This window comes from Ctenopharyngodon idella, chromosome 20 (genome assembly GCF_019924925.1).
Source record: "Ctenopharyngodon idella isolate HZGC_01 chromosome 20, HZGC01, whole genome shotgun sequence".
NCBI classification, from domain to species: Eukaryota; Metazoa; Chordata; class Actinopteri; order Cypriniformes; family Xenocyprididae; genus Ctenopharyngodon; species Ctenopharyngodon idella.
Window position 1 is genome coordinate 16,899,720 of NC_067239.1, and position 144,179 is coordinate 17,043,898.

General features: G+C 37.3%; 1 protein-coding gene across 7 annotated transcripts; it reads right to left on the reverse strand.

The window, feature by feature from the left end:
* Positions 1–3,788: 3,788 nt before the first annotated feature.
* epha7 (eph receptor A7) lies at positions 3,789–87,506 on the reverse strand. Of its 7 annotated transcripts, none has more exons than XM_051876102.1 (17): positions 87,316–87,506; positions 85,850–85,914; positions 83,786–84,455; positions 65,390–65,545; positions 56,230–56,565; positions 23,413–23,537; positions 20,811–20,985; positions 18,939–19,047; positions 18,145–18,200; positions 13,295–13,408; positions 12,657–12,842; positions 11,087–11,148; positions 10,676–10,885; positions 10,288–10,437; positions 8,009–8,202; positions 7,105–7,260; positions 3,789–6,835 (listed from the first exon to the last, which is right to left on the reverse strand). In XM_051876102.1, exons 1-17 carry the CDS (start codon positions 87,407–87,409, stop codon positions 6,721–6,723), a joined length of 2,973 nt encoding a protein of 990 aa, XP_051732062.1. In that variant the 5' UTR covers positions 87,410–87,506; the 3' UTR covers positions 3,789–6,720. The 7 variants fall into 7 exon arrangements, with proteins under 7 accessions (XP_051732062.1, XP_051732060.1, XP_051732057.1 ...); XM_051876100.1 differs by having other exon boundaries at positions 13,295–13,420; XM_051876097.1 differs by having other exon boundaries at positions 13,295–13,420; positions 18,903–19,047.
* Between the last annotated feature and the right edge of the window lie 56,673 nt (positions 87,507–144,179).

A 144,179-nucleotide genomic window follows, 5' to 3' on the forward strand; every position in this document is an offset into this window, starting at 1 on the left:
TTTATGTCTCTCAACATGGGGACAGGAGAGCGGTCGGTCAATAAATGTGAAAAAGTAACTTACGCTACTTATTTGAAAAAGTAACTTTGATATTTTGTTGTAAATTGAAAAAGTAATGCGTTACCTTACTAGTTACTTGAAAAAGTAATCTGATTACATAACTCAAGTTACTTGTAATGCGTTACCCCCAACACTGTTCACCATCATATAAAGCGATCAAGTCTCTTCAGAAAATTTGGACTAAACCGCTCAATTCATATGGATTAGTTTTACAATCTCATCATGAACTTTTTGAAGCGTCAAAGTGTCAGTTGCATTGCTCTCTATGGATGGACAGAAAGCGTTTAGATTTCATCAGAAAGATATTAATTGTGTTCCGAAGATGAGTGAAAGTCTTGCGGGTCTGGAACAACATGAGGGTGAGTAATTAATAATAGAATTTTCATTTTTGGTGAACTACCCTTTTAATCAGCTGCCTTTAGTACAGTTTATTGTAACTTTCAATGTCTTAGTGTTGTGTTGTAGAGCGAGCTGGATTGAATCTCTTGGGAAACTTTGAGCAGGTTTCACGCTGAGCTGTTTTCATTAGTGAAAGCTGACACCTGAATGCGTTCAGGTCATGTAGCGCTTGTACACCTGACAGAATGAACGCTTTACGACAGCTCCCTCGTTCATTAATGTCAAATACACACATGTCTGCGCTCCAGCACAGTAAGCAGTGTCTAATGTTTCTCCTCTCTTTCTCACCTTTATATAGATGCCAGACCACTAAAATATTGCATATAGACAGGAAGCCACATGACAATGTGTGGAAGACACAGACTTTGGTGTTTGATGTTAGTGAGGGAATATGGCACGGATGAGTGTTCAGTCCCTGGTAAAGTGCATCAATTAGGCACATGGCAAATTTTTCCATCATTTTGATGAAAAAGAATACAAGGACTAAAACAGCAGTCTTAATCTGAGCTCTAAAAGGTATTGAGGAAAAACATATTTCCAATTATTCATTTATTTAGATGTCAATCAAATTTATAGTTTTATTATTGTATATTAAAAATAATAATTAAAATTTGTCTTATTTTAAATATTTTTAAAATAAATAAATAAATTATATACTACCATTCGAACATTTTGAGTCTCTTATGTTCCCCAGAGCTACATTTATTTTTTCACAAATACAGTAAAAACCTTAATATTGTAAAATTTTATTACAGTTTTTTACTACAATTGCTTTCTATTTCTAATTTATTTCTGCATGCGATGGCAAAGCTGAACTTTCAGCGTCATTACTCCAGTCTTCAGTGTCACATGATCCTTCAGAAATCATTCTGATATGCTGATTTGCTGCTCAAGAAACTTTTCGTATTATTATCAGTGTTGAAAACCATTGTGCTACTTAATATTTTTGATACGTTTTTTTCTAGGATTCTTTGATGAATAGAAAGTTTAAAATTACAGCATTTTCTTGAAATAGAAATCTTTTGTAACGTTGTCTTTACTGACAATTTTCATCAATTTAATGTGTCTTTGCTGAATAAAAGTATTCATTTTAAAAAAAGAAAGAAAAAAAGAAAAAAACAAACAAACTTTTTTTCATTGTTATTTCAAACTCTGGCTGACTTTACAGAACTGCATTAATTTCCAGAAAAAAATAAACGTGCAAACATAGTCTATTAGAGTACAAGACAATGAAACTTAAGACAGACTGTAGTGCACTTTGGAGAACGTGAAATTAGACAGAACACACAAACAATGTCCGGCTTGAAACAACAGCTGGGCAACATCTTGATTTGGCTCTCACTCAACCTGCTATGAAAAATATTCTATCGAGTTTGTCTCTTGCGGCAAATGTAGTTTTTCATTATGTGCAGATTTATATAGAGAGTTCCTGGAATAACCTAATAAACAGAGTGATGTCTACATTATCTAAAGAGTGGGTCATAATCATTCAGAGAGAGAAAAGGATGAATCAAGTATTTACCAGGCTATTTTATCTTGTGGAATTATACTGTACAACTATCGAGGGTTTTATTTAATGTAAATTGCAGGATAATGATATGATTATTGAAGCTTAAGCTTATCGTGCAACTATTTTTCCATTTTTTCCCTTCTGCTACGTGTTACTTGTGAAAACGCTTGTCGTTTGCAGAATCTTGATCCTTTTAATTTTGTTCTTTGGAAGTAGAATCTCAAATAAACACTAAACTGGAAATGTCATGAAATCAGTTGCACTATTGTGTTTACATCAAAAGAGCAAAAGAGCCTGGCAATTCTTGATGGAAGCAAGATTAGCAGGGATTAGGAATGTGCTGTCATCAGAGAAACAGCTCCGCTCGTCCTCCCTCTGCTGAAAGCCTATGAACTTCTGCCAGGGTCTTTTAGTAACCGTATATACAGCTTTTGAGACACGATGAGGTTAAGATCCCCCCCGAGTTAATAAAATAAATATCAGAGTATATGCAGAGATATAATCTTTATAAATCCATTAGGGCCTCTTTGTTTAACTCCCAAAGGGGCTATAGCTTAATTTTCCCATGTCGGAGGCTTTGGGTAATGTCTTTTTAATGACACTATCCAGGATCCTGTCATGAGCAGGGTCATCAAACAAATCTCCCACCCTCTCTTCCTCTCGCTCTCTGTCTTGTCAATACAAAATGTTAATATTCAAGTCAAAGAGCTTTAGCAGGGGACCAAACAACTCACAAGGGTCATATTAGCTCATGTTCTCCCCGTGTGTATGTTAAATCGCACAAGTAGCCGATTGGAAGACAAAAGATACAGTATCACCAGGGCTGTGCAAAATTCAGAATTGAAGTGTGAATTTGAACACACTTGACATGCAGGAAAAAAATCCTTAGCGATAGATGCTATTTACACTAAGTGACAATAGCAGCATTTTCTTAGCAATATGCTATTTACACTAGGTGAAACTTTTAATCGCTACTGCGGCGCCACTGAAGATGTTAAATTCTGTGCATCTTTTTTAAAACTTGAGTAGCCCAACCAGACATTGGTGGGCGGAGCCAGTGTAAATAGCGTTTGCTAACAAGGGACACTATTTGCAATTAGTGTAAAAAGACACTCTAGAAAAAGATAGTAGGTTAAATCGTGCGCACTCTTTACTAAGTTGTTCCCTCGAGTTATAAATCGTGCACACGATTTAATAATTCGTTCCCTCCATTTGCTAAATCATGCGCACTTTTTACTAAGTCGTTACCTCGATTTATAAATCGTGCGGATTATTTACTAATTTGTTCCCTGTAATTTGTTGCAATGTGCAATATGGAGGAATAAGTCCCGCCTTCTAAATATAAGAGCCAATCGGCAATTGGTAAAGTCTTCACATCACTGCAGCTGCTATTAAAAGCTCCAGTTCTTATAGAAACAATCAGTGTCCTGAGATGCTTGAAACTACACATGTAAGAAACAACATTTATGGGCCATTTTGTGCTGATTTGATAAATGTCCGTATGTTAATTAAATGTGTTAATAATAATGTGGAAATATGTTAAATAAATGTGAGTTTGGCAAAGCAGTTTTAAGAGATTTCAGTATTTCCCCATTCATTCAAGTAGATAGGAGCTGGTCTCGCATGCCTGAAATTGCTGCCCGGAAGCATTGCAAATATGGCCGCTGAGTGAACTTTGCTTCAATTCAAATTGAATTCCTGATTTTGAATGGCAAAGACATTCTCAATTCAATTCAGAATGGCATATAACCCCATAAATCATAGAGCCCAGCCTCATAATTGAGAACAGAAAAACAGAAATTGAAGGCACAGACACCACTATAGAGATTGCATTATATTTCCAAAAATATATGTACAGTCTATTACAAAGATTACAAAGCAAAAAAAGAAAAAAATGGTCTATGTAACAAGAAATTGTCTAGGTAAATGACCATACAGTTTTTCAGCTGGGGAAAATACTTTTTTTTTTTTGACCAATGAATACTCTCCATACTCTTGTCACAGAAAAATAAATAATAAATCGACAATTCATTTGTACTGTACATTTTTTCCAACCTAAAAGAAAAAAAAAATCTTCTAAAATGGAAACCTATTAGCTCTCTTTGGTCCTAAATGAGAAATTATTTACAACTGAAAGAGTGAGGGTGACAAAAATCAGCTGCATGTGAGATAGAAAAATATAGTGCATTTTCAATGAGCTCACTACAGAATACTTAAGTGAAAAATAAAGAAAAGAAACAACAATTATAAATAAAATATACAAGTTTTACAGCTGGAACATATACAAATTGTCCTCTGGTTTGTGATTACTCTGACACAATCAACAGTGCTGAACTCTTTGGAATATTCCACTTCACTTGTCTAGGTGGGCTCTTGACCGTCTTTCTAGAAGTCTTTAATACCCTGCTGCACCGTGAACTCAATCAATCCACAGCACAAACTGTCTTGACTGAAAACTCCGCAACTATCAAACCAGAAAAGTTAGAAACGGCACAAAGCAGAAAAGGAGAAAAATTGACAGATTTGTCATTGACCCGTACGGTGGCCTCAATGTGGGATTGATTGAATCCAGGCGTTAATCTCAAATTGGCTCAAATTGCTGTCTCTACAGGGGCCCCGGATCCGAACGGAGAGGGTAAGGGACTGCGAGGGGCCCCCGGGAGGCCGGAGTGTGAGATCAGAGTGCGCGGGGAGGCTGATCTGAGTGACTGCAGCTACTGCCGAAGCTCAGGAGGTTTGTGCTGACCGAGAGCCTTTCCGCTCGCATTCAATTCAAAGGCCTGGCGTGGGCTCAATGCTGAGGTTAGCGAGATGGAAGGATAGCGGATCGGAGATGGGCCTCAAACCAGGGCACGATATGATCCGCGAGAGACACACACACAAACCATCTGGTTTCACAATGGAGACGGCACTGTCGATGGCTTTTTTTTTGAAGCGGCAAACGTTCGGCTAAATCCTCCAGTGATGCTGTGCTCCAAAGGCTCCGCCTTGACTTTCTTTCTAATCAAGAAAAATGGCACGGCTGTTGCGGTTAAAATGGCATTGACTCCCCAAAATAATGAAAAACATGTTTTGTATGTTTGAAATGTGTCACATTAAGGTTTTATAGTAAATAAAAAGAAAACATACTTCAGTTCAAAGCTGAATAAAATGGTAGAATTTTATGGCAGCCCAACAAATCAAGCCTAAAAATGTCTACAGTACTCAAAGTATTTAACACTAAAACGCGTAACATTTTATTGTCAACGAAACATTCAGTTGAGAGTGGAAGGCTGTTATGGCACTAAAACTTTAGCGTAAGCCTCATCTTTGAGCTCAGCACAAGAAAAGAGTGGAAGAAACACACTGAAACACCGCAGTTCAGGTAAAGAGATCCTCCTATATAAACTCAACAGCTCTCTTTGATCAAATTTCACAGTACTGCTGCTGATTTCCAAGCAGTATGTGAGTAAAAGTCTATACAGCACCTCAAATTATTGCTCATATTTGTCAGTCTCTCCCCATCTCAGCTGTGATCTCACAAAGAATCTAAGAACCTAAAAATAAGAGCAATAGTTGACTTGTTTTAAGGCAGTATTACTCCTTCACACTATAACATCGCATGATTTTAAAGTCAGTCACCCACAAGGAAACTGATACTAAATGAAAATGAAATTGTTGCTGAAACAGATTGTTTCTAAATTAAAATAGCCTAACTTTTTTTTTCTCCATTTTTGTGTTTCTTTATGGAAACATGTATTTATGGTAAATAATATCAATATTAAAAAGGACACATTCAACAACAGCACTGATAAATCCATTCATGTGGTAAATATAAACTTATAAAGAATATTGCCACCGTAATAGTTGTTCTTACATTAAAAAAACTCCATCTGAAGTGGTTAGCAATTCTCTTTGTACTAATTCACATCTGAATTGTCACGTAGGATCATAAAATATACCTAACTGTCTGCTCGGGCTGTTCTAAAACACAACCAGCCATCCTCAGGAGCTTCACGTAACCAAGCGGTGGGATATTTCTGCTTGATATAAAAGGGCAGGTCGGCCCGACTCTCTGCCAATGCTTCAGTCTGTAGAGAGCTTCATGTAATAGTGCTGGCTGGAGAAGACAAACCTCCTCGTGTCTACTTTCAGCCTCTGGTTCTGTCTCTTTTCCTCCAGATGAGACTTTTTACCCTGTTGTCAGTTCCATAACACAATCCAAGAAAACAAGCTAACACAAATCAATCGAGTAGAAGAGTAACGTACCACATTGTCTTAATGTGGATATTACAAACCAAAAAAAAAAATCTCTCCAAATGAACTGGATTTGCTTATTTTTATATTCACCCTTGATTTAAAAAAAGAAACCAGTGAAATCTATAGCAACTATGAGCAAATCAACCTTTAGTGACGATAAAGACAGTCCATACAAAGCATAAAAATCCTCTCGAATGCTCCGACTCAATGACATGAGTTCTTTAGAGCATCCAGAAGTCATTGTCCGTGTAGGGTTCTCTCTCTCGCATATTTGCTTTTTCATCGTCTCTCCGTCTCTTGGTTTCCAGCATCTGTGCCAAAATCCTTCGCCAGTAACAAAGGAATGATTCTGTTCTGCCAGTTCTGGAAGTTTAATCTCACCGGAAGGGTGCGGAACGTTTTTTTTCTTTGTTAGTGTTTTATTTTTTTCAAATTTTTTGCCGTGTCACACACTTTGCGGTGTTTCCTGGAGAGTTCTGATTCATCCGACCGTGAAAGTCTTCGGACGTCCATCACACTTGAACACCCGTCCCATGAAGATGCAGCATCTGGGCTCTCATAGTCTGTATACTGCTCATGATCTTCTTCTGATGGCCCACCAAGGAGATTCCCAAACTCATTACATCCCTAAAGCAGAAACACAACGTTCATAAATCACAGCAATGGAGCATGAAGCGCCCGAGAGGTATTTCATTACCAAGGCAAAAGGAAACTGAGAAAAGGCCGTATTAACTATAACATGATGAGTCTGAGTCAAAGAGATCTGATTAAAATTCAGTGCAATGTCAGGATCGTATTGTGAATGAGAGCTGAGGGCTGAAATTACTCCTAGAAAGATCATGCATGTCTATAGAGCGTGACAGTGTGTAGGAAAGATCATAGCAAAGCGATCTTACTCGATAGTCATTCTAGCGACAGATTCGAGCGAGCTGTAGCCGGCAGCTGTGAAGTTGTCCACGTATCTCTCCATCTTGATGGCTTCCAACCACTCGCTGACCAATCGGAAAGAGGTGAAATCTGGAGTGTTCTGGTCAAGCAGTGGGCTTATGGGTCTGAGGAAAAGGAAGAGATAAATGTGTGTTATGAAGGCACAGTAACATAATTTCTTAATACTGGGGGGGATACTGGATATTTAAGTGTACATGATCTTTCCCCCTATTTGTACATTTAGATTACCATTGCTGTAATCTAACATCTGTAACATGAAAGTGATTATCTCATCAATATCAGCTTGAATTTTTTTTTTGCAAAGGTATAGGTATTGAGAATAATGAAATCTCAATGATATTCATGCAACTGTTGCTTTGCCTTACTTTGTAACAGGAATGATAAAGAATGATTATGTGGGTTTCTTCCCTAAGTTTTAAAGGTCATATCTTCAATGTGAGACACAAGATCCTGTCTGATTGTAAACACACTTCCTCTGACTAATACTACACTGGGGGCTGGAGTTCCCAAAAGGCTTTAAAGTTTCAAACACTCATTATGACAATTGATTTAAAGTCCTTGTTATTGAACATAAAAGCATGGAGGCTGTTTCGCTTTATTGATTCCCTGGGATTTATCTTTCATCAGTAAGCCCTAGCGGATAAATCAAATGCTGGACATATGGAATTGTTCGCAAATTTACTTGCGAACCTATAAAAGGGCTGAAAGACATTGCAGTGAGGTGCAGGAGTATAAAACATAACAAGCAACTTCTATGCATCGTAAAAACAAAGCTGGTCTGTGAATGGCATTACTTTCTTTGAGCAGAGATGGATAAAGGTGGGCAGTAAAAAACTGAATGGGCGTCCTCACCGTATACACGTTCCCATTGGCGTTTTTAAGGTGTTGGGGTTGCGGATCATTTTGTCCAAAATGCCGACAATCTGGTCGAATTTGGGTCGGTCTGCTCGGTCTTTCTGCCAGCAGTCCAACATGAGCTGATGGAGGCCAGGAGGGCAGTCCATGGGGGCGGGAAGACGATATCCTTCCTCTATAGCCTTTATGACCTACAAGAGCAGAATGAGAGATGGAAAATTAGAAAAGGTGCAAAAGGAAACCAAGCGGTTGAGAGACCGAGATCAAAATCTCAAAATCAAAAAGCTTAGCCATTAGCATCAAGAACGAAAAGTACACAAAGCCCTGCCTGCACCTCCAGCTCTCTCTTTATATCCCTCTCTCCATTTGCTCATCCTTTAATCAGGACTCTGTAAACAGCGGCTTTGCTGGATAAATCTGTTGTGGTTTACCTCCAGCATTACAAACTACAACAGAGGAAAAGTAGGCTAACCAGATGTCATTATTCTTGCACTGGTTATTGTAGGGTGTCTGAGCGCAAGGAAAGGGCACCACTAGAACTGGATGTGAATGAAGCAAGCGCACTAAAAGCCATTTGTTCAATAGCTGCTTGTGACAGCCATACTATCATGTGTCTATGTAATTAACTAGCAAACAACTAGCTAACTATATAGCCTATATATAGCAAGTTAAGTGAGTATTGCTTTATGCTCCTCTTCTATTCATAAAGCCCGACATGTGCACAGAACACATTTGAAAAACATTTGAAAAATCATGTGCAATATTAGTGTGTGCCTGTGTGTGTATGTATTCGTCAGTAAAAAAATGTGGAAATAGGATTATCGTACAGAACATGGACTAACAACTAGCACCTACTATAAATTGATAGAATTATTTGAATCTGAGTCGACTAAACTAAACATAGATTTGGCTTGTCCAGATCTATGTTTTTCCCCCTCATCTACTCCCAAGGAACAGTAGAAGCAGACTGTTTATTTTCCCCAAATCCTCATCTGCTATTCTTGTCGTGTCTCTCCAAACAAGGCTTGAGCTATGGAAAGAAAAGTGTCAAAACAGAAAGAGTTGAAGAAATGTAAATATTTCCTTCTTTTTTAGCAGCCCTCAAGGAGTTGTTTGCTTCCCCCTCAAAAGGGTATAAAAACATCTGAAGTTGAGGCCTGACAAGTATCAAGACTCCACCGAGGTGAATGTTCGAACGCAATAAATAACATTAAAGACTGATACTAGCTAGTCGCTACCATGGAGCGCTAACGTTCGCTAGTGAGCAGAGAATTGTAAGTCATCATTAGTGTCACTGATAAGGGTTGTTTACCTCCTCTCAAGCTTGTGTAATTTTGACAAAGAATCTGCCTAACAGAGCAGTGTACACAAGACAAGTGCCTACATACAGCGGTGGATTAACAACACTTTCCCTCATACATATCATTAGCTGTGACCATATCTGAATTTCCATCCGGTTCAACTTGAAAACCCTGCATGCATGTGATCAGAATGATGAACGGCACTTTGCTGTCCCAATTTCTTTGAGACAAAAGCTCAGCTCGCAGATCGTTCAGAAGGTTTTGCATGGCTAAGCAGATATCTTTGAATTGATTGAACTCTGCTAATGATGAATTTGGCTCGCATTATCATTTCTCATTATAAAGGTTGAAAGTGTAGCAGAATACAAAAAGGAATTCTACAAGCAAAACACATTCCTTTCCGCAGATCCATTAAACCTTTTTATCCTCAAAATGTATCATTAAAACAAGGTCACTCCTGACACCTGTGTTGATATCCAGCTAGAAAATTCAAAGTGTCAGGCGTGCTTAACTGACCCGATACTTGAATACCTACAGATTATGTTCACGTTGTAACTTAGGACTTTTAATGCAAGCCGTGATTTTACAAGAATATAAAGTAAGCTGAACTAACATGTAACTTCTTTTTTCTGCTATAAGTACCTTGATGAAGTAGAAAGGACATTGAAAAACGTAGTCTTCTGACAGCATTGAAGGTTATCAAATATGTATAATGGCGGCAAATATGAATTATTGTAGAAGGAATTTAAATCAAGATTATCACAGAACCTACATATGTTTTCAGTGACTGGTGAATTGATATGATGATCACTGGCTGATTGACTGATGATCTGGTAAACTTATATAGGCGTGATTTGAATAAATAAAACTAAAAATTTGACTGAATGCTAAACTTTATTACTGTATTGTATTATATTATATTCCCATTTGCAGACCCATTTGGTTTAATGTATTTGTACAAAAACAGTAACTTACATCTTGATTCGACATGTCCCAGTAAGGTCGTTCCCCGTAGGACATGACCTCCCACATGACAATCCCGTAGCTCCACACATCACTAGCTGATGTGAATTTACGATATTGGATGGCTTCCATTGCTGTCCACCGAACTGGGATCTTGCCACCCTGTTTAGTAAAGTGTAGATTTCAGTTAAAAAAAAATCACATTCAGTACACTCTGCATCAACCAGAGAAGAGTTAGAAAACACTGCATTGATGTTCTGTAAGATTCTACCATCACAATGCACCACAGACAGTATCTATATTTGTACTCCTATCTGATGACACGGATTGATTTGTTTATTCTGAGAGCGCCGTGGGCTTCCAAAGCAGGTACAATGAGACAGAGCCTTAATTGACTCACCGTCGTTGTGTAGACAGCTTCGGGATCGTCGTCAATCACTCTGGACAGGCCGAAGTCGGACACTTTACATACAAGATTGCTGTTGACAAGAATGTTTCGCGCCGCCAGATCGCGATGGACGTAGCCCATGTCTGAGAGGTATCTCATCCCGGCTGCGATGCCGCGCAGCATTCCCACCAACTGAATCACAGTGAACTGCCCATCATGTTTCTGTGCAAGCACAAACAGAGAAATGTTGTCTATCCATCACCACTGCACAATAGACACACACTCCATCCGCCACGTGGGGGGGCTGACAGTAACACGGCATGAGAATGAGCAATGAAATGGTAAATCGCAGTGGGTGTAATGAACAGAACAGAAAAGATATTGTATTCACTGACCAGATTGTCTAGGGTGGTTTATACGTACCCTGAGGAATGCATCTAATGAGCCATTTTCCATGTATTCAATTACTATCATGACTGGTTTTCCTGAAAGAGCAAAGAACAGACTCCATTAAAGTGAAGTGCGGCCAACACACACTGTACGAAAGCAGTAATGAGAAACAATTCGCAGACAATTCTACAACACTGGATTCACTTTAGTCTCTCGACAGGGCTTTTCATAAACACTTTTGGAGTGTACACCCTCCAAAAATAATAATAAACGACCCTGAGCCACAAATAATATTATCCAAAATTACAAGATCAAATCATAACAATATGACTTCACAACTGAGTTTATGGTAAGTCATAACTCTTCTGAATTTAGAAGATTAATAGTGCACTTTAAAAGTTCAATTTCAGTCGGACTAAAACAATAATTTGTCTTGTTTAAATGTCATGTAAATGCTTTAGTCTAACTGAAATTGCACCAGTCCTGTTTTTGCAAAGTCGGACTGACAGACCTAGATAATGGGATTGTCGCTTGGCTTCATCGGACTACAACTGGCCTTGTCGTTTTGTCTGATGTGTATTTAAGATTTAAAAATATATTAAATTTAAAATATATCGAATAACAAACACTACAGTTCAAATTATTACCAAGCACTTTGCATTCACTTTAGTATATTAGTCAACACACCAAAATAAGTGTACTTCTTTAAAATACATTTCAAATCATTATGATTTAATAATCTTGTCATGCTTTAAAGTAAAACTTTTAATTTGACATTACTACAAAGTGCACTTTTTAAAAGTGTAATTAAGGATATTTAGAAACAGTGTTGAAAGTGTACTCTCTTTAAGTACACTTAAGTGGCCTTTTATTTTATTAATATTATATTATCGGCAAGTACAGTTTTTAAAAATATACTTTTAAAATTTGAAGCACACTACAAGTGCACATTCAATACAATTAAGCGCAATTCTTTTTTACAAGGTAAGGACGTCTTGCTAGCTTAAAGGGTTAGTTCCCCCCAAAATCCAAACCTTCGTTCATCTTCAGAACACAAATTAAGATATTTTTGATGAAATCCGTGAGCTTTCTGGCCTCTGATAGACTGCAACGTTATTACCACATTCAAGGTCCAGAAAGGTAGTAAAGACATCATTAAAATAGTCCATGTTATGAAGCGACAAGAATACTTTTTGTGCGCAAAAACAAAACAAAAATAATGACTTTATTCAACAATTTCGTCTCTTCCCTGTCACTCTCCTACACTATTTATGTTGTAGACACAGTGCAGAGCTTCCAGGTTCTACATCAGAACGCCAGCTCAGTATTGGCCGACGCTGTTCATGTGAGCAGCATGACGCATGCGTGTGATGCTGACGGAGGAGCCGGCCAATAATGAGTCTGCGTTCTGACGTAGAAAGCTCATGGATTGCATCAAAAATATCTTAATTTGTATTCCGAAGATGAACAAAAGTCTTACAGGTGTGGAACAACATGAGGGTGAGTACTTATTGACAGAAATTTCATTTTTAGGTGAACTAACCCTTTAAGCTAGTTAAAAAGCCATAGCCAGGAAAGCATATACACTTCATGAACTGCTCACCTCTTGTGACGACACCCTCCAGATGGACCACATTTGGGTGATCAAACTGGCCCATTATGCTGGCTTCGCACAGGAAGTCCCGCCTTTGTTTTTCAGTGTAGCCTACTTTCAGCGTTTTTATGGCCACCGACACATCCCTCTTTCCCGGCAACTTCAGTCGTCCACTGCACACCTCTCCAAACTCTCCTGTGAAACACACAACCACCCACAAGCTGAGTTCAAGAGATCCGGGCCAAGTTTAACACCGTTACCTGTTCCTATGGTGCTTAATACATATCAGTCATGCAGGCAGCCAGATTCAGCATTATATGATGCTATGCAACGTTACACAGGGGAGTGCAACCACGAGAGCAGATAATTGGATATGCTATATAGAGGACACGCTAACACGCTTATATGGTTTGTAACTAAAAGGGATGCGGCAGCAATTCATCAATGGCGATGCATTTATGTGCATCCTGGCCTTAAGAGAAGACATATTAATTATAAACCAATCCTACAGCAGCGCTATCAATAACAGGAGGCCAGAGAGATGCTCTGGCTGCTATCGAGAGTGTAAATATTTGGTTGTCATTGTGATAAATGAGAGAGGTGTGTGACTAAAGCGAGGCAGCAGAGAAGACAAGGGAAGAGCTCACCTGCGCCGATAACCCTCTCAATCTTAATGCAAGAGGCATCCAGCTCCTTGGCGAACTGATGGACAGCCCTGTTCGGGTCCTCGTAGGTTTCAGGGTCAATGTATGTTTTGGTGCCTGGAAATTTAACTGTAGAAGGGTAAGAGGATTACTGTTACGATTAAATATGCATGCCTCACACACACAGATCCCTTGATGGACGGATGCGATTACTGGAGGGTAGAGACACGGGGCTGTGGGCTAAACAGCACACTGTGATGGAAGATAGCATGTCAAAAGGTCTCTTTCATCAAATAATAAAACCTATGCTTTTATTTTTTCCCACATATTTCATGAAAACGCTATTACATTTTCTTGTTAACCTCCTCACAATGGAGCCGAAAGGGTATTAGCCATACAGCATGGCAGCAGCATACAAAGCTGTCACTCATTGGATAATGGGTTTCATAAGACCGAGCTATTGTTTGAATGCTGAGAAAGAACATTTCACTGCATCGCGAAACAAATATGAGACCATTATTATTCATAATAAAAATGATTTAAATATATAAAAGACAATATCTAAAAACAGCAACATCCAATAATAATAATACACCCCAGGTGAATAGAGTAAAAAATATTAATTAATAGATATCACCATACTTCCCCAGTTGACTGATTACATTAAAAATTGCAAAAAATGTTTGCATTACAATTATGTTTAAATATGCAAATGAGGCATTGCCTAATTAAATATGCACTAATTTGCATACATTTCTAAAGAAAAAATCTATACATTGGATGAAGTCAGGTTCAGATTTTTTTTTGATATATTAGAGTCAAAGGTTTTTACAGAGGGGATTTTGGATATCTCTTTTTATCACTCCATAAATCAGAAAATACTGTCAACAGTCAGAAAAAAAAAAAAAAAAAATCACCTTTTTTTTTAAGAATAAAATGTTGTATAAAATCAGGCAAATTATATATCAACAAACTCCTTTGTAAAAACCTTCAGAATATGGATAGGAATATAAAACTAAAATTTGGTGTATGTAAGTTCTGCTGAAGTGGAGATTTCCGACTCAGAGCAAGAGAAAATACTCATTTTGGGAAAACGACCTTTAAAGATATGTATTGTAATTGAAATCTACAGATGCAAATAGATAAAGTGCTATAAAAGATACACTTAAAAGTGTCTTTTGGATATTTTCTTTCCACCAGTCTGAAAAAAACACTTTATGAAAAGCCAAAAAGCTCAAAATCTCAAAATTGACAAGTGCAAGAAAAAACTGATTTTGCCTGTAGTGACTCTGCTTAAATATATAAAAGATAATATCTAAAAAACAACATCCAATAATAATGATAATAAAACAATATTAATATTAATTATTATATATATATATATATATATATATATATACATATATATATATATACACACACACACACACACACACACACACGCACGCACATACATACCATGGATGGAATTAATTATTCATTTTAACAAATAAAATGTTAATTAATCATATTAATAAAGTTCAAATTATATTAATAAATTATAAAGCCCAATTGGCAATATTTGGTTTTTTCCATATGCAACAATTTAAGCCCAATTAATGTGTTCGCCCAGTCTTACTATCTAATCAAATCCTATAATTACATTGCTACCTGTCAACTTCAACATTAAGCTCCATTTAATGAGATGCAAAAACTAATAGGCTACATCATGCTGGGATGAAAACGACTAAAATGGACTGTTGCTAACGAGTAATTAAATTACTAATTTGCAACAAAAGCAACGCCGAGGAACAGGGAGAGAGCTTTTTCCTGATATCCCCCAGTTCCTTCATGGCCGTGTCGGCCTACGCAATGACATAAGCAAACGGGTGGCATTGTGCTCCAGTCATATGCACAGCAGCAGATATTTCCCTTCTTCTCGCCTGCTATAATTGCTTCGTCCATCTAGGCTGTCAGTAAATCTGATAGAACGTGTTTATCACTGCTGCCCGCACAACACGAGCAACAAATTGGGCATACGAGTAGGATGCGCGCCTTATCTGCCTTTTGTCAAAGCAGCTAGCATCTTGTGGTTTTGCGTAGCTGAGCAGGTTCTCTTTATAAGCAGATGCTGTCTGTAGTGTCTGGTGCTGTTTTTGGCAGGGTTGCATAGCGGCGAGAATACGGCAAGCTTTAAGCCTTAGCGTGTGGGCAAGAACGCTAGTGAGATTGAGCTGCCCCTGAACAAGCAAGCTGTGCCACCTTGAACCTTTGTTTCCAAATCAGCAGTTTGCCTACAGCACTGATCATTAGCAGAGCAAGTCTAGGGAGGCTGTTGCCAGCGCTATCTCCAGGGGCTTCATTAGGGACTGCTGAGAGAAAACATCTCACTGGCCGAGAGGCCTGGGCGTAGGGGTTCAGAATCCAGAAGTCAAACACCTAGAGGAACATCTTAACGCTGAGAGGTCGGAAAGCTCTCTTTAGATGAAGATCTGGAGATGAGGGCATGTTTCTGTAGGGTTATGGCCGAGCTTTACACCATAGGCAATGCTAGACATGTAATCTGTGATTATGTAACCATTCAGAGCATTGACTGTAGCTCTATACAGTTAATGGCAGACATAGGCAGAATTGGCACACTTTTTTCTATTCTGTGGAATAGATCTAAGCAATATATCTGACTATATCTAGATGTTAAACTGTTTAAACATCTCCAAAGTACATGATATTCTCTCCCCTTCTGACAATGAAAAACTTGTTCATGCATTTTTTACATCTAGACTTGACTATTGCAAAAGCGTTTTTGCTGGGTTACCAAAGAGCTCTTAAACATTTACAAAGAGTTCAGAATGCAGCCCTTCCTTTCCAGTATCATTCAGAATTGAATTCAAGATCCTCTCATTAGTTTTTAAATGTCTTCATGGTACTGCCCCAATATACTTGTCTAATATGTAGGATAAAAATACTCCAGCAAGATCGCTCCGAACATCCAATGGTAACTTGTTTGTTGTACCAAAACACTTCTAAAAATCGGTGAATCAGCCTTTAGTCATTTCATTCCCAAGCTAAGGAACTCTCTTCCTGACAACCTACAAGCAATCGATTCACTATGCCCTTTTTAAAAAGTATCTCAAAAAACATTGGGCCTTTCCTTGATTTTCCTGCAATACGCTTGCAATACTATTATTGTTGTCGTATTTCATTTTATTATCTTATTTCTATTATGTGTGTACATGTGTTTTTCTTTTCTGTGAATGCACACATGCATAAAGCACTTTGTAAACACTATTTTTTTAATATGTTTTTATTTTAAATGTTTAATTGCTATGTAAATAAAGCTTTACTTACATTTAGTTGTTTAGATCATCACCTAGCATTAATTTAAAGAGATGGCCACAGATTAGTAATACAAAGTAGTACTACAAAGTAGCATAGATCAGGGTTATTATCATTAAAGTAGTAATTCATCACCGGATAGATGGGCTTTCAATAAAACCTTTTCAATAAAAAGTCATTAATCAGTAAATGACTAGAGAAAACAGAGAAAAACTGCTGTGGCGTTTCTGATTGCCAAAAACTTCAACACACAATGCACTTTTGATTTTGGCACCGATCTAACTGTCCATGGGGGCACATAGAAAAATGTGAAAGTTTGAGCTGTAGTTTTAATAAAAGCACTAGAGCTGTCAAAACTTTTGACAGCTATTAAGGCGTTTTCTGACAAATAAATGGGCATATATGGTGAGGTAACATAGAGAAAGAGTACCGATTGTACATATATTACCGACAGTGTAACAATACAAAGCTCATTGAAAACTGATGAACTTATCCTTTAAAGGGATAGTTCACCCAAAAATGAAAATTACTCACTCACCTTCAAGTTGTTCCAAAACTGTACAAGTTTCTTTCTTCTGTTGAACCCAAAATAAGATATTTTGAAGAATGTTGGTAACCAGCCAGTTGATGGCACCCATTGACTTCCATAGTAGGAAAAAAAAATACTATGAAAGTCAATGGGTGCCATCAACTGTCTGGTTACCAGCATTCTTTAAAATAACTTATTTTGTGTTCAACAGAAGAATAAAACTCATACCAGTTTGGAACAACATGAGGGTGAGTAAATGATCGCAAAATTTTCACTATCCCTTTAACCAAAACTAAAACTAATAAAAGTTAAATAAAATATAAATATTACATTAAAAAACTAAAAATTAAAAATGCTGCCTTGGCAACTAACTGAAATAAGTTTAAGTTGAAGCACTAAAAATACTAACTGGAAATGAAATAAAAAGTAAAACAAAAAATTACTCTAAAAATTAATAATTAAAACTGCAACTGAAAAAAAATAAAATAAAAAAAATAAACCTAAATGAAAAAACAAACATTACAAAAGCACATAACAAAATTACAAAAATAAATTAATAAATATATAAATAAAATAAAAATATAAAATAGTATATAACATTTGGCAACCATAATGTGAAAATAATTATCGACCAGAATTCTAATTTCTTTTATTGCTAGCTGAAATCATTAAACTAAAATGCTCTCCGTATATGAGTATTCAAAGGAAAGGTTCTAGATATTTCATGAAAATTGGAGTCTATAAGAGGGTACAGCTGTAATGGTTGACCAGAACATGATCAATGATGTACAGTCTCAGTCCAGCTCCTCTCCTTCCTATAAAGTTTAGTTCCCGTCCTGCTTTAACACACCTGCCTGTAATTTTCAAGCTTGAACCCGAAAACCTTGATTAGCTGGTTCAGGTGTTTGATTAGAGTTGGAACTGAACTCTGCAGGATGGTTCTCCAGGAGCGCGGCTGAGCACCACTGATGAGCATGTGTATAATGAGCTGATGAAAGCTGGCACTCACATTGAAAGTAGAGCTCCTCGTCCCCTTCCTGATCGGCCTTACTGTAGCCACAGTGTCTATACAGGGAACAAAAAGAGACTAATTAATGGCCTGCAGTGGCCAGACATATAATTTCAAACATAACAGGGCTATGGAATGTTAATTGAAATGTTTTTCTTGACACGGAATAGAAATGCCATGAATTCTTGTTCCGTGCTATGAGCTTTGAGATAAATTAATCAATTTAGGTTTTTCTTTGTCTTTCAGAATAGCTTTAACTAAAAGAATAAACATCAAGAACAAGTAAATTATCAGCAATTTCTGGAAATAATTATATTTTCAATTGATAACTGAGAATAACTCCATAATGAATTGAACAGACATGGAATACCAAAGCATTCAGTTTCAATGGACATGCAGGAAAGCGATACATGTTTGTGAAGGGTTTGTGGGAATCAGCTTACACCAGTAATATATGACAAACATCATGAGTGAAGTTTTCAGATGGAAAAACACTGCCGTTCTTGGTTAAACCATGACAAACAGGTACAAAAGGTGAGATTGAGAAGGAAGGATTCGCAGTTATGAATCCCATCCTGGGTGTATGATATAACAGCATGAGCTTGTGAGGGGGAAAATGCATCAGAGGTCACATTCCCAGTGTACGACATGATGGTGGGTGGGTGTGATCACACGCAAGTGGGCGAGGGTGTGAACTCCACAGCTATGGTGGCCTTTGAGGGACAGAAAGGCAAACTGAGAGAGCGTACGCGACTCACAGTAGCGGAGAGTCAATGGGGGCCGCGAGAGCGTACCTTCTCCCTATGATGAAACCGAACACCATGAAGACCAGGATAATGGTACCGGCTACCGCCACCACCGCAATGATGATGACTGGATTCTGCTCACTCGATATGACTGTAGCTGCAATTAAAACACAAATAAATAATAGAAAATGTTAACTTCAGTGTTATATGCTTGCTTTATAAAATATAGGGATTCAAAATCTATTGGTACCCAGGGCTTGACATTAACACCCGCCAAATGCGAGTGGATTTCAGCAGTGGCGTGTAACGCAGTCACTCCTACTAGCCACTTTGGCATGTTAAATTTTATATATAATATATACATTTTTTAATTGTAGTCTTTTAAAAAGGCATCTGTTTAAATAATAAACTAAGCACAATGTAGTGTTGTCAAAAATACATATATATCGATACTGAAATATCTAAAACGCTTCCAATACTCATTTTCCGCAGAACAGATACACGATACCAGTTGCGCTTTCTCGCTCTCTCATCTCTCTGACAGCGATTTGACACACAAACCCGCCTCTCCTCACTCACTTGTTTCATTTGCTTCGGATGAATACTGTTGGTGTTACAGGGTTTGAATTTCAGCGTGGGATTGTGCATATTGCGCATAATTTTACTCATTCCCGCAGATTTTGTGCTCACACCCAAAGTGCGCGCACATAAAGCTGTCTCTCAGTACTAAATTGAATTCTTTTTTGCTGTTTATTGCGCTTAAACAGTCACATACACACAAAATAATGTCAAAATGCCGGTCTTGGTAAGTATTCACGTAAACAAAGTCATTTATGTTTTAAGCGAATGTAAACAGTTGAGAAAGAAAACGCATGTGTAACAGTGTAATGGATCCGTGCGTCAGGTCTTAAAGTGACAGCAGCCTAATATGCCTGCTTCCAAATTATGAGATAATATTTTAAAAATATCTGTATGGCAGTTTTTTCCCATGGAATTGATGTAAAAATTGTGGCCAGTGAAAATGCTGAGTGGCTAGTAACTTTGGCTAGTAACAGTGGCTGGTGAGCAAAAAAAGTTAATGTCAAGCCCTGTTGGTACCATATTGAAGATTTTTTTAAATTTATTTTATTGTATTAATTGTTCATGCTCATTTATCCTATTTTTTCATTTAGATTACCTTTTCTGTCACCTAACAATCACTTAAAGTTAATATATAAAAATCACTACAATTTAATAACACTGTAAAATGTAATCTTTAGCAAATCTACAAAATAACAACATTGTTTTGTTGTAATGCCTACATTTACTTGTAACATTTAAAACAACCGGTTTTATTTCAAATTTCAAATTTATTTATACAAATATTTTAATATCAGTCATTTACGCTAACGTGAAAACATTTATCGGCTTATCGAACTATTTGGCAAAAGGAGAAAGCAGGATAGCTTAAAGCAAAGCTCCATTGAAAAAGCATGGGGACGGTTGTAACCCCCTTTTTGTCCTCTCTTTGCTGCAGGGAGGGGCTGGCTCTATTTTAGGGTCTCGCTGAGTGCACGGTTCTACTGTTTCTGAAAGTGGGCTTAATAGTCCCAGATGGTAATACAGTGGCCTGCATTTGAAACAATGACACATTCAGGTTGGATTGTTTCTCGTTAGGTTTGTTTCTCCGAATCGAAAATACTGCGCTCATTGACAAAGTGCAGAGGGAACCGAAACTGAACATCTTATCGAAAATACACAATGTCTTATTTATAGTCTGGGTCAGAGATTTTATCTGGAAGAAGCTGGACCTTGCCTTCAGGTGTAATCGGATAGATCTTAATGCAAAACCTTGCTAAACTAGAGCTATACTAGCAGGCCCGTTAGTGAAAACAGATTAAAATAGCTTAAGATAGCTGTTTCACATACTCTTTTGCTCACCAGATCCAGTGGATTCTTCTTTGGTGGTGACCTCTAGTCTGGGACCGAAGGTGCCGTATCCTGCAGCGGTGAATGCTCGAATCTGAAAGACGTATGCTGTGCTTGGCTTCAGATTATTGACTGTGGCTGAAGTGGACTTTGACTTCACGGTGGAGTAAATGCGATCCTTCTGGTCCTTCAGGTTCAAAAGAAGAAAACAAAATAACAATCTTGTCACAGGGTATCAAAAGCACAAAATTGTACAAATTCTTTATAGAGAGAGGGGTGGTTGCGCTGAAGTGTTTGGCAGCGAATACTGGAGCATTTGGCCCTTTTCACACGCAAAGAGTTCAAGCAGAGGCAATATCACAGTATTTCATCCGTAACCTAGGTAACCAGAAGCAAGCTGTTTGCGAGGAGCTGGTGCTTCATTTACAATTGGAATGTCAAAGAGAGCTTGAGGAAACACAAACACATGCACACCCACACAGAGTGTACAGCTATATCCCAATTTGCATGCTATCCGTCCAACGTAGTAGGTGAGATTAAAATTAGATTGTCAGTGTGTTAACAATGGCATGCAGAAAATGTCTGAAGATGTTCTATTTTTAGTAAATTTTCATTTGTATCACCTTTTTTGTGGTTAATATTGCCCACTTGCACAACAAAAAAGAAAGCAGTTTGTACTGTTTCTACTAACAGTAATTAACTAAAAGTTTCCCTAAAAGTGTCCTGAAGAAGGCTGTGTTGCCGAAATGTGTAGATCTACTTTTAACTTGTAGCCCAGTTCATTAAAGGCTTTTTACCTTATCACGTGAGTATTTCGTCTACACAGTAATTTTCAAATGTTTGAAATTAATTATAAAGTAAATGAATTACATAATATCTATCTAATAGCATGTCCATTTCAACTTCATAATAAAACAGGTAAGGTAATTGCCAGATAACGTTAAAAATTAAAAATAAATTTTGAGGTAAATAAAGTTGCAATTGTGCCAATTATGGAGAAATTAATTTTCAAATTAATTAATTGCGAGATAAAGCCACAATTTCAAGATAAAGTCACAAAAGTCACAATAGTGATTGCAAATTATGAGAAGTTGCGATTACAAGTCCATTACATGAAGTACAGTCACAATTGTGAGATATAAAGAAAAAAGGTGCTAGTTTTCAAACATTTGGGGTCAGAAAGTTGTTTTTTTTAAAGAAAGAAATAAATTAATATTTTTATTCAGCGAGGACACATTAAATTGATCAAAAGTGACAGTAAAGACATTTATAATGTTACTTTCTATTAAAATAATCCTGAAAAAAATATCACACTTTCCACAAAACTTTCAACATTGATAATAATAAGAAGTGTTTCTTGAGCACCAAATCAGCATATTAGAATGATATCTGAAGGACCATGTGACACTGAAGACTGGAGTAGTGATGCTGAAAATTCAGCTTTGCCATTACAGGAATGAATGACGTTTTAAAATGTATTAAAATAGAAAGCAGTTATTTTAAATTGTAATAATATTTCACAATAGTATCTTTTTACTGGATTTTTGATCAAATAAATGCAGCATTGGTGAGCATAAGAGACTCAAAAAAACATCAATATAATAGAAAAATATATGTTTACGTTAAAGTGGAAATGGATTTCCATACATGCAATTGATTCAAACCTGCATCACCTGTTTGAACACCATAGCTGCAACATATGAAAAGCATGTGCACTAGTGCTGCACCATAGTATTTTTTCGCTGATCTGTAAACTATCTCTCCTAGTCTTCAGCAGACAAAATAAATAAATAAAATAAAAGACTCTTAAATGGAATGCCACAGGCTGTTAGGAGTGAAGTCAAGTTTGCTTCTAATTTTCAAACAGGACGGACTATAGCCAGGGAGCGCAGCTCAGGAGGGTGGTTCTGCTTTCACATTGCCTAAGAGACCGGAACCCTACAGGCTGAGCACCGAGCGAACACGCGGGACCTTTCTGCTCATGCTTGACTAGCTGACATATGAGTTGGATGGTAGACACTACGAAGCTGTGCTTTATAATGGATGGGGGTGGGATTGAGCAGGAGAGTGAGCTGAGGTGAAAGAAATTAAGTGTGGTATGTGTTTGTGTTCATGTTTTTTGGAACTACGAAACTGATTAATGTTTTAGTGGCAGCGTGAGCATGCCTGCAAGGGGTTGTGGGTTGTTTTTCATTGAACAGATGCTCAGGTACAATACCAGAAATTATGAGGTATGTGTGCTGCTCTTGTGGGTGCATTTCTGAAGTGGTCTTAGACTTGCACGAGTGTGGCTGTGGTAAACTGATACGGTCTTGTGTATGTTTGTGTGGGATTGGTGAAGGACCTCAGTCCAATTAAAATCTTATGAGTGTCTCATTCATTATAGCAATTAGAGGGGAAGGATCCACTCAGACCGGAGCATTTGACTGCGAGCTATGTGCTCACAGAATGCAAATCATGAAAAAGATAAAAAAAAAATGCAGGACAGGACAGGTTGCATGGGAATTGGGAAGCTGACGGAAAGGTAGACACATTGTCTCTCTCTGTTATTTTCTGAAACACACACATATATTCATTAATAGCTTATGCTCTGGAGCAGGTGGTGTGTACTCACTTTCTCATAGTACTTGATCTCATATTCGGTGATGACGCCATTGGGCTGCTCTGGTTCCTGCCAGGAGAGCTGAACACTGTGCTGCTGAACTCGCTCCTTTATCACCTCACTCACCTGAGATGGGGCTAAAAAAATAAAAAAAAGAAGAAAATAGTTTTGAGTTTTAGTTAATCAGTACACGTTACAATGGTACAATAAAAAATATAAACGCATAATACAAAATAGAGCTGCACGATTAATCGTAAAAAGATCGCAATCTCGATTTAAACACCCACGCGATCTTATTTATTATTGACAACAATTCACCTGTGTCTATTAAACCTTTGACAAAATCATACCGGAACATTCAAATCTGTGTTCATGCTGCCGCCGAGCCAGGGAGAGCAGTTTTTTTCTGTGTTACAAATATTCAAATTCTCACAGAAGTAATAAACTTTAAAAGTTTATAGTTTGGACATAAACACTGATGTCTACGATAGCAATCAAAATAGAGTAAATCTCCTTTTGAAACTAACTTGGCGCTTCAAATAACGGTCGTATCATTACATTCTTACGCCACCAGGCGACAAGTGACTGTTAAAAATGTGTTTGTCATTGAATTATTTATTCAAAAGATTTGTTCAAAAACACTGATTCGTCCAGTACATATTAGTGAGTCATTGAATCATTCATTCAAAACTATTTAAAAAATAATTCATTCAAATTAATTAAACATTTTTAAATAGACTTCAGTATTTAGTATTTAGTATTTAGTTGCCTGTTCAGAATCATTGGAGAATCTTGATCTTTATTTTAAACAAAAAAAAATCATGATTCTCATTTTATCCAGAATCATGAAGCTCCAATGCAAAATTAACAAAACACAGTAGCTTAATCTTATCTGTAAAACTAAAAGTTGCTTTATTGACATATCATACAGTTATTTTTTTTTAACTGATATTTGTTTATGTCTGTAAAGCTTTACAATTAATTGCACAATTTGTTTTTCAATGTAAGGTACAACAATTTTAAGATATAAAATGTAGACAGAAAAGATAGATAGATAGATAGATAGATAGATAGTATTTTATTTCCTGCGTAGACATGTCTAAACATTTTTTAACAAAAACATATAAAAAATAGGGAAATATATTCCTTATAATATTAGATGTGTTTGCATGAAAGAGCATACTGAGTACGTGTGCTTGCTTGAAAGAATATACTGAGCCAACAACAGCACCTTAATATATTCATATACGCATAAAAAAACCTATTCCCTTGCTTTAATGCAAATTCAGTACCTGGTTGGCACAAATACACACAGACAGAATCTTGTGTCACCACTGCTGCTCTGATGAATATTCACTTGGTGGCTGCTAAATGTTTACACCTCATAATGGAAATTTCAATTACTGAGCAAACAGCAGAAGACAGCCTTATCCCAGTCAGAGTAAAACTGCAACGTCTGGCTTATGAATGTCAATTAAGTCAAATTAATTCTGCCGACACATGCGGAAGTGCTTTTTAGAGAAATGCACCCTATCCCAGCCACTGACTTTCCCAGGGTCTCATTTATTCCCTCCCTTTAGCACCACTTCCAGATCCGCGTTTGCCTCCAATACTCTTTCTTCGCCAGAGTACCATAATTGTCTTTAAATTACAAAGTTATTGCACACTTTGTACGTCGACTCGGTATACTATTTCCAAATGCTGTGTGAATTTAAAACGAGAAGCTTGTGAATAACCCAAATTAAATTCCTTGTTTTTAATAACCTCAGAAATAAGATCCATTCAAATCTCAGAAGGTAACCTTCGGATAAGGACGTTCTGGAAGAAGTGCATGGAAATGTAGCGCTCATGCATACACCATTAATGAGTGTCCACTCTCAACGGACGTCTGTTAAAGTAAGAAAAGACAGAATTACCTCAAGTAGATGGGAAGGAAAAAGAGAATTAGGCTTCGAGAGGAATTTAACTGATCTGTGTGTGCAGTGAGACAGAGTGAGAGAAGTGGTGACATCTCCGTATCGGTGTTCGGTGATCCGTCGAGGGCAAGGATCCAGGGTCACGACCTCATTTGACCCAGGATTTTTTAGTGTGCTGACCTCGTGGTAATGAGCGATTCAGGATTAAAACCTCATTACAGGCTATCTGGTACCACGGATGGCAGGGCAGATCTAAAACTGAACAGTCAAATTGTGTTTTGACATATGTAGTGTAATCCAACTAAAACAATCTAATTTCCCATCCAGATCTGAAGGTCGGCCAGACCAACTCACACAGACAGACACGCACACCACACTGTGCCAGCCTACATGGTTGTTCGTAACACCAGCCAAATTCCTTGTTCTCCTTAAGAGGCTATTCAGTCTAAACCACTAGCTTTCATTTAACACCACAGCAATCGTACTGATGAATTTAGGGATGTTACATACTCAAAATGTTTTAAACTCCCTCAGTTGGAAACTGTGCTGATGAAGAGGCTGTGAGAAAAACTGATTCCCTACTTTCAGCTTAGTCAAAGCAGTCCGAGCATTTCAGAATCGGTGTTTGTTTTTTCGCCTCTGTCCACATTCATTGTATGCAGAGAGTGTCAATTACCCATGAGGAGTAGGGCGATGCAGGCAGGACACGGCAATTTAAAGAGCACACTTGTACAGCACAGAAGCAGTTGTACTGGAGTAATTGGATCTTTTGCCCCTTTCAACTGACTGCTCCTTCTGTAGTGTTTCGTATGAGGTGCTCGACAGTCTTTCAGAGTAATAGCCTCGGTCCTTTTAACCTGATCTGGGAAATAAAAGTTGTGACTGTTTCTCTGGAGTTACTTCTCCCACATGAAGTGTTTTCTTGTTTTTCTTTTTTATCTATTTCCATATCCAGCACACCCTCTGACTTCTGAATCTAGTTACACTATACAAACACACGTACACTGCTCTCGAGATCTCTGAGGCACATTTTCACTGACAAGTCAATCTGTTAGTCACTTGTATTTACTTGTAAAAACACTAAACTTTGGCCCCAAGGCAACAGATGTTTGCTAGTTATGACAAGCCACTTGTTATCAATAAAGCCAAATAATATCAAGTAACTGTAACTTCAAATGTGTTAGTCCAAATGTAGAAGTGTAAACAGATGTCTAGACCAGAAAGAAATTCTTAAAAACCAAGTGAAAGCAAAACTGGAGTTTTGAGGCTTTTAGTCCAAGTCTGTTAGATTTGAGACCATCTGTTTGCTGTATAGTGATACACTGATATTAAAATGCTGGCCAATAATAATTATATTAATGCTATGTCTAACAACTGATAATTTTGTCTTAAAATAAAATATAAAATTCATACAAAAACATTAATCATTAAAGGGGACCTTAATGCCCCTTTTACAAGATGTTCATTGGTGTCCCCAGAATGTGTCTGTGAAGTTTATTAAAAAAAAAAAAGATCATTTATTATAGCTTGTCAAATTTGCCCCTATTTGGGTGTGAGCAGCCCAACATGGCCTCACCCCCTTTGTTGCGTGTTCTCAGGGGCAGGGTTTATGTAAATTTTAGAGTTAGTGATGTCACTAACCTAGGAAGTTGCTCGTTGTAGTCCCTACCAGCCATTTGTTGTAGTCCTTAAACTAATTCTTTAAAAGAAAATAACCCCTTTGCAATGAACTTTAAGCGTTCAATGTGCAAACACCTATTTGATATACCCACAGATATATTATTTGCTCCAAATTTTTCACTAAATCCTTCTAATGAAAGCTAAAACACAACTATCTAACTCCTGTTCAAACCTTTTTTTTTATTTGTCATCATTTAAGGCAGAGCCCAAACTTTCATCATAAACAGCAGCCTCCCGTTCCAGCAATGCAGGACAGGCCGCCATCCCCTCTCCGCTGAGAACTAGCCGGGTAATTGAGAATCGAGCGTGGTGACAGCCCTCATATCGACTTGAATCTGCGAGCTGGAAGAGAGACCCTGAGTTCAGTGTTAATATGGAGGAAATGTGTCCCTCACTCCCTCTCAGTGGCACCTTCCCTGTGGTATGTTTAACCACTGCCCTATAACAACCATTAATGACATGCTTACCTCAGAGCGAGTCAACCCACTCCCACTTTTATCACACGTAAGGGGCCTAGCGCAGCAGAAAATCATATAATTGTTCCGTCTGTCCTAAAGAGGCAGTGCGAGGGGGGGGACGTTTTGTGTGCAGTGGCTGGGTGACATAAAAGCAGATATTAGTGACCTTCTCAAGCCTCCTAATGCATAAGTTAATTCAAGCAGAAGCAAGCGTCTATCATGTTCTGCATTAGAATACATTAGGGATACATTATGCATGGATGTTTTTATATACTCTCAGCTTCTTTCTCTCCCTCTGTTGGCTGGCTGTGGCGTTTCTAGAGTATCTGAAAGCGCAGAAGCACTAGAATGCCATTACACAACAGAAATCATTTTTTCTCTCTGCTTTGCTTGTGCAGTATTAACTTTGAAGTATTTTAATTATCCAGCCACTTAAGTCAAGGCTGACACTCTCACGTCCATGACTTCTTTTCATCCACCTCAAAAGTATTGAATAACTTTGAGCACTTACCAAGAGATGGTAAATGAAACGGCTCCACAAACACATTCTTAAGTGCTGCATTGCAGTTCCTATTCTTTAACAAAAGCCAGGAGACAGAAGAATAGAGATTTTGCTTTAACCAAGGGTGTAGGAATGATCTGAGAAGCACGTTATAAACCTTATCAGCCTGGGTCATGAATATTAATGAGGCGGTGTTAATGTTCGCCCAGTAGTTAACTGGTTGCTGAAAAGCATGTGGGTTTGTTGGCCATAAGCTGTCGTTTTATGTGGCCAGCTACCTTTTTTTTCTGTAAAAGCACCTAAATAAAATTATTAATGCACAAAAAAAAAAAAAAATTAAAAATTCGTCCCTGACACTATTCATGTGTTACAATAGTCAATACAGCTTTAAGTGTGGGGCAGTTTGACGCATTACTAAAGAAATCCTGCAGACATGGCAGGTAGGGGGTTAGGCGGGTATGTGGGACGTCCTCTCTACAGATTTCTGTAGTTTTCTAGATATTTTTATATTTATGGTCATCCCTCGGCTGGAGCACAGGGATTTAATAGAGCTGGGCCTTCCACAGACGGCTTTTCCAGAGCCCTATGAAAACATTGAGATCGGCGACAGAGCTCTCATCGGACAGACACTAACGAGGGCTGACGTAATCAACATTACTTAGCTTGACATTTTGACTCTAAGCAGGAAAAGAAAAAAGGCCAAAAAAAAAAAAAAAAAAAAAAAACCTCAAGGAGAGGCTGAACTGGTGTGTGAGAGTGTGTAAATGAATATGTGAACGGAGACAGAAAGTGTGGGTGTTAGATCTGCCTCATTATTGCCCCTGGCTACCACAAAAAGTGTGTGTGTGTGTGTGTGAAGGAGCATGTCCTCTTGTTCCTCCTGTCTAACGCTGCTTCACAAGCCCAGGGAGATGGCGTGCGTGTGTATGTGTGTGTGCGTGTACTTATCTAGACTAACCTGCATAATGAGACATGAGATTGTGTGTATGTGTGAGTAATGGTGCTTCATGACCCAAAAATGGTGGACAGCAAAGGAAAAAAACAATGCTCAATGTAAATAATAAAATGCTACTAATAAATGTATATTTATAATTTATTAATTAAAAATAGGCTCAACTTTTTAAAATGTTTCCTATTCAGAATATTGTTGGGCTTATGCAGTTTATCAAATCACAATTCATTTATTTAGCACATTTTAAAGTCACAAAAGCTGATCGAAAGTGTCTCAATTTTAAATAAATAAATACATAAATACTTTGAGCAAAACCTCATATCTAAAGGAGATAATTAAAATAATTTGTTTTAAATAATATTAAATATTATATTTAATCATATTAATATTAATCTTATTAATTATATTATATTATAATAAATGATAACAAATAATTTATTATAATATTTAATTTTTAAGGACATTTTTGTTTACTTTTGCAAAGTCCAATGTAAAATAAAACCAGTTGAGAAAAGCTAATGTACAGCATCATTCACTTGTGTGTGAAAGACTGAGTGGGAAAAAGAAAAAGAGGACAAAACCCAGAGAAATAAAGAGACATAAGCCAGAAAGGGAAAGAAAGCAAGGAGAGGAGAATTCACTCCGTCAGTAGAGGCTCAGTGATTCAGAAAATAAAGTAGGTAGAAGATGATGGCCCCCCGTTTTGATGAATGTTGAGGGAACCGGCAGAATTGCCGTGACAAGGTTTTCTCTTTTGCTGTCTTGTGCTGTCTCTCCCTCTCTCGCTCGCTGTCTGTCCCTCGACCCCCAGCCCCGGCGTCCTCCCGTTGCACACTACCAAACAGAAATGTGCTTTCCCAACCACCGTTACCAAGAGCTTTGTCACTTTCAGTTAGAGCAGGGCCAGGGGGACGCTCCGATTTGGCGCTGCACACAGGAACCGCTCAAGCTGCTAAGTAACGCTTTCATTTCTCTCAGGGATCAAAGCTCGAGCTTTTCGGCAAACCGTGAGATGCTTTAGAAGTGAAAAGGCCACTGAAACTCACACTTGCAGCTGGATCTGAATGTATAAAGTACAGTTTCGGGTCTAGTCACGTCTAGGTTGCTTGGTGTTTTCTTTAAATGTTGTAAATGTATCTAAGCGAAACGAAACATCACAACTTGTAATATTTTGCCCTAATATTTGAATAATATTCAAATATTAGGGTTTTCCTCTTCACTTTCAGTCTTTCTCATATAGTAATGTCAAGAATTTCTTAGGAGAGTCCCTGATGACATCCTGTGCTTTAGAGGGGTGCTTTTAGGATAGCTGTCTCTCAGAAGTCTGAACTCTCCTGTTGGGCTGTAGAGAGAAGTGGAATCCAATTCAAAAGCAGATCCAGGCAGCAAAGGCTGTTCATTCTGGAGTCTGTCATTGGCAGAGCTGATTGATAAAGATGACTATTTGAAAACACAGATTAGAAAAAGCTCTCAAACATAATGTTTATCCAGAACAAAACAAATGTTATGTAACAAAAAACAAAATTGGAAGGTTGTTTCTGTAAAAAGAAAGAAATAAAGAAAGAGGAAGGAAGTAAGAATGGAAGGAAGGAAGGAAGTAAATCACAATTATTTCATTTTTTGTTACATAACATTTGTTTGTTTGTTTGTTTGAAGGAAGGAAGGAAGGAAGGAAGGAAGGAAGGAAGGAAGGAAGGAAGGAAGGAAGGAAGGAAGGAAGTCATAATCACAATTTTGTTTTTGTTACATAAAATTTGAAGGAAGGAAGTCAATTATTTTGTTTTTGTTACATAACATTTGTTTGAAGGAAGGAAGGAAGGAAAGAAGTCATAGTCACAATTTTGTTTTCGTTACATAACATTTGTTTGTTTGAAGGAAGGACAGAAGGAAGGAAGGAAGGAAGGAAGGAATAATCATAATTTTGTTTTTTGTTACATAAAATTTAAAGGAAGGAAGGAAGGAAGTCATAATCACAATTATTTTGTTTTTGTTACATAACGATGGATGGATGGATGGATGGATGGATGGGTGGGTGGATGGAAGGAAGGAAGGAAGGAAGGAAGGAAGGAAGGTTAAAATAGGAAAGACAAAATTATGAGAAAATAGACAATGAAACAGCAAAGCAAAGCAAAAAAACAAACAAAAAAAAAAAACAAACAAAAGGTTTATCAGAGCCCCTAATATCTCTGAAGGAGGTTTGATCTGAAATCAAGTTTCCTTCAATATTGTGACTGCCCCTTGATCACATATCACCAGCCATGGTTTCTAACTCTAACTCCAACAGCCCAGCTGTCCTATGTGGAAAGCATGTCATGAGTTTGGAATGGCATTTAGTCATGTAGCAGCAGATGCCTGATACTTAAAGCGGAGCTGGTGAAGATCGTCCACACACTTCCTCTCACAAATTAGAGTCCAGCGGTGGCACCCTATTATCAGCAATCACTGCTCCCACTGCACCATCTGACCCCCAGACACAGAGTCATCTGACCCGCATTAGAAACATTCATTTACAGACGTATAATCATACAGTAATCATAGTCTCCCTGATCCAAGATTGCCACTGTCCACACACTGTGAGGTCCAAATGTCAAAGAACACTAATGAAAATGCTTCTATCATGTATTATATAATATGAGCATAGCAATTTGAATATCTAAATATCCTAGTATTTAGTTTGTCCTTTTGTTTTAATTACTGCAGCACATGAGTTTGTGTCAAATCCGATGATCATATTCTCCAGCATGATCTGAGATGATCCAAAGAGCATCTTGTGTCTCAGTGGAAACAAACAAACAAACAAAAAATCTGACAGTCCTTACAAAAAGTCACATAATCAATGTCCCAAATTATTTCTTTGATTAGTCACTTAGAAATAGTGCAGAATCGGAAATAATTCTTATTCATTTTAAATCATAATGTTTTTTTTTTTAAATTTTCTAAATTTAAATTAGATCTTGAATGTGAGATTTTCAGAGTGTTCTCAGACCTTTGGGCCTCACTGTATTATTAAATTGGATTCGTACAGCATAGTTTAAAGTTTTCCCATCTAGTTTCTCATTTTTGGTCTTTGTAATGTGTTGCTGTTATTTCATATTTCCATAACACCTAGACATCTGGTCAATAAGACTTAATAAGAAAGCAAAAAAGATTTGAAAGGTAACACACATAAACACAATGAGAAATCCTTATCAACACAGAGATGTTACAAAACAAGCAATGGCGGAATTATGTTCTCATTTCCTACACTGAGTAATTGTTAAGGGAGAGAGTGAGAGACATCCGTGTGCATCTCTGAGTCTCCGCTGTGGGTGAAGAGAGAAGAAATAAAAATCGTGTGATTATGACTCGACTCCCATGTGCTAGAAAAGACAGCACTCTGGATTTTATCAGGCTACCCAGCATCCCCTCCACTCAAGCGTGATGGCCTCAGCCATAAGCACCTCATCATCTCCGCAATACACACATCAGCACTCCACGTTCAATTCCCAACTCCACCACAGCTTCCGTAGGAGAAACCCTCAGACCGCTCCTGACATTACACGCCCCATCTGCTGCCACGGGCCGCCCATGTGACTTACCAGCAAATCACCAAATCAAAATCAAACAGTTGAGGTTGCATAGACGCACATTTGCTCTAGATTTGATCTTGATTTCTGTGGAAATGATAACTTTGAAAATATGCAATTGAGTTTGGTAGATTTTTTTTTTATTTATGTGTGTGTGTGTGTGTATATATATATATATATATATATATATATATATTTTGCCTTCACTGGAAGTTCACTCATGCTGAGACTGGCCTCTGGTTTAAGCGTGTACAAACACACACGCACACAAACAAACATGCTTCACTCTAATTACAGACTTTTCAGGAACACAGACTGCAGTGGTGGGGTGAAAGGTTGTTATGTAATCATAAAAATATGCCACAGACCCTTCTCTCACTGGGCGTTTCATACAGTGATCCTGACCGCACAGACCATCGAAGCAAATACCCGACCCCGAAAGCGACGCAATCCAAATGAAGGATGAACGTCCTGGGACAGAGGCCAATTTCGGCCCACTCTTCCAGTTTATCTGCTGCCAGCCTGACCTTTGGCTATACAAGAAGCTACACGACTACAAGACATTCTCAGAGTGTTAACACGCGCCATGCTTTTTATCGTTTGTCTTAATAAAACAGAGGCTGCATGACGATTCGCATTTGAAGGGCTCACTAAACAGACAGAAGGACCTCAACCTTCTCATCTCAGCAAAATGTCAAAGTAATGCCTCAGGCCTGCGCAACACATTCACACAGGCACGCCGCGCTGATTGCATATCTGAGCTGCGGCAGAACGGAAAAGCTAAGATTATTCACCAAACAAGCTGTGCTTTAAACTGATGGGTTTTTCAGGGTCAGAGGCACATAGCAAAAGCTATTATTTTAGATTTTGCATGCATTCAAGGCCACTTATCTTAGTTTTACCATCAGTTCAGTTCCTCTGACTATCTCTTAAAGGAACAGTTCACCCATAAATGAAAATCCTATCATTTACTCACCCTCGTGTCATTTCGAACCTGTATGAAATTCTTTCATTTTTTGGTGGAACACATATGGTGGCTTTGGATGAGAAACAGACCACTTTTATGAGACTTTTATGGTCCTTTATGACGCTTGAAAGCTCTAGTCTACATTCATTGATATCGAATGGAAAAGAGTGACCAGGCCTTTTTTATTTTGTTTTTATTTGTACAAATTTCTCCTTTTGTTTCCAGAAGAAAGAAAGTGCCATACTGTTTGAAATAACACAAGTAAATGATTTTTAGGTGAACTCTTCCTTTTTCTTTATTGAATAAATCTCTCATTTTTTACCTGATTGGTGAATTTTAAAATCTCAAATTACAATTGCTTCGAAAAATGATGCTATCGAAAATAGTCATTTATTACCCCAAAGCCTCTGTCATCAGCAATAAGATTGTATTAATCAGACCTCACATGCTCTTTAATCACGGGTTTGGATGCTGTCCACATGGGTGGAACCAAATCCAGCCATGCTCCGTTTTTTTTTTTTTTTTTTGTATTTTTACCGGTTACATGCATGGCTCTGATTAAAGCTTGTGTGAGCGCCAAGGGTTAGTCATTCACCAAGAGCTGGCTAAACTGAAAATCAGAGTCATTGATCTTTCTTTAAAGAACATGCAGAAAGACTTGAGTCACATGAGAAAAGCTCAAAATCACACACACCCCTAAGAATATATATATATATATTATTGCGATACTCCAAGACATATTGTAAAAGGATAACAAAAAATGGACTGTTGATTAAAATGCTAAATTTGGTATTACAATGGGAGTGGAAACAGGCTTGGACTTGCTGTTAACCCAATGTACAGGACAATAATGACACCAGAATAAAAATATTCATGATGCTAATGCTGAAACACAAATTTATTTTAGATGAATATGCTTGCAGTCTGTCACTGACTAGATATATTTAAAGAAATGTAGGACACTTTTTACTGGTAGCATAAGACATTTGGCATTATCAGGACCCACAAATATTCCCCCTTTCCATTATTATACATTATATTCAACATAATATATAGTAGTTTAATGACACTGAAACTCTGTAAACTTGAATTTTTTTCTCAGTAATTTTCATTTTGGGTGAACGATAACACTTAAGTATAGGGAACATGTATTCATTATTAACTACGACTTTTCCCTCAATAAACTCCTAATTTACTGCTTATTAATAGTTAGCAAGTTTGTTGTTAAGTTTAGGTATTGGGTAGGATTAAGAATGTAGAATAAGGTCATGCAGAATAAGGCCTTAATATGTGCTTAATAATTACTAATAAACAGCCAATATTCTAGTAATATGCATGCTAATAAGCAACTAGTTAAAAGACCCTAAAATAAAGTGTTACCGGGTGAACTATGCACAACATATTTTTCAGTATCCATGATACGATATTGTTGCATATTTGTATTGCGATATATTGTGACACAACATATTGTTACACCCTTATATATATATATATATATACACACACACCTCTAATATATATTATATATTTCCCCCCCCCAAAGTTGCATTTAAAATCTACTTGGCTCAAAAATCTCTCCCTTACTTCTTCTGATCTTCCCATTCTGATGGATGCTCATTCTTTTTTGCATGCCTGCTTTCTAAGACGGTGAGTGATGAGGAGAAAGAGAAGAAAGGCAGAGAGAGAGAGAGAGATAGGCTTGTATGTGATGTTTTATTTGGCCTGAACGCTGCAATCAAAGGCAGGGAGAGGGACACATCTGCAAAAGCCTGGACATGCTCCGCTCCAGCCAAATTGGCATCAAAGCGAGTGAGAGAGGTAGAGAAAATGAGAGAGAGACAGATGAGAGATTGAAGGGTAAGAGAGAACTGCTCTTGTTCAACAAACACTCCAATTCCGCTTGTAGCCAGAGAAAATATGAAATGAAAAACAGAGGAGGCTGCCTGGGCCTAAAAACCAAACAAAGAAAATACTTTTTCCCTTTACAAAGATCCCAAATTTATTTTCCAACCTACAGTGTCGACCCACAATTGCCCCTCTCTCTCTTTTTAATGACCTCTTGTTATCCTGCTAGTGATGGAGAGAACATTTGCTCAGGTTGTTGTCACCGTTACTCCACGCAGATATGCGGTGACGCTCGCTCAGGTTTTGTGTTTAACATATCTGCACACTGACATGCCATATAGGCACTCATTCAGCCAAACGCACCTGGCAACAAACAGATACATACCATACAATGTGTACGCACATGTGCGTGTTTCCGCTTAGTGTGTGTGTGTGTGTGTGTGTGTGTGTGTGTGTGTGCTCAGCTGGGTTCGAACAAATCTGCAATAGCCATAAATAAACCTTGTTAATATTTGTTCTGGTTATTTGAAGCAACAGTCCTTTAAACCCTTTAAACAGGGTTACAGCTTCAACAACATCCACCCACTGGGTTTTTTTGTCACAGAAACAAATTAAACATATTAACATTTAAGTTACAGAAACATATTGAAAGAATTTGATATATTATTTAAAACTAAGATAATAATAAAAACAATACTAATAATCATTATTATTATATTATTATGAAACAGTTTGACTAAATCACACATATCATTGGGTTGTCAGAGTCCCAAACATTAAGAAATTAAAGTCTCAACTGAAAATGAGGGTTCAATTCTGGAATCACTTTGCATAATTCACAAAATTGTACTACTCCTAATGTATATTAAACACCAAACATGGCATGCTGAGAGAGACATTAGATAACAAATACATCAAATTCCACAGGGAAAGCCATAAAAAGCATTCCATCTAGTATGTGTTCTTATTTTGCGTTCTTCAGTTGTGTGAGAGAGATCAAACAGAGAGAACTGTTCTGATTGGCTGTTTTGTGATTGACAGTGTCGTGTCACGCCCCACTTTCATGTTCGGTGTAAACAGACAAATTGCTTGTGACTACAATCCTTGTTATTATAGTCGGACAAAACGAATGACTCACCGTTACAATTGTCTTGTTTTGAGATGCGTCTGGTTTTGTTCATCTGCACTGTGGTGAACAGACTTTGATGGAGGTCATCTTAACTAACACTAAACTAATTCCAGACACGCTCACACACCAGCGCCAGCTGTTCGTCTGCCACTGCGGCGAACGTTGTGCAAGACATCTGAGTCATGCGGATGCAGATCGTGTTTGTTTGCATGTATCTGTCATCGCAGGTGAGGAGCACTATCATTTTTATGTCTCATCTGGACTTGACGTCTTCTTTACAGACACACAGAACCCAGCGTGAAGGAATCCCTTCTATGACACGCAGCTGCGTATGAAAAGCCGCCACATCTTTCTTTTTTAGCATGTTTAGACAAAGCCCTTGCTGGTACTTACAGATGTATTGCTTCACGAAATTTATTCCAAGTGGTCTTGCTTCTGTTGGCTTGCAATATTACTGTGCGGTGACATCCATCGGATTACAAATAATGAGGCCCAGAAAGACCCACTGCTCTGTTCTGTTAGCGAACAGAAACTTGTGTTGATTGTGATTAATGTCGAGTTGAAATGGAACCGGAAACAAACAGATTTGTTAATGAGACTTTCGTATTAGAAAAAAATGACTGCGAGTTTTCAGTGGTTGGTCAGTAGATCTGTTTTGATCACACCTGTAATGATGATTTGTTATCAATTACCAGGATGTTTACATTAGTCTCAATGAAATGATTCATGGCCCAATTAACTCTGGCTCTGGGAAACAGACGTTTGAGGGAACCGTACTATGCAACGGGGGCTGAAAGTTCAAGCTGATTTCAGTGCTTTTATTCTTCTCTTTGGTTTTGTTCTCTCTGGCCTGAGAATAGGGTGATCAGAGTGAGAAAGAGCTGATTATTCTCTCTGTCTGAAGAGAAGAGGATTCTAGTATCCATCTGGCTCGCTTTAGTGTGAGAACCTGAGCGCTGCTGACGGATCCTCTACAAGCTACAACAAAGCTCTCTCTTACTCAGCCGTGGTTTACCAAAGCTCTCCTCTTACACCCTTTCCCACTAAATGAGTCAAATCGAAAACACACGAGAGGCAAATGTTTTCGTTTTTAACTCACAGGCAACCTTGAAAATACAAAAGTCTAAGATCACTAGAGCAAATTATAATTTTTTTTAAATAAATAATATAAGAAATATTTTCATGTTATATGTATAACATTAAAATCATTTATTATTTATAGGGTAAACATACCTATTAAGCTCACCAAAATCTACATTGAGACATGTTTAGTGCACAGGATATTGGTTTCAGTACAGTACATTATTGTGTGAGTATATCTCACACAATAATATTTAATTTTATTTTAAATGACAAAAGCATTTCAATTAAGATCATCATTAAATGCAAAAAGTCTGGCTGTGCTTAATGGGTACATTTTTGTACCCTTTAAGCACACCCCTGTTGCCATTAAGCTCACAACATGTTTTATTAAAATTTCTTGTTATTTTAAACAACTTTTTTAAAGAATTGAAAAAAAATTTTATTTGAAGGTACAGAGTCAATCACAAAAATAAAACAAAACACTAAAATCCAGCAACAACGCATTTAATTTGATCAGTTATATATTCATAGTGAAGTGTCATTCAAACACATTGCAACTTCTAGACTAGTCCTTGTTCATCTAAGTAACACATTCAAAAATCAAATAATAGTAGTGTAAGCTTTGACCACTTTCACGGTTCAAACAAATAGGGCTGGGCAACAAACTCAAGCTTTTCTTATATCAAAATCCTCCGACATTTCTCTTTAAAAATTCTTGTTTTAGACTTCTAATTCGTGACCGGTGTTTTGCTTTGCTCTATCGTCTGCGCTTAAATATGGATATTTTTCTTACACAAATGCATCGCTTCGCTTCAGAAGGCCTTTATTAACCCTCCGGAGCCGCGTGGTTATCTTTTATTATCGATGGTTGCACTCTTTTGGGCTTCAAAATCTCATCTTCTATTTACTCTCATTATAAAGCTTGGAAGAGCCAGGACATTATTTAATAGAACTCTGATTGTATTCGTCTAAAAAGAAGAAAGTCATATACACCTAGGATGGCTTGAGGGTGAGTAAATCATGGGGTAATTTTTATTTTTGGGTGAACTAACCCTTTAAGGCTATGAGAATAAGTTATTAATCATTTTATGAAGATTAACTTAAAATGAAAACCATCAGTTAATATTTAAAGCTTGATAATGAAGTATTTACATAGACGTTCAATGTGGATGAGCTTAAAGGGAGTACACTGAGCTTAATTGGAGCAGCAACAATTTTTAATTAATAAATAATACATGAAATTTAAAGGATAAGATTTTGCTAAAAAATAATCTAGGTAATGTATTAAGTTTATACATATTTTAATATGAACAGCTATTATTGACAATATCTATGAAATTATACTTTTTCTTACTGATGTCACACTGAAGTTGTGTGATTTTCATAGTAGTGCACCCTTTAAGCTCACCTAACAATAAAATGAAGTCTTTAAAAATTGCAGCAGTGTAAAACCACAGACCATCAATAAACTGTAAATTTATAATATTATGGATTTAACAGTACAAGCCAGTAATGCCTGTAAAGTAATATATTAGTGTAGCAAACAATCTTCTGTAGCATCTGCACTATGTTGCTAAAACTATCTTTTGGATCTAACTGTAATTATTTTCCACATGCAGGTTCCAGGTTATAATATGCAAAAGTCTAAACATTAATCTCTTAATTTTGCAGTAAGTACTTATTACTATTACTATTACAGCTTTCAAAATTGCCGCCAGACAGTGTGAACACTGATTTTCTTGAAATTACAGGAGGTATGTAGTAACAAACACATCAATTGGTTAAGACATCAAGTAGGATAATACATTATTTTTTCTTTTTATAATACATTATTTTTTCTTTTCTTTTTTATACCAAAGATGGTAGTGTGCTTAATGGGTACTTGAGCTTAATAGGTACGTTTATTCTAATGTTAAATACAATATTATAATAATATACATGTTAGTGCAGAAAAGCTTATTTATTTTCATTCACTTTTAATAATAACTATTCAACAAACAAACAAACAGGCAACCTTGAATGTAAAAATGTAAATAAACATGATTGATTAACTGAGCCTAAAAGTCTAAGACCATTAGTAAAAATTATATTACTTTTTTATTTGATTCTACTCTTATTTAATATAGTATACATAAGCAATAAGGTACGAGAGGCTGTGCTGTATCGTGAATAAGTCAAGGCTGAAGGGCGTTGTTAGGCACGATGTGTACCTTATTGCTTTTATAAAACTGTTACCACACAATACAAATATTAAAGCCAAAAATATGTATCAATGCAACTTTCATGAAGTAAACTTTCACTAAAAGCCTTCCTTCCGCCGGAAAAAATAGTCCCTGACCGTGAACAGCAACATAAGTTACATTATTACACCATTAGATGGCAGCAAAGACTGTCTTTATGAGTGTGTCAGTCAGTAGCGAAGACTTTTACATTGAAAAGACTGAATTGTTGTGAACACGGAACAAACGCAACTGACAAATGCTTTGACTAGCGCTGTCAGTCATGGGAAAACCCCTTAACTGTTAAAAGGACAAAATAATACATCGGACATTTAAACAGATTTTTTATTACGAACACTGGACTGACCTGAAGGAAAATGCTAAATCTGAATGCAGGTAATAAACTCGCTCACTCGATCTTTTTCGAACAATACTCTTCTACATAATACGCTAAGCTTCAATGAACAATATTAATTCAGAACAGACAGTTTACATTGCTAAGAGTGGTTGCTAAGAGTGTTGTGTAGTGATACACAGAACCGTTGGGTGAAGCAGTCATAGCCGTGTTTTATTGTGAATAAAACACAGCTATTGACCAATCAGAATCAAGGACAGGAACTAACCGCTTTATAAATATATATATACAGACACATACAATATTTGTTATATAATTGTGATCTTATTCAATTAATGACAAAAATATCATACTTTTTAATATATTTAATATATTTCTTATTTAATTTATATCATATGAATTCTTTGTTCTAAAGTTCTCCAATTGTTCTGTTTTAAAATACATTTTGAATGCCATCTTTTCAATATATTCTCAGACTTTTTCGACCCCATTATATAAACCTAGATCTTTTATCCCTCTGTCTTTTATGTCTCTTTATTCTCGGCTTTCTAGGCCAAAACGTTACGCTAGGAAACTCAAACATGGTTTTTAGATGACAGACAGCAAAGCATATTCCCCTGTCTCTTCCCTGTGTCCCTTCATATCTCCATATCTCACTCTGTACATTGCAGATTCAGCCGACTTAATCGCTCCAATTGAAAGTGCCTGTGAGCAGTCCAAGCTCCCAACGCACAGTGCAGAGATAAAAGAGAGGGCCAGTTGACTCTCATCCCCCAGGATAGCTGGCCCCTAATCCTATTTTCTGTACTTTTATGAAATGAGAATAACAATATTCTGATGGATAAAGCAGTGGCGACATTCATCTCATTGCTGGAAGGGGTCTCTTTTAAGCCGGCTCGCCCGGGTGGCTTGAATTCTGACCTGTGCGTGAAAGAAAGCTATTCCTGAGGTAAACACGTTTGCTATCACTGCTATAAATTAGTATACAACTAAGTGTATGTTATTGTTTCTGGTTACACAACATTTTTGACAATGTTTGCAAATGAAAGCCTTATCTTTATATCCATCTTCAACTTGCAAAACTGTATTTTCCCCATGCTGCTCTTTTTAGCACGGCGTCTGCAAACAGTCGCCGTACCAGTTTTCCGTAAAGCAGTGGCACGCATTTGACGTTTTTAATAGGTCTAGGACGTGAAAGCCTTTAGTGTCAAATTTCACTAGCGTCATTATTCCATAATAACTCAGCGCCATATTAACATAGTCAGAGTTAGTGAAGACAATAAAAGTGAGCTTTTAAAGCCCGTCACCCCTAATAGACTAGATACTGACTTCACGTTTCGAGTACATTTGTTTTTCATTATTTTTAGTAGTTTTTTATGAGAAACACAGCAATAAGCTTCTATTAAACAGATTTCACAAGACATGCAATGCCGTACAATCAACTGCAATATAAACTAAAAAAAAAACAACAAATTAGACCTACATTTTAGGATTTATGCATTTGTAATGCATATACAATTTCCATCCATTTGGATTACACAGTTTTAACTAACTAATAAACTTAATGTGATGCATATTTGTTAATCATACATACATTAAAATAGGTAAGAAACAGGTTCATATTCCGTAATAGTGCTAATAAACTGAATGTCTCCAATACACACTAATCAGGTTTATATATTTATTATCAATAAATCCCATTTCTTTCAGTCTCATACATTTTAACTAATTAAATATTATTTGTTTACAGCTAGCCAAATTTTAACCATATTTATACTTTGTAAATTTAAGTAAATTTAAATGTTTTACAAATAAACAGATTCTAAGCAATTTCATTAATAATTGCATTTAAATACAATCAAATACATGTAAATAGTTAATATAAACTCTGCCTTTTTTTGAGTGTACTGTCAAAAAAAAAAAAAAAACTAGAAAACCGTTAAAAAGTTAGAAGTATCGCATCAGGAAATGACTGGCAGTCTGAAGCACAAAGTGCAGCTCAGGTCGGCTTAGAGCTACTTCACTTGAAGAACTCCACAAATAGTCCTATAAATATGGTGGTCTCTAGATAACATACCTTTTGTCATTAAGTAATTATTGAGGGTACTTGCTGAAATTGCTCCATTAAATGGATAATGTTTTCTAATTTAGGATCAAAGCCAGACTCTTTTGCCGGCCGACGGAGGACGTTATTGCGGGTTCCTTAAAATGACAAAACCGTAGAAGAGTCAAATAAAAAGCCGCTCGGCGTGTAACATAAAACATTACCCTACTCGCTCTCTTTGTTTCCCTCTGTACATCTATAAGTTGGAGAGGACAGCAAGTGGAAAGTATTGAGATGTGAGGGGGGAATAGAGAGGTCTTGTGGATCCTTTGAAGTCTGATTAAAGTTTGGAGAATAGCCAATTTCAAAACCTCCAGCTTAGATTAAAAATTCACCGTTTTCCCCCTGGAAAAGATGGACAATACATAAAAATGCAGAAGCGCAGAACAACACGCACATAACAAAGATGTCTCCGCATTTCCGGTCAACTGAACTCTCTATCCATATGGAACTAATCAGGATCCGATGCAGTGAATCACTCTTAATGGCGCTGTCTCTAAAAGTGGTCTGCCTAACACAAGCATCATTAATCAAAGTACACATCTTTAAAAAAGAAGCTGCTCTTGTCTAGTCTTTGTTTATTGGCTTGAATTACTGTAATCCCTCACTATTAAACCAGACCAATAGCCTTTCAAATCTATAATCCCTCCCTGTGCCAGACTGCCCTTACGAAAAAAAATTTATTCAAGTGTGCTATTAGTATACTTCTTTTAAACTCAAATTAAGAAAGTATACTTTGTCTACTTTTTATGTACTTCTCAGAAATATACTTAAAATTGCACTTAAGTATACTTGACTTATACTGACAGAAAAGTCTAAGTATATTTGGCCTATACTTGTACTCAGTCTTTTAATCGAGATACTTAAAAGTACAAATAAGTATTCTAAGTATACTTGGCCTGTAGTTGTGTTTAATCTTTTGATTGAGTAGCCTATTAAATACTTTTTCACATAGTTTTACATACTGTCTTATAAACGTACATTTTTTGAAAATATTGATTTAAAGAAAACAGATATGTTCCTAATTTTGAGTATCAGAATTTTTGTGTAGGTTAGTCCACTGGTAGTGTACAGGAACTTACTTCAGATCTACTTTACTCTGTACTTGGACCCAAGTCCCAAGCAGTATTGAAACAGTACACTTACAAATATACTTCTAGTACACTGATATTAGTATACTTACTACATAAAGTATATAAAATATACTTTAAGTTTACTTAATAAAATGAACTTAAAGTATACTTATTTTTTGTAAGGGTGGGCCAATCAGGAAAATAAGGACCACCATCACTGTTGCTCCTGTGGCTTTTAAACATACACAGGATCCTCGTAACAATGAACACAGCCTAGACAAAGGACCAAGAGAAAAATAGACCTGAAGCCATCAGGCCACTCTACTGGATAACAACTTAACAGGTGTTACTTCTCCGGGGACTGAATAGCTTTACTGTAATTGGTGATTTTACATGAGCCTGGTCATAAGTGGGGGACCAGGACCACTGTTTGCTGAATAAATTGTGACCAAGCCAGCTCCCAACTTTTCAGAGTACAATAATGGTTAGAACAAGGCTTTGGCCTTTCTTTGTGCTCTTGACTTGTTTTCTTAAGGGAATTAAATCCACTTTGTCAGCAGTTAATTGGAGGATGCTGCTTTTCTATTATGCAAATGGAAAAAGTTTTCACTTCATTTAAACAGAGCCACCTCTTCTGTTATTTAGGGGTAAAAGTGTAAGAAAAGCCCTTCAATGCCCCTGCTCTGTTCTCACACCTGCCCAAAGAGGCATTGTGATTCAGACTGCGTGGTCATAATGTACAGTCAGGTTCATGAAAACATGGAATCAGAGTAATGAGAGGCTGATAAGTTGTATGGAAGCTGTTTCTCTCCATTTGTTTGTTGCCATACTGTTGTTTTTCCATGGAACGGAGGATGTTTATGACATTTTGGGAGCCTGAGAGACACTTGTCAGATTGTAGTCCTGCTTTTGGAGCGACATTTAAAAATAAATATTTTAAAATAATTATTGTTACAATATTTTATGCAAAACTTTAAATAAATGGCATAATTGATAATCTATAATACATTTAAATAAAAATTAAATCTAATATTTTTTTTCATTAACTAGTTAATATATCTTGTTCATGTCTGTCACCGAGGGTTGTGGTAAGGGGCTTAACCTGTTTACAGTCTGTGATCTTTCTGAAAGAGAGAAACACACCTGTCTAGACCACACTGAATCCCCCGTTCTTTCTTTTCCACAAATGGAGAGGAAAGGTCAGCAAAAACAGACAAAGCAACACAAAGGCGGTGTTTTGTGTTTTGTTTTGTTTTGTTTTAACAGCACGTGAAAGTGGGCACCCGCTCTTCTCTAAAGCAGGGGGGAAAAATGCTCTACATTTTCGCAATTTCTCTTTTTTCCTCTGTACTGTCAGGGAAGAAAAATCACATTCCTCTCCGCAAAGAAAAGTATAAAAGGAAAGAAATCTATAAATAAACCAGAAGAAAACGTAGGAAAGCAACAAAAGAGCAAACAACTGAGCCTTCCCTTGAGTCTGAAATTGTTCCTTTGCACAAATCTGCACAGGTATTTTCCACATGGTTGTTAGCACAACATGGTTATGTCAAATGCCCTTGTTTGGTACCATTTACAAATTCAAGCACGAGGCTAAATATTTAACTATATGAAAAGCAGGGCTCAACAATAAGAGATTTTATATCTGTCGTAGTTCAGATTTGTACTTGCCCTGACAATATTTCAATATGGTCTCACTCTCACAGCAAAAAAAAAAAACATAATTTATTTATCTATCTATTTTTTAATTATCGGTTTTAAATCTATCTATATCAAATAAGCATTAATTAAATTAATAAATGTATATTTATTTGATTGTTTGTTTGTTTAATTTGCTTGTTTTTGGTAAAGATTCAAGGATTTTAATCAAAAGTTTTTAAATCTTTCATATGTCAAAACATTAATCTATTTATTTATTTATTTAATAGCATTTTGCTTGTTTTGGTAAGGAATTTATATATATATATATATATATATATATATATATATATATATATACAGTCAAACCAAAATTTATTCAGACACCTTGAACATTTCATTCATTAATACAGTATATTCACAATAGTTTAAACAAATGGTAATAAAATATGACAAGATCTCAGAGTTAAACTGAGTCAGAAAAAATAATCTTAATTATGTCAGATACCACTTAAGCAAAACATGGTCAGGTCAAAGTGTCTGAATAATTATTGGATTCAAATTTTTATCAGTTTCACTGGTAGTCCAGAATTTTTGGGTATAGTATGTCACAGTTACTTTATTTTGCTATCCTCACTTACATAAATGAACTACAGTATCAAAAATATCAATGTCTGAAAATGAAAATGTCTATCATATGTCTGATTTTGGTTTGACTGTATATATATATATATATATATAAAATGTATAAATGTTTTTAATTTTTTGAGGGGTGCGTGACAATTACATCATCGGGCCTGAAACACTCTGGCTCCGGGCTATCAGGCCTTCCTTTCTGCTGAGCCATGATAACTAATCCAAAAGGATGCAAATGGACACGAAAAAGATAAAGTAAAGCCTTCTGGCCCATATCATAAGTGACAGAGATTGTCTTAATTGTGGCGAAACAAAGCTTGTCCTAAACAAAAAGCGGCAAGCCGTTCCTGTCCACTGCAATGACAGAACACCTGCTGTTGGATAATACAGAAATAAGTTTTTCAAAGCTTATGGTCACTATCTGCCATCCCAGCATCCTCTCTGCCTCCTGTTACCCTTTTTTACGGTGTCCAGTCCAGCTGTGTTCCCATCTGTCTGCCGAATAGATCCCTCTCACTCAGTCTGTGGATGCTGTAATCTTTTTATTGTTGTTTTATACTATAAACATTAAAAGCCAGGAGCGCAGATGGCCCTCATATCGTCCTGAAGCTTTGATGAAAAGGCACCAGAGCAATATGGCCGAGAGACAGAGTGTGCGTGTCTGTGTGTGTTAGCGTCACATATAGCTTACAGAAACCAGCAGGTGTGAGAGATGAATAAAATCAAGTTACGCTTAGGAAACAGCTAAAAGTTGTCAAAAAGTTGACGATTCTGTGCAGGTGCCAATTTTTTTTTTTTTTTTACTATTTTATTCTAGAGAACGTTTATTCTCTTGCACTTATTCCCAAGCCAAAAGTAGCTAGACTAAAACTCATTAGAATTTCTTTGGCTAATGGAGAGAATAGGAGGAGGTGCGAACAGGAAGGGATGAAGACATAATTAGTTTCCTTCTCCACAGGAGACGGTGCGTTGATGAGACAATGAACAACAGAATAATGAGGAAAAAGAGAACTTTTCCATCATCTTCTGGCCTTTAATCATGTAAAAAAAAGACCAGTCCCTAAAAAAGAGATGTTATGATGTGTCATAACATTATGATGAGTCTGCTTTAAATCAATAAGAAAATGTCAAATGCACAAACAGATGTTTTAATTTTAATTTATTTCTACAAAACTGTATTGAATTTGAATATTAGCCATAACATAAAAATGATTATCAGCTTTTCGGTACCAGACTGATTTTTTATATTGGTGCATCTCTACAATGAGTAAAGAAACTTATATAAAATAGTGATTTGAGCCTAATTTAATTTATTATGCGAGAAGAAAGAAGCGCAGAGTGATACGAGAAACTAGCAGTCAATGTTTCCAGGAACAATGGTCAAAAATACAGTTTCTTCCGAATGCTCTAGAATCAAGATTTCCAGACAACATAATAATATAAGGATCTTTTTCATACTTTACCACTAAAACGTGTGTGTATGTCTGATTTCTTTTACTGTGAGTGTTTGACAAGCTTGACAAGGCTGCTATGAAGAAGTACAATATCAGATATGCCAGTCCCCTGTTCAGTTTGGCACATAGATTTGTGCTTGTCACACAGGCAACAGACAGGGTAAAAGGATTTGGCGCTTTTTCACATCCAAACACACACACAAACTTTAACTGCACATGCACGCGATTTCTCTCTCACACGTTTTAAGTGTGAGCTGTTAAGGCGATGAGTTTGCTCTTGAGTGTGGTAGGTTGCGGCAGCTGGTCTCGGGCACCGCTGACACGTATCTCAATTCAGTCACACACTATCACAGTACCTCCCCTCTGTTTCAACCCTTCTGCAGCAGGAAATGAAACACTCTAACCCCAGAACAGCATGCAGGAACACATGTTGCATGTAAACAGTAGGACAGAGTGCCACAGGTGCATTTGTTTGTATGCGTGACTGTGTGCACGTGTAACCATTTTCAGAAATGTTTGGCTAAATAATGTGTCAGGTTGGAGCTGTGTTTGCATTTTAACAAAGCATTTAATAATGGAAGTTGGAGTATATCAATTATAAAATATATAAATTATTTTATATTTGATGTATATATATATATATATATTTTTTTTTTTTTCCCCCAACTGGTGACTCCATTATAAAACAATTGGTAAGTACTCACGCTCTTACATACTGTGTTTAAAAGCATAATAAATAACAAAGTACACTCAAAAATGTTGGGTTACAAACAACCCAGTTTGAGTGGAAAATTGACATTAGGTTGTTTTAACCCAGCGGTTGGGTTAAATGTTTACCCAATGTGCTGGGCAGTTTTATTTAACCCAGCTATTGTTACTATATGGCTAGCTTAAAATGAACCCAAAATAGGTTGGAAATTAAAAATCAGACACATAATTACTAGAGGCAACAATAATAATCAAAAAGTGATCATTTATTAATAAACAATTTAATAAATGATTATTGTTTAATTATTATTCATTTAACTTATTAATACATGTTAATTTCCAACATACTTTGGATTCATTTTAAGCAAGCAATACAGTTGGTTGAGTTAAATGGTTGAGTTAAATAAAAGCAGGTTGAGTAAACATTTAACCCAACCGCTGGGTTAAATGTTCGATGGGTTAAAACAACCCAATTGCTGGGTTTGTCCATTTTCAAATCTAACTTGGGTTGTTTTTAACCCAACATTTTTTAGAGTGTACATAACTAAAAAACAAGTAAAAAATGGAGCCACAAGTTGGAAGAATATATATCTAACAAGATACACATTAGCTATTTTATTACATCTCCACACAAGTAGGAAAAAGCATACATGTATGTGGTGCTTTGGACCCTATACAGAAGTGCCTGATGCAATTGACTGAGTTTAAAATATCCTCATAACCTCTATTTCAAACTTATTGTGAGCTGAAACAGTTTCCTCAAAGCCTCTATGAATTATCCAGTCAGAATGTTCAATTAACGGCTGTCAGTTAGAACTGCCCGTTAATAAGCACCCGCCGTGATGGCCACCAGCATTATGTGACGCTTCCATTTTTGTTCCAATTTATATTTCTCTGCTGACGGCACATCTGAGGATGTTCAGGTGAAAAGCCTCGGAGAGTTCAGAAGGTGGTGACAATTACAAGAAGACTAAAGCCTCCAACTTTTATGCATGGTGGGCATCTGGAATTTGAAAAATACTGATGGTAATTTGGAAAGCGTCTACTCGTTTGCTCTGCAAGAGATGATGCATTTGATGGCAAAAGCAGGGAGAGGAGGTGAGGTGAAGGGGGGAGAACTTTGTCTGAAAACTTTGTTGCTGCCTCACAGGAATCTAAATAATTGAGCGAGTTGGTATCCGCTCTTCTGACAGAGAGAAAGGATGAGTTTTAGAGCAAGACGGTGGTAGAGAGGGAGTTTGAATAAGAGACACAGAAGAATGAAATGAACCCGAATATGTACAAGTAAAGCTTTTCATGCCTGCCTCACTACCTGTTGAGTTTGACATCATTATTACAAGAGTTACAATAAATCTGCAATAGATCTGACAGTAATATACCATATTACATTATTTTCCTAATGAACTTTGGTGGGAAGAACTAATCCTTAAATATGTAATGTGCCATGAAAACACACATTCTCTGTGCATACAAAATAAGTAGGAGTGCCAATTATTTTAATTGGTACAGCCAAATATATATTTACATCTATTTAACTATTTCTTTTGACCACAAATGTAATTTGGGGCATTTTCTCAGAAAATAATAAAATTTGTGATTTAATATATATATATTCATTTAATTAAAAAAAAAAAAAATACAATTATTTATTTAAATTTAATTAAAATATACGGCTTTAAAGCCCTATACTAAAGATAATGCCACAGTAGAAGTACTTCAGAAGGTTCATCTGGCAAACCAGTCAACTGTGCTTGATTCCACTTGCTGGACACTGAAAGTCCTGCTCTCTCTCAATCCAACAGGTCCCTTCAAGGTGGTTGGCAAACTTCCTCTCCATCCCCTCGCTCATGCTGAGAGACAAGTGTAGATCTCTCTTTCTTGTTCTCTGTGTCTGTCTCTCTCGCTTCCGTGACACAGCGGCCAGTTCAGAAGGACACACTGGAGCAGTGGCTGCTGGGAGTCTGCAGTCAGTCAAGCAGAGAAGATTCTGGGGGATTTGGGGGGCTTCGTTTGCCAGCAATAAAAGGCTTGCAACAGGATCCTCACTGAGATTAATGACCTAGATAGGCCACCGCAATGCCATTTAAATGGGAAAGTAATTAAAGTGCACCTTCCATGAAAATTATTCATTGCTGACGGATTGGGTGACGGACGAATCGCGAGGCATTCCGCACAATGCCACAGGTTAAGTGCCCAGAGTAAGGCCACTGAGGCCACTGTGAGCCAGACCACCAGCGATTTAACCACAGCTGTTGAATTGTAGCGACTGGTCCAGCTCTTATCAAATTACCACAGATGGAATTACCAAAAGAGGGAAGACAGAAAGAGAGAGAGTGGCAAGGGAGAGAGAGAGAGAGAGAGAAAGGCCTCTCAGGTAACATAAAACGGCATACAAATGCTACAAAAGAGGCTTGAGGGATCCGCTTAACTAGAAAATTACACCACCTAGCACTGGCCGACTGGGAATCCCGGGAATCAATCAATCCATTCTGTTTAACGTCCCTGCCACAGATTAGGATTTTGCAGAGATCAATCAATGGCCTTATTGTTCCCCAAAGTGTGATTCTTCTCAAGGGTATTGAACGGGATCCATTTTGCAGTGATAACATGTCGAAAAAGTGGCCGTATTAATTACAGGAGAAATGCCGCGAGGATTGTCTTTCAGTCTGGGGCATGAGAATGCTTTCTCGCACTTTATAATGCTTGGCGCAACACATTTAGACATCGCTTGAAACATTTGCAGCGCATTAGGATTCTCTGAGCTCAGCTGCATTTGAAGTCACCATGAAATTTTATGGAATATTGCAGTGTTTATTATAAATTATTTATCTGTGCGCATCGTTCTCGCAATTTCCATTTCATGCCACCTTAAAAACACGAGAGGTGACAAAACAGTTCCTGTTAATGCGACCAGACTGCCCTGAACATGAGAGAACATTTTCTGTTATTTTCCTCAGTCTCGCAGCTCAAAACACAAAGGCTCTTGAGATCAAAGTACTCCGCTCGTTCTGCAGTGCGCTACAGAGCGATTCTCCTCGAGAGATGAGAAGAAATAGCCCAAGTAGAATCTCATAGCGTTGGAAAAACTAGGCTATGTATGGAATCCAAAGAATAAAATTTCTTATTTAAGCCATTAACTCTTGAAAGCAGAAGATAAGAGCAGTGTGGCGGAGTACAGGGTTAATGTGCTTCCCTATCAAACACTTAAACAACTTTGCAACATCCTAGACAGAGTGGGCCGCAGTCAGAAGCAGCTATCAGCGGGCAACATGCACATCATGCTCCTCTGACATGTAACCTAAGCATTAAAAATCCATTTCCACAGCTTCTCGCCCTCCCTCGCTTTGATTCTGTTTACCGTGCATGCTGTTTGCATCTAAAATGCACGTCTCACATCTGGTTGCTCAATTCTACGGCGTGGAAAGGGCTGTTCGGTGCCTGATTCCACACTGTTCTCCTCAGAAGGACTCTCCTGAATAAATATTAATGGTTATTCTTTGAGCTATTTCCGCTCAAGAGCATTGGGAAGAACAATGGGTGTTGTTTAGACAGACACAGAGAGAGGTGGAGCGAGAGAGGAAAAGAGAGAGACGCATCCGAGGGCATCTCTACAGAGATGTCAAGTGACAATAGAATGCTGATTGAAATGCTCTTCACCAAACTTCCCATGCAGTCCTCTAGAAAGAGGGGAAAAAAGAATTGCCATTAAAAAGAGAGAGAATTCACAATTGTCTGCAGGGGGGATGGCAAGGGGCGTCAATGGAGGAAAAAAAAGCGAAATGATGATGATGAACCTGCTGATACAGAAGCAGTCGCTATTTAAACCCATTTCATGGAGAGCAGGGAAGTAATTAGGCTTTGGAGGAACAATGAGTACTTTGAGTAGCCCCACTCTTATACGGACACATCCCTTTTTCTGCTTTCTTTTTTGTCGCTTATTGTGTCACTCAGTAGTGGAAGGATAATTAAAGAGAGGATTCCTGAATTCCTCATCAGATGTGTAGCCATATGGATTTGGGCTCCGCACCTTTGCTTTCTGCTCTCCTTACAGTTTCTACTCCTACGCTTGTTGCCTGAAGCGCCGACTTATTCTCATGCAGATGGAGACCAGCGACGAGAGTGGCTCATTCCCCCTCACCCAAAAAATGGAAGTGCTGTCATCATTTACTCACCCCGATGTTGATACAAACTCATATGACTTTCTCGAAAACAGTTAGATGGTGACTAAGGTCTGTAAAGCTCCAAAAATACACCATAAAAGCTCAAGTTGACATGCATGTAAATAATATAATATAATATAACATAATATAATATAATATTAAAAATATTGACATTATCTTGAAAGATGTCTGTCTGCTCATCAAGGTTGCATTTATTTGATCAAAATACTGTAAAAACCGCAATTATTAACACAGTTAAAAACAGCAAAATATTGCAATATAAAATAACTTCTCTATTTTAATAGATTTTAAAATGTAATTTATTCCAGTGATGGCAAAGCTGTATTTTCAGCAACCATTACTCCAGTATTCAGAAATCATTCTAATATGCTGATCTGGTGCTCAAGAAACATTTCTTATTATTATCAATGTTGAAAACAGATGTGCTGCTTAATATTTTTGTGGAAACTGATACATTTTTTCATGATTCTTTGATGAATAGAAAGTTCAAAGAACCGCATTTATATGAAATAGAAATGTTTTGTAATATTAAAAAAGTCTTTTGTCACTTTTGATCAATTTAATGTGTCCTTGCTGAATAAAAAATTTATTAATTTCTTAAAAAAATAATTGTACTGACCCAAAACTTTTGAACGCTAGTGTAATATAATGTATTTTTATTATATTCATTAAAAAAAAAAAAAAGAAGTAATTTCAGAGGTGGGGAGGCTGATTATATTTTGACGGTTTTGATTTCAGAGTAATATGCACTGATGAATCTTAAAACAAAGACATTTATTTTAATTTAGGCTACATTAGATTCATTTTAATTCTTGCTCCTCACCCCAAATGCTCCTCTCTTTCCCTTTCTCTCTTCTTTATACTCTTACAGGTATCCCCGCAAGGTTAACAAGTCTTGGGCAGAGCTTAAAAAATGCCATTTTTTTCTACTCTAAAGGCCTTGATAAAGTCATCAGTGTTAACGAGTGTCCTGCTCTGTCTGACTGGCCGGCAGCTTATTGTTTCAGGAAGCTCCATTCTCACCCATTATGAGGTAGTCATCCATTGCCGTGGTAACCCAGGGGTAAAATTGCGCCTGTAAGGCTCCGGCGAGCAGAGAATTGAGCATGCTCAGATAGGGTTAAATTTTTTCCATCTCGGCTCTAAACAAGAGTCTGATTGTCCAGGGGTCCTATCGGTTTGCCATCACAGAGAGCCTGTTGTATTCAAATGGAGCCTGAGCTTAATTATTAAAGGTGAATCATTAAATCTATTAGTAATTGAGTGGGCAACCATTTCATTTGAATTCAAATGTAGATATTTCCAAAGCTATAATCAAGGATGTGCAGTCCTGTATAATTAGGCACGTTTTAGATCCACCTGACCACAATTAGATGCATTTCTTAGAGGTACTCTATAGAAGATGGGCTCTTGTGCTCAAAAACAGCTAAACAGAGCACAAAAAAAAATATTTTAAATTTGGTTGCAAAAAAAAAAAAAAAAAAAAAGGAGAAAATCTAGTCAACCTCTAAATGACTAACCTGTCATTGAAAGACTAGTTGAATTGACAATACAGACCCTATTCCTAGCTAGAATCTATTCATACTCAGATGGGAATATTTTATTCTGTTCTCCATTTTTCAGTCTCCATGGCCTACTCTGTAGTTTGAAAGACATGAAAAATGAAACCGTTAATACTGCCACTACAGAAAACAGGGCTTTACTAATATATTTTCTCAATCTGACAATAACTAATGACTAAATATTGCCCAGGGTGGCTGGTGTAATTGTCTGTTGTCAGTATGCCAGACATAATTACGCACGGCTCTCACTTTGAGACAAGGGTCTTTTCCCTCTCTCTCTGTCCCTTATCTCTCGTTCTCTCTCTCGCTTGCTCCTAACCTACCAAGGTGTCCGTGTGTCCTTGTGGCTCCTAGCTCCAGCGAGTGTCTCTGTCACGATCCCTGTCATGAAACATACATCATCCCCTCTCCCCTTCCTCCTCGGCTCTGTTCCTCCCTCAATTTACTGCCTGCTGGTCATTATCGCCTCTCCCTCTGTGTCTCTTTCCTCATCTCTCTGTGAACACGTGCATGCGTGAGCTGCTCGTATTATCCTGTCACTGACCTTGTTTTGTTTGCAAAGCATAAAAACAACAAAAATGCAAATGAGAACTTGAGTTTTGAATGCAGGTGGGGAAACACTTGGGATGTACAAAACTACACGCTGTCTGAATCAACGAGTCTGTGAGTTGCCTGAATGACTAGTTGACTAATTGGGCTAGATTAAAAGGAACTTTTTTGCATTTCTTAGACAGTGTTTACATAAAACACATTCTTGCATTCAAAAACAGCTAAACTAAGTGAAACAAAATGGAAGAGGAAGCAGGAGTCTTGAGACGAAATGCAACAGCCAAAAATGTCCGTCTTAAAGACCTTAGCTGTGGTGCTTTACTTAGACTTGATGTCTAAATAAAAAAATAATATTGAAAAAATAGACAACATATGTCTAGATAAAAATATTATATATTATGTAGATTACAAAGTGATAAACCAGTCAACATATTAGTGTCTAGATAAAAATTATTATATATTTTCTAGATAAACTAGTCAACATGTTTATATAAAATATAAATAATCTTGAAAAAATCTAGATAAAATAATATATTATTTTCTATTATAATTATATATTATTGAGATAAAAGAAATTGAAATAAATTTGATTATTTATTTTGATAATATATATCTCAACATAATCAACATTCATGCCTAGATAAAAATATTTTCTAGATACAATAAATAAATAAATACAAAATGATATTAATATATTATTTTATATTATAATCATATATTATCGAGATTAAAAGAAATCTAAATAAACTAGATTATTCATCTCGATAATATATATTTTATAATATATATATCGCAACATAATCAACATTCATGCCTAGATAAAAATGTTTTCTATATACTGTAAATAAATACAAAATTATATTAATATATTATTATATATTATAATTATATATTATTGAGATAAAAGAAATCTAAATAAACTAGATTATTTATTTTGATAATATATAATATTTTATAATATATATCTCAAAATAATCAACATTCATGCCTAGATACAAATATTTTCTAGATACAATAAATAAATAAATACAAATCTGGATAACATGGGCAGCATATTTCTAGAGAAAATATATATTAGCAAGAGAGGAAAACTAGATAAACTAGGATTTTTATTTATATGATATAATTTTATAGACATGTACATTATCAAGATAAAAAAAAAAAAATCTAGATAAACTAATTAATATTAAAGATAGATAAAAACTAGATACAAAATATTAGATATTATTTTAAAAAATCAGCTTTAATAACAGACTAGTCAGTCAGTTATTGGATTACTAGTCAACCATTGTGACCATCCCTAGATAACACATCCGATACAGTGGGATCTCTTTTCAAAACAACAAACACTCAAATACTGAATGTGTTTTTGTGTGTGTGCACGTACAACAACACTGCAATCTATGTGCTAGTTGCTGAAGCATGGTGCTAAGCTATCACTGTCTACTAACCTCTTGTTAATGACCAGAACCAGTATGCATTTGAAGGCAAATTGTATTTCATGGATGCTTGGGCATGAAAGAGAAATCTTGTTTTGCAGATCCATAAAAAATAGTTCATTAAAAAACATGCATTTCTCTAGCATGTGTAGTCTCAGAAACAGCTCTTAAATTATGGCCAACTCCCGAGAGAGAGCATGAGAGAGAGAGACAGAGGCAGAGCCAAAGACAGGCAACCACTCGTCGAGCTAATAATGTTTGCGGCCATGACTTCAGCACCAATGCAAGCATTTGCCACCCATTTAATTTCAGGGGATAAAGTGAAAGCTCATATCATTTATCAGGAATTCAACAAAGACTCTTGTGGAAATGTCAACCATGGCGACTGTAAGTGATATTTAAAGGTGGCGGTTCTCCTGGCAGACAATAAAAACCAAAGGGGAAATGAGAGAGGTATTCTTGTGCCTGACTTCTATTATTTATCATCTGTTGCTGTTCACTGCTGTATCGCCACCACAAAACCACAAATTATGAATTGCAGGAAAATGGTTGGCAGATAATTTGATAAATTATCCCAACGGCGGTAAGTACAGTAATGTGAATGAACACGTTAGAAACAGGCATGAGATGAGAGTCCACCTGAGCAACACAAAAAACACTAGAACTATCTTGTAGCCTAAAATAAACATCAGAACGATGCCAAAAACCAAACATGCTGCAAATATACATGCAGTATTTAAAATGCAGATTTGGTTGTATACTTCTAGTACCTGCTAGATCTGCAATCAAATAGCCACTGAAGTCCAAACCTCTTACCTGCTTGGCTGGTTGCGATGCTGACGGCTGCAAACAGTCGCTGGGTACGGCTGAGGTCAGACACGCCATTCACGGCCTCAACCTCAAAGGTGTAGTTCGCGTGAGCCAACAGGTCGGTGATGGTGACATAGGTGTCCGTTAATCCACTCTGCTGTGGCGAGTAGCCAACGTTGCTCCCGCAAGGAAAGCACTCTTCTGGCTCCCAGGTGCAGCGGCGGCATATAATCCGGTACGTCACGTCGTTACGGCCGCCCGTGTCGGCCGGTGGGGTCCACTCCAGGCTGACGGTGGTGTGGTTGATGTTGTAAAGCAGGTTCTGAGGAGCTGATGGTGGCCCTGTAGTAAGAGAAGATTCTTAGATAAACATAAGACTCCAGATTTTTCTTTTCTCAAGAAAAAAAATACCACAGAAACACAAGAAATCCGGGCCCTTGGCAAATCCTGACATGCAATTATACTGTAACCTAGATACATAGAGATGTTATGCTCAAGAATTCTGGGGAGTTGAACTTGAGTGCTGCCAAGGTTGATGTAGACCAGGGATGTGATGGCAAAACAATAAAATGGTGAACAACGTGATATGGTTTTGAGGTAGAAATCCTTAAAAGATAAGACAGTCTTCCTCCTACTTGGTACTTGGTATCTTTGCAGTAGCATTTCATTACCGAGCCAGGGAGTTATGAATTTCCTGTGAAAAGAAAAGAGGCGATACAATTGGCAAAACCCTTTTTTTTTCTTGACTGCTAGGGTGACAAGAAGTCTAAGCCATGGAAGACAGGGAGTCTGAGTCACTTCCAGAATTTAAGAGTCAGATCATGAGCAAGTTATCACCCCGACAATAGCAACAGTGCAGATTCCGCTCAGCCTACAATAACTAGCTCACAGACGGATGACCACAGTGGAAAACAACCCATCATCCCCTAATCCCCGCCAGTGCCAAGGAATCTGGCGTGTCTCATAAAGCAATGATTTATATTTTGCTACTTTTATCCAACCACCAAGCCCTTGCTTTTATCACCCTAATGTTTTTATAACGGCACCACTGCCTGTTCAATATCTCTTTTATTAGAACTTGTCTTTGTGGTGGTCTTGCATCATGGGTTTGTCGTTTTGAAAAGGTTAGATTTTTGTACCTCAAAATGAAACAGTGTCGCGTATGTGTCCACTGGTGTGGAGCTAAATGGGCGTTTTCAATCCGTTCTCTTGTGGAGCTGTACGATAGGCTCATGAAATGGATTGTGGGATTGGGATTGCGGCTCACCTTATTGAAAACGCATTTGTATTTAAATGAATCACGCAAGGTGATTTACTAAGATTACTAACAGCTTGCACCAGTGCAAACCCTCTTTTGGCGTTAAAAAACTACTATCAGGATTAACTAAAGAAACGCAGTTAGAAATTAGCACTGAAAAGGTGTGTACAGTTATTGTTGCGGCTCACCTTATTGAATACGCATTTGTAGGAGTTCCACTTTCGGTCGCTAAATATATGGAAGGAGAGTATTTAAATGAATCACGCAAGGTGATTTACTAAGATTACTGACAGCTTGCACCAGCGCAAACCCTCTTTTGGCGTTAAAAAACTACTATCAGGATTAACTAAAGACACGCAGTTAGAAATTAGCGCTGAAAAGGTGTGTACAGTTATTTTTGCGGCGCACCTTATTGAATACGCATTTGTAGGAGTTTCCCTTTCGGTCGCTAAATGTATGGGAGGAGAGTATTTAAATGAATCACGCAAGGTGATTTACTAAGATTTGCGCTCATCAATTCACTGGTATTTGCGGCATTATTTACCACCCAAAAAAGCACGTCTTAAACCAGGCGCTAACTGGTAGATTGTGTTGGTCATTATGGAAACGATCCGGTTGTGTCTGTGTTGTTTAATATCAGTAGATCATGCACAGAGCTTTCCACTCCCATCAGCACTTTTTTTGGAATTGAGCTCTAATGCTAATTTGCCCTGTTTAGTAAATCTAGCCCTAAATATCAGGATTTTTATTTAATCGCTATTGGACAATATTGTAGTGAGGTAGTGACATATTATGCATTCCTTGTATACTTTAGGCATAATGAAATAAAGTTCGCATTTTTACATGAGTGATGTCTGTTCGTTTTGTAGCTACAAAACACTGTCAGTGTGAACGCCCCCTTGAGTCATGTGTCACCAGTGCCGCCCGTCTGCGAATCTGGGGACATTTAGTAACAAAACACTTGTTGCATATGTATGAGGGGAAAGAGCAGGCATTAGAATTGTGCGAATGGTTAATATGACACTTAAATTTTGCTCCTCATTAAAGCTAATGGCACACGCATCCATCCATATTCATCAAAGTAGGAGGGGAACGAGTGAACGGAGGAGATGAAAGGGCCACCTGTGGAAGGTGAAGAGATGTGGTCTGTCTCTCCATCTCTATCTTCTCAATATCTATCTCTCAAGCTCGAAGCACAACTTCACCTACTGATGCTAATGATGTCCCTCCTACTCTATTCCCCACGGGGAGAGCCGCTCACACACACACACACACTCACTCACTCTCATCCTCCTGGGGCTTTATAGGATTTTATTTCTATGGTTACCTGTAAGAATAATAATAATACCACTAATGGCTCCATTTGGCAGGGCCTTCTCATTCTGCTCTTGAGTGGCAGAGATCAAGGGATTGTTTATCTTTAAATGGACAGCTGAGACAGGAAGGGACTCAAGTCAAGCTGTCATTGAGCATATCTATTCAAACAACAAAGTAGCAATGAATCACTATTCAAGACTCATCATGGAGAGGACCTACTGATTTAATTCTCGGAAAATGTTAAATAAAAGAACGTATCTAATAGCAATCCATGATGTTGTTCTAATTTTATGATTTGAGGCTTTGTACAAAACAGTCAATCACTTAACGAACAGCATTTTTGTAACAAGGTTTGACACCTCTGAGGGAAAATGGTTTCAAGTGAGTTTTAGACATATCCAAGAAAATATTTAGAGAATGTAATAGATATTTCTCTACTGCAAATCCATATGGCGAATCCATAAATGTTAATGTAATGTAAGAAATTATAAATGGGATCATAATTTGAATAAAAAGAAAAGTTTGACATTTTCTTCAAATTTCCTTTTTTTTTTTTTTTTTTTGAGTGCACTGAAAACAGCTAAAGCAAGACTTTCCTGTCAAGCGTGCATCTGGCGTCTGGAGAGTCATGTTAATGCACTGTTGTGAGCGTCATCGTCTGCTGGTTAACAACAAAATGCCCTCTGAGTTTACGGCTCTCATTTGCTCTTTCACACACGAGTGCATATGTGTTTCTATATATGTAATCTGTCACCTCCTCTGCAGTCTGCTTTGAGACTGATTCTGCAGAGACGCTGGAGGAAGTCTGGGGGAAACTGGGACAAATATCTGCCACAGACAGCTTCATTCTCTACACCACAAACCCAACTATTCTTTTAATGGATATGGAGTTTGCTTAAAGCCCGGGCACACTCTTTCACACTCACTCTTTTTTGCTTTCCCTTTCAACCTTCTTTTAAAACAGGTTTTTTTTTTTTAACCCACACTTTATAGATTGTATAGCCTCAAACCGCCCACAGTCTGTTCACGGAATATCTGATGAAGATTGCACACAAAACTGCTAACATTCCTGCTATTTTTCTGTTTTCTGTACAGTCGTTCACAGCAAGGGCCGTGCCATTTGAATGATTTTTTCCACAATGGTCTATTGTTGTGGTATAATCTATTTCGGATAACCCCACCCTTAAATGTAAAAGAAAAAGAAAAAAAATGTGATTGATCGCTTTATATGTCAGTTTTTCCCTGTCTACGTGGGCAGTTCTCAACCAGAATGACCTGCAATGTGAACCAAATTTTAAGCCTTTAGTCAAAAGTCTGGCTACGTGAGCTACGCATGACATGTTTTCTAACAGTGATTTTCAAGTGAAGGAGCTGAATATCCTTCCAAACCAAAGAGTGAGTTAATGCATGTGAAAAAAAGATATTTAAATCATCTTTGAAATCAGTAAAAATGTGGTCACGATTCTTACCCTTGCTGTTTTCCTGTGAGAGAACGCTAATTAGGTCAACCTGCTGATCCTGTGTGTGTGTGTGTGTGTGTGTGTGAAGCCTGAAGTCTCTGGCCAAGCAGTACTGGAGCTTAACTCAGGAATCCAGTTGTTATCTGCACTTTGAGCAGCTCTTGACTGTCTTAGTGCTTCCCCTCCTAGTAAAGGATAATTCATCCTAGAAATCCTGCCATTTACTCACCCTCAAATCATTCCAATCCTGTATGATATATTTTTTATGTGAAGCACAAAAGGGGAATTTTTGAAATATCCTATTCTCAATGTAATGAAAGTTAATGGAATTCATGTGATATTTTTATAGTCTATACAAAATTTGTAGTTAATTTCATAGTGAATAATGACTTTAATTTTGGTACACTTGTCACAAAAAAGATAAAAAAGCTAACATTAACAAAAGTTAACATATGTAATGTTTTTGACAAGTCTCTTATGCTCACCAAGGATGCATTTATTTGATCAAAAATACAGTAAAACAGTAATATTGTAAAATATTATTTATAATTTTATTATAATTTAAAATAACAGATTTCTATTTTAATATATTTTAAAATGTAATTATTCCTGTGATGCAAAGCTGAATGTTCAGCAACATTACCCAAGTCTTCAGTGTCACATGATCCTTCAGAAATCATACTTATAAGCTGGTTTGGTGCTCTAGAAACATTTCTTATTATTATCATCAATGCTGAATTTAATTTTTTAGTGGAAACTGAAACATTTTTTCAGGATTCTTTGATGTATAGAAAGTTGAAAAGAACAGCCTTTGTTTGAAAAAATTTTGTAACCATGTAAAACTGTTCACTGTCACTTTTGATCAATTTAATGCATCCTTACTGAATTATTATTAATTTCTTTGCCATTGGAGAAAGAAAGTCATAGAGTTTTGGAATGACATGAGGGTAAGTGAGTAAATTTTAATTTTTGGGTGATTATACCTTTAAGACTCACCCCAATAATGAGGTTCCCAGAGGGTCGCTACTTGTGAACCTTGTTTAAACAGTCCAGCCACTAATCCTTAATCTACAAACACGGTACCTGAACTTTGGCCTCACTTGTACCAAGCGCCAAGGATAGATTGAGGGCCGGAGCCAGAGAGAGGTTGGCGAGTGAGGCTGGTTTTTCTACTGTACTCCTGTCCCTTAGCAACTGTGGGAAAAAAGGAAAGTCTCACCCTCAGGGACACGTCAACGAATGGAGGTGATGATTCCAGGGGGTTGAAGGGAGCTGAAAAGAGACTATGTAGGTTATGTGCACTCACTTTCTCTCTTTCTATTGCTCTTACTTTCTTTCTCGCTTTTTCAATGTCTCCTGCTCTCCCTATTCCTCTTTTTCTCTCTGTCACAAAGTCCCACCCTCCTCCCGCCCCTTCCAGACCTTCGCTAGTGCTGACACCATGCGCAGCTGTCGAATGATCGATGTCATCTCTGAAAGCTGTCAAGAACTCCCATCCTTCGTTCTATCTAAAAAGAAAAAAAATATGCAGCAGGCTTGCCTAAGTATTGCCTATTTATCTTGGCTCCTCACAAGTTGTGGTAAACTGGGTGAATTATGCCATGCCATTGGGATTAATAAATAAGTGAATATTTCTGTACAACTTTGTGCTATTTTTTTTTCTTCTTCTCTTCAATTCAATATTAATTCCTTTCACTATGGAAATCTGAATTTCATTAAGGCCACTCTTAATCCATGTTCTGAGGAGCTGAGTGCGTATTGACAGAGCTTAAGATCCGGTAGGTTTACACCTCGCTCATTTAAAAAGCTGTCCATCAGGGTGTTTATTCAGCGAATGTAAATTCACCCCCAATTACCATTCAGTTCCATGCAGCTTTAAATCGAAAGAAAGAAATCTTCATCCCAGACAATTCAGATGGTCACAATAACTTAATCCCGAGATAATTAAGACAAGTCTGGTGAGGAGAGTATTTTGAATGCACAACACTTCAAAAGAGGTGAGATTTATGTTTGTTAAAAAGTTTTTTGTTTTACCCCCTTGATTTGCATTTTTTCCCTCTTGTCACATCCTTATTATCCCACACTCCTGCCACATCCTCTGTGACTCACTGTGATTTAGAACACTCCCCCGCCCCCCACCCCAATTATTTGAAAAAAGTCTCTTATGCTTTCCAATGCTGCATTTGATAGAAAAAAATACAGTCAGCAGACTAATATTGCTAATAAGTAATATTATTAAAATTTAAAATGGTTTCTATTTTAATATATTTTAAAGGGGTGGTTGATTATGATTTCACTTTTTTAACTTTAGTTAGCGTGTAATGTTGCTGTTTGAGCATAAACAACATCTGCAAAGTTACGACGCTCAAAGTTCAATGCAAAGGGAGATATTTTCTTTTAAAGAATTCACTGTTTAAGGACTACAACAAATGGCTGGTAGGGACTACAACAAACTTCTTCCAGGGTTAGTGACATCACTAACTCTAAAATTTACATAAACCCTGCCCCTGAAAACATGCAACAAAGGGGGCGAGGCCATGTTGGGCTACTTTAGAAAAGAGGAAGAGTTGTTGTAGTAGAGTGTTGTTACCATGTCGTCATTTTACGCCGGACTGCTTCACAAACGAGGGTCAATTCAACGCTGGATTTGCACAAAAGATTAACATGATGGCACATAATCGATGACTTGAATCAACTCTACAGCAACAACATAAATTTACCCACTACCCATTCAGAAACGTCCAGATGCATTCTACAATTTTTAACTTCTTCCTGAGTCTCTCCATCAGTGTCCGACTCCAGTTTGAAAAATGTAACGATAAACACCGTCATTTTGCCTGCGGGAGATTCTCCAGCGTTGCCGTTGTTGAGCAACCGAAGCGCAAGCTGTTAAAGCTCCGCCCCCTTTTGAAAAGTGGGCCAGGAGCAGCAGCTTATTTAGAAATATTTGGTAATATTATAAAATGTTACTTTTGATCAATTTAATGTTTTCTTTCTGAATAAATGTATTCATTTCTTTCCCCAAAAAAAAAAAAAAATGGTAGTGTGTATCATCTCTCTAGTATCTCTGATGCAGTACTCATGCATAACCTTTAAGTGTCATCTTCATAACTCATTATATTTATGAATCACCTTTGTAATGAGGCCTACTGTGTTTCCACATTGTACAACTAGCATGATTCACCATTTATTTGCCCTCTGGAAGCCATAGAGAAAAACTACGTAGATGACTCTTAATCCCTATATTCTGTGTGCATTTTGCAGTAAAGTCAATGTTTTCATGTAACAACAGCCAAACCATGGTCAGGGTAGAAAAAGATCTGATGTGTACTTGGAGAGAAAGAGAAAGAAGGCAGAGGAAATGAGAGTAATTGTGTAGTGAATTTCAGGCCTGTTTCTCCTTTGTTCTCTTATTGGGGGGCACTGGGCAACAATTAGACTAAATCACTTCTTGTGTGATCATCTCTTTTATAAGGCAGTGGTGAGACAAATTTGGGGGAGTTACTGTAATGGAATAAAGAAGAAAGCAGGAATGAGGGTGGATACAGAGTGGAAAGTAGTGTAGAGGTAAAGCGTAGTGAATGATTAATGCTTGACATATGTGTCATCATAGGATAGGCTGCACATTTGGCCTGCTCCACAACAGCACAGCAAGGGTCTAATAAGTTTCTCTCATCTACTCAAATTCATTTGTCATTCTCTGCTGTCTATTGCAGCATCGTGGCTGCACAATTAACCAAATTAAAATCATTGCCATATGGCCTTGTGCGCATATTAAAAACAAAAAAGGCTGTGATTTAATGCAGTGCTCTGTTTTGTCATCTACTACATATACTGAGCATGTATGTGAGTCAGGATACTGTGTTTTACTCAGAGAGGTTTGCATTTTGCAATATGTGCTTGCTTCACATAAACTCTTTTTTTTTTTTAATTCAGTCTGAATTGTGTCTGTGGTGTGGTTTGCTGATTATATGCATTGTAAACCCAATCTACAGTACATTATATTTGATATATATCACTATTATTATTATTATTACAGAATTCAATTGATATATAGTTACTATAACTACTACAACTAATAACAATTATTACAATTCAGTTGTAATAATAATAATTAGACAATATTAAACTACAATAATATAAAATACAAATAAATAAATGATTGTAAAAACTAACTCTCGATTGGCAAAAGTAATTTCTATGGGCAGCAGAGCATAGACAATACATAAATTAAGTCTGCGTCAAAATCTCTTGTTAGTTTGTAATTTTTATTTCAGTGTGAATTTGTTTTTTTGTTTTTTTTTTCTCTTTAGCCTTGATATCTAAGCAGAATCATTATTATGTTAAAGTTTCATACTGCAGCCTAAATTACATTGGCAACATTTGTCAAAATAAATTGCACTTACATTTTTTTTTTTTTACCAAACTGTATAGCCTTAATCCTTACTTTAATGCTCTATCTCCATTTCTTTGTCTTCAGGAAGTTGAGCACATCCTGGGATTCTACCTGATTGAACCTGTCCTTGAGCATATTTTCAGGCAGATTGACTCGCCCTGAACTCCCTCCCCGCCTCTTTTCACCCTTGTCTGGCCTCTGTAAATAAGTCATCAATGGCTAAGGAATAGCTGTGCTATTCATAAAGAGAGATCGCCAAGGAGAGGACAGGTGGTTATTAGAAGGGAGGGGAGAAGAACATAAAAAAGAGACAGAGAGGAAAGAGCTGCTGAGACCTGCTTCCGTTACTTCTGACTGTAATTACCAGAAATGTTATGCCTATTCAAACTGAATCCAAAAAAAATATATATATATTAATCAACACTTTAACACTGGGCTATCCTGTCTTATACTTAAATTAAGTTAGAACTACTAAGCAGTTATAAGATTTTTTTTTCTTATTTTGCCTCGGGCACCAAGTGGGCCAGAACTACCACAGTGCACCCTCAAAAAACATAGGTGCCTGATGCCCCAGGTAATTAAAATCTTATCAGACAGGAAGCAGACAATTGCTTGTCTGATCATGAGCTGCTAGTTAGTGGGAATGAGACGTGCCAGTTTGCAGTCATAAAGACACATAGAGAATGGAGGGAATGAAAAGGAAGAAGACCAGAGGTTCACAAACAGCTCACTCACTGGTGCAGGCAACAGAAGGGGGGTCGGAGAGGGCTCTGTAGTAGCCGTCCTCGCAGTCACATCTCCACGAGCCCTCTCTGTCGTTGTAACTGTGCGCGGGACAACGGGAACACTGAAGATCCTGAGATGAAGACTTGTAGAATCCACGACCACAGGCTGGATGATGATGGAGAGAAAGAGAGAAAGAATTAGCATGTGTCCACATTTTGTATCATCTAGTGTTCAGATCAGACTGCCCCTTTAGCACCATCATAAGAAAGAGGGGGGATAAATCACAAAAGATGCCTTATTTGATATCTCAATTGTTTCTCATAGACATAAATGAGATTAAATGGAGTACAAATGGAGACTTTTCAGCTTCTCAGATACTCAGACCATGTTCTTCTCATATGTATCTTCTCTAGGGTTTCAGAAGACATTTCAAAGTATCAAACTGTGCTCAAACTCGATTTTATTATGGATTCAAACAATTCTCATTCAATCCTCTCAACAGCAAATTATCTGAGATACGCTAATCATATGAATTTTAAAGTATAGCTATAGTGTTGTTATATTCTCAGTACTTGAAATAAAGCTGAAATAAAATAAAAAATAAATATTAGATAAAAAGCTTAAACTTAAAAAAAATATGTTGAAGTGCTTGTATTATTAATAAAAAATATTAATAATACAAATAAACTAATAATAAAAACACTTTTACAACAAAATTACTAAAACAAAGTAAAAAAAAAAAAAACTAAGTAAAATTTAAAAAGAAAACTGAAAATATGAAAATAAAAGCTAATTGAAAATATCAATAAATACTTTATATTAATAAATACTGTTATAGTATATAAATACTAAAATAACATTGTTTATAGCAGAAATTTTGTCAACAATTGTCTCAGTAGATGTTTTACAAACAGACAAAAGTCTATCCATAAAATAACTGAGAACTATGAAAAGATCAGCCTCTGAGCAATAACATTTTCTGCTGGGTCATTACAACACACATTCAGTCACTCATATGTCGCATCAACCAGAGGCCTAATATTCCTGATCACCCCAAAAGCACTAGCATGCCTGCCTTTGCACCACCTCTAGCAGTCAGAAATGTCCTAGAGGCAAGGTTACTGTGGAAAATAGGAAACTTAAATGGATTATTTCAGTATTTCACCTTTTATGAGGGGAAAAAAGGACATCCCACAGGCAGCCAGGGATCAGAGACAAAGCAGAAATTAGGGCCAGATCGCTTTAGGCTATGCACAAGAATCACCCTCACACGTTCCAATGACAACGAGTCATTTACTCCCACACTTTATTTCATATGCCCATATGGGCTGAATTTCCAATGAAGCACCATCATCATATTACTATTTGCATTATAATTAGACAACATTAAATACCTAATAAAATGATTTTTTGCCCCTTGTATTCAATTTTTTTTTTAGACTTTATAAATCATCACTAGTAAATTTTGTGTTAATTAACCTTGTGAAAAGAAAAGAAAAACTGCACAGAGAACAAATCTGGGGTGATTCCACAGGCTGAGGTATTTTCCTGGTTCACATCAGTAAGCAAAGAGAAATAAGCTATTTTCGGTTTGGCCTTTTGGTCGGCACTGCTGAGAGACACTAATCCACACTTAGCAGCTGTTTGCTAAAAACCCCCTTCAGCCTAAAGAGGGAATTGGGCCCACATGATTTTTCTTAAACCCCAACCACGCCCGCATCCACAGGATAAATATTACTTTGTTCACAGCTATGCATTTTAATGATTATTACCAAGGACACAACACTACTGATTTTCAATTCCAAATCCAGTTTTTATATCTCAAGTAGTTGCATTATTGTTTCAGGGCCTTCCAAAATGGGGGAAAAATACTGCAGCTTTCCGTGACAAGACTAAAATGGAGATCGCACAGGAGGTCGGCTGATTTCCTCATTTTAAACACCACCTTGTTGAGATGGGGGGTGGTTGAGGGATACGGTATCCCCATTTCAGCTACATGAAAGCCCTGTCACTGTGTATTTAGCTCAGAACTATAGCATGGTGTGGCCGTGCAACATAAAGAACAAGGGCCTTCTGAGGCTGAGAAGAGGAGGAAAGGGATGTGATTTTATCTGGGATCTTTCTCAACTAGTGAGGACTTGTAATTGAAAGCAGCAAATCTACTTCTTGGTTGTAAGGAGGTGGTGCTAGCAAAGTGTACCGTGAAATAGTCACGGTTAAAAGAAAAAGGTATTCAGGTTTATTTATTTATTTATTTATTTATTTTATTATTATTTTATCATTTAATTTTATCATTAAATTAGATTCATTATTATTTATATTCATTAAATTAGCTTTTTTCTCATTTTCCATTGTGTAAATTAGGTCATTACACACTCACACACACACAAAAAGAAAAAAAAAAACATTCAACAACTAATCAGAGGCAAAACATCTGTTAAGGTTCCTTTCCATATATTTATGCATTATTGTCTCAGAACAAGGGATTTCAAACTATTTAAAAGGAGAGGAAAGAAGAAGTAAAAGGAAAAAAAACAGGGAAAGGGAAAAGGAACAGGAAATGGAAATGGAAACATAAGCAAAAGTGACAGGACATGACAGGACAGGACAGGACAGGACAGGAAAGGAAAGGAAAGGAAAGGAAAGGAAAGGAAAGGAAAGGAAAGGAAAGGAAAGGAAAGGAAAGGAAAGGAAAGGAAAGGAAAGGAAAGGAAAAGGAAAAGGAAGATAAACAGGAGAAAGGACAAGAAAAGTAAGAAAAAGGACCAAAAGAAAAGGACAGGTAAGGTAAGGTAAGGTAAGGTGAGAAAATGGAACGTGAATGGGGAAAAAAAAGGAAGATAAAGAAATGAAAAAAGTACAGGAAAAGTAAGGAAAAGGACAGGAAAAGTAAGGTGAGGAATAACAACTGGAATGGGATAAGGAAACACAAGCAAATCGAACAAGAAGTAACAGGAAAAGGAAAAGGACAAAAAAATAAGGTAAGGAAAGAGAACAGGAAAAGGAAAGGGAAAAGGAAGGAATGAAAAAAACAAGAAAAAATAAACCATTTCCCTGGTAAGCTGGTGTGTCTGTTAGTTTTAGTTTTCAGCTCTGAGCCGATCTGTATGGGGAAAAGATCCCGCCTGAGCCCGACAGCTCAAGACCTGGCCACGGGCACTTAACGGCTCTCTCGTGAACACACTAAGATTAGCGCCATCACAAATCACCAAAACAGGAGGACTCTCAACTGCCGACACGACTGCCTTTTTACGTCTCTGAAGCTGGGACGGTTTATTTTTACATCCGTGCGATCAGGATTTGTTTATCACGGCGTCTGAGAAGCCCAAGTATCCCTGAGTTGTTTACACAAGCAACCAACCAGCAAATTAGACCTCAAATCAAATGTAGCACTGACACTGGGGCCCGCCTGAGAACCTGTCTCCGCTCCACCTTTCTGGTTTTACTATGAGTGACATGCACAAACACAGCCATTTCTGAGGCCCAAATTCCTGCCCTCCCAAAACAAGACGTGCAAATACTGGCACAGAACTAGTCAAAAAACATGCTACCATTGTGCTAATGCAGTAACCCGCCACCGCAGAGATAAATGATAGCTTTGTTTTCCCCTTCCTGACAGCTTTATTTCTGTGGGAGAAAAAGATGAGGCTTGCCCAATTATGCCTCCTTCTGCCATGCTGCATAATGTCTGCTAGCATGTAATCATGACTGAATTAGCGCTACATGACCCCGTGTGCCAGCGGCTCTTGAGAGCATGGTAACCAATCTATGAAACTGACATTGAGACGATATCCTCCACTTAACTGCCCATTTCTGCTCTGAATTGAAAACATGTCCTGCCAACATAACCGCTTGGCTGCTAAATTGCGAAACGGAAAGGAAAAACACTAGCTTAGGCAGGTTTAAAAAGTTAGCAGAAGGACTTGGAGAGCATGAGCTTTATTCGAGCTGCCACGAGCATGAAGGCGAGCTAATGGGATGTGCTTGTTGACATGGGCACACAGAGCAGGCAACAGCAACCTCATTTACTGCACAAAGAAATTAGTCGGCCCCTTAGAAACACAGGTTGAGGTTAAACAGAACAACAGAGAAAGAGATTAAAACAGCCTGACATTCCTCCCAGAGTCTTTAGCAGGCGGCGGGTGCCAGCGTCAGTAATTTACCTTTCAGTGGTCAAGCCCTCTGGTACAGCTGAAGGGGAAAAAACAGGTCTCTCAGCGTTTCTTACACGGCACTGATAATGCAGGAAGGGTTTGCCACTAAAATATCTCAATCTCTAATATATATTCTGCATAAGCCAATCGCACCAAAAGCATCTACGTGTAGACAATCACGCGACTGCAGAATTTTTTGAAGGGTTTAGATAATGGTTAAATTTCCTCAAAATCGGCTTCAACAGTGTTTTTGCCTTTGCAACAGTGAATCCCTTCTCACTTTTAAAGACTTATTAGAGAGATTTAATAACAACCCAGAGGTAAAATTCAAGACAATGTCCAGTTGAACTGCACAGACTGCTGACTTGTCTAAAATTAGCATATTGACTACAAAATTTTCTAACAGTCCTCCCTCTAGGGAGGGTGAGGAAATGTCCTAATCACAGGCTTTCCTAAACCAAGTGCTGGTTTTTCTCTTGGTCTTGTGCTGTCAGTTGTTTTTCTCTTGTTGGCTTTCTTTCTGTGAATTTCCTATAAACTTTGGGGCTGCCCTTTTTAGAACTTGGTATATTATTTTCTGATCTCAGGCTAGGTTCAGCATGGAATAGTACTTTGCTACTTATGGAATGCTATACACTTTGTACTCAAATTGTGAACTCCCTTGTGAAGTGTGCTTAATTGTACTAAATGTGCAATTGTAGTGTACTTCAAATCTTAATAGTATGTTTAAAAAAAAAAAACTGTACTTGCAGATAATATATGAATAAAATAAAAGGCCACTTAAGTGTACTTAAAGAGAGTACACTTTCATGACTTTTTTCATTTTTTCCCCAAGTTTTATATTAAAGAACATTTGTTTTGTCATGATTTAAAGCAATTAACATGCAATTTATTTACATTCAGTCTGCACTTAAGGATATTTAGGTCCTTTAAAAGTAAATTACTTCTGTTATAAGTACTTTTTCACAAAAGCTAATTAGTATTTTATTTTTTTTTAATAGTAAATAAAATAGTAACCATTATTTAACTATAAATGATTCAAGCTCTATTATGCCACTTTATTTTCACATGACCTCATATTATTGCATGTGAGTGACATCCTGGAAAAACAACATTATTAACATAACAAAATACCATAAAACAAAATTGAAAGGCTTAGTTCACCCAAAAATGAAAATTCTGTCATTAATTACTCACCCTCATGTCGTTTCACACCTTCGTTCATCTTTAGAACACAAATTAAGATATTTTTGATAAAATCCGATGGCTCAGTGAGGACTGCATTGCCAGCAAGACAATTAACACTTTCAATGCCCAGAAATAAAAAAATAAATAAATAACGACTTTATTCAACAATATCTAGAGATGGGCGATTTCAAAACACTGCTTCATGAAGCTTCAAAGCTTTACAAATCTTTTGTTTTGAATCAGTAGTTCAGAGCTTGTATCAAACTGCCATCGGATTTTATGAAAAATATCTTAATTTGTGTTTCCGAAGATAAACAAAGGTCTTACAGGTGTGGAACAACATGAGGGTGAGTAATTAACCCTTTCGCACATAAGTTTAAAATATTCTGGCTGACCCCCCAGCGTGAGTTTTTTAAGGCGACCGTTATTTAGAACGTATCACTTTATTGTTTCCATGGTGACACAATCGGATCTGTTGGATTTACAACACGTGAATTCATCCACTTCTCCCGAAATACATGAAAGTAAGTGAGCCAGTGAACTGGGGAAGAATAGAGTAAGCTTTGAAGTTACTTTCACAATGTGTATCTGATATGAATAAAACGTGTCGTCTAATTATTATGGAAAGGGTTGTTATTTCTGCTTCTGTAGACATCATTGTGTATTTTACAAACTCTAAATGTATTTTTTTGTTAGTACTCATGTGTATTTAAATGTCTGAAACCTAAAATAATCATTATTTGGTTGAAAACACTGCATAAATGTGATATATGAAAAGTGCTGCGCGCGTCCGTCTTTGGTTAGCGCCAGCCAAAGTGCCCACGCACATTTGAATTTGGAAGTTGATCACATGATGCACTGAACGTTCTAATCACACCGGTGTGATCGTATGCTCCAGGGACCAGCCAAGACTGATCACAACGGTGTGATCGTATGCGTCAATGGGTTAATGACAGAATTTTCATTTTTGGGTGAACTACCTTTAATTTTGAGTAAAAAAAAAAAAAAAATCTAAACATTTGACATCCAAATCAAATAATGAGTTAAATAAACACTAATTAAATCCATCACACTGATAATGGAAGGTCAAGTCAAGCACATTGCATTGTTGGATACAGTATCTCACGCAGTGCGCACTGTTGTATACTGCACATTTTGGCATATGTAGTAGATCATCTGCATATTTCATGCATACAGAACATTTTCATACTGTGCACACATACACATATTTATATCAATGATATATCATTCCATTTACTTTTAAATGAATTTGTTTACTTTTTACAGTGTGAGGCAGAGGAAAGTATATAAACAAGAGTAGCATTAGATGTTTACTCTTGAATTACATGTAGTAAACTTTCTGGCTATAAAAAGAAGTGGTTATCAATAGATACCATTATTTCCACCCCTGATGAAAGCAGTCTGAGAGAACCTAAAACCTTTCAAACTCACAGGAAGCCTGTTACCATGCTATCAGCCCTTGTGTGGCAAGCATTTTAATCTTTCCTCCTAAGAAGGCGAGAAATCTACCCAACTCCAGGAAACAGGCCAAGGGTACAAAGGAAAGGGGAAGAATCAAAAGGCAGCAAGAAAGCAACACACCAGGATGGGGTCCAGTTTTGGCCCTGTACCCTTTGCATTTCTCCTACAACTGCTAGACTGAGACGGGGAGCCGTAATGGTTACAGAAAAAAGAAAGAAAGTTGGATTAGAGGGTTGTGAAAATGTCAGATTAAAATGTTAAAAGATAGATCTTGTTCCGAGCTATTCGCACAGTGCCCCACACATTACTCGGAGCGAACAGGTTGGATTAGGGGTGTGTTCCTTATGCAGACAAGAATCTCATTCATGGCAGCTACCTGTGTGGAGGAGAGATAAGTAGCTTTCCGTCAGAAACAAAGAGAAGATTAGCATTTTCTTACACTGTGCTGAAGGACACACCAGGATGCCCTCTGAAGCCCTCAGAGAGGAACAAGAAAGACTTGTGAAGGAAGAACAGATCAAAGACTATCAGAGCTCTCTCCTAAATATAGTTAAAATGTTAACATCATGAATTGTGCCAAAAAAACAGCTGTTCATGTGAAAAAGTCACTTCAGTGCCAGTTATACTCATTTTAAAAATAGGTTACATGTTTTCTGGAAAATGAGCTCTATGAAAAATCTAATTGTGAAAGGTATATAAAAAAGGTAAAACAAACACTGAGGAAAAGCTGTGGTGCAAACCTTCACGAAAATACACCAAATTTGTAATGGTACAACACAATAGTACAGCAATTCTTCTCTTTTACATGTACATTTTAAACAGAAGAGGATATGAACATTATATCTCTGCAATTACTGCTGAATGCATTATGCTTTGACAGTCACATTTGTGTTGGCTGGAGGTGGTCATCGTCTGTGCCAAGAACAGATCTTTCAACTTGCTCCTCATTTCTCATATGAGGCAGACTGCAAATAAATGTGATTACACATGAAATACTGTCTGGACGGACATGAAATTGTGGCAAAATACTAAAAGAAAGGATCTGTAAAATGTTATTGCTGTTAAACAGACCAAGACAAAAAAATATCCATTACAGTTAAATACAACAGCTCAACTCATCCCCACAGCATCTGCCCAGATGGCTTTCCTGGCATATGATATGTTCTGTGATAGCGGAAAAGATGGAAACATGAAATGTCACTATTACAGTGAAAAGGAACACTTTTGGAACAAAGCAGCTTTTTAAGAAAAAGGATTTGGGCTTTCACCAGAATTTAAAAAGCCTTTGAAATGCTTCCTTCCAAGTGTAAATGCTGGTCTTGTTTGCGGCTGATTGCAAAACAGAAAATATAAGCATATCCCGAGGCACCTTCACTTCCTCTTCCACGTCATTCGCCCTGATTTACTGCATTGATTTGCAAATGAAAAACAAAGAAGGTTTTAACATTAAAGAAATGAAACCACAAATTATTAGCTACATTTACATGCACCCAAATCGGATTGATGGCTTTACAGTTCTAAAAAATGTGAATTGGATTGCAAAGTTTAAGATTTAAAAGGACCTTTCAGAATCTGAAATCATATTGAATTCATTTAGATCAATATAAATGAATTAGGGCTGTCCCTGACTAAAGATTTTTGTAGTCGAATAATAGTCATTCATTTAAGCCATTAGTCAACTAATCACACATTTATATTAATTTAATTACTTAAATATACTGGAGGAGGGGGGGCTATATATGCCTCGCACTCAAGTTTATATTAGCTTATTATTATAAAATAACATTTGAATTGTTTATTAATAAACTAATGTTTTCTAAGTCATTGCCGGCTGCAAAGATGAAGTTGACGATGCTGACTCGTCATCTCTGCAGTAATGCACCTATAGAGAGAAATGCACCTTTCATATGGATTACATAACCAGAGAGTATTTGATGGCAGAAAGCGCATTCTGTTTGTTTTCTTTATTTTACAAAAGCAGAACGTCTTGTTGTTATTGTGAGTGTACATAAATAAAAGTAGACCCTTTACAGTTCGTAATGATGTATTATTCTAATCCGTATGACCAAAAATGGCGCCGTATTTTTAAGTAAAAAAAAAATGCCAGTGATCGCTCCAGCGCCTCCATGTCATGCAGTAAAGCACGATACACTTTGGCTGCCTTCCACACTCCGCAAGAACACTTAGATATATAATAGCGCACATTTATCTAGGTTAACGTTAGAGCGAGCAGCCATGTAAAGTTGCTACTATTTACATGTTTCAATTGATAAGCCAAATTTGAGGGGAATGGATGATAGGCAAACGTTTGGATTTCCTGCCTGACATGCTGTAATTACCACAAGGACTCACCGCTAAAGATCTGTCCCTCACGGACTGCGTGACTCCGCCTGTGGAGTTTTTTTTTTCTGCGACTAACCGACAAATAAAATCTTGGTCGACTACGCCTCTCCAGGTTTAGTTGACTATTAGGGGGCAGCCCTAAAATGAATGCATGTAAACATACTTATAGCATTACTCTGCTTCCAGCAATTAAATTGACATCTCGAGTTAGCACCTTCCCCTTAAACCTGTCTTTTTTACCCATCTTTTTTCTTTTAACACAAACTTTATGTGTATGTGTGTTTATGAAGTGCGGAAGTGAAGCACACCTATTACTGTAGTAAACAACCCCAAAATTTGGTCTTAGAAGAATAAAGTGAATGATCTCCTTAAGAACACTATGACCACAGCTAATCGGATCTAAATCAAACCTTCACCATCAGCAAGTTATCCCTCACACACACACAAGACACACAGTCTGGATGACTTTGCAGCTTTGACAGAGGTGACTAAGTGAACGCACAATGGCAAACCAGCAAAGGTCCCTCATTATGAAGCCAAACACAGACGTGACCTGTCCAAACGTGCACGGATGCACACCCATTTGAACAAATGCACACCCACGCACACCCAAAGCCACCCACACACACTCTAATACCCGTCTCTATCCCTGCCTAGAGACTAAATGATACAGCACTCAATCAAATCCCAGCATCACCGCTGGTGATCCATGAAAAACTAACATGTGGCACACATTTCTATCTTCCAATAATCATCTCCTCAGACAAATGATCGTTTCATATAGTCTTGATTACTGTGCCGCTCGTAGCTGTCCCCACAAAAGTAGAGAACGGCATTACTTTCTAATTTTATTGATTCTTCTTTGGCACAATGTGTTCACTTCGAGTTACATTCAGTAATAACTTGGCTGAGAGACAGCACTCTGTGTGTGTGACATTTCTTCTCCTTAATCTCATTTTATGAGCAGAGAGAATTTAGTCTGCTTCTCATTAACAAACAGCATCTAGGCCCCAGCAGAGCACCGCAAATGTGAAACGATTCTGAATGTGAATTTGGAAAGCTTCAAAAAGCACACTATTTGTTTAAACGTGGGATCTCAGAGGATTCGATTGTAAAAGTACACTGTGACTTCCGAAAAACATAAAATTAGCAATGCCTTGGACACAAACTGCCTATTATGCAAATAAGTTTTGTTCATTTTTAAATTTCTCATTAATTCGATCTTTTCCCTAGTGAAAAATAAATATACCAAAATGTATTTGAAATATTTTATGCTAAGTATGCTACAAATACATTTACATATTTATGTGCTAAATAAAAATCTGTATTTGTTTACCAAATTGATGTACTTAAAGTCTGCTAAACAACTCATTTTTTACTTAATACACTTTAGTTATCCAGAAGTAGTGCTGAGGTCCAACTAAAGATATACTTACGTATATTTGATTGTGTTAATATGGAACAATTGCAAGTATACTATAGGTACACTTTCAATATCTTGCATTTAAAGACTGATATTATACAGTGATCATATTATCCTTACTAATAATGAGATTAAAACACATTTAAGGCTTAATATTAAAAATGTGCATTGTGCAACAAAGAAATACAAATCAAGGTTAATTATAGTATTTATATCAGTAAGTCTCAAGCGATATGTCAGTAAATGTGTTAATGGATTTGTACTATACTTAGTATTAAATAAATATATTTTAAATATATTTTGGTATAGGTTTTTCAGTAGGGTTTACTTGAGGGGTTCTGTTGATCAAATTCAATAAAATCATATCCTATATTAAATAATTATATGACTACAAATAAAAATAAACCTTTCAGATTATTTACAACATACACATATATATATATATATGTATGTATGTATGTATATATATATATATATATATATATATATATATATAAACAATTGTAACTATGATTTATATTCCGGTAAACAAATTGAAACTGATTTAAATAAATTAATAGCTTTTTTTATAACATATAAACAATTTCTTCTAAGCAATGTATACAAACTTTCACCTAACAAAATGGATTAATCCAAAATATTGCTTGTAATGCTATAACTTAGTCTTATGTATATAATCACAAAACATCTGACAACACCTGCCTTTCTGGTTTAAGACACACAAACTCTATTTTCCTTTTGAGCGGAAAAGCGCAAAACATGAGCTCCCTCAATCCAGCAGCATTCAAAGCATGCTATTTCTGTCATGTGTAATGCAAAACTAAAGTTCAGCAATCTACTAAAACACAATGAAGCTCAACATGACTCAGCAAAGAAATGTGGCATTACATCAAACGCACAAATTTTGACAGGGTGAACAAAAACACTGAAGCAATGTGAAATAAATAGCCCATGTGAATAGCCAGGAATCTTCGTCGTTTCGCTGGTAACGTTGTGATTTCCGCGGTGTCACCAGGGTCGCTCACGGGCTGGGCAAGGGGTCAGTGAATATTAACTTCATTTACACATGGTTGCAAACAGAGCAGCTTGCACAATGCAGGCCTGCCTGCTCTGCTTAGTAACGTGAGCAGCCGAGCTGACAGGTCACTGCCAGGCTGGAAGATGGATGAGCTGAGCAGTTGACCCTTGGCTTGCCTGAGGAGCCAACTCTATGGCTTCTTTCCCCTCCGAACAAAGACCCCCTACTAGCAACCGCCCTGCTCGCAACTCCAGCAGCACTAACAGGTCCCGACATCTCCATCAACCCTTGCATGCACACAAACACACAAGCAGATTTTGATAGGCTTAGTCTTTTTAGCCCGACACACCCAGAGAAACACTCTTTTATGCATGCGTACACACACATGCGGCCCAAACTATGGGCGGCTTACCCCCTTTAGCTGCCTAAACGCTGGCACACACACTTCTCTTTTCGAATTGCTCTCTGCTCATCCGTACTAATGGATGCAATTGGACAAGCGGACACTGTGTTAAAAGCAACAAAGCAGCCGTGCGCATGTGTGTGTGTGTGTGTGTTCGGAGCAGCTTTGGCCCGAGGCGACCGGGTGAAAGTGATATGTGACCAGGTTGAAGGCCTTAACACTCAGTGAGCATCAGGGAGGGTCTGTTGTCAGAGTGACTCTCCTCTGGGAGAGAGGCAGAGCAGGAGACTCAGCAGCTCAATCTCTCCCTAAGAGCAAAATCAATAACTTATTACATAACTGCACACTTTTCTCCTTTACAGAGTGAGAAGGAAAAAAGGAAGGAAGCCTTAGGAAGAGGCTTGTTCTAGTATGAAAATGTCCTGCTAATATTACAACCAGGACTCCAGAAAATGAAAATGGAGCCATTGGCTCCTGTAATATGAATCAGCCAAATAACTTTTAGTTGACAAATTACAGAATCACTCGATATAGATGGTTGTTCAGAAGTGCTGTTGCCGATGTTCATATTTGTCATCTGCTGTGATGTAGATCCACTGGGATATGTATTAAATGCTGAATGAATTTAGAAGATCAGTTAAGCCAAAAGTATAGTTCACATTTTACGTGTACACAAGAGTCAGCATACAGTGCATGTGACGCGAATATCGTCATCAGAGGAGTAAGCGCACCGCCGGATTTTTGTAACCGCGCGTACTTGTACACGCAGGTTGCACACGCGCATTTAATTCTTTTTGCAGTAATTAGTTCATCCACAAGGTGGCAACCATGCCCTGGGGGCGACGATTCACAAGGTTGTCAAAGAAAAACTGCATGAACAGAAAAGACTGGAATGCATGCAAGCTACAGCGACAATGGAAGCCTACATAGACGAGTTTGTGCAAAGAGGTTAGAAAGTACCCTCATTTCTACAACTCTAGCATGAAAGAACACAAAGATGTTTACATGGGTTATAACTCGTGGCGAGAGATTGCTCAAAACTGTGCATGCGGCGAACGCCTGTGTATGTGTACGTGTCAAATGAAGTATACTTTCCAAGGCTGTGTGTTCAACTGTGCGCTTACATTAGCATATGCATATATAGTATACCCAGGGCTTTAGTATGTAGAAAAAATGTGTAGTATTCATAACTGATTCGATTCAACATTACTTGTATTCACATAATATTTTTTGTAACATATCTGATTTTTTAATAATATTTTACAACAAAACTATTTTGTGAAAAGTATCTTTAATAACCATCAGTAATAACCATCTGCTTATTTTGAAGATATACCTGAAGAATGACTCTTCAGTTTACTCAGTAAACCCCCATAGCTGCTCTGAACTGCTAAGTTGCCAGACTGATTCATTATAAAGAACCAGTTCAAACAAGACATTAGCTCAAGAATCCAAAATAACAGAACAGTGTTCTTTTTGTGTCTTTTTTTTTTCCTTTATTTAATTATGAATGACAGTATGTTAACCACTCGTCATTTAACCTAAGAACTTTTTTTTGATCCAGTGAAACAACAGGAAATGTGATTGTGAACATGAAGCAACTACAACACATCAATAACTGGACTACAGCCAACTGACAGCCTTGACAACAACACAATGACAGCTCCGCTCGTGTTCAAAGCCACTTTCCATCTGACAAAACCAAGGGGGAAAAACAAACAGTACTCCGAGAGCATGCTGCTGTTCTCCAAGACCCTGACTGGCCGAGAAGGCCATTATCCATCAGCAGATGATTCTAACCCTGACAGCTTCGGACCCAACGGGCTTCCCTGAGGAACTCGCCTCCATTTGAATAATTAAGCCCATTTACAGTTCTCTAACGGATGACTGTTTGTAGCCTTTACTTTCACACCTTATCAATCACTTGCGTGTCAGGCCTTTATACAATCCGCCCACCCCCAACTCCTGGTGGCATCATTTGAAATGCAAAGCACGGCCTTCACTGAGCCTGGGTCTTGGTCTTGCTCTTGCGTCCCTCCACCTCGGCTACTTCTGCAGCTTGTCTGCACAGCTATTGCCCTCCTTCTGTGTTCTGGCAATCCATCAGGCTTTGACTAACTTCTGTCCAACTATTTGACATCTGGGAGATGGATGGTGTCAGCGCCTGCCTTTGCCAGTACCTCCTCCTGTTAGCATGTTAGCCAATGCTAGCTTGTTTTTCCCCCTTAGAATAATAAACAGAGGCTTGCCTTGTAAATAACACAAGCTGGAGGAGTGGGTCAACTATCGGTTAATATTAGGCATTTCTTTAGACAAGATACGGTTATTAATGTGATGTGATTGAGCAACATACATTCCACGAGTTGTTCGCAAAAGCTTAACGAAAACAAAGGGATCAATGTCTGTCTACAAGGACTCTTTTTTGCCTCCAAAGGACTTAGTGTCTCCATTTTCTCTGAGTAGACACTGTTGAACAGAGCTTCGCAAATGAATAGCCGCTATTTTTACTTGAGCTCTATGCAAATAAACTCTGGCATGCTGCTGAACACTTCAGATTGCTTTTTTTCCAACACCCATAACACTGATTCTTGTAACTGCAAGGAGCAGATCTCTAGAAAAGCACGAAGGAGTGAATCCTTGCATTGAGACTTGCATGAGTGCCATGAATTGACGAGAGCAAGGGATGGAGACTGTATGACTTTTCTGAAATACAAAAGATGATATTTTGAAGGTTTTTGACCATTTGAAATTGAAGTCAATGAGGGCCAAAATAATATTAAGCCGGGTTTCTGCTGAAATTACCTGGAACAATTTGTCCCAGGAACTTTTTTCCCCCAGACCTGTTGCTGTTTGCATTTCCATCGCGGACTAAAGTACCGTGAAAATTAGGCAAATTAGTCCGGTGACATAGGACTGCATGCAAAATATAAGCTTAATAAAGCTGGAACATCGTTGTCAGTCCATCTGTCATATTTTTTAAACTCCATTGTTGATTCGAATAGCAAACAACTCTTACTGCACCCACCGCAACAGGCTTTTAAAAATGGTGGTTGAAAAAAAAATGTTGTGTGGAGTCATCCAATCAAAATGCTGCGTGAACTCAACCAATCAGCATGTTCAGCGCCCAAGTCCCACCCCCAAAAGTTCCTGAACTTTGAAAAAGTACTACTTTGTGAGCAGGGACTTTCTGAGGGGGAAATTTTACCTGGAACTTAATTTAGACCCTGGTTCCTGTGGTCCAAACACCCCAAAGTCCCTAGTTCCTGGGGAAAGTTCCTGCGGCTATAGAGAACATTTACTTTCATTGAATAATTTTCAAAATAACTTCAGTAACACTTTATTTCAGGGTCTTTTAACTAGTTGCTTATTAGCAAGCATATTACTAGAATATTGGCCGTTTATTAGTACTTATTAAGCACATATTAATGCCTTATTCTGCATGACCTTATTCTACATTCTTAATCCTACCAAAATTCCTTTAAGACAAGTCATTTCACTCGGCGGCCATCTTTGAAACGCCTCCCGGGCATGCAAGTGTAGCTCCTATCTCTTTGAATGGGGAAACATCAAATTCTCTAAAGCTGTTTGCCAAGCTTTCGATTAAATTTAATATGTGAAATCAGCAGTGAAATCTGACAACAACTGTCTCATGAATTTTGTTTCTGAACGCTTGAATCATGACAAAAAAAGGCATTTTTTCAGGCTAGATCAAGCTAATGCGCATGCGCAGTCCTAACTGCGCGTCTCTATAGGAAGCGCGCATCTGACTGTTTCTATAGGAACCGGAGATTCTAACAGCCGCTGCAGTGATGCGATGATTTTACCAATCAACGATTGGCCACTTATTTAGAAGGCGGGACTTATTCCGCCATATTGCGCATTGCACATTCTCCCATTCAAAACAGTACGAATGACATGTCTTGTGTTATTCTATAGCCTTTGATTCTACCCAATACCTAAACTTAACAACTAGCTTACAAGTTATTAATAAGTGGTAAGTTAGGAGTTTATTGAGGGAAAAGTCGTAGTTAATAGTGAATATGTGTTCCCTATACTGAAGTGTTATCATAACTTCTTTTGTGTTTCACAGAAGATATAATTTTTTGACAGAATTTTCAATTTTTGGGTGAACTATCCCTATCACAGGATGGGTTTAGAGGTTGTTGTTTTTTTAAGTTAGATATTTTTGTCTCAAACACATCACAACAGTCAAAGTCACCTGCCTAGCACAAGTTTATGCAGAAAAACAAATAAAATACCATACCAACGGATGTGTGTCCTTTACAAACTGCTGTTTAGAGGAAGAGGAAGAGAAAAAAGGAGGAAGAAATGAAAGACACACAATCCTCCATCAGGCATCTGATGAATGAGACGGTCAAAACATGCATTTTCATGGCCCTCCTTAGGTTTCCCCACTCAATTTTTAATGCAAGACATTTTAGACTTTGCTCCGTATGCATGAGCGTCTGTTTGTGTGCTTATTCGTATATAAATAGTATGGATTTTATAACAGAACACGATGAGATGGTGTAAAAACAGGAGCTTTCGAAGGCTTCAGGGTCACAGTGCCTTGGCCGAGCCCCGAGGGGAGGATAAGAAAGAGAAGATAAAGAAAAAGAGAGAACTGCAACATGAGCTGTATACTCCTGGAAAGATCAGTCCTCCATATTAAAAAGACCCCTGTCACTCACAGGCTTTCAGCCCCAGATACCGTGCACTGCATTACTGTTTCTCTGACAGAGGTGGAAAACACACCAGTATTTTTCAGTCTGGTTGGTGCTCGGGGGAAACTCTGAACAGGCAATTTAATATCGGGAGGATCGCTAAGAGGAAGTGCTGATGCGGCAGTCTCATGCTCATTTTATTTAGATTAACTACAGCGGTAATATCACAGCCACTCATGCCAGGAGCGACGCACAACTCATAAAGTGACAATAGAAGGGGGCAGGAATCTAAATGGGTGACAGGGTTTGTTTGTCGCCAGCTCCGAGAGAAACACGCAACATTGTTTTTGAGGAATGCAAGATGGCTTCGTGAACAGTGATTAATTCTCTGGAAAAGCCATCGAGACTTTCTGAGAGTTTGCCGTTGCTTCACTATTTTTTATTTTTTTTTTGCTTTGAGTGAGTAAAAATTCCTGAATGTTTAATAGGTTAAAAAGGGTGGAATTTTAAAAAAAGACATAAAAGGCATCCTTTTATTATGCTTAATGTGTGCCAAATAGCCCATATTACATAGAAGCACCATCAACTTTCTCCTTTGCTCCCTTTCTGGCTTTTTGAAATGGCTTTCAGCTTTGCAGCAACCTCTCAGCGTGAAGCAGCCTTGCCCATTTTAGCTTTTGATAACATAATAGTGTTCTGAAGCACCCTTTACGTGATAACTTAATGATGTAGACGTGTATGTGCACCGCATAAAAGCTATTCGAGCCTTCCGGAGATATCTGATAAATCATTACTGGTCTGCACATGTGATAATCTATAGAGTTGGAGGAGGTGACCCAGATTGGCAGAAAAAAGGCTGGACGGCCACTTAAACCACACAAAACCAAGAGGTCCTCTCCCGCAGATCCTAATCATGTGTCATGTGACTGCCAAAAAAACAATGCTTAGCACCATTAGTGACAGTGATGGCACTGGGAGTGATTTAGTCTTAATTGCAGAGTATATCAGAGGCAACTGTAATTGTGTTTCCTGTTCGGACACTTCTTAAATAACCCCGGGTCTCTGCTGTTTGTTTTCTCATTCTGTCAGGGTCATTTCAAAGGTCCGGAGAAGGACCGGGCGTCGGGCTGAACCTCCTCCGGACGCGGTGTCATTTGCAAACGACTGGTTTGGCTCGGTGCCAAATGGAAAGAGAAGAAAAGAGACGAAGAAAGAGAGCGGGGTTGTTTCTGAGAGCTAGGCTGGAGTGCTAGTTATCATTTAATTCCAGTGTCAATGTGCATAAGGCTATAAATTAAGAGCCCACAAATCAAACTACTAACAGGGATTCCAATTATTGTGCCAAGGATTTTTGCCCCCACATTTAATCCATCATTATTATCTCTGCCCAATAAGCATGTTCTTTTTTTCTTTTCTTTTTTTTTAACTCTGCAATTCTTTTATTAATCGTTCTTCAGCTGCTTCGTTTTTTCAGCATGGTTTGTTTTGTTATTGCATTGCTTTGCTGCAATTCGGATAAATTACCTCGCATTGGGATAATTCTATGCTTGGGCACTCAGTCAAACAATTAGAACAGGGATTGTCTTGGTAAATGGACACATAAGCAAGTCTTACACATAATAATAACTTATTAATTGCTCCATTGTCCTCTCTTCTGTTGCGTGCAAGGTTAATCAGTGTCACTCTAATGCATGCCAACAGATGTGTGAGAATGAAAATAAAGTACTCACGTTCACATGCATCTCCCTTCTGGTGAAATCCAGCTTTGCATATACATTTCCCAATGGGTACCAGCCATTCTCCCTCTGCGCTGCAGTGCATTTTGGGAGAGTTGTCGGCCTCTTCCTCTGCGTCGTTGACGCACATGCCCTCCACTTCCACCAGCGATGAAAACTCTGACCCTGTCACCGTATCTGGGAACGTGGCCAGGTTCTCAATAATCGACCAACACTTCTTGTAATACACTTTGACGGAGACCAAAGCGATGCAGGCACCTACATCCTGAAAGGCCAGGTAGAAGCCTCGGCGGGAGAGGGGTCCGATTATACGCACCTCCGTGTTGAGCTTCATCTTTCTTTCCCCCAGGTCACCCTGAGTGAAACTCTCGTCCGCAGCTATAGTGTCAATTTTCACATACTGACTCTCCCTTATATTCCTGCCCACCTCCACGTCGGTTTCCTGGTAGTACAAGTTGAATGTCTCCTTGCAAGAGCCAACCACCCCTGGAAGGCTGTTACAATCCCTCAAGGTAAACTTCAGCTCCACAAAAATCCTCTGGGCATCGCCCTTCTCAATCCAGTTAGTCCGTAGCCAATTGTTCTGATTTGGCTCCATGACCTGGCAGACCTGATATGTGCGAATGGGTGTGTAGTTTTCATCCAAGCCGCTGATCTCTTCCCACTGAGAAAAAGGAAAACATAGTTAATCATCATTATACCGTGTGCTGTACTAAAATGCTCAGAAATAACCTCAAGGGAGAATGTTTCAGCGTGTTAAAACTGGCCTCTGTGTGAAAAATGCACAACTCCTTGATATGAAATGATCTGCATGAATTCATCTGCAGCCAGGTGTTTCATTTTTTAAATCCTTTGCATAACTTGAGAATTTAAAATATCTGTATTGTGTTAACCTAAAATATTTATTTTAGTGTCTGCGATTATATGCGCAGTTCTGATAATTGTTGGTATCAGTCAGTCAATGCAAACACTTATTAAAATGATTTAAAATACATTTTAAATAATATTATAAAGGTATTGCTGCAAAAAAAAAAAATAATAATGCATGCCCAATAGTAATAATGTACACTTCCAGTCAAAATGTTTTCCACATTTTAGAAGTCATCAAATCCCACAAAAAAAAAAAAAACTTTCGTCAAGTATCTGAACAGCGTGCTTCTTGTGTTAACATCAAAATGAACTGGTTTTAATTTCTAAAATTTTTTAAATATGACTCAACCTGACTACTTTAATTTTCTGGGTTTCTCTCGAACAACGTCTACCTAAGGCTTAAATTCCATGTACGCTGGACACTTGTTGGCTGTGTTTCTTTCACTATTTGTTTATCTCATTAAAAAAAGTTTTTAATTTATAAAAACACACTATACATACTTTTTCGACCACTTTGAATGCAAGATGTAACTCTGAAAACTCATAAAAGCGAGTAAAACTGTGACATAAATTATTATGACAAGTTAAATGAATAAAAACAAATATGTTGTTACAATGCTGTAATTTTTTAACTCTAAATAAGATATATTGCAATCAAATCACCTGATAAACAACATAAATTCTGAATCCTAAACGTTTAAATTGCTGTTACTTTTTGAGTTTTCAGGATGATGTTGTGTTCAAATCAATTGTTAAAAACCTACAAGACTACAAAAACCTACAAAACCTAAAAACCTAAAACCCAAACACCAACAGGAGCATAATAAAGAATTTAAGTTAATCGACAAAGTTCAGCAAAAGAACTTGGTAGATTGTATTTTACTTTGCGTTTGTATTTTACACGGCTTCCTTAAACCTTTAAACACTAGCTGAGGATCAACAACGACAAACAACTTTTAAAAGTAACAAAACCACCTTCATATAACGTAAAGTAAAATGAAATTACCATTGTTTAGAAACATTGTGATGTGGTGCAAAGACTCACAATAGAAAAAAAACACAACACATTATACCACCACATAATTTTAGGTTGCGCTTAAAATACTACATGCAGTACTAAGCGCGTTACAGAGGTGAAAATCCTAAATGTTTGTGTGTAAAGAAAAAGTTGTAAAGTTTCCAGCTTACCCCGCTTGGAGGAGACGATATCCATTCCAGCTCTGTCTGCTGCGCCTTTGAATCCAGCAGGATCACTGCCGACGACACATAAAGCGCACACTTACAATAATGCATCTTTAATTGTGATAAATGTTTGGCACACATCTCGCGCATATTCCAGAAGCATTTTACATCGCGCTCGAGCTCAGAGACAGTCTAAAAGTGAGAGAGTGCGCGAGTTTGACCCATTTTCAGCAGACAGCGGTGGAGATTTATGACAATAAGCACCTTACACCTCTGAAACCTGTGCGACACCTGTTCGTGAGTCAATATAACCGACGGACACGCTTTCTCTTTGGTGTGCGACCGAGAAATAGGTAAAGTTCCTTCGTTCGAACCGTTGAGGATATTACGCGAATACGCGCGCGCAGGTTAAGAACGACTTCGTCGCGTGCGAAATTAACCGCTATTTTGTTATTTAAATGCATTTCATTGAAGCGTTATCTGCTTTTAGTGTGATCATGTGAATAAATAGATCTGGTTAAATAATAAAATAAATAATTTAATGAAATATCGTCATTAAAAACTCTCAAAAGGGCATTAGCTGAGATCAGAACCTTAATTTAAAAAAGAGAAATAAATGAATTTGATAAATTCGTCTTTGAGTATGTTGAGTAATCAATACACATATAATTGAACAATAGCAAACAGCCATAAGCTCAACTGGACGTATTTAGGCTATAGCCTATACCATATAGCTACAGAATTGAATGATCCTTTAATTTCATATTTCGGCAAGGAGGCACGATACCTTCGGCTTATGCTATATGTAATATATTCGATATTGATGTGTGATATGGGCTACTTATTTTGCAGTCCAGACACGGTAGAAACATGTTAAATCTGTACTCGATAACTTGGTAATAGCTACACAAGCACTTCGATTGCTTGATGATTGCAGGAGGTTTTCATCCCGGACAATTTCTTTACTACTAGGCTAACTGAAGATGATCCCATGAGTGTTTTAAAATAAATAACGTGGTAGCTATATGTTGCAGTCCAGTTACAGAATTGACTGTATAGGCTACTGGCCGGTTGGTTAACATTAAGGCACATCAGGCAGATCTTTTAAGTTTGGTATTGCTGTTGTTTCTTTGCAGTAGGCTATATGGAAAGCACGTAGTGTTTTCTGGTGAAATGAGAACGTGATAACCAGACGATACCGGGCTGTGAGGGTTAATCTTAACCAGATAAATATTGTCTATCACGTTTTCATGTCAAGTTGCGATGTGCAGTTGTAAATTACACGTCTTCGTGTCTGATTAGCGAAAGTCTGTGCGTCAAGGAAATAAATACTCATGATATCAAACACAGTCAGGCGAACGTCGTTGTCTAATGTGCGATAAAATAAAACTGTTGTCTGTCAGACTGTCGATACTGTATCTGCTGATTTGCTCGCGCTGTCAGGATGCAATAAAGGAAACTTTAGCACTCACCCTCTCTTGTGTTCTGTGCTATTCCAGTGTTCACATAAAAACATAAATGAAGGCAAAATATAGTCCACAAACACGAAACTGAGGTGCAAACCATGGTGCAATTGAAAGTTGGCTAAACAGTGTGCGCTTTTTCCAACGCGGCGTTCCCTTCCCATTGACGACGCTCCAGCACCAGCTCTGGGTGAATAAAACAGCCGTCTCTCACTCAAATAGCATCGGCAGCTGAGGGGCGGGGCTTAGAGCATTCAGCGTGTCACTCATTTTGACTGACAGAGAGCACACCCACATTAGGCGCGCGAAAGGCTTTCGGTCTAGAAACGCGGACGAATCACTTTAAAGCGAAGGCGGATCTTCAGTTTTAGTCTAAAACAGACTAGTGTGGATTCACAAACTTTAGGAATAGTCGGGCACTGTAGAAAATCGTTGTTACATTAAGAAAAACATTTGATATTCTAATTTTCGATTCGAAATACTGTACTTGAAGCTACACTAATGTTTTTAAATGAATAGTAAAAACAGTAGATAGGCCTATATCAAAACAAACTTTGAGAGAGTGAGAGAACTTTCCCTGGAACGCCACTTGCTCAAAAGCGTACTCTATCAAGATAAGACTTGAACCTTGGGTAGGGCACTCAAGCATGTCACGACATCAGAGGAAACGTTTATATTTTTCCCAAGTCATTGAAGAGCATTACATCATAAGCAGGTAATCCCTTAGCAAACCTTTTCATGGTGTCTGTCTTGTCTGAGAGCTGTTTCTGAAACACATACTCTTAGTTTGCAATGTCAAAACATTGTTTTTTTCAATGATCTGCCATCATACCGCTTGATCTATCCATCTATCTGTCTGTTTTATTTTCCAGTGAACGACATTTTCCAGATTTTTAGAATAGGATATTTGTGTAGCCTACCTGAGAATAGATTATATTTGCTTTTATGTTTGCTTGTATCTTTACTGTAGACATTCTAGAGATATTAAGAACTTTTCTAGAACACTCTAGAACTATTAAGAATTTCTCATTAGTTGGCAAATCATAACAACCAGGCCTTTTGTACACATGTACTCCAAAGGGACAAACATTAAGTTAAACATGATAAACAATTTTACAAATTAAGCACAATTTTAAACTCTTTGTTTTACATATATCTGTGTATTCTGTTATGGAGGCCCAAACCTGAAAAATTAAAAGCAACAAAAAAAAGGAAAAAGGAAAAAAAGTTACATATACAATCAGTTATATTTGTTTTATCAAGTAATTGATTCCTTTATTTATTTTATTGTTACATTTATCTATTTATCTTTAATTTATGCAGGTTTGGGCTTCCATATTCCATAACACTTGGGACTAATAGACAACAAGGATTTTTCACGACTGTTATTTCATTGAAAAATATACACAGATGTTTACTGAAATTAAAAGTGTTATATAAGTTGACTGACCAGTGAAGGGCAGAAGACACAGAGACAGACAAACACAGATAAACATTGACTGCTGTGTTTCTTAGAAGGTCACCTAATGAGGAAAGTGCCCTGCTGATTCTGGGCACTGGGTGTGGATGCATCGATTCATTATATGCGTTACTGCTCAAGAAACGTTCACTATGAAGATTGAGCTGCTGGGGTTTTAAGCGGCGCCAAGGAATTGAGATAAACACAAAACACAATTAAAAAGTGTAAAGTTAATTTCCTGCTGCTCAGATGACTTGCCAAATCACTGATAAATGAAAGCATGAAAGGGACCTCATTACCCCACGAACGTATAATGCATTTGTTACAGGTCACTTATGAATCTCCATTTCCTAGAATGAGTAAAACAACTGTAATTATGCACCACAAATATTGATTAATAAACTCTGTGCATCATAAATGGATGGAGGTAGACAAGGACTCATTTCAAGGTTTATTTACCTCTTTTCATATTTATTTTTTGTTGTTTGGCCTGTTTATTATGCAAATGATTTCTAATCCTCTTTACCCTTGATGCACGCTCCTGTGTTGCATATTTCCATGTTGCTTGTTATTGGCGTATTAAACTAGATTTAATTAGTATTGTTTTGTAAGGACATGCTTTAGTACTCTATATCTTAAACTACTTTATGATCAACTTACATGGGTGTGAAAATGACAAGATATTCAGCATTTGTTTTGCTCATATGAATATCATTGTCTGAGCTGGATTAAACACAGCCATGTAAGCATGTATGAATTCATGTTTGAATATTTATAATCAACAAAATGTTCATTAACATTCTCATTCAGCTAAGTCTCGAGTGATAGTGCCAGGCTTTCCAGGTTTCCTCTTGTGGTTGTTAACATACTAATTGCAGATTTCTTAATTTTTGTTTAATTAAAAAAAAAAAAAAAAAAATCTCCAAATCTTAATATTGAAACTCAGAATACACATTTAGCCGCCACATTAGTGAGTCCTCATCAGCTTAATGTTGCCATGGCATCAGTTAATTGAATTCTTTTGTTTGAATTGGGATTATACCATAGTAGTCATGTGGAGATGACAGTTTGTGTTAGCGACAATATACCTGACTCCACATAGAGCTCTAAGCTGAGCCCTCACAAAGAGCTAATCATTTTAGAGGATACTTCATTCTGAGTAGGTCTTTAGTGCGTCTTCCCTGAGTAGAATTACCATCCTTCAGTGATAACACTAACCATTATTGTAATTTTACCAAAATTCATTTTAAATGAAATGGCCGAAGTTGAGTGAAGTGTACTAGACTACTAAAGCAATATTTTAGAAATTAGCTACATTGTTGAAGACGTGATCCTGCATTAGAGGTCAAACAAATGTTTATTTGGGACTTAAAAACAATAGTTTTATTCCAAACACTGCGACCCTCAAGGGATACCACTTCAAGTGAGCGAATTGACCACATTTATAAATGTCTGCCTACACTCAAGTGCTAGTAACCAACAAAGAAGGCATGAAAAAACTAGGACATGACTTGTTCAAGGTGTTCTTATTATGTCTGATCTTTTTGGCAGTTATTTGCGGCATGTTTCACAGCACAAAGAGACTAGATCTCTTCATCAGCAGGCAATAACATGCTGTTCTGTTCTGATGTTATTTTCCTTCGGGACTGCTTGTTTTTTTTTCATACTTTCTCAAGTCTATCTAAAAAAAACTGGGCTGAAATGAATAGAGGGCCAGGCCAAGAGGACTATTAAATACTTTAATATATATTTTCCACTTTCACCCGAGCTTGTTCGAGTGGAACACCTTAAGAGCGGCAGGCTGTCGGCTTGATCCCTTCGCTCAGGCTGGGTGGAGCACAGCCGGGCTGTCTGGATTCTTTGAGGGCTTGAAGGGAAAACCACCCAGAGATTTAATATCCAGAGGGACTGAAAGCCTGGTGGACGGCTGGAGAAACATGGGCTTGAGCACTTGTGGCCAATTTTTTTTATTTTTTTTATAGGTTAGTAATATTGTTTCCCAATAGATCCAGACAAAATCGGGGGTGTTTAATATTACTCAGGAATTGTTGTGGGCTGACTAATAATTACCTGACACTGTATGTTGGTGTAACAGATCTAGACCTGTACTGGATATATGTTGTAAGACATGTTCTAAATTGTAAAATGATTAGGAATTTTTTTTGGCTCCTTAACAAGTCTGTGTAAATTCCTGCAAAGTGTTAATAGTTATGCCTTAAAGGATTAGTTAAATTCAGAATTAAAATGTACTGATAATTTACTCACCCCCCATGTCATCCAAGATATTTATGTCTTTCTTTCTTCAGTTGAAAAGAAATTAAGGTTTTTGAGGAAAACATTCCAGGATTTTTCTCCATATAGTGGACTTCAACGGGGTTCACGGGGTTGAAGGCCCAAATTGCAGTTTCAGTGCAGCTTCAAAGCGCTTTACACGATCCCAAGACGAGGAATAAGGGTCTTATCTAGCGAAACGATATGTCATTTTCTAAAAAAATAAATAAAATTTATATACTTTTTAAACACAAATGCTCATCTTGCGCTGCTCTGCGATCCGCCACACATGATGTAATCATGTTGGAAAGGTCACGTGTAACGGAGGCGAAAATGAAATGGATGACATGGGGTGAGTAAATTATCAGGAAATTTTAATTCAGAAGTGAATAAATCTTTCAAGTGATATATACTAAAGTTGAAGAGCAGAAAGGGAAAAAAGCATATATATATATATATATATATATATTATAAATTGTTTATGTATATATTATAAACTCATTCATAATAAATTGATTAAAAAAAATCCCAAGTGTAAATAAATAAATTATAAGTTGTGAGATTTTTTTTGGGGCTTACGACCACAAATGGCCTACCAACTTTTGCAATTATAGATTGCCCTTTAGACTGAACACATTTTCAAAAAGCAACCATTACTTCTCAGGCAGAAGCGAACTGGAGGAATTTAATCATATCTCCTCTTACCCTTTTCAAAAACAACAATTAATGAAACTTAACATGTGCATCAATTTCAAACGTCTATTGTGGCAGGTCACTCCCACAGTTTTTGTCTAGAGGAAAGACAAAGACACCTCATTTGTGTTGGTGAAAGCATGTTGCAGTGATCTGTCAGTTTAGACAGCAAGGCTGTTTAACTCCACTAATTGTCAGAGTAACATGAAAAACAAAGCTCTTTTTATCTATAATTTAATTATGTACAGAGCAACAGTCGCCATGCAGTACAAATCAGAGACAGAAGAGGGACTGCCTGAACCTTGAGCTATGCGAGTCTGTCACCAGAGGCGGCAATAAACTCCATGCATTGATTGATCTGCGCTCATTAAAGTGAAGAACCAAAGCCTGCTCATGTTCTTATGTGAGCATTATTATTAGTCAAACAAAACCAATTTAAGCTTTTAACCACAGCTTGTATTCTACTCAAAATGTGTGTAAAAGAGTGAAATCTGCAGTTTTTATACAACATGGGGAGGATATCTGTCATTTAGAAAGTAAAACATACTCTCTTTAATTTATCAGGCGAAGCCTTCCCAGATGACTCTAAGACTCGTGTCCTGCCTCAGCGTTACTGTGGATTCACGTCACAGGCATGTATAAGTGCTATGTATAACTGTGTCTTTAAATAAGCTCTTTATGGGGAGCTGTTCAGTTTACTCTGAAATGAAATACGTGTTTATGAAAAGATTAAAAATGAAGAAAAAAAAAATCAGCCTGAATTATATAATTCCACAGGCACCGCTCTCATGATTATCATGTCAACAACATGACTATCTCTATTTCCCTATGTGTCAGTTTCCTGGTCTGTACGGACTATAGGGACACTTGTGTAGTTGTACACCGATTTTGTAGTTGACAGATGAAGACATCCAGATGGCCGCGTGGATTTAGTCACACTAGCTCGCTACGCTAGTCCAGCATGTAGACCTATGCAGGGTTATGGCCATTTGATGATGTCTGTTTTGGCCTTTCATGTCATTCTACAAGCTTAGTGAGCTACGTTACCACTTGTCCCAGGATAAACAGACAAATCACATCTTGAAACGCAAGTGTGGAGGCGTCTGACACGCACATCTGGAGATGAATAGTGCTCAGGCTTTCAAAATCGCTAGCAGAAATCTGGACTTTCATCAAGGTGACTGTACAAAAAAGATTTTACTCCCACCCATGTGTCTTGTCTTGCTCCCTTCACGATCGATGGAGATGAAAGCAAGGAATGGAAAGTAAAATTGCCTGAGCGATTTACAGTTGATTATATGAGACCTCTTTCTCATATATCACTCCATGTAGATCTACACAAATTCCTTTTAGGTTAAAGGTAACACCTAGCACTGATGCTAAAGGAAGAATGTAGCCAAAGACGGTATATATACCAAGACGGTTCATTCATATTACTCTCAATAGGAGAAAGTGCAACGTAGGCCTACAATATAGCGGAATAAGTCCTGCCTTCTAAGTAAAAGTTCTAAGAGCCAATCGCCAATTAGTAAAGTCATCGCATCACTGCACAAACAGTCAGTGTCCTGAGAGACATTTAGGACTGCACATGCGCATTAGCTGGACCAATCTAAAAAATATGCTTTTATAACTCTAATTGAGCGTAAGAAACACCATATATGGGATTATGTCAGATTTCATTGATGTTCAAATCATCAATGAAATCTGACATAATCCCATATGTCATTTAAATGTGAGTTTTGCAAACAGTTTTAGAGATTTCACATTATACCCATTCAAGTAGTTGGTATTGCATGCCAAAAATAGCTGCCCAGAGGCATTGCAAATATGGCTGCTGCGCGAACTGACTTACTTGAAAGGGACTTTGATGTAGCTGCATGTTTACATGCACTTTAAAAGTTCAGTATCAGTCAGACTAAAGCAATCATTTGTTTTCTTTAAAATGTCCCATAAATGCTTTAGTCCAAAAGAAATGATACCAGTCTGTTTTTTGCAAAGTCGAACTATCCAGCCTGGTCTCATTGTTTAGGGATTAGTACATAACATTTACAGGTACAAAAACATACTTTTTTGTACATTTGGATTGATACGGAAATGTAAAATATGGATATATAGACAACATCTAAAATGTAAACATTATTACGTATTTTTATATCATTTTATCATAAATATACTTGTAAAGTTACTTTTTTACCATTTTATAGATACATTTTCCATCCTTTAAGCCTACCTCCCCCCAACCTAAACATCTAAACATAATCTCTTTTATAGAGAGTATAAAAACAGCATTGTATGTTTTGTTTATGCAACCTTAAGTAAATTTACATGTGGTAGCACCACACTTTACGTAAAATGCATAGAAATACTTTTGAGATCACTTTGAGCTATCAAACCTAGATAATGTTATTGCAGCTTGACATCGTTTAGCATGTATGCATGCTAGTTGAACTACAGTTGGCCTCTGCATTGTGCACGTGAATGTATTTAATTCTAAATTAAAAAAAAAAAAAAAACATTACGCATTTGTTATGTATACTCAGACAGATCAATGAAGACTGTAACTATAGCTGCAGCTCAATTATAACTGTATATGCAAATGCACTTACTGAGATATTTTAATAGTTTAATGGAGAAAACTGGCTAACAGCCTTCATTTAATGGAAGAATCAAACTAATTATCGCTTGTTTTATTCCCTTAGAATGGTAAACCACTTCCATGACATCTTTCAAAAAGAAGATGTATGATGTTTTTTTTAAGCATCAGATACACCTCATCACAACTGTTGAAGTTACATTGGAATGAATTACACATTAAATGTTGTCACAATGGTTCATTTGCATCAGTTCAGTCTTCCATTGATGTTCTTCAGATCTTTAACACGGCGCAGCTGTTCTGCCAAAAAAATATATGGCTCTTAGCTTACCTTTCAAATAAAACTCCTGCCCAGGTACAGCAGACAGGCATGGACCAAATGTAGCAACAGTCTAACATTACTCAGCCGACTCTTATAAATCAACCAGCCGTGAGAGAAAGAGAGAGAGAAAACAGCCCGTGTGGGTTTTCCATGGTGTGAAATAGTAGATGGTGGCCCCTGTTTGAATGTGAAGGATGGCTAGCAGAAAGGTGTATAATTTCAGTGTTACCCCAGCTGCCTCAGGCAGCCCTTAAATGCTGACGGTACTCAATTTGCTGATCCGTGACCCACCAGCCACGTTGCATCACCTCGCTATGCTGCCATCCGTATGCGTGTGTTATCCAGACATCACTCCCTTGGAATTAATGTTAATTTGTTTGTGCAAATATGCTACAAGATAAGATGTTAAAGGCTTCGTATAATCTCCTCTGTGACTTATGAACCAGCACAATATGTTTCACTTTATGACTACAATTATTATCTAAATTTATTATGTATGAACATAATAACTTCAAATCATGCAATAACAACAGCTGTCGTTATCAGGCTGAGCAGGAAAATATAGGTGTGAATTTGCTGTCCTTGAGGCGTATAACAAATATGAAGCATATTGATTTTTAATTTCACAAAAGCACAACCAATAGTGATCCAGAAACCTTCAGCAATTATTGTTCAATCAAGAGGCTAATGACATAAAACACAGGCCCAAATGAGCTCACTTTAGGGAAAGACATTGAACACACACACACACACACACACACACACACACTCACACACAAACACATACTTTAATGACATGCACTCAAGCATCTGTGGTGATGAAAGCAAACAATATTGGTTCCCAGCAATCCAGTTTTTCAGGACTGTCATTATGTTCACATGGGCTTCATTACACATCAACACATTGCTTTGGTTGTATCTAGAGTAATAGTAGGAGATGTTTCACTCATATAAAAATGAATGGGATAAGTTGTAACACTCAATATGGAGGCTATCTGAAGTTATTTAAATGTAACATTGACAATCTTTCCTCATCCAGACAGATAGGAGGCATATATGCCTGACTGGAAATGCTGCCCAGGGGGTTTACTAAGATGGCAGTTGACTTTGTGTACATTGGGACACAGGTGATTGGAGCTCATACAGAATTTAACACTAGTGTTGTGGTGATGACAAATCATAAAAGCATGATGATTATACAAACCTTGAGATGTCAGTTTGCCTGATTAGCACCATCAGTTGAATGTTCAGTTGGAAGGAAAAAAAGACAATTGATAATCATTATAAGGATCCCACTGGCAGTTATGGCAGTTATACAAGACATATAATCGTAAAAATGTCAATTTGTGGCATGTCTTGAGCAACAGTAAGGATGACAGGAACTAATAAACATGCAATTCCAAAAGAACTTCAACTTCCACTCCCTATCTAGATTTAACAATACAATTTCACAATTCCATTGTTTTATAAAATGTATTGTAATTAAGTTTGCTTAATATATTAGTTTATTCACTTTTCCCCAAATAAACATTGTTGGTATCTTCCTATCTTTTTTGCAGGGCTGAATGTGTAGTATAACTAAACTGTAGTGTGTAAATAAATAGATAAATATTGTTTTGTATATCTATTATGTACTGTATTTCTGTATTTAAATTTTAATTTCATCAGAACATTGAGTTTATGTTAAAAAATAGAAGTAAATTTATATTTGATGATACAGCATTCATCATTAAAGTCTTTAACCTATGCACCTAAAATGTATTTATTGTGTATCCATGTTAATATTTTGGCTGTTATTTATTTGTTAATGGCAAAATATGCCAAAAAGTGAACAAGCCAGTACACAAGTGATTTCAAAAATACCCAAGGAGCATTGGCTTGATACTGAAGTGTCAGATCTGGCACATGCCTCTCATTGATTTCAATTCCAGATTTTGTAGCTGCGTTAAAAGCAAATCCAGGAGATGATGGGAACAGATGTTTCCACAGCTTATATATATATATATATATACAGTGCTCAGCGTAAATGAGTACACCCCCTTTGAAAAGTAACATTTTAACAATCTCAATGAACACAAAAACAATTTAGTTTAATTTAACTGTTTATCTGTTTAACTTATAACATGAAAGTAAGGTTAATAATATAACTTAGATTACACATTTTTCAGTTTTACTCAAATTAGGGTGATGCAAAAATGAGTACACCCCACAACAAAAACTACTACATCTAGTACTTTGTATGGCCTCCATGATTTTTAATGACAGCACCAAGTCTTCTAGGCATGGAATGAACAAGTTGGCGACATTTTGCAACATCTATCTTTTTCCATTCTTCAAGAATTCTTGTTAAATTAGACGATTGTAGTCTAAAATTTAGCTTTGCTCCAGAGACTTTCAGTGGGGTGTACTCATTTTTACATCACCCTAATTTGAGTAAAATTTACTGTTCTCCAAGTTATATTATTAACCTTACTTTCATGTTATAAGTTAAACATATGTTATATAAAACTTAGTCTTGTCAACATTTTGGAAATAGTTTTTGTGTTCATTGAGATATTGTTTAAAATGTTACTTTTCAAAGGGGGTGTACTCATTTACGCTGAGCACTGTATGTATGTGTGTGTGTGTGTGTGTGTGTGTATATATTTATATATATATATATATATATATATATATATATATATATATATATATATATATATATATATAATATATACGGGGTGTTGGAGATGTTGCGCAAACCCACTTTCCCAAGTCGAACCACAAATGTTCGATTTGGGTTCATGTCAGGCCAAGGCATTAACTTCACCATCATGTTCCTCGAACCACTCCTTGACGATTCTGGCAGTGTGGCATGGCGCATTATCCTGTTGGTAATTGCCATTACCGGCAGGGAACAGTTGCCATGAATGGGTGCACTTGGTCTGCAACGATGTTCAGATACCTGACAGCTGTCAGGGATTGTGCTATTGGGATAATGGGGTCTAAGTGTTCCAAGAAAACCGCCGGCAGCCTGTGTCCGCCCAACAGTCCATCCAGGTGCCATAGCCTCTGTTGGTATTCGGCGTATCCACACTTGGCCTTCAGCGTGATGCACCAGGAATCTTGATTCGTTAGATCAAGCCACTTTCTTCCAATCATCCACGGTCCAATCTCGATGATCTTGGGCCCATTTCATGCATTGTTGGCAATGGGGTGCGGTTAGCATGGGGACCCGGCTAGGTCATCGGCTACGCAGGCCCATACGCGGAAAGCTGCGATGAACTGTGTGCTGTGACACATTCCCCTGGTCACCACTGTTGTAGCTGCTGGTGATTTGTCGCACTGTGGCCCTGCGGTTGCTGTGAACAATGTGCAACAGTCTCCGCTCCCCTCAGGCATCAATGAGCTGCGGACGACACACGGCTGGATGACGGTTTGCCATTTGGCCATCCGTGCACCACTTTTGATACTCACTACAGTGGCATGTGAACAACTTACAAGGCGCGCCGTTTCTGAAATCGAAGTTCCGAGGCGCTGTGCCATCACAATTTGTCCTTTACTCTGATAACATGGCAGCTTTTCCCATTCTGACACCGAACACTCTACTGACTGAAAGCTGGTCCTCTGTTGGTATATATACTGCTCTGCGAACTGCACCTGTGGCACTGTTTGCTTGCCATGCACGCTCATTGCTCTAGGCTGGGGGTGGTCATAATATAATGACTCATCGGTGATATATATATATATATATATATAATACACATTGTGTGCTCAAAGCAAAAAAAAAAAAGAGATGACAATGTACTATGACTAGTATAGAACATCAAAGCTGCCATAAGATGTTCAGAAGGCCCTGCAAGTGCTTTGTTTATTTCAAACTGTGCCAACTTCATTTACTTTACATTGTGCCAATCTAAGCTTAAGGCCTCTAGCAGTCATTTGCCCTGGGGCAATGGCCCCCATTGGCCCGAGTCTGTAATCCGTCTTTGCGTGTAGTTTAATCTGCACTGTTTTTGTTTTTTAAATTAATTGTGTTTCATAGAAAACAGTTGAACACAACTGAACACAACACCACTAAAATCCCATTTGTTGCTTTTCTTACCACTGTAGAAAGGAAGCAGTGAAAAATAATAGTATTTCGTATCTTCTTGCTTAAAAAATGAACACATACGAAGGCGAGAGAAAGGGGAGGAGAACTGCCTTTGCCCTTATTGATAGTCTAAGTATCCATAATGAGATGCCAGCAGCTCTCAGCAAAGTTTGGAGTCATCTCCATCATTAAGGCGCCCACATGGACTTTTGACTTTAAGCATAGGTAAAATTTCCTTGAGGGAAAGAAAAGAGGGATTATGTAAGCTTTGAGGGGATTGGAGCACGTACATTCCAGTTCCTCTGCCTTGTTTCATCTTTTGATTCAGTTAATTCTTTGTAGGGTAAAGGAGGAGGTGAAAGCGCTGACTGCCGGCTGAATATACTCTCTCTCTTTCATTTGTGCTCTTCCGCTCTTCACTTTTCTCTCACCCTTTCTTCCTCTCCATCTTACAGTCTTTCATTTGCACTTTCTCTCTCATTTCCAAATGCAGTGCTCTTCTACTCTTTCTCCTGTTTTTGTTGCTCCTGTCACCTCACAAGTTGTTTTCACTGTTTGCTCTTCTCTGCACCCCACTTTCCATCACAGTGGGGCATAACATACTGATGCTGACAGGAAGACTCAAGTGTCACATCCGAGTTAGCTGGCAGCTCATTTTCCCAAGCTTATTCCAAACACACTGCTGTGTACAAATAGGCAGAGCTGACCCCACTCTGTGCCACATACAGTAAGTCTCCATGCTTACAAAAACTTATACTCAGAATCTGTTCAACCAAAAGGTAGCACAAACAACCACTTGTTTCCATTTCAGAAGCGCTGGTGTTGTGTGCAGGTTTGAATAAAGAATGCCAGCTCTAATTCCTGAATTTGTTTTGAGGAAGTAAACAGAATGCAGATTTGGAGTTTAGTTTTGAATTTTTGTAATATATATTTTTGTTTGAAAGATTGTTGTAATATATATATATATATATATATAACTTGATCAAAAATACAATAAAATCAGTAATATTGTAAAATATTATTATAATTTAAACTATTTAAACTATTTTCTGTTTGAATATATTTTAAAACATAGGTAAAACAGGTTATTTTTTTTTAGCAGCCATTACTCCAGTCTTTAGTCACATGATCCTTCAGAAATCAATATGCCGATTTGGTGCTTAAGAAACATTTTGTATTAATATCAGTGTTTAAAAATACAGTTATTGTTGTGCTTAATATTATTGTGAAAGCAGAATTCTTTGATCGGTAACACTTTAGTATAGGGAACACATAATCACTATTAACTACGACTTTTGCCTCAATAAACTCCTAATTTACTGCTTATTAATAGTTATTAAGTTTGTTGTTAAATTTAGGTATTGGGTAGGATTAAGAATGTAGAATAAGGTTATGCATTAAGGTTATGCATTAATATGTGCTTAATAAGTAGTAGTAAACAGTCAATATTCTAGTAATATGCATGCTAATAAGCAACTAGTTAAAAGACCCTAAAATAAAGCTTATATAATAAAACTTTTTTTGCAAGACTTTTTTAAAAATTTATTAGGGCCCGAGCACCAATGGTGTGAGAACCCTATTGTAATTGCTTGATCAATTATTATTCTCTGAAATTAATCACATTTTTGAGGGCCTAAACATGCTCAAAACTCATGAAACTTTGCACACGTGTCAGAAGTGGTGAAAATTTACGTCTGATATGGGTTTCTGAATTAGGTGTGGCAAAATGGCTCTAGCGCCACCTACAAAATTTCAATTAAGCGCCCTTTGCACTACGTTTCACGTACAAGTATGAAATTCAGTAGACACATGTAACAGCCCAATACCTACAAAAAAGTCAAAAGGTGCAAAATCTGAAAACCCAGCAGGAAGTGAGATATTTTGAATTTTCTCTGCAAAATTTTTGCAGTTTTTGCCATTTCCAGACCTTGCATTTCAACAAACTCCTCCTAGAGATTTTATCAGATAAAAATCATATTTGGTCGTCTAATTTAAAGGCCTTAGCGACGTTAAATTGCGAAGGTCTTGACTTTTCGCTGAAGGGCGTGTCCGTGGTGGCCTGACAAAATTCGATGTTTCGCCATGAAACAGGAAGTTGTTGTACAATGTCCGATCTGCCCCAAACTTCACATGTGTGATAAGAGTCCTGGCCTAAAGACATCTATTTGCCAATATTCAGTTAGTCATAACGCCACCTGCTGGCAACAGGAAATGACATGCTTTACACTGTAATTCACTCCCAGAAACACATTTAAATATGTACCGAAGTACCAAACATGCTAGAAACACATTAAATCATGCAACACTTGGCTAAGTGCTAATGTATGCGATTTACGCCACGAAACAGGAAGTTGTTGTAACTCAGGCATACAATGTCCGATCTGCTCCAAACTTCCCATGTTTGATAATATTCCTGGCCTGATGACATCAACATGGCAACATTCAGTTAAAGTCAAAGCACTGGCAGCAGGAAGTGTGGTGCATCAAAATGACTTTGCCATATTTCTCCTCTATTTATCTGCTTAAATGAATATCGCCCACTATTCACTGCTTTCCTAAGGCCATCGGGTGGCATTGAGCCTGAGCTTTAAATTGAATTGTATTCAGCAAACTTTTTCTGTCATTGCATTTCAGATTAAGTATCCTGTGGGACGCTACTACTTTAATTCATATTTCAAATCATGAATTGAAACCATGTCAATTCTTAAATTCTGAATGGTGTTCAGGTCTGGACTGGTGTGCAGTAATTAGTTTTTGCTGAGTTTCTCTGCACAATGTATTCAGCAGGAGTGTGTGTTCTTTCAAAATGACAGGTCAGACTCAGTACAGTATGATGAGAAAAGACAGTCTTTTGGTCAATAAAAACATTATTGAAACCTCATGTTAACCCTCACATCATTCAAACTTGTTATAATCTTAAGAGAGTCTGTTATGATGAGTCATAAAAGATGTAGCCAGTGCAGTATGCTGCACAGCTAAATTATTAATGGTGTATTTTTGTCCTTGCAGCAATGCAGGCAAACATTGACTATTTACATAGATGAGGTAGCTTTAGGTGATGGACTGGCACACATGGTTGTGATGTTATTATCTTAAGAACATGCCAAAAATTACATTCAAATTGCACAAAGTGCTCAGCCTTGGGTGCGATTCTGATCTAAAAGTAGGAGAATATTCTAGAAATGTGTCAGTGATGACAGGCAGCGCAAAGTAATAATCTGCTGGACCTTGAGGACGGAAGAGATTTATAAGGATGAGAAAAAAGATTTTGGTTCAGGCCGCGAGTGGCAAAGCTGCTTCGAAACATGAATTTAATTGAAGAAGCATCGGCCTCACAATGATATCAGATAATTAAATCAAGAAACAATTGTGCTTTATGTCTTCTTAAAATCTCTGACTTAACACGTGAAATCTGAAACCGCCACTCGGGGAGACACAAAGCCTCCCCAAAAAAAGGAAAAAAATCATTTTAATTCCCAGGGATAACTTAGCTTCAGAGGAACCGGAGTGCTTGTCGTCATGGAGGGCAAGATTAGCAATTATTCTTCATTCCGAGAGCTCTTCACCATCACTGGTTATGTATAACAAAGGCTCTCAAAGTTTGCACTTTGCCTCTGAATAGGTATAAAATCCCTTTTTTTTTTTTTTTTCTATTAAATTGAAATCTTCTCCCCTGACATAACAGATATGGCATCTGAAAACTTAATAAGTCATTTTCACAGCTCATCAGCCATTCCCGTTCCAGAAGCTTCGTCCTAGCGCCGTGGACATCATGAGCCTCAGAGGCCAGGAGGATAATGTACTTTCTGTCAAATCGTGACACTTGATTGACATGCTGAGACAGGTATTAGGCCTCATTTTCTACCCGTACATCCCTGAGTTAATATCTCTAGATGGCTGTGAGGAAAAAGAGGATGAAAATAGATTTGTTTGGATGAGTGTTTACTCCCCTGGATGCTTTAGAAACAAAGCTCTTAACAACATCCTATCAAAGCTGAATCTGTAAGCGCATGATACATTTGATGGCATGAAGTGGAATAACTGACCTCAATCTTAACGATAGTCACACTTCTACAGAATGGATAAAGAATTTTATGAATAAAACTCGCCGTAAATAATGCTAGATACTCATATGGCCATGATCGTATTTGCTAATGTTAATTTGGATTCTTGGGTTTGTACTAAAAAAATAAATAAATTAAGAACACTCCTAATTTTTTACGGGTCTGGTTCTATGTGCAGCCATGCAAAAAGAAAGCATAAAACAACTTTGTTTCTTTCAGATTTTTGATTTGTAATCCTGATCATTTCAGATCCTCATGGCAATCTTTTTCAGCATTCATTCTGTTCTTTGTCTGCACTTGTGGAAAGGCAAAGGCTGTCAAGAGGGCATGTCATTCTTTCCCATGATGCACTGCAGTCACATACTTGCACTAACAACTGTAAAGCTGTGTGACTGTACGGATCATTTGATGAGAACAGACATGCTTGATCACTCAAAATAGTGCAATGATTCTCTTTTTAACACTTAAAGGGTATAGTTCAACCAAAAATAAACATTCTGTTATCATTTACTCACCCTTGTGTTGTTCCAAACATGTATGACTTTTTTTCTTCTGTGTAACAAAAAAGATATTTAAAAAAAAAAAAAAAAAAAAAAAAAAGTCTGGGTTTATACACCCTTGTAACAGTTTATTTCGATGGTCCACTTTAGACATTCTACTAACTATAAGTAACTTTGCAACTACATGTCAACTGACTCTCATTAGAGTATTAGTAGACATCTGCTAACACTTTATTTTGATGGTCTCCAACAGACATTCTACTGAACAGGAGTAACTACATGTCAACTTATTCTGCTAACCTGAACCTAAAAGTCTAATACTCTTAATGAGAGTTAGTTAAAATGTAGTTGCAAATGAATGAGAATAAGCTGTCATGTAGTTGCAAAGTTACTAAAATATGTTTACAAACTATTTAATTAATAACTTTTAATCAAAATAAAAAAAATTAAAATGAATTAATACTAAATCCATAAAATGATCCCATGATGGTAACTCCTAAATGTTTTATGAAGTACCTGACAGAAGACTTCAAGGTTCTAAACTCAGCAAAAAAAGAAACATCCCTTTTTCGGGATACTGTATTTTAAAGATAATTATGTAAAATCCAAATAAGCTTTACAGATCTTTATTGGAAAGGGTGTAAACCATGTTTTTTCATGCTTTTTCAATGAACCTTGAACAATTATTGCACATGCACCTGTGAAAAGTCCTTAAAGGGATAGTTCACCCAAAAATGAAAATTATCCCATGATTTACTCACCCTCAAGCCGTACTAGGTGTATGTGACTATCTTCTTTCAGACGAACACAACTGGAGTTATATTAAAATATATCCTGGCTCTTCCAAGCTTGATAATGATAGTGAATGGGGCGTTGTATTTTGAAGCCCCAAAGTTGCATCCATCCATCATAAAAGTAATCCATACGGATCCAGGGGGTTAATAAAGGCCTTCTGAAGTGAAGTGATGGGTTTTCGTAAGAAAAATATCCGTATTTAAAACTTTATAAACTATAATAACTATAGCTTCCTACAGACGGCCGTACGCATCGATTTATGGTGGAAGAGTGACCCCTGACCTGACGCATGACAGCGGAATGCGGAAGCACAGAGGATAGAGCAAAACAAAACACCGGTCATGAATTCTAAAACAAGATTTTTTTTAAAGAGAAATCTCAGAGGATTTCGATATAATAAAAGAGGAGCTTGAGTTTGATGCACAGCCCTATTTGGTGTAAATCAATGTGTACGGCCGTCTGCTGGAAGCTAGTTATTATAGTTTATAAAGTTGTAAATATGGATATTTTAAATCATGGGATAATTTTTGGGTGAACTCTCCCTTTAAGACACTAACAGTTTATAGGCGGTAGACAATTAAAGTCACAGTTCCAACAACTTGGGACATTAAAGAGACCTTTCTACTGATTTTGAAAACCATTAGAAGAAAGATGCCCAGGGTCCCTGATCACCAGCGTGAACATGCCATAGTCCTGCTGCAGGGAGGCATAAGGACTGCAGAGGTGGCCAGAGCAATAAGCAGTTAAAAGTGTGAGCACATTTCTTTTTTTGCTGAGTATATATAAAATCTGTTGTCCAATGTTGTTCGGACCCCAACAACATTCTTCAAAATATCTAAAAAAAATATCAAATAACAAAGATAATCATACAGGTTTGGAATGATGTGAGGGTGAGTAAATGATGACAGAATTTCCATTCTTGGGTGAACCATCCCTGTCACATCAAATCATCACCACTGCCTTTGGCTGTCATTGCAGGAATCTGGATGATGACGTTGATACTGGAGATATGCTGCTTTGAGCAAGTACAATTGGATAGATTATGTGTAGAGAGAGGTGAAAGCTTGGAACGTGTGTCATGTGAAGCAATATAAACAGTAAAAAGATGCTTTTCAACCAGCATTGATCCACAAAACAGTGAAGGACTTTAGAAATCAGACTGGCGTGAGATTGATATTAAGATTCAAAGGCTATATCACCACAGTAGTACTTCAAAAATGCAATTCTATCACAACTTGCTCTGACCATCTGAGAAACCATCTGCTCTGACCATCTTAGAATTAAAATTGATTTGCTGTCAGTTTTTAATATACCTATTCAAAATAAAATCAGAAGAATTTTTTTTTAGTTATACTCACACACGCACGCACACACACCCATAAGTACTCTCACCAAGTACACTTGTACCATAAGAATAAAATGTTAATTTTTATTAACATAAACTATTATACATTTTTATTTTATTATAAACAAACTATTGCCCTTACCTCCAGACCTGCCATTGAGGTGTTCAACACATTATTACAACTTGCTTGGTTTCTCTGCAACCAAAAAAACAAAACAAAGTGACTACCAAATAGCTATCTATATCTACTCAAATGTAATGCATATAGCAGTCAGGAAGGGTCTCATTTATAATCACACTCCCTTGTGTCTTTATTACAGACCGCTGGAGGCAAGGTTTGAACAATCTGACAGATATGAGAGAATTCAAGATTTATCAATTCACACGGTCTACTCTAGCCCACCTATTAACGCTCCATTAGTTTCTTGCCCTGGAAACTCTGAAGAACATGGCTATAGCATAACAAATGAAAATAGTAAATAATATGCAGCGCTTCTGGCAAATATGATAATTCAGGCTTGGCAGAAAATCTGTCCTGTTGGAAAGTGGCCACCGTTTTTCAGGTTGTGAATGGTGCAGAAGCTGATAAGGTTTTAAAAAAGGAGGAGGGGAGGTATTTAGCTGGTAATTAATCCAGAAAAGCCTGGTAAGATTTGGCTCAGTTGCAAAAAGGATACTGACAAATTTATTTTTTTATTTTCAATAATAATTTATTAAAAGCAATTTATGCATGCAGTGAATTGAATATGCATTACCTTTTCTATGATGGGCGGGTTTTAAATTATGTAATAGGGAGGACCCCTGCAGACCCTCTTTAATGTGTGCAAAAGTCAATAAATATCAGATCTGACCTCTTTATGACATGGCAAAGTTAGACAAGGTAGTAAAATGTCATGTGATGTGACTCCCTAAAAACAATGATCAAACGATGAACAAATTAATATGAATTCTGCATTTATTTGATAAAAAAAAAAGTACAGTAATATTGTGAAATATTATTATTTTAAAACAAAATCTATTTGAAATAGAAACTTTTGTAACATTTTAAATGTCTTTACTGTCACTTTTTATCAATTTAATGCATCCTCGCTGAATAAAAGTATCAATTTATTTAAAAAAAATCTTACTGACCCCAAACTAAATATATATACATCGATCAGGCATAACATTATGACCACTGACAGGTGAAATGAATAACACTGATTATCTCTGCATCACGGCACCTGTTAGTGGGTGGGATATATTAGGCAACAAGTGAACATTTCGCCCTCAAAGTTGATGTGTTAGAAGCAGGAAAAATGGGCAAGCGTAAAGATTTGAGCGAGTTTGACAAGGGCCAAATTGTAATGGCTCGATGACTGGGTCAGAGCATCTCCAAAACTGCAGCTCCTATGGGGTGTAACCGGTATGCAGTGGTCAGTATCTATCAAAAGTGATCCAAGGAAGGAACAGTGGTGAACCGGCGACAGGGTCATGGGCGGCCAAGGCTCATTGATGCACGTAGGGAGCGAAGGCTGGCCCATGTGGTCCGATCCAACAGATGAGCTACTGTAGCTCAGATTGCTCAAGAAGTTAATGCTGGTTCTGATAGAAAGGTGTCAGACAGTGCATCGCAGTTTGTTACATATGGGGCTGTATAGCCACAGACCAGTCAGGGTGCCCCTTGCTGACCCCTGTCCACCGCCAAAAGTGGCAACAGTGGGTACCACCATGAACCACCTAAGCATTGTTGCAGACCATGTACACCATTTCATGAAAATGGTATACCCTGGTGGCTGTGTCCTCTTTCAGCAGGATAATGCACCCGGCCACAAAGCAAAAATGGTTCAGGAATGGTTTGAGGAGCACAGCAATGAGTTTGAGGTGTTGACTTGGCCTCCAAATTCCCCAGATCTCAATCCAATCGAGCATCTGTGGGATGTGCTGAACAAACAAGTCCGATCCATGGAGGCCCCACCTCGCAACTTACAGGAATAAAGGATCTCATGCTAACATCTTGATGCCAGATACCACAGCACACCTTCAGGGGTCTAGTGGAGTCCATGCCTCAACAGGTCAAGGCTGTTTTGGCAGTAAAAGGGGGACCAACACAATATTTTAGGAAGGTAGTCATAATGTTATGCCTGATTGGTGTGTATATACACTATATTGCCAAAAGTATTGGGACACCCCTCCAAATCATTGAATTCAGGTGTTCCAATCACTTCCATGGCCAAAGGTGTATAAAATATAAAATCAAGCACCTAGGCATGCAGACTGCTTCTACAAACATTTGTGAAAGAATGGGTCGCTCTCAGGAGCTCAGTGAATTCAAGCGTGGTACTGTGATAGGCTGTCACCTGTGCAATAAGTCCATTCGTGAAATTTCCTCACTACTAAATATTCCACGGTCAACTGTTAGTGGTATCATAACAAAGTGGAAGCAATTGGGAACAACAGCAACAGCCACGTAAAATCACAGAGCGGGGTCAGCGCATGCTGAGGCGCACAGTGCACAGAAGTCGACAACTTTCTGCAGAGTCAATAAACTACAGACCTCCAAACTTCATGTGGCCTTCAGATTAGCTCAAGAACAGTGCGTAGAGAGCTTCATGGAATGGGTTTCCATGGCCGAGCAGCTGCATCCAAGCCTTACATCACCAAGTGCAATGAAAAGCGTTGGATGCAGTGGTGTAAAGCACGCCGCCACTGGACTCTAGAGCAGTGGAGACGTGTTCTCTGGAGTGACGAATCACACTTCTCTGTCCTGCAATCCGATGGACGAGTCTGGGTTTGGCGGTTGCCAGGAGAACGGTACTTGCCTGACTGCATTGTGCCAAGTGTAAAGTTTGGTGGAGGGGGGATTATGGTTGTTTTTCAGAGGTTGGACTTGGCCCCTTAGTTCCAGTGAAAGGAACTCTTAATGCTTCAGCATACCAAGACATTTTGGACAATTTCATGCTCCCAACTTTGTGGGAACAGTTTGGGGATGGCCCCTTCCTGTTCCAACATGACTGCACACCAGTGCACAAAGCAAGGTCCATAAAGACATGGATGAGCAAGTTTGGTGTGAAGGAACTTAACTGGCCTGCACAGAGTCCTGACCTCAACCCAGTAGAACACCTTTGGGATGAATTAGAGCGGAGACTGTGAGCCAGGCCTTCTCTCCAACATCACTGCCTGACCTCACAAATGCGCTTCTAGAAGAATGGTCAAAAATTCCCATAAACACACTCCTAAACCATGTGGAAACCTTCCCAGAAGAGTTGACGCGGTAACACTTTAGTATAGGGAACATGTATTCACTATTAACTACAACTTTTCTCTCAATAAACTCCTAATTTACTGCTTATTAATAGTTAGTAAGGTAGTTGTTAAGTTTAGGTATTGGGTAGGATTAAGAATGCAGAATAAGGTTATGCAGAATAAGGCATTAATATGTGCTTAATAATCACTAATAAATAGCCAATATTCTAGTAATATGCATGCTAATAAGCAACTAGTTAAAAGACCCTAAAATAAAGTGTTACCATTGAAGCTGTTATAGCTGCAAAGGCCAACTCCGTATTAAACCCTACAGATTAAGAATGGGATGTCATTAAAGTTCATGTGCACGAAAAGGCAGGCGTCCCAAAACTTTTGGCAATGTAGTGTGTGTGTGTATATATATATATATATAATATATATATATATATATATATATATATATATATATATACACACACACACACACACACACACATACGTATTCATGTTGGCACTGTTTTTTTTTTGTTTTTTTTGTTTTTTTCTTAAAAAGATGTTCACTCTTATACCTGTATGTCATTTACCCATCTTCTAACTTTCCTGCTCCATTAGGCCATCAGTAGCATATACACAGCACCGAGGCTGTACATAACAATGCTCTATCTGTGCACTGGTAATTTAGAGAGTCCTGCTGCTCTAGTCGTGGTGGGGCTGTCGAGGAAGCGGACTGCATAAACAGAACTACTCCTGCCAGCTGACCCAGCAGGTAGAAATCGCTAAGGTACATTCTCCCATTCAGTGGTCTACATCCATCTCCCAACCCCAGGGTTCCTATCCTGTGCTCTTACTCCAGCTGAAACCCCGGCTAATGCTCTGAGCTTTGAATTTTTATTCTCATTTTCCAGCTTATTTGTCGTGTCAATTTATGAGGGATGTTGGTGAATGGAGCCTGTCATTTCCTTTGGCTCATACGAGTGCGGTTGTGAAACTGTGCCAGTATTCGAGTTCCGCTCATGGTTTCCCAAATCCGACTCCTCTTTGCTGACATTTTACGAAGGAAAATCAATTTCTGAGCATTACCAAATTCGAAAATTAGCATTCTCTCTACCTTTCTTTCACGCTCTCCTTATTTCTGTGCCGTGTTGATTATGTCAAGACATTGAGCCCCAATGTTGCTTGTTCTATCTGGACGCTGATGTGCATGTTTACAGGTAGAAAAGTGGATGGCTGTCAGCAAAGCTTGATTGTTATTTCAGGAACAAGTTCTCGCTCTCACTCAAATGCATCGATGTACTTTACTTTCCTGTCAACACAACTCTGCCGAGAAGTTCCTGCTTGGAGGATTGAGATGGAGGGAAGAGTTGCAGAATCTTACACTTTCCTCTTTTCTGTTTCGTCCTCTCATCAATTTCTTTTTTTTTTTTTTCCTGTGACTTTAATCTCATTTTAAAAAGGCATAGGACAATCATAAACAGGATGTCAGGATACATTATACCCCTCATGGAGAGAAATCCCTTGTGAACAAACGCACCTAAAAATAGAGTTGAGAATGACAAAGAACATGTTTACATCAAGCCAGTCATGGATAGTTTGTTTGTTTGATAAGATATCTGGATTCAGCAAGAGAACTTATATTAGTTGTGAGAGTGTATTGAAGTTCTCCTTGCCTCAGGTGATTAGTGATCTCATTATAGTGTTGGAGAAGATAATCATTAACCTTTGCATGCTCTGCAACCCTTTCCCAGCCTGACTATCCCATTGTAGCTATGCAATAATCACCTCCTTTAATTAGCCCATAGTAGCACCTTTCCCAGAAGAGCAGTGAGTCATTTAAGAAAATCACCCACATGAATCAATTATCGGCCACTACAAGCCCAGTGGACAATGAACTGTTTGCACAAATGAAGTATATTGTTTGTGCAATAAAACAGTTACAGGAGCCCAATATTGTGTTTGTGTCTGAGAGGCTTTGTAATTACTGGAAGCTTTTACCCAGGTAGAAAATAATTGTATAATCTTGAGGATTACTGTCCTACTTTCACAAGAATTCTGATGAATTAATATCTCTACTAAATGTTCGCGATATATAAATTTTCAACTGCCATGTGGAAAATGGCAGTGAGTATGATAATCTTTGTGTAAAATATTGTAAAATATAAATTTGATTTATTTGTATTTATACTAGCATTCAAAAGTTTGGGCTCAGTAAAATGTTTTTTATCCTCACCAAGGCTGTATTTATTTGATCGAAAATACAGTAAAAACAATAATATTGTGAAATATAACTTTAAAATAACTGTTTTCTATTTAAATATTTAAAAATGTAATTTATCCCTGTAATGTCAAAGCTGAATTTTGCGTGTCACATGATGATTCAGAAATCATTCTGATGCTGATTTGGTGCTTATTATTATCAATGTTCAAAACAGTTTTTGTGTCAAAAAATATTTTTGTGGAAACTGATACATTTGTTTCATGAATAGAAGGTTCAAACGATCAGTATTTATTTGAAATAAAATATTTTGTAACATTATAATGGTCTTTCTTTTCAATTTAATGCACCAAAGCTGAATAAAAGTATTAATTTCTTTGGAAAAAAAAATCTTTCTGACCCCAAATTTTTGAACAGTGGTGTATGTAAATGTATACAATATGAAACACATTTATATATTAAAATGTTATATTACATTTTTTTTTTTAAAGCACATATTGCTGACATTAATGGAATATTTCAAAAGTCTGTGATGTTGTTTTTTTTTCTTCTTTTTTATCTTCTACCTACAAGCTGCCTCTCTTAGTGTTGAAGCAGTGATGCAACTTGCTTAATGAGAATATTTTCAAACATTTCTGTGATATTTCTGATTATCGCACAGGCAGCCCTTGAATTTTCAGTGTCTTTTTGTAAAATTCAGGAATTACATGATGTGGCTTCAGTCAGGAATTAAATTACTTCATGACCCCAGTGTTTATAAAAAACAGTAGATAATTTGACATTTCCAAATCGTACTGCAGTAAAATGACTGACTTGCCCCGTCACATCTTCATTTTAAAAACAATTACCATCCAAATGGGGCTTAAAGGATTAGTTCACTTTAAAATGAAAATTATCCCAAGCTTTACTCACCCTCAAGCCGTACTAGGTGTATGTGACTTTCTTCTTTCTGATGAACACAATTGGAGTTATATTAATAAATACTGACGCATCCAAGCTTTATAATGGCAGTGAACGGGAAACAACGAGTATGAAGCTCAAGAAAGTACATCCATCCATCATAAACGTACTCCACACGGCTCCGGGGGGTTAATAAAGTCCTTCTAAAAGTGAAGTGATGCGTTTGTGTAAGAAAAATATCCATATTTAACAAGTTATAAAGTAAAATATCTAGCTTCTGCCAGGCCATCTCCATATTCAACTTAGGTAAAAAGTGTAACACCTCTCGCAGTTCAAAACGCTTACGCTATGTCCTACGCCTTATATTCAACTTACAAAAAAAGCATAACTGATGCGACGTCAGTTACACTTTCTTCCTAATTTAGAGCTGTGTGGAGTACGTTTATGATGGATGGATGCACTTTTTTGAGCTTCATACTCCTTGTTTTCCGTTCACTGTCATTATAAAGCTTGGACGCATCAGGATTTTTATTAATATAACTCTGATTGTGTTCATCAGAAAAAGGAAAGTCATATACACCTAGGATGGCTTGAGGGTGGGTAAAGCTTGGGGTAATTTTCATTTAAAAGTAAACTAATCCTTTAAGCTGTATTTCAACACAATAGTCACAGATGAAGAATAATTAGAAGAAGAAGAATTAAACTGCTAAAAAAAAAAAAAAAAAAAAAAAAAAAACTAAAAGGGATTTTAACCTTCTGTGGAACACAAAAATAATATGTTCAAGCTACTCAAATACAGCTGTAGTCATTATATAGAAAAGACCAGCTGGGACATTCTGTTTAATATCTCCTTTTTTTTTTTTTTTTTTTTGAGTGAACTAAAAACACCCCAGGTATTTTTCAGCTTTTCACCAACTGCCTGATCTTGTTGATCTCCATTGGTCTGTGCTCAGCTGCATAAGATAGTAAGCTGAATGGGAATTCTCTCAATCTTTCCCTTCAGTTCTCGCTCTCTATTTCTCTCTGTGCTTGTGTGGAGGGTTTGGTGTTAAAGTGAACAGCATGGGACTGGCATGCGTTGGAGTCTCTGTATCTGACCGTAGATTGATTCTGACACATTCTTTACCAACTATCTCCCTGTGATAGAAACCAATGAATAAAAATCAGAAGCTATTTGTTGGCTGGTGAAGAGCCATATGTGAGATGGAGGGTCTCCTTTAATCCATGTAATAGGTTATTGACTTTGACCCTTTGAGAGCTGGGTATGAGCTATTAGGTCGGATTTAACTTACATTACCGTTTAGCCTGTGGGATTATCAAACTTCTCTTTATTTCTGCTCTCGCTTACTGTGCTTCACCCCCCAAAAAAGCTTTAAAGAGATGTCGCTGAATGTACTCTCAAAGATGCTGTTTCACACTTGGACTACAAGTAGTCTGCAGCTGATGAGAGAGCCGAGAAAGATCATGGGGTTACATGCTAAAATGCCGTACTTTTGGGTCCCTTTGAATACCACATTAAATGGCATTTTTGAGCAGCGTTTAACTGCTGCGGTTCATTGAAGGGACATCAAGCATTTTCCTAACCGAGTACAAAATCAAGTGATTCATACAGATTAGAATATAATCCCTGATCATATTTCTCACTCTGTTCAAGATGACAAAAAGATTATTAGAAAGCACTGGCATTACAAAATAATGTAGACAGATGTCTGATGATAATAAAAGGCAGCATGCGACATTAGGTGATTAACTCATTTTAGGAAAATCTGATTAGTTTGGTTTTGTTTTGGTTTCTTCTGTGATTATATTAATGCATTTAGTCAATGTTACAGCATGTCATATTCATTTGTTTTTGTCAATTTTACTCCTCTAAAATTGCTAATTTTAGTAGATGAAAATAACTTTTTAGTTGTTGAGAAAGTGCATCGTATATTATAAAACATATCTCAACATTTAACAAAACAAAATGTCAAGACTGTCCTCATTGTGAAAAGCTGATCACCTGAAATAACAATTAATGAATGTACTATAGTGTAATAATGTACAATATTGTTAATTCTTTGTTTAATCATTCAACTGTGTTTTAGTGAGTTGTTATAGAGAGAGCATATTCCCAATGTTTCTGATTCGCTGACTAATTTTGGATTCCTGTAACATAGACCACTGATGATAATAAAGAGAATGTCCTGAAAAGGCCAAAAAGATGAATCACAATAGATTAGCTTTAAAAACAACACAATCCAACAATTTCCCAGTGACTCATTGTCTAATACTGCTTAGTTTGTGTAGCTTGCTGCCTCATGTAAAAGAAAGACTTAATCATTAAACTAGAGCAAAGCTGTGTGAATTGTTCTACAGCTCATTCTCTCGCTCTATCAGGCAGGAGCGATAGAAGCTTTGTCGAGGCTTGAAAATGCATGTTTGGAAATTCATCTTTGGGCAGCCATTACACAATCATTATCGAGTTTTGAGTGTGCTTTAAGATTGTCTTGATTGCCACTGTCAAAATCCCATGTCAAAGTTTGTTTTAATTACACTTAAACAGGTGTTGCTAAGCAAGAGACAGATAACGGAATCATCAGTTGCATTTGCAAAACAATGAACGTGAAGCAACAGACTTGGCTGTCATTTAAAATGACTTTGCATAATTATGCATCTATTGAATAACTTTGCATAATAATTCATGTGTTAATGCTTCCCATGAGAATCTAAAGCATGGATCATAAACTTGAAAAACCTTGTGGGTTTCCATGTAATTGCTGTCCATTCTCTTTAACCTGTGTCAGTGACAGGTCAAATGTATTCAGACTGTAAAAGACACCCATCTACAATATTAACTCAACGTACTCAGTTTGAAAGGAAAAAAGATAACAAAAATATGATTAAATTAAACATAGTGAAAAAAGTGTCTGTGACTGCATTTATACTAATGCCTAATGCACACATCTGCTGCTTTGACACACATTCATTATTTTGTCTCGTCTGTTTACATTCTGTTTACACTATATTTACATTAATGACCTGCCAACTGCAATATCTAGCATCACTGGTTTGTTGTTTAGTAGTATTCCTCTCAAGTGTTTAATGTGAATGCCACATAATATGACATTATTTTGCATCTCTTCAGAAATATCGAAAAGGGTTCGGAAGAAAACTTTGGTTTGAATAGTATAACTCAGTTGAGTGGGAATACACTGGAAAAACACACACATTCCTACTGTAGGAATTCCCATGAGTACACCAAGTGATTATTTTAGTCCAGATCATGTAACATGTAACAATGGTAACACATTTGCAAACAATCAGATATTGCTATTTAACCCTATAATGCATAAACCAGAAAACCTACAAGAATGCATAAAGGGGGCCAAAATGATGCTTATTGGACTTAATTTTTGTTTTCAACAAAAAAAGGTGTCCTATTAATAAAATAATTAAAATGATGATACACTTTTTTTTTTAATGTCAAACATGCTTATTTGTCCTCTTTCCTTATATATATGCCTTACAAACAAACTTTAAATGAATTTAGCTGTACTGTAGAGTATATTCAAGTCTGAATCTTCACTGGAAAAAAAAAGCTTTTTACTGCTTGTTCAAATTACACAGTTCCTACACATTTTGTCCTAACTTAAATTCATTGTGTTCAGTCCACTTAAATGTATCTAATATTGAAGTTTACTTAATCCGTTTGTGTTGGGATTACATGAATGAATTTTGTTGCATTAACTGAAACTGGGTGGTGCTTGTTAGTTCCCAGCATGCATTGCATATGGCTGGGTCAAGAGAGAAATGTTTAAAAATTAGATGTTATTTTATGTGTTTTGCAGTAAGATGAAAACATGGGGATGCTTGATGTTTAATAGTGTTCTGTGTTCACTTATGTTGGAATTATTAGAATGTTTTAAATTTCACTGGGTTACCATTGTGAAGAAGAGTGGAGCGTTTGCTTAGGCTGTGGACTGGTACTTTACATTCAATTTCTGCTTTGCGCTGAAAATTAACATTTAACATGCTAGTGTGTGCACTATTGTTAGCTAATAAGCTGTTGACTACCTAGTACAGTCTAATGATTCAATCACATAACACATAGATGAAGATGAATTGAATGAAAGAACATATTAGATGGATGGATGGATGGATGGATGATGTCGAGAATCCAAATTCCTCTTTGAGACTACTTAATTGGGTCACTTAAAAATTACTTAATTTCATCATGTTGAAGTTACATGAACAAATTAAATTTGTGTAACTTAATTGATTCATATGGGACCAATGTACACTATTAAATCACTTAAATACCACACACCTTTTTTTCAGTGTTCACTCCCCACATTTCTCACAGACCATGTGAAAATGATCTTTTCAGACAGAGACAGAACCTTCACATAATACTTGCAATAACTTTTCGACAGAGTTTGCACCTCTTCCTTTCTTTAGGCCTTCAGCTGTCCTTTTCTATCCTTTCTCTACTCATCTACTAAATCTGAAGTCACACACTGTCTGAGTAGATTCTACATTTGATGAATAACTTCATGACTGTTACAGAAGTATGCATATGTGTATAGTATGAATATTATCAAGCATGAATGTATGTAGTATGAATGCAGACCGAATGTACTACATCCATCACCATGTTGGCATTGTCATGTGAGCTATAGAGTGACTTGTGTCATTTCCCTGCCAGTCACGACTCCTCTCCCATGGTCTATTAAGTGACCATTGGATGTGAACTGCAGAATCATGGCAGAAGTAGTATGTCATGCGGATATTTTTTTATTTTATTTATATATATATATATATATATATATATATTTTGCCTACTGTTTTATTGTTTATACTGTGAATTCAGATATACTAGTCATTTCACATGCTGCTTTTACCTTCTATATAATAGGGAGATATGCATATTCAAACTCAGGATTTGTGTCTGAGGCAAATTCTTCACTCAGAGCAAAAAAAAGTCAACAGATTTTTAAGTAATATAGGTAAGACTTCAGTACAGGGAACACATATTCACTATTAACTACAACGTTTGCCTCAATTAACTCCTAATTTGCTGCTTATTAATAGTTAGTAAGGTAGTTTTTGTAGCGTTTAAACTTGGGTAGGATTAAGGGATGTAGAATAAGGTTATGCAGCATAAGGCATTAATATGTGCTTTATAAGTACTAATAAACAACCAATATACTGGTACTAGTAATATGCAAGCTAATAAGCAACTAGTTAAAGTGAGAATTGAACCCTAAAATAGTGTTACCGAATCTATAAAGTTTAAAAAATATATATATTATTGTTATTGACAAAAATGTATCCCAAAATACTGTGTTGAGTCAAAATTCTGTAGGAAATGAATACGGGTCAATTTGACCCCCTTTATGTATTCTTGGGGTAATTATACAAGATATACAGTATACATAATTTTTTTCCCCATCCTATGACCAAGAAATATGAAAATTACATTGATGAGGGTCAGAAACAAGTTTTTTTTTTTCTTTGATGAATTCAAATAAATAAATGCTGTCATTGATAAAATATATAAAAAAAAATAAATAAATAAAAAATAAAAATCACAGCATGCTGGGTCAATTTGACTCCTTTATGCATTCTAGGGTTAAACTTAGAAAATATAATTCACCTAAAAATGAAAATGCACTCATCATTTAGTCACTCTCATGTCGTTACAGATCTGTAGGACTTTTCATCTGTGGAAGACAAATGAAGATACTATGAAGAATGACGGGGTCCAAACAATATTGGTTTGGAACGACATGAGGGTGAGTAAATGATTAAAGAATTTTGATACCCTTTGAGTCAGATGGACAGATATCAGGTACTGTACATGCCAGGTTTAGAACCATATTTATGAGCCAAAGTGGATGAAAAAGAAAAAAAAACCTATCCAATGTGTGTTTTTGCTGTTTACATGCATACAACAAGAGCTGTGAAAGCCTGTTTCCACCTAAGACAAAAACTAATAAAAAGATAATTGTGAATATTTCTCATTAGTATTGATTTGTTTCTCACAAATGCGACTTCTCATAATTGTAATTTCACAATGCAATTTTCTTGTATTACAATATGACTTTATGACTTTACTATTATCTCACAGTTAACTGCTTTATTCCGTACCGATCTGTGCCAAAAAAACCCCCAAAAAAACGGAACTGTCTGACGATGTAAATGCAGCCGGTGAGACTAACTCAGCAGGCTTTATTCATTGTGAAGGATCTAATTAGTGAAAACGTGCATCAGCTCAAAGTCAAACAAAACATATTTTCTCCTATTTTCAAATGCAGCGCAGCAGTGAGTCTCTGATGACCCTGTGGTCAGTAGGTCTGCACTTCTCTCCTACAGTTTTTGGCAGACCCAGGGGGACCCGTGGGCTGAAGCGAGGTGTTCCAACCCCCTTCTGCCATGTCAATTCCAGTCTCTAGCCCTGGCCGACCAGTCAGAGCCCCGTGTTTGTCCGGGTGCCAACTTCTGAAGGTAAACAACATGCACAAGGGCGCAGAGGTCAGGCTGCCGGACCGTCTGGACAGAGGCGGCTTTTCCCCTAAAGACAGATCCTGTCAGGGGCTGAGGATGGCCTGTCTGTAGCCCGCAGAGCTTCGAAACCCGCCTGTCACTGTGGCTGACATCACGTCAAGCGCTGGGCCTGCAGTTGTCATGGCATAGTGCTGCTTCCTGTCTCAGACGCGCATCTTAGAATTCCATGGTCGTATCCTGGTGTGTGTGAGGCTGGAGGATCTCGCTACAATTTAAACGCATGCTGTCAGTGAACACTGGCGTAAATGCTGAAAAGGCCGAGGCTTGAATACTGAGGCTGCCTACATAAGAATATGTGTATAAACAACGACAAGAGGGTGTAAATTAATAAATGACGCCTGACCTTCTGGAAAATATAGCATAAAGCCTGTAGCTGTCATTTGGAGCATGATAGCTGGTTTCTAGCATGTCCAAACTGGTAATTAGCTGACAACAAGATGGCTAAGGTGGTCAAGCTGGTTTTTAAAACATAATGGATGATCGACCAACAAATGACCAACTGAAAACCAGATCCAAAACACTGCTACTTGTTCCAAAGTAGGATCTGATTTGAAAATGTAAATGTTAACTGTAATCTTATCTGCTACATGATAAGTAGCCCCTTGCCCGGATATAACTGATAGTGGAAAGAAAAAGAGGAAATGAAAAAGCTGTGTGTTCCCAGTCAAGGTTACAATTGAAGGAGTTTGTATAATGTGAAGCAGGTAGTTCTAACTATAGTAGAGGAATAAATAGAAAACAACTGTTCTGTAAATACCAGTTTTATCGGACAACAACAAGAAAGTTTTAAATAGACAAATGCCATATTATTGCATAAAAAGCTGCATGATTTTAATACTTGGTGACCACATTGGTTCACCAAGTACATTGTAGAATCCTCTAATTATTTACAGTTATAGTGATTTCCTCACAATCACATTTTTTGGATCTAAGAGATCTTTATATATATAGTTATCATTTTCATGTCCAGCGCCCACGTTGTTTAAATAGCAAATGCACTCGCGGCCATCTGTTCGCCCATGGGCGTGCTGGTCTGAAAACGAGGTGTGTTCAGGCGCATTGTTGGCGTGTTGCTATTTGGAGGCAACTGAAAACGACTGTGCCATTGACCAACAAAAACTTGGTCTAAAGTCAATGGCGCAGTATTGTTTATTTATATATTTATTTATTTATTGTTGTCATTTAAAGGGTGCGTTAGTAATATGTGCCTATAGGTGGGTACACAACGTGCGTACACTCTGCTTGTTACACACACAGGGATGTGCAGCAGCACACAAACATGCCAAATATTAAAAATAAAAGGATTACAATGTAAAAGATTATAATTGTGTACATAAAAATAAAAATGCCTACATGTCATAATGGATAGTCATTGCATGTATCAGAATTATTTGCAGTAATAACGAATTAAACTGGCTAATTATTTGACCAATCATGGCAATACACACATGTATTTAAACTGACTCGTCAGGTTGAGGGTGTCTATGTTCTGCCATGTAAATAGCAATCCGCCATGGTGTAAGTGCACCTGGCTTTTAAAGGGAATGGGAGATGACACTCTGATTGGTTTATTGCACGTTATGCTCAAAACACACCCATGACTCATTAAGAGACTAAGTACAACCCTTTTGGACCATGCGCCTGGCACTCCGACCATTTTTTTCATCGCTAAACTAGCAAAAGTGGATTTGGACCTTACGCTTCAGACCATGCGCTTAGATTGTTAAAATAGGGCCCTAAAAGTTGCCCTCTACTTTGCTTTTAAAAATGGACACTTTTTTAGTTGTTTCTTTCTGACAAACTGTTTGTTACATTTGTTATAGGTTTAAATGAGTCATTTTTATTGGTTTAAAGGAGTTTTTTAGAAAGTAACTTTTTCATGACATAATCAGTAAAAAAATCTAGAAAAACTTTGGAGAAAAATTGTCATGAATTATTTTTGAGAAACTTTCCCAACACCAAATATGTGTATTATATATTGTGAAGTTTTTTGGATTCCAAAATAGAGGGACCGCTAGCTGCGCAATCACCAATTGCCAACAGCACAATGTTTTGATACGAGATATTCACCGCAATGCGAATATCAGCAGATGAGATAATAAACTCTTGTGAGTTAAATGCACTTCTATGGTCACAGTTCCCCATTCACAGAGTATCAAGAATTGGATTTTTCATGCTCGAGGTCACACTCGAGCACTGTGTTACTGTCGGCTCTGTGGAAATATGTCTGCAGTGCAGTGAGTCATAGTATAATTCACCCTCTTTGACTCTCACCCCTTTGTGACTCCTCTTAGCTATCAATTAAACCGCCACCAACGCATGGCGCTCTTCAAAGTGCTGCAGAGAGACATTTAGACCAGCCGTGTAACTTGACATGACACCTGACGACCTGAGTGCAGACGGCAGATACTCTCAAGTGCTCGTGCACACACTTTTGCGGGTTTACGTCTCAATCAAACCAGGCGGAACTGAGAGCGTTTTCGTCTGAAAGAGATGCTGGGAATCTAAGGAGCCTGCCAGGTTCTCAAAGGTTCGGGAGAAGTCTGAGGCCTTAAGCTGATTAGAATGCTTGTGAATCAGCTTAAAACAGAAGGAGAACAAGACAAGTACTCAGGCCCGACCTCTGCTGCTCCCTCTAGCTCTGCCTTTGTCCTGAAAAGCTCCGACATGACGAGGCGCATGTTTGTGCAAGAGCTCATGGGCTCAAGCAGGCAGCTGGGTCACAATTGATAACTTATTAAAAAAAGACTCCAAACAAGGTGGAGACATATAAAGATAGAGGGAATTCTCATTTCGTTATTAAAGCAGTTCAAGGGGCCAGATGTTTCTGCGTAGCCATGGAGGTTATTATGATGGGATCCCAGAGGAAAATATATCTTTATATTCTTCACTGCTCAGGAAGTATCACAGATATGTTTTATTTATCAGTATTAGCATTGTCTTAGATGTTTCTGATAAAATTCATATAAAAGTCAAGAAATAAGATAATCTGGAAGAATTTTTCAATATTTTTTTTGTTCATATTGTAGTTCACGGAAACTGATTTTGCCTTGTAAGACCTGTTCCTGGATCAACAAAATATGTATAACAACATTCCTTTCTGAAAATTAATTCCTATCCCAATCCCTTCCCCTAAACCCATAATTATCCCAAAAATCAATGGGAAAATGATAGATGAATAACACTGATGTAGAAGCACCTAACCCTGGTTGTAAGCCTAAACTGCCCAGGTGAAAAAAAAGTACACTTCTATAATGTACTTAAAGTGCTCTATTTTCACACACTAATTTTGTACTTAATATACTAAAAATTGTTCTTTAGTAAGATTATCTTAAGAACATCTAAGCGTACTCAACTGTGCTATTTTGAGACACCATGAAATATGAACTAAAATGTGCTTTTAATATATTATCTCTGTATTTAAAAATATATTTAGTTACAACTTGTAGTACACTATGGGTTCAAATGTACTATAAGTGGTAACTAAATTCATTTTTTAAATACAGAGATAATATATTAAAAACACATTTTAGTTCATATTTCATGGTATCTCAAAATAGCACAGTTGAGTACACTTAGATGTTCTTAAGATTATCTTAAGAAGTACTAAAGAACACTTTTTAGTATATTAAGTACAAAATTAGTGCACGAAAATAGAGCACTTTAGGTACATTATAGAAATTTACTTTTTTTTCCACCTGGGTGTAAACTTGTCTTTCAAAGCTGATTGGTTGATTGGAGTATTGTTCCAAGATCAACAAAGATGTGCTTGGTGAAATCACATTCACCATAGTTTTAGAAAGTAACTTTTCCATGACATCTCAGAATTTTGATTGCAGACTTTAGCATCTTGACAAATATGAGCAAGGTTTATGATCATTTTGGGAGTAACTAAAACTATCAATGCACCATTTTTCAGTAGCATGACAGTAGTTCATCTGTTTTCAGAATAGTGTAGCTTTTCTGGTAACAATCATTTTATTTTTTATTATTATTTTTTTTTACTGAGTCACGGTAGTGCAACTAAATACTACTTTGCAGTCTGTGTTAAAGGGTTAGTTCACCCAAAAATGAAAATAATGTCATTTATTACTCACCCTCATGTCGTTCCACACCGGTAAGACCTTCGTTCATCTTCGGAACACAAATTAAGATATTTTTGATGAAATTCGATGACTCAGTGAGGCCCCTATTGCCAGCAATGTTACTGCACCTCTCAAGATCCATAAAAGTACTAAAAACATATTTAAAACAGTTCATGTGAGTACAGTGGTTCTACTTCAATGTTATAAAGCGACGAGAATACTTTTTGTGCAGCAAAAAAAAACAAAATAATGACTTTTCAACAATATCTAGTGATGGCCGATTTCAAAACACTGCTTCGGAGCTTTACGAATCGAATCAGTGGTCCGAACCACTGATTCAGTTCGTAAAGCTCCGAAGCAGTGTTTTGAAATCGGCCACCACTAGATGGAGACTTATTTAAATTCTAGAGGAGAAGCAAGAGAGTTATGTTATGTTGCTATGCTGAGTACATTTTAATATTACATGCACAAAAATTCTCTGCAGACTCATTTAGGTGATTAGATTGAACTATTCCACTGCTTTAATTCATCCTCTGTGTTTTTCATTATGTGTTTTGATAGCCAACATCATCACGACTGTCACCAGAGACCATCGACTCCAGCCCGCCCATCTGCAGGTCACATTTGCAGTGGCACTCTGGGAGCTGGAGCTAAGCTGAGCATCTCTCTCCAGAACTGAAGCATTGCTGCTTTCCTGTAGGTGGTGGACCACTTGGCAGAGGATGAGAAGTGGGTTTATTTCGCCTGCAGAGGGGGATAATTAAAATGCAGGCAAGCTGCGCCTGTTTCTCTTCTTAATTTAACCATAACGCTAGATACTAAATAATAACCCAGCTTTAAAGGAGGATACGTGTAACACATTCATGGCAGATTAATTAAATGTGTTTGTGGGTTGTTTTATGGCCTCCAGGGGTTTTGTGCACTTTGGCCGAACCTGATCAATTCAAAGTTTTGTACTTTGAGTGTAAGTGAGCGGTGTTTGGGCTGTTGACGTGTTTGTGCTGAAGTGTGGCTCACAAAAACTAAGAACAGGAGGTGGCAAAAATTGCTAAAATTGCTTTGATGATTGCTGTACCAAAGGCAACAGCTGTTATGTGCCATATTTTCGCTGTTGTCTTTGAGCTCCTGAACTTCCGTGTGCGAGCATCGTTTTGTTTGGGAGAACAATCAGAGGCATTTACACTTGGGTGGGTTACATCTACCTGTCTCTAATCGGGATGCAACAATGTTGAAATTACATTTGATAAAAAAAAAAAAAAAAAAAAAAAATTGTTATGGTTATACTTGTCTATAATTCTATTTTGTCTGAAAAATAAAACAGTAAAAACTAAAATCAGTCTTTTTAAATGCTACAAGTGAATTTAGGCATCACATTATAATGTAGAGTATGAAAAATGGATATTCAGTTTAAGATTTGCTAAAGATTACATTTTAAAAGTGTTATTAAATGATTAGTGTTTTGTGAGCATTAGATGGTGACAATCTAAATGTGAAAATAAATGTGGAAATGCACATGAACACAATTACATTTCCAATATCAGCTGATTCCAATGAATTTAAAAAATCTCTAATATCAGCTGATAACCAACACTATAGTACCCATACACTACCTATCAATAGTTTGAAGTCAGTATTTTTTAATAAGACAAGTCTCTTATGCTCACCAAGGCTGCATCATTTTATTGAAAATACAGTAAAAACAGTATAAAAAATTATAATATTATAAAATATTATAATATATTGTCACAATTTTAAATAACTGTTTTCTATTTTAATATATTGTAAAATGTAATTTATTTCTGTGATGGTAACTTCGAATTATTAGCAGCCATTACTTCAGTGTCACATGATCCTTCACAAATAATTCTAATATGCTGATTTGGTGCTCAGGAAACATTAGGCTTTCTCAAGCCAACATTAAATTTTGTTTACGAACATTAGCTTCTAGTTATTATTAATGTTGAAAACAGTTGTGCTGCTTAATATCGTTGTGTACATTTTTTGATGAATATAAAATTCACAAGAACAGAAATTATTTGAAAAGGAAATCTTTTGTGACACTATAAATGACTTTACTGTCACTTTTGATCACTTTAATTCATCCTTGCTGAATAAAAGAAGCCTATTACCTTCTTTAAAATCTTACTGACCCAATACTTTCGACTGGTATTGTATGTTGTACGTATGGCTCAAACCATCTCCTGATATCCATCTCAAATGCATGGACAGCATTTACACTTGGTCTTTTTAAGATCGGATAGCTGTCCCATCAGTAAAAACGCAAGTGTAAACACTCCCATTGATGTTTTAAGACAACATAGAGTCAAACAGTTGTTAACTACAACAAAACACAAGAACAACTTAAAAGAAACTGCATGCTGTAAATGAACACATCAAAGATCTCTGCTGTGTGCGTTGGTCTTTCAGCTAAATTTAATGATTAGCATATTTGAACATACTCAAGTAGCCCCTTTGTACTTCCCACGTAAATTCAGATTTGCAGTTGAAAGTCCTCGTTGAAAAGAAAGAACGAGGAAAAAAAGAGAAAAATAGCCATTACATTTTTGAGTGACATCCATGTGCAGAGAACCTGAATATCTGCCAAGAGAGTTAAAGAAGAGCCATTCAGTGTGGGATTTAGAAAAGAGCAACATAAAGTAGAAACATGTCCAGAGGTGCTGTGCTGTTTTGCACGTCACCTGTCCAGATTAGCTTTGGGATGAGGCCTCCCGCTGTGCCAGCTGCACATTCAGAGGCTTTAGGGGACTTCCTGGAGTGTCAGTATCGCTGGTGAGGTGAGAGAGAGTGTGAGGGTGTTCTTCTGAGGACGCCGAGGCTGGCGCTTGTGTTTGTTAGTATAAGGCATCTGTTCTGGATGTCAGGAAGAGACAAGCCTCTGGCACCTCATCCAGTCCCCAAGGCCACTATACTACAGCAGGTCTCCACAGAAAGAAAGACAAGAAAGAAATCATATGAAGGTGGTTAGACACAGAGAGAATGTGAGAGAAGTGTACACTCAGAGTAAGAGACACTGGAATGCTGTATTGATCATTGAAAGATTAGTATGTTTACTTACCTGCCCCCCGTCAATATTACACTTCCCCTGGGCCACTGTGGAATAAAAACAGACAGGGATGTTTGCACATAGTCTGGGAAAAAAAAAAAAAAAAAAAATAGGCCCCAGGAGGCATATTACAAAAAAGATCCTAACTTTAGAATCCTATCTTATCTGTTTGGTAACCATGGCAATTTCAGTTAGAACTTCATTTAGGACAAAAGCTATTACAGAATGACATTTCTTAAGTGCATTATCTTATCTTAACTGCGGATAGGAAAGGGGTATTACAGAAGCATCCTAACTCGACAAAAAAATCCTAAAAACTGTCTTAACTTTAGGACAACACTACTGGTGTTCTAACTTCAAAATGATTTGAAAGTCAACTGTAAAAATTACATAATAATAGCCGTCTGAGAATGGTGTCACATTTATTAATTATACAAGATGAAGAACAGCGATGTTTGATAGTGTAAAGACTTTTATGATGTGCGGCAAAATGCTGATAATTACAGACTCCCATGAAATATAGTGATAAAATCCTAAATCAAGATAAGTTTTGCTTCTGTAATACGAATTTGTGAAAAATCCTAAATTAAATTGTCAGATCTTAACTTAAAGGATTAGTTCAGAATTCAAATTTCCTGATAATTTACTCACCCCCATGTCATCCAAAATGTTTGTTTTTCTTTCTTCAGTAAAAAAGAAATTAAGGTTTTTGAGGAAACCATTCCAGAATTTTTCACTGGGGTACAGCGGGTTGAAGGTCCAAATTACAGTTTCAATGCAGCTTCAAAGCTACATGATCCCAGCCGAAGAGTAAGGGTCTTATCTAGTGAAACGATCTGCCATTTTCTAAAAGAAATAAAAATTATATACTTTTTAACCACAAATGCTCATTTTGCACTGCGATGCGATGCGTCACACATTACATAATCATGTTGGAAAGGTCACGCGTGACGTAGGCGGAAGTACCAAGCAAGTGTTTACAAAGAGAACATGCAAAGACCAAGTCAAATGGCCAAAAAAATAAGGTAAAACAATGATGTCGGATGATTTTGAAGTTGGAGGAGAAAATGAGATGGAGTTTTTCGCCCTACCGCGACCTTTCCAACATGATTATGTAATGCGTGCCGCATCGCAGAGCAGTGCAAGATGAGCATTTGTGGTTAAAAAGTATATACATTTAAAAAATTTTAGAACATGACCGATCATTTCACTAGACAAGACCCTTATTCCTCAGCTGAGATCGTGTAGAGCCCTTTGAAGCTGCACTGAAACTGCAATTTGGACCTTCAACCTGTTGGTAACCGTTGGAGAAAAATCCTGGAATGTTTTCCTCTTAATTTCTTTTCGACTGAAGAAAGAGAGACATGAATATCTTGGATGACATGGGGGTTGAGTAAATTATCAGGAAATTTGAATTCTGAAGTGAACTAATCCTTTAAGACTTCAGATAGAAAGCTTCTGTAATACGCCCCGAAAGTATCCCTACTCATAGTTATCCTAATAAGTAGGTATGCACAATATACTAGTACCATATTGGTTAGCTGATATTAGAGATTTTTTAATTTATCGGTATCAATCAATATTGAATATTTATTTGCACATGCACATTTACCTCAGTTTTTACATTTAGATGAACTTTGCCATCAACTAATGCTTACTTAAAGGGATCGAACTGTTTGGTGACCATTGACTTCAAATGCATAGACAAAAAAACAAACAAACAAACAAACAAAAAACACTGTGACACTTGTCAGAATATCTTCTTTTATGTTCCACAGAAAAAAGAAAGTTTTGGAACAACATGAGGGTGAGTAAGTAATGATAGAATAACTTAAAAAAAAAATAAATACTAATAATTTAAAAGTTAAATAGTTTTCGATGTTTTATCTTTTATTATTTGTTTAGACTTTTATCAGCTTTTGTCAGCCATAGCATGAAACTAGCTTATTGGTATTACCCAGAATTGTAATTATTTGAAGAATATTTTCCTAATCAATATGCACAAAAACTTTTTGTAAATTTTGTAGAACTGACCTTGAATAAGCCTAATCTGCACAGAAAGCATGTTAGTGCTGAAAAGAATGATAATGACTTAAATACTCAGAGTGCCACTATTATATTTAGCATCTGGTTAAACTGGATTGTGGGTGTTTAGTGAATAAGACACATTTCTTTTGTGCCAAACTATCGTACACAAAAGTGATGCAGCTTTTAGTGAATTTGCCCTGGAGTAGCCAGATCTCCAATAACAGATGTTTAAAGTCTTTCCCATATTTTGTCATTCTGCTGAATGTTGGCCAACTGTGTAACATTCTCCCCAGAGCAGAAACAGTTTCCTCTGTTTTTTACGATTACCTTTACTCTTGATTGAGAATAGCTGAAGGGAGAAGAGCGTATGTGACGTGTGTCTGTTACTCACCCAGGCCACAGGAAACATGAAAATCTCAGTTTAGCCTGGAAGACACGTTCATGTTTCACACCAGATACTGTTGATCTCCCGTGCAACAATTTCACTGCTTCCCCTCCCGCAGTTAGCCAGGCCCTGGGGCGCACCACACCACCACTGTCTCACACACACACAAACTCCTCACATCTATTCAACAATTGTTCTCACTGCACAGTCAGCTCAACAAACTAAAGACGAGCTGGAATCTCATTTTTGGCTTTTGTTGTCCACACAGAATAACAGTGTCAAAACTGTCAATCTCAGTGTTCTCATAAAAACGGTTTAGTTTCAAAAATGGCCGGCGGTTTTTTGAATTAATGAGTGACTATGAAAGGAGAAGAAGGAGCCTTTGAATTATTATTACATATATATATATATATATACATTAGAAAAATTTTCAGATAAGGCCATTCTGTTCACTCTTGATGGAAAGAAGGAAAAGAGCAAATATAATTTTGTTTGCAATTTACACAAGTTCCTCAATTATCAGCATAGGGAACGCAGCACTGGGTTGGTGGGTAAGCATTGTGAATGAAATTGAAGCTGACTGCTCCAGGTTGGCTCACGGTGTGAGCGAGATTGATTCGCTCACGAGGACGCCTTCCTGGAAATGGTTTCCAAGTTATTTCTAAGGCACATCGTTTTAGCGATCAATGGCAATCCACAAAATTTTCCGTACGCTGCAGTAAGTTTGAGGAAGCCCCGTCGAGTTCTTTCCTGTCATTCCTGCTGTTTCTTCAGTCTGCAACAATGGATGTTACAGACACGTTGTGACAGAGAAAAACACAAACCGTTTCTCTGGCATGAGAGTGGCATCTCCAGTTGTTTCGAGTTCTCGGGCTCGTCAGCAGGGTAGGTGGATGACCTGCTAAGAAACGAGATGTGCATGGTATTTTCTGTCAGGTACTGATGCCTGTGGTCACCAGAGACCAATCTCGGGTGTCCTTTACCTTGTCAAATGTCAGAGATAAAATCTGCTGTGGCATAGAGTTCAAATCTGCAGGGAAACGCATGAACATAACATGCATAATCGCACACCGTATCTTTGCTTGTCTTGTTAGTTTGTTGTGATTTATGTGTTATTGAGTATTTTATGTTTGGAGAGTTAAGACATCCTATTTACTTCAGTTACAGATAGTTGATAAAAGCTCAATTGTAGCTTTGAAAATATTAACAGATACACTGAAAAATTTTTTGTAGTAAGTATATATATATATATATAAAAATCAGAAAAAAGACAGAAAAAAAAGACTTATAGGCTAAAGTGGCAAGTAGTTAGTGACCCCCCCTTACACACACACACATATATATATATATTCTGTCATCATTGCTTTGTACCAATGTTAGTTTTTGCTTAGTCTTATATAACTTTATTACTTTGAGTTTGGTGAACTTACAGCATTTAAGGCAGTCGGTTTCCTCAAACCATTTAAGTAGCTATAGTGTAGTCTGTTAAGGCTTAGTTAGATTTGTTACCTGAATTCAAACTGAATGAGTGGAATAAACTTAAAATCTTTACGTTGAGTTTACTCTAATGATTGACTAAACCAACACTAAAATACAAGTGAATTTAACTTAATGTATATGAGTTTACAGTACACATACTTATTGTTTTTAAACTTTAAAACAATCGGTTTCCTCGAATGGTTTGTTACCATAACTTATCAGGTTTCACAGTATATATACAGTACTGTGCAAAAGTCTTAGGCCACCACCAGCTTTGTTGTTTTAGCAAAGTTTTAATGACCATCCATATTTATTTTTTGGTCTTTATTATGGTACAAACAGAAAATACATGAAATATGTACACAAAATGTAAAAAAAAAAAAAAAAAAAAAGGCTTCTTTATGCAAAAATCAGTATTTAGTGTGATCTTCTGGACTTCTTCCAGTTTCTCAAAGAAGAAAATCTGAGAAACTTTTCATATTTTGAAACTTTTCTTGGCCTTCCAGTCCTTTTCCATTCCATTTAGGTTTAAGAGAGCCAGGTTCCTGCTATTGCTCAAGTGTAAGAGGAGGTCACTAAATACTTGCCACTTTAGCCTATAGAAGTAATTTTTGTCTGGTTTTTTTTAATACTGCATACAAATTTCTTGTATTTTCTGGTTATATTCTCATAAAGAGACTGAGAAATAATTATGCATGGTCATGAAACCATTGCTAAAACGACATCTAAGACTTTTGCACTGTTTTGTACTGTTTATATTATTTTAATTATTTTAATGCAATATCATTTTTTAAGTTAAAAAATGTTGATGCAATGAAACAATTATGCCCAAGTCAGTGAATAGCTTTCAGTTTCATATAATTAAGGTTTGTGTATTTGAGTACTTAAGTACTAGTGATGAGTACTTGTCATATTTCTAAGCCCCCCTTATTGCATAAATTATGTAGTATTGTTTAGTGGCCTGTTCTTTGGTACTTGAATACTAATTATACTATAATATACAAATTATTGCCATAATAACCAGTTTAAAAAAAAAAAAAAAAAAAAAAGCTAAATGGGATGTTTACTGGCTGAATCTAAAATGTATTCTCTTTAGTATAAATCTGCACAGTGCCTTTAATAATGTAATATAATGGCAGAGTTTAGTTTAGTATTCTAGCTTGACGACTTGCTCTAATGAGGTGTTTATTATTGGTCAGATATTTATGGTTGAATGTTTACAGCTCAGTGGCCTGTACCTTTTAAATCATCAGCGTGCGCAATATCAAATTTCTGATCCCCGCAAACGACATCAAATTAACGGCACCGTCCATGCGATCTTCGAGGAAATGATGCGTTATTATGATGCGTCACTGACAGCTCGCCTATAAACACATAAATCTCTCCCCTCTCACTTCCTCTTTCGTCTTACAGTCACGCTGCCCTAACAATCACATGTGCAAAAAAAGCCATGCCCTTTGTTGTTTCAGAAGGGAGTAACTACAGGCTCTGATTTCAGCCTGATAGGCACACACTCCCCCTCAGACAATTAATATTTCACCTGATAGGCTAAAGGGACAGGCTTTGAAAACAGATTAGAATGGAGGCAATTTAAAAATGCAAAATGAAACCATTTTACCTCAGCGCAAGTGTAAGTCATCTCAGGGCCAGCTGTAAAGGCCAGACGGCGAGGCTCATTTCTCAATTATAATAAAAGCGCCTCTTTTTGCAGCCTACTGTTTGTTCTCTTCCAGCCTCGGTCCTTTGTGAACTTGGCCTGATCGTATTCATCCCCCAAAAGAATAGCGCTCGTGGTGTGCTATTTCATATCAGTGCTCAGGTATACCCAGAGTTGCCACCTTCACTTTAGATACCCTTGTTGTTTGTAAATATGTGAGATATGAGTGATGTGGGCTCTAATGGATTATTACCCTTCAAACAGCCCTTTGACCTGAACCTCCCATGATTCCACTGCAGTGAAACTCAACCGCATGGCCAAATTATTCTTGGAAGGACCCCTGGAGAGTGTGACTTTCTGCCCTCATCGTTGCCAGACAGAACTGGCCTCCGACATTCCTGAGTGTGACAGTGCAGCGTTCCACAGCGGCTGTCACACCAGAACAGGCTCCGGAAGGACCCTGTTTTTGGCAAGTCAAGGTATATGACACTAATGACAGTGCTAATCTTGTCAATGAAATAACTGGAGGAAAAAAAAACTCAACTTTTTTTTTTTTTTTTTTTTTGGTCACCGATAACAAAGACGAGACAAAACATATTGTTAAATGTTGATATAAACACTGTAACCCCGAATAAGTTGGGCAAAATTTGAGGTTATCAGTTACATAAATTTTTTTGAGTTATGATATTCCCAATTTTAAGTAAGCAGAACTATCAAGTTTTGAGTTTGTAGTACTCATGCATGTTAATTGCTTTTAACTTGAAGTAACTTCTTTCACTGTAAACCCTAATAAGTTGTCAACTTAAAATGTAACTTAAAATGATCAGGTTATCTCAACGTAAATATATTGCTAGCTATAACAAACTAATTTGCTAATTTGCTCATTTGCTAACATGTTAACAATAGCATGGTATAGCACTTACTGAATAAGTACAGCAGCTTATAACATGTAACTTACTTGCTCTCAAACCAAGCAGCATGTACCACATGTCAGTCCTGTGAACTCAAAAGAAAAAAAAAAATTCTAAATACTCATAACAGCCAAAGGATTAGTTCACTTTTAAATAAACTTTTGCTGATAATTTACTCACCCCCATGTCATCCAAGATGTCCATGTCTTTCTTTCTTCAGTCAAAAAAAAATTAAGGTTTTTGATGAAAACATTCCAGGATTTTTCTCCATATAATGGACTTCAATGGAGAAAGAAAGAAAGACATGGACATCTTGGATGACATGGGGGGTGAGTAAATTATCAGCAAAAGTTTATTTAAAAGTGAACTAATCCTTTAATTTAATTGAACTAATTTGTTTAATTTAAGTTTGTCCTACTCAAACCAATTATTAAGTATATCGCAGACACTGCACTGGCCATTATTTTTAATCGAAGGAGACGTAGGCGTGTTATCCAAGCATTAATGGCAAAGAAAGCCCTTTATACTTGGATGAAGTGTTATACCACATATGAGGTGTTTCTGGGTGTTTCTCCCTCCTATCTGCTTCTTGATATATCTGCGTCTTGATAAATTGTGGCATTTCTTTGTTGTTTAGAATTCAGTATTTCTGTAATTCTTTTGTCTTTAATGAGTTTAATAAAGAACTGTCTCACCTTCTTTAAAGAATGATCAACGTACACCAGGTGACCTGTAAATGCCAAAAAAAAAAAAAAAAATGTTTTCATTGCAGTTTTCAATTTTTTTGCAAAATTGACGTGCTTCCATTGGGCATATTTTCAATTCGCAATTTCCATTCACAAGTTCACACTTATAAATCGTTACAAACCATATCTCTGGTTAGGATAGTAACCAGGCAAGTGTGAGGAGACAGGGTGGGAGGGATGCAGAAAAAACTGGCGAGAAACATATGTGAGTCGGCTACGTATTTATAGACCTCCTCTTATTCTGATTGGGTAGACCATTTGAACATGCTCCTCCTGAACTTTGTTAATAAAACATCATTTTGCTCAGTTTAAAGGGTGATGGAAATGCAGCCAATGTTTCCAGTTTTACAGGACAAAACTATATATTTCATTAAGTGATATAGAGTTAATACATACTTTAACAACCAAACTCTTCCTTTTTTCCTTAAAATTTACCAATAACCACCACAATAATACAGGTGGCGCAACAGAAAGCCACATGAGTTCATCGTAAGAGGCCATACAACAAAACACCATCAGAGTAAGAAACATAATTATTTATAAAGATTACATCATGAAATATTTATAAAATTTAAAGGATATTTTCATCAAAAGACAAAAACTAGAAAGAAAAAAAAATGGAAAACGAAACACACAAACACTGATTGAGAAGAATTCGTTCAAATTGAGATGGATTAAGCTGGCTTATTTGATTAAATTTTACATTACATTTCACTTATGAGCCAATTTTTGATAAATAATATCCAATTAATGACCTGTTGTGTGACACCCGGATCTACGTTTAAATCAGATCGTTTCCAAGCTAAGTCCTAATCTGTCGTGGTGTGTGGCAGAGGGTTAAACACTTTGGATATTGTAATTAGGGGATTTACATACAAATGAGGAAAAGGTCATCCAAATGACAGACCCTAAATGAGAGTTTTTTTTAGACTGAGGGTGAATGGTTTTGCTAATGTGTCTCAAAGTCAATATTTGAGTCCGCTGATATAGTCCTTCGCCTCTCTGCTTCCATTGTGGGCCTGTCAGACAACGTCGCTTTGTTTATGATGTCTCAATTGAACATCATTTGAAAAGCAATGGCGCTATAGCAGGCATTTACCTCTGAAAGGAGGCATTTAAACATTACGTTAGGGCCATTTCGTCTTCGGTTTCACCATTGACGGAAAATTAATCAGCTTCAGCTGTTTCTTTGGATAAGCGTTGCCCGGACGTTTTTTGCTTACTAATGCAATTTTGAAAGAAATGTTCCTGGGTTAAGGATACCATATAGATTTACACAGAAAATCCATTTCTTCCCAATGAAATCTGAAATATTAATGTTATCTGTCCCCAGAGAGTGCATTATATGCTCCAAGTGTGAAAATCTTCTGAAACAGTCTGGAGTTTCTGGCTTTGTGAGGGATTATTTCTTTATTTATTCTGACTCGCTACATGGCCACGTCCTGTCGTTCTTGCCAAATTGCTCGAGAAATTTATAAACATTTTCTGAAAGCCTGTGTGCACATTCAAACTGTCAAGTCGCTGGTGCTGAGGAGTATTTCTGGTGCTGAGGCTCTAAAAATACACCCAGGCAGACTGGAGAGACTTCAGCCCCTCGCAGAGCCGTCTGCCTTGACTGGAGGCTCCGGGAACCGAAAGAAAGATGTGAACGAGACAGATGAGTACTATAGTCCGACCGTGAGTGAGAGGCCCGTCTGTGTGTGTGTGATTGTGTACGTGTATGACGTAACAGTGTAGAGATATCCAACTATCAAGGAGGTGTTTGGAAAGGGCTGTCAGTGTTTGAGTATGCAGACTGAGCTGAGGGGAAAAACATTTCAGAGATGGTGAGATTTGTGTGTGCGCCATGTAGTATGTGGGTGGTTATTTGTTCGGAGCAATGCAATGCATATGTAATCGAAAATAAAACCTTGGAGCTGTGGCCTAGTGGTTTGTGCATTTATTGTGCTCATGTGGGAAATGTGAGTTTGAATCTGATTTTTACCCCTCCTCATTATTTCTAAAATTGTCAAAATGCCAGAAGAAAAAGAAAGATAATATAGGAAGATGAATGCAATGCATACTGTATGTAATCGGAAAACAAGACCTTAGAGCTGCGGCCTAGTGGCTTGCGCGCATATTGAGCTCATGTGGGAAATCTGAGTTCGAATGCGACTTTTCTTCCCTTTATTTTCCTCTTGTCTCTCTCTAAATGTGACAATGGCCAAAAAAATTGGAAAAAAAAGGAGGGTGGCAAGATGAATACAATGTATATGTAATCGAAAAACAATACCTTGGAGCTGTGGCCTAGTGACTTGTGCATTTATTGTGCTCATGTGGGAAATGTGAGTTTGAATCTGATTTTTTCCCTCCTCATTGTTTCCTGTCTTCTCTCTAGAAAAGAAAATATAGGAAGATGAATGCAATGCATACTGTATGTAATCGAAAAACAAGACCTTAGAGCTGCGGCATAGTGGCTTGCGCACATATTGAGCTCATGTGGGAAATGTGAGTTTGAATGTGACTTTTCTTCCCTTTATTTTCCTCTTGTCTCTCCCTCTAAATGTGATTAAAAAAAAAAGAGGAGTGTGGCAAGATGAATATAATGTATATGTAATCGAAAAACAATATCTTGGAGCTGTGGCCTAGTGGCTTGTGCATTTATTGTGCTCATGTGGGAAATGTGAGTTTGAATCTGATATTTTCCCTCCTCATTGTTTCCTGTCTTCTCTCTAAAAGTGTCAAAATGCCAGAAGAAAAAGAAAGAAAATATAGGAAGATGAATGCAATGCATACTTTATGTAATCGAAAAACAAGACCTTAGAGCTGCGGCCTAGTGGCTTGTGCACATATTGAGCTCATGTGGGAAATCTGAGTTCGAATGTGACTTTTCTTCACTTTATTTTCCTTTTGTCTCTATCTAAATGTGACAAAAAAAAGAGGAGGGTGGCAAGATGAATACCATGTATATGTAATCGAAAAACAATACCTTGGAACTGTGGCCTAGTGGCTCGCGCACAAAAAACAAAACAGGCCAAGTGGTTTGCGCACATATTGATGTGTAATGTTGGAATCTGACTGGTTTTCCTCATCTTTTGAGACACAATGGCTAAAGAAATTACAAAAAAAAAAAAAAAGATGAGCGTGGGCGCAGTTTGGTGTAGATGTGTGTATATGTTTATCTATAGGGCAGTTCGTTTGGCGTATACTGTATATGACAACACAGTCGTGTTGTGTGTATGTGTGGATAAAACAGTGTGTCTGCTCCTGTATGTGAGTTAATACTCCTTATCAGGATCACTGGGAGGAAAGGGAGGACAGCGTACGGCCAATTTAACACATGAAGGCACACACTCACCACTGGATTGGGCTACAGATAGAAGAGATGAGAGATCAGTCTTTTTGTTAGCCTCTTTCACTCCACCTGCATTGTGTGTGTGTGTGTGTGTGTGTGTGTGTGTGTGTGTGTGTGTGTGTGTGTGGTCGGGGGTTACTGTGGCCTCAGCAATACAATAGACAGCGGGGCACGGTCAAGCCGTTTAGTTCAGCAGTGCAAACACAGCAAGACATAATGGATAGATAATAAACAAGGGGCTACAGAAAATAAGCATCAGCGTACACGCTAACACAACTATTATTTTAATCCATTCTCGCACTCTCTGTCTTTCTCTTTCTCTTTATTACATCATTCCTTCACATCCTTTAACCCATTTGAGTAGCCATGTTACACAGGTTGTCCTCCCTAGACTCACTAAATTCATCGTTTTTTTTTTTTTTTTATCGATTCCAACCCGCCTGCATTCTAGTCTCCCCGTTTGTCCAGATTTATGCTCCCTCTTTCTTTCTGTCCCCGTCTGTTTATTCCTCACTCTCTCTCTGTTCTCCAAGAAGAATAATCCTTCCTCAGTAAAATCTTTAAAAGCCCTCGCTGTCCTTTATTGAATTACTGTCATCTGTCTGTCTATGAGGAAGTTTATGTGCAGATGGTTTTTATGTCTACTAAAGATTTTATAACTAACCATAAGGCCCTACTGTGAGTTATAAATGGGCTAAATCATTTTAGAATATTATTTTCCTCAAATGGATGAAAAATGGCAATGCATTCATGCATGTTTTGAGGTAAAATTCCTCAGAATCATTTTCATATCTTCGTTTTTTTTCCTTCTTGTGTTCTCCTTACCTTTTGTTTTTTCTTTTATGTAAAATTAATCATTCATGTTTTTTAACTTCCTTGCTAATTACAGATGGGATTTTTTGTTTGTCTAATAATTTAATTTAATAAGTCTCATTAATTTAGAAGATATACATAAACATTAATTTGAAGATAAACAAAATTGAATGAATATTCAATGACTAAAAAAATATTTTTATTTACTTTCAAAGCAATTGTCATGGTAATTGATACTTTTGCATAAAAATGATTAATTAAATTTACATTTAACAGATGCTTTTATCCAAAGCAACTCACACTGCATTCGAGGTATACTTTTATTTATTTATTTATCAGTTCTCGCATTCCCAGGCAATCAAACCCATGACCTTGGCATTGCTAGCACCATGTTCTACTATTTGAACTACAGGAATGCTGTAAATGTAATAAAAACTTATGGAGCTCTTATGAGTATACAAATAATTTGATTTAGTAATACTTTGTAAAACTTCTGCAAGTGAAATTTCAGTGTGAAAACCTGTTTTATTCTCTACACTCTTAAAAATAAAGGTTCCAAAAAGGGGTTTTCGCAGTGATGCCATAGAAGAACCATTTTTGGTTCCCCAAAGAACCTTTCAGTTAGCCGTTCTTAGGGGCCGTTCACACAGAACGAGTTTTTCCATTCCAATGCGCTACTTTTCCATTGTTTTTCTATGTAAACACGCGCTAGACACAACCGTTGCGCTCATGTCTTGAGTCTTTTGCAGCATCTCACGCATGACATGGCATTCTAAAAATGCGGCGCTCAAGTTAAAATCAGTTCAACTTTTAAAAAATGCATCTCGAGACCTTGCGTTTTTTTCCTCATTCCACTGCCCGTGTCTCACGTTTTTCAAAGCAAAAACACGTTCTGTGTGAATGAGCCCTTAGTATGAAGAACATTTTAATAATATAAAGAACCTTTTCAGATTTAATGAATGTGAAAGGTTCTTCATGGAACCAAATGCCAATAAAGAACCTTTATTGTTATGAGTATAACCACCAACAATCCAGTTTCACCAGGAAGTAAATTCATGAACTAGTACTGTGTCACAAGTATTTAAATAAAATCATTGCTATTTTTCAGAGCAATCTTTTTATGTAAATTAGGCTAATTATAGTAATGTTTCATTTAACATTTCACTATTAAAGGTGCTGTAAGCAACTTCTGAAAAACGCCGTTGAAAGTGGATTAGACTGAGAACCAAAACACACTTGTAGCCAATCAACAGTAAGGGGGGTATACACTCATTAGGGGGGAGGTGCCTGTGTTGCATAGCATATTTGTGAATTTGGGGGCGGAGCTATCAAGATAGGGGTATGATCCTTTTGGGTAGGGGCTTTGTTTTGGTGATTTCAAATATCAACAGCATTTCTCAGAAATCGCTTACTGCACCTTTAAAGGAGTCATGAACTGCGTTGTTTTATTGTTTTATAATGTCTCCTGGGGTGCACTTATAATGTTAGTATGCTTTTTACATCAAAAATCATCATAATTTAGAAATAAAAGGCATTTTCCCCACCCTGATTTTAGCCCTCTGATTTGAATGCTCTGTTTTAAGGGCCGTGTCTGCTATGAGACTTCAGTGTAAACGCCCACTGCTGTAATTGGCTAACATCTTTCCATTTGAAATAGCTAAGTATTACTCTCTCGAAAACTTTCTGCACGTTTTTACTATTATAGCTCTCAAGGTTAACTAATCATGAAAAGTGTTGCATTACATTTATATCTATGGCATTAGAACATTGTAGCTGATCACAGACATGTTGTTGAGCGCATGAAAGCAGCAATCTCATCATTGCAACTCAATTTCTGCACACTAGCAAATGCTTTCATCGTAACTAATAGTGCAAATGCATTGTAACTAAGAGATCCGTTGAATAAAATGAGAGTTTTGGCGCATGTCCAGAATTCAGTCACTGAGAAACTCGTGCTGTTTGACTGACAGCTCCAGCGATTGTAAAGAGAGCGTTCTTTGATCACTTCTTTATTTAATTTAATCACCGTTTATAGACAAAGATCATCTGACTGTACATGAATCAAATCAAATCAGGCATTAGAATTAACACAGTTACTTACATGTTGTTGCATTACTGTCAAGTCCATATAGTAAAAGTCTGTTTGCAAAGCCTGCGTCGAAATGCGATTGATTTACCAAAGAATCAACAGTGAAATTGCAAATACAAATAAATAAAGCTTAACTGAGACATTCACATTGTTGAAAATAAATAACCATATTCCATTAGGATCCTTTGAAAGGTAATGTTATTCTTGTCTTGTACCGCTATTCTCTCCTCCTCATTTCACTGACACACCAGTGGGCGGGGCTAACGTTGCAATGATGAAGTAGGCGTTGATTTGTTCGGCGGGGTTTCACCTAGATGGGCACATTCCAGGATCAGTCGTTCAATGGGCCTGGTGTCAATGAAAGCTTTTATTGAACTAACAAGGAATTTTTCAGTTCTGAAACTTACAGGATATTCTTATAGAACAATGAACTCTTATATATCAAAAGCTCAAGGAAAATCTGATTTCTCAATTCATGACCCCTTTAAGAAAGGTGTGTGTTCATTTTCTATTGATCATGGCAGCAAAAACCATCTGCACTCTTCAATTGTTCTTAGTACCTGGATTACAGTGATGCCAACAGAAATATTTCCTTTTGTTCATTTGGACACAATATCAAAATCTTACAGCAAAAAAGTCCTATTTCAGTCTCAGTGTCATCCACTGTTCATTTTCACAGTACACAAGCAAGTGCCTGACCTCCACATTACCTCATTCACCTGCTCAGGTGTGCTGAGTTACAAGGTAAGCTGCATGGCTATGAAGACAGCTCTAACAAGAAAAGGAAAAAGAGCCATCACTCCTTCCCAAACAGGGTTAAGATGTCAAAGGTCACCCTGCACTTCTTCCCCAGGGTCATTACGTCATCCCATCCATGTTGTTTTTTCTGTCTTTCTCTAACCCCTCTCCCTTTTTCTCCAATGGCATTTATGTAAACACAGCTGTGTTGTTGACATTAAAGGGCCTTGTTCTTTTGATCCCCTCTGAAAAATCTGTGGCCCTCTTTTCCTCTCGCTACATCAGAGAACACACGCGTCCGATACAACAACCACAAGTGCAACTGTATCTGCTTGAACTGCAGGTGCCATTCTTCATGTTCCGCACGGCATCAAATAAACACATATTGCACCATTGCGAGAGGATCGAGAGGGCCGTTAGCACTCGCTGCACACAATCGTCATGTGGCCGCCAGTAAACAGCAATCAGGGAAGCGAGGATGCCAGTAAGCGGATCGGTGCGGTGAGACGTACATGTAAATTGAGATTCAAAGTAATCAGGAGCTTCTCAGCGAAGCATAGAGGCTCAAATTTTACCAATGAGAGAAAAAACAAGATTTGTGGATTAGAGAGCGTCAAAAAAAGTGCTTACGAAAGAAGTTCAAACACAATAGATGGGCCGCAGTGGGGGCCCCTGGTGTAGACTTTCCCCAGGCTGTTTGTCTCATTAGGGACTCTATTGATTAATAACATCCCTGGAAACCAGCGGTATTAGTCGAATTAGGAGACCGGGGGGAATTCATAGGGAAAAGAGGAGGGGATAACCTTGCACTAGCCCAGGGCTCTGTCTCGTGGTATTTCCCCTCTCGCACGATGAATGAAATCAAGCCTGCTAGGCACCCGGTCTCTGAACCCTAATCCAATATCATTAGTATTCTCATGTTTGGCTTGGCAATGCCTGACGTGATTAATGTGGCCATGGAGTTGACAGAGAGAGATCATGAGTTGTGTTGATGGTCCGCTTCACATAATCAGATGTGGGTTTGTGATTGATTCTTTCGTTAATTTGCACAGCCTCCCTCTGCCGTACACTTTTCTTCCTGTGATTTTGTCTTTTTCTTTTTTTTTTTTTTCATCAAGCTACTGTGTCATATTATCTGGCTCATTCGCAGTGAAATGCACTCCAGTTGTTTATGTGCTTGTGTACTGAGAGTGAAAATCTAGGAAAGTACACATGTACTTACTGATGTTGAAGCATACAGTATGTGTTGGGCTCACTGTGAGAGGAAGATACTGTTTTCAGGCTGAACCTTCAAATCTCAGGCTTGACCTTTATTGAGAATCCATAAACCATTTTGCAAAATTATTAGCGATTGACCTTTGCCCACTTCTAGAAATATGTCTGGAATTTGGTTCTCACCATTCCTTTTCTTTCTTTCTTTCTTTCTTTCTTTCTTTCTTTCTTTCTTTTTTCTATATTGTATCTATCTATCTATCTATCTATCTATCTTGTATCTATAGTATATCTATATATACTATCTATCTATCTATAGTATCTATCTATGGTATCTATCTATCTAGTATCTATCTATAGTATCTATCTATCTAGTATCTATCCATCTTGTATCTATCTATAGTATATCTATCTATCTATCTATCTATAGTATATCTATCTATAGTATCTATTTATCTTGTATCTATCTATGGTATATCTATCTATCTATCTTGTATCAATATTGTATCTATCTATAGTATATCTTTCTATAGTAACTATCTATCTAGTATCTATCGATCTATCTATAGTATATCTATCTATAGTATCTATCTATCTTGTATCTATCTATCTATAGTATATCTATCTAGTTGTCACTCTCATTTATAGTCAACTGTGTCTGATTGTAACCATATTTAACAAGACTGAATAAAAAAAAACATCCTAGAAACCACAATACATCACCTTGGCAACCATTCTAGCATCGTGTGGGCACAGACAAACATCACACACATTTCCTTTAGAAAATGAATAAATCTTGTTTTGTTGTTTTTTGGTATCTTTCTTACTGGTCTTGATGAGATATTTAAGACTATTACATTTAGCCATTGAATGAATATTCATTAACCACCATTTTAAATTCATCTCCCTGTATGCATCTCTCAGCAGTACAGCAGAACTTCTGAAATTTGGACTGAGCTGAATATTTGTGAACTTATTAGGTTAGGTATGAGGGCCAGCTGTTTCGGTCGAGTGGGTCTGCTGAGTGGACACTGATGAATCCAGTCTGATAATGAGCGTTAAGCATGCTGAGAATCCACACACATTTCAATCATTACAACTCAACCTCCAGGGAGAGAGGAATGCAGAAAGAGAGAAAATGACGGGGGACGTAGAGGCAAGAAAAGACACAAAGAGCCTCTACGGCAGAGTGAAAATCTTCATTTTTCTCTACAGCTTTAGCACTGCGAGATTTGGCATAGGCAAACAGCAGGTATCACCTTCCTCCATGCCTGGGCCCAACACCGTCGCTGCTCTTTACACTTGAAGGAAACACTTAACGAAGCTGATGCGTTCATGAAATATGTGTCTGTGTGTGTATGTTTACTTGTAGAAATAAAGCCAGGACCAGAAGTTCCTCTGAGGAGAACCGGATCCCGGCTCATCGAGGGCTATTGAGGGACCAGGACAGGGGGACGTAGGAACAAAATAATGACGGATGGTGCTGATTGGACATCTTGTGTGAATTAAAGTGGGTTTGACTCTGCTCCTTGTCCCTGCGTGCGGCGGATCGGATAACAAAGCCAGGCTTGTGAAGGTAAACCGATCCTATCACCAGACTCCATTCGGCAGCTCCACAGGTCTGTCCACAGAAAAGTTTTTCTGTTTCTCTGTGCTGAAAGAGGAGAGCAGCGGATACACACACTCACACACAGAGAGAGAGAAAGAGAGACACACTCACAAATAAGCACCTACATACTTTGGACACACACAGCTATACTTACTGCTTCACACACACATTCAACAGGCCGTGAAATGGGGCTTTATCTGGCTGACGGCAAATGAGATGTAAAAGGTTTTTTCAGGTATGCACATTCCTTTCTGTCATCCTCAAGAGCATCATTCGTCTCAGTTTCCAGTAAAGAAAACTCCACATGATTTCTCTCACATCTTGTCCTTGAGGTGCAGTAAAACACCTATACATTTAACTCTCTGTACATCCACACAAGCTATATCTCCAAATATACGGCCATATATTCATTTAAACATTGTTTTAATTATGTATAATAATACTCAGGTAAAGGTGGAGTGGATGTTTGGTCGTCTGGTAAATGATTATTGATTATAAAGGCAATTTTATTTTTTTTTATTTTTTGTATATACTACTGTATTGTACTGCACTGTGCTATGCTATGTTGTGCTGCGCCAATAACGTACCATAATTTACTATACCATATATTACACTATTCCAAATCATACTATACCATACTTTATTATACTACTACGTTTTTTTTTTTTTTTTTTTTTGAATGAATGAAGTCACCAAGGTTGCATTTAATTATTTTAAATTACACTACGGGGCTGTTGAATGCTCGAATCTGATTTATTTGACAAATGCTCTAAGGTGTGCAGTTATTTTCAGGGAAACGCACGGCTAAATTAGTTCTAGACAGGTCTTGACCGCATTGCAGTTCCATATCACTTTGCCAGATTATTTCTGTTATTTCAAAAGGTCCTTACAGCCTACAACAGCAAAAGAATCAACCAAAACCCACAACGACACTGAACGAGCAAATAAATATAGTAAACATTAGGATAAAAAACAACAAATTATTGTCTTGGTTTTTGCCACAAATATGTTTTATTATGCCCTGAAAACACATCTTTCTCCCGCTCTCTCTCGCTCTCAAACGCACACACACAGTACGGACACACACTTGCACAGAAACATGTTGTCCGAGCTGCTCTGACGAATTAATCAGTAAAATAGTTTAAAGCTACATGACGTTTCTCACCAGCAAAGTAATAACGGTTCTTGAGGTAGATAAACTTAGTTTCACTATTAGTAGAGACACTGCTGCCGAACACTGTTGAGAGATGCGCAGGCTCAGGTAGGCTAATTTACACTCTTATTCTCACTAAAATGACATTTTGGAATCAGCAACGGAGGCTTGGGATGAGATGCTAAGAAATTAGTCCCAGACACAGGAATGTTTTAAGGACAAAAACCTGACAAATGTCTTGAAATACAACATCTGAACAGTCTTGAGGTGTGGTAACTGTAGTTTCACAAGTTCGCCTGCCCATTCAGTCTGAATGGTTAATGGTAAAACAAACTTGGCTTGCTGTCCTCGAAGGAGGCTCGAACCAGAGGCTTGGCTCGAGCTCAGAGTTAAACCCCCCTATAATAGTACTGCATAGAGGGAGAATAAGAGAAATAGAGGAGGAGATGGGGAGGAGGAGGGATGCTGGAAGAATTGCACTGGGATGACGCAGTGACTGCTGCTTATATACGCTCATAATGATGATTGACAGGACTGAATGTTTAGGCTCCTCCCGAACCTACATTTGGA

Bases quoted from the DNA above. Each gene is read 5' to 3' on its own strand.
- epha7 (XM_051876095.1), bottom strand. From the start codon at position 87,409: ATGGTTTGCACCTCAGTTTCGTGTTTGTGGACTATATTTTGCCTTCAT. The intron at 23,538-56,229 runs GTAAGAGGTTTG...TTATTTTTTTAG, and splicing joins CATCGCAACCAGCCAAGCAG to CCCCATCTCAGGTGAGTGAG. The intron at 8,203-10,287 runs GTAAGTTACTGT...CTGCTCTTGTAG, and splicing joins GGGACATGTCGAATCAAGAT to GTCATAAAGGCTATAGAGGA.